Here is a 144,179-nt window from a genome sequence, read left to right as displayed (position 1 = left end):
ACTTAAGAATGTCCTTCACAGCTTTGCAATGCAATGGAACATGATTCGATTGATATCTTCTTGAAACACTTAGTTCAAATGCAATATCGGGTCGAGTAGATATCTAATATACATTATACTGTCTATAGTAGACGCATATGGATTGCAGATCATGGTTTTATCTCATCATCAGTCTTAGGGCATATAGACTTGGATAGAGTCACACCATGACACAATGGGAGATATCTTCTCTTGTAGTCCTCCATAGAGAATCTCCGTAGTATGATATCAATATATAAGTGGATTGGATGAGCCCTAGCATCCTCTTCGGTCTATCCCAATAGATCTATATTCCTAATACATGGGATGCTTCACTCATATCCTTCATGGAGAATTTATCAGCTAACCAAAATTTAGTTGACGGCAACATCTCTACATCGTTCCTAATGAGTAGTATGTCATTAACATAAAGTACTAAGAATTTAACTACACTCCCACTAACCTTCTTGTATACACACGGTTCCTCGAGATTCTTGACAAAATCAAACTCTTTGATGATGTAGTCAAATATGATATTCCAGCTCCTTGATGTCTGTTTGAATTCATAGATGGATTTTTGAAGTTTTCATACTTTATGCTCACTTCCTATAGATATAAATCCTTCAAATTGAGATATGTAGATTGTTAGAGTAGGTGCAAATCGAGCCAAGTGTTGGCTGAGTTTTCACAATGAAACTCTATGTATAAACAGTCTTTATTTTAATAATATTTGAAATTATTGTTTTGGCACATCTTTATCTGTATACCCATGCCAGTTGCATAGATAAAGTCCTTGAATATACAAATAGTAGAAAGAATATGAGATGCTCATATGATGAGTATCGTGAAACTCATATTTGCAATACTGTATATTCTAAACAGTTCCTAGTCGATTCAGCCGCCGCTAAGAAGGATATAGGCCACTCGAGTTCGAGACTAGTATCTGCTATGTGAGTACCATGTTTCATTGGTAGGGGACATTGTGATGTCCGAACATGCAGATAGGTGCTCCTTGTAGAGTGCACTGAACAACCCTCCATAAAATACTTTCCAAGTAATTCTCACTTATCGAGTGGAAACATCCTAGTTTATGGTTGTACATTATTAGTCCTTATGACCCGGGACAACATTGAGACTCTATATGCTAGCATTGCACTTTGACTTGTTTACCGACTCTCAAGGGGTCATCAGGTGGCAAGGTTGGGTGTTTTGTCGAAACATATAGGAGTCGATACATTGTAGTCGGGGATTCATCGCTTACCTTCGCGTATGGATATCATTTGTGATCTCATGTGTATGTAGTTTTAAATCTCTGATCAGAGTATGGTGGTAATTATGAAAGAAGTTTCATAGATTACACCATCAATGCAACTACGACATGACATATAGTATCGATTCATTGACAACTCTCGATATACCAATGGTTGTCGAATCGGTCGGGATATATGAGTTGAAGGGACCATACTGTACGCTAACCATAATTGAATGGTTCTTGCAGGCACTATCATTTGATACCTAGGGAATCATGTAAGCGATGCTGCTAGGCATTTAACATGATTGGTTGGGTACTATCAGACTTGAGTTCTGATGTTCTTATTATCAAGGAGTTGATAAGTAAGAATGAAGCAATTGAGGTATGCTCATATAAGGACATGTTTAGTCCCGAATCACATAGAGATGTGAACCCACGGCTAGTTGTATCAATGAACCGTTGAGGGCCACACAAGTACTAGCTTTCTAGATCCCGTTGAGAAGTAAAATAGTTCAATGTGCTGAACGGCTTAAATAGAATTGCATGCTTGGGAGGTGAAGGGTTGGAGGCACCTTTTGAGTTAATTGCATGGCATGCACAAGAAAATTTTTGCTTTTGCATTTTGCACAACCAAGACAACTCATCCTCACTTCACTCCAACTTCACTTGGCCGAAAATTTAGTTTCATTTTTCTCTCAATTTTCTTTTTCAATTGTTGAGGAAAGAAGATACTACTCAAAAGAAAAATCCCCTTATTTTTCTAGTGCAAAATAAGAGGAGTTCTAGCTAGTTGGTGGTGGGCCAAATTTTGAAGAAAAGAGGCATGTAGATTGTTATCCATTCAAGAGCTAAGGTGTTTAGACCTTAGTTGGAGCTATCATCAATCCTTTGTGATTGATAGGTAAAATTTTCTTAAAACACCCTATGTATGACATTTTGTGTTTTATTGTATTTGATACACACTAGTACATGAGGTGCTCGATTTTTGCCTTGAAAAAACAAATTTGAAACTTCTGTTGCGCATTCGGGCACCTTAATCGATCCCCTTTCAAGTGGTATCATGAGCTATGGATATTATTTTGTGTAGCATATACATAATATTATATTGAGGTCGATTTCTAACCGCATGAGATGATTTTTTGCAACAAAAAACAAGGCCGTCGTGGGGCAATTTTGGGCAGCAAGGGCATCCCGAGGGGCTGCCCGAACAGCCCCTTGTTTTCAATAATTTTTTTTAAGTTGGCCGGATTCCGACGACTGCGATGACGACTAAGGTTTCCAAAAGTGTTTTGGAATATCAAAGTGTCACGGGCCTTGAAGTTGTTGGGCCATTAGATGGCTAACACAATTTGTGAATTTAAATGGGCCAAAATGTTTTTTGGTGAAAAATAATTTTTTGTTCACTTAAGTTTAAATCCACAAAAGTTGTACTTATTATCTCATAAAATAAATAATTGAAGTTTGACTTTAATTATTTATAGTAAATTTTGATTTACAAGAAATTCTGTTATAAATAAATTAATTAGAAAGTAGACAAAGGGGTTTGTATACTTTGTTAATTTAGTTTATAATCGTGGCGGTTACTGATTGGATCAAGATATATAATAATGGATTGATTAATTATTGTGATAATTAATTGATGGTGTATGATATGTGATATTATGCATGAAGGATAATCAAAAGCCCAAGCCCAATTTGCTAGGTGTATGCCAGGATATTTTGTGTTGAATGATTGTAATAATTATCAATTTATAAAGTGGTCTTGGTTTATGGCTCGTTCCCACCCCATGAGATGTATCCCTATTTGCCATAGATATTTAATTGTAAATATTAGTATAGTGGAAGATCAAGATTGGAAGATGGTGGCCTTGATGATTATGAAGATCGAAGACATGTAAATATTAGAGGCTACTATAATAGTTGCATTTGCATCCCATGCATTTCTCTAGGATTGGACCTAGGCTCGTGTTTAGCTCACACGAGCCATTAGTATTGGGGCGATTGATCATCCTTGTTTTGTTTACTGTTTATAATATATGTATGATATGTTATAAATAATAAGTATGTGCGTTATTATTATGATAATAACAAAGTTGCATGAATCCGGCAAACATACAATCAAACATGGCGAGTTTTTAAATAAAAATTAATGATGAGACCTTTCAAAATTAAAACCCTCATTTTTAATAAGATTCAAAATTAATATCAAGTCCGAAAAGGAGAATTATAAAGTTGTTTATAATTTCCATACCTTCCATCGACAATGGGTGCATGATGAACGCTACCAGTTTCGGGGCTCGACTCATATTATTGGGGGGGCACTGGATACCGGAAAGCTGTGACATCCATTGACATGGTGATGTGAACTACGTGGAACTCCCATGATTTTGGCTCATATTATTGAGGGAACTCATGGCGACCGTCCATTAAGGTTCAACATCGATTGGTAAGGCTTGACACATAAAGATGAACAACGTCATATTATTGGGTTCTAATCAAACGTGAGACAAAAATTTATGTAAAGTGTTGCATGGTGATACAATTGGAAACTACCTTTTAGGAATTATGATTGGCTGATATTATTCGGGATCATAATTCGCTAATTGGACCTGGCGTACCTACTGAGGAAAAGAGTTTCCCGTTTTCACTAGAGGGCAGTGAAAAATGATAAAACAGTGGGAGCGAAAATTTATAAAGTAAAAGTCCATACTTTATACCTTACTAAATATTTTAAAATAGTCATTAACATTTATCTGTTTTACTTTTCAGTACAATTTTTGACAATGTCTTCGATTCTCAATCCGCTATCTGCAATACTCAAAAAACACATATTAACCAGACCTAATTACCTCACCTGGCTAATAAACCTAAAGATCGTCTTGAATTTGGAAAGGATAGCATATACAATGACTGAGTCGCCCCCTGTTGAGGCTCCGACTAGCTGCACTCCTGAGGAATTGTAGACTTACAAGGATTGGTGTGACCATGACTTGAAAGCCAAGTGTTATATACAGGCTTCTATGAATGATGAGCTGCAGAGGCTTTTTGAGGATGCAAAGAGTGCTGCTGACATTCATTTGCATCTCAAGGAGCTCTTTGGAGAGCAAACACGTCCTCTTAGGCATGCTACCGTCAAGGAGCTGATCACTTTGCGCATGCGAGATGGGGCCTCAGTCCATGAGCATGGCCTAAAGTTGATTGGGCTCGTGGAAAAGCTCGTTGGCATGATCTGATGTTGCCTTCGGAATTGACCACCGACGTGTTGCTTTTGTCGCTCCCGAGCTCATTTGATCCTTTTGTGGTGAAATACAACATGAACAAGATGGAGCCGACCCTTGAGGAGTTGGTGAACATGCTTGTGACCTTTGAGTACACCATCAAGAAAGAGAAGCCGTTTCTTTATGTGGGTTCTTCATTTGGCACGAAGATTGATCCACGTGGGAAGGGAAAGAAGCATTCTTTCTAACGACCCAAGAAGAACATGCCCTTGAAGAGGCAGACTTCGAGTCGCGCTGTGGCAGCCACACCAGTGAAGGCTGACAAGATTGTTGACACCTGTCATCACTTGCAAGAAGCCTGGACATTGAAGGCGTAACTGCAAGGAATATCTTGCCCAGAAGAGTTCTGGAAACAGTATGTGTACATTGAAGTAAACATTTCAATTAACTCTGCTTGTTGGGTATTGGATACCGGCTGTGGCTCACATCTCTGTAATGATTTGCAGGTGATGGGAAGAAGTAGAAGGCTTAAGGAATGTGAGACCTTCTTGAGGATGGGCAATAGAGCAAGAGTTGCTGCCAAGACCATAGGAGATGTTTACTTATTGTTGAACAATGATTTTAAGTTGATTTCGAGAGATGTTTTGTTTGTACCAGATTTGGTTAAAAACATTATTTCCATTTCTATGTTTGATAAAGATGGATTTTCTTGTTTATTTAGCAAAGGTGTTTGCAAGATTTACAAGAACGAATGTTTAATTGATACTGGAAAACTTGAAAACGATCTCTACACCTTAAAATTGAAAGATATTCCACTAAACAATGTCCAAGCAATAACACCAACAAACAAGTGAAAACAAGATACTCTAAATTCGACACAATTGTGGCATGCTCGATTAGGACATATTTCCCTAAGAAGGATGAACAAGCTAGTGGGAGTGGGCATGTTTGATATGTCTGATATTAATGCTCTCACGACCTGTCTAAAACGAAAGATGACCAAAAGTTCCTCTAAGGGCCATGTGGAGCGAGCCAAAGGATTATTGGATTTGATCCATAACGATGTGTGCGGTCCGCTTAGCATCACCACTAAGCATGTACATGCCTACTCATCACCTTTACCGATGACTTTTCGAGGTATGGGTATGTGTATTTGATGAAATACAAGTCTGAAGCCTTTGAAAGGTTCAAAGAATTCAGAAGTGAAGTAGAGAAACAGTTGGGACGAGGCATCAAGACACTTCGATCGGATCGAGGTGGTGAGTACTTGAGTGCCGAGTTCCAAGAGTATCTTAGGGAGAATGAGATTCTCTCGCAGTGGACTCCGCATGCTACACCACAGTTAAATGGTATTTCGGAGCAGTCGTAACCGGACTTTGATGGACATGGTTCGGTCTATGATGGGGTTCATGGAGTTGCCGCCATCCTTTTGGGGATATGCGCTTGAGACAGCGGCACTGTTGTTGAACAATATACATTCAAAGGCAGTTGATAAGACACCATATGAGATATGGATGAGTAAGCCTCCCAAATATTCTTATCTTAGAATATGGGGGTGTCCTGCTTATGTGAAGCAGGTAGTGGGAGATAAATTGGATAGTCGATCCATTTTATGTTACTTTGTGGGATATCCAAGGAATTCTGTTGGATATTACTTCTATCATCCCAAGAAACAAAGGTGTTTGTTTCTAGGAATGCAACATTTTTGGAAAATGAAATTTCTATTGGACTAGAAAAGGGGAGATGATAGAACTCGAAGAGGTTCGAGAGACACCCACAATTATAGATATCACATCCGAAGAGCCAAGAGAGGAGATACAAGCTCCTAGAAGATCTGAGAGAGTCTCGAGACCAACTATGAGGTATGGTCTGCTTCTTGTAGAGGGTCCATGATGAGCCTAACCATGGATGTGATCGAAGGACCTTCAAGGAAGCAATTATCTGATGCTGATTCATCCAAGTGGCTTGAAGCAATGGAATCTGAGATGAATTCCATGTATTAGAACCAAGTGTGGAATCTCGTGGATCCATTTGAGAGAATTGTTCCCATAGGGTGTAAATGGATTTACAAGAGAAAACAAGGTATTGACCTTGAAGGCGCGATTGGTAGCAAAAGGATATACTCAAAGACAAGGAGTTGACTTTGAGAAAACCTTTTCTCCAGTTGCAATGTTCAAGTCTATAAGGATATTGCTAGCCATAGCTGCATGGTATGACTGTGAGATATGGCAGATGGATGTTAAGACAGCCTTTCTTAATGGGGATATTAAGAAAGAGATTTACATTTCTCAACCTGAAGGGTTTACATATGTCCGAAGTGAGCATATGATATGAAAACTTCAAAGATCTATTTATAGTCTAAAGCAGGCATCTAGGAGTTGGAACCTTGGATTCGATAGTACAATCAAAGAGTTTGATTTTACTAAGAATTCCTTATGCATCTGCGATTGGTAGCATTGCTCATGTATGAGATGATATCTACACGTCCTGACAGTGGTTTTCGCACTAAGTGTAGTGAGTAGATATCAATCGAACCCTGGTCTTCCACACTGGAAAGCTGTGAAAGACATCCTCAAGTATTTGAGAAGGACCAATAAGTTGTTTTTGGTCTATGGGGGGTGGAGAACTGAAATTGGAAGGTTATACTGACTCTAGCTTCCAAAGCGATATCGATGACTCGAAGTCAACCTCTGGATTCATATTCATGCTCAATTGTGCTGCTGTCTCTTGTGGATTCCACCACTGAGGCAGAATAAAGTTGTTGCATCAGCTGCAGCGAAGGAGGCAGTTGGATAAGGAATTTCGTCCAAGAGTTGGGTGTAATTCCTAATGGAGTTGCTCATAGTCCCGGTGTTTTGTGACAACACGGGAGCCATTGCTCAAGCAAAGAAGCCAAGGTCTCATTAGAAGTCCAAACATGTATTGAGAAAGTACCACATCCTCCGAGAGATTGTGTAAAGAGGAGATGTCTCGATTGATAAAAGTCGGCTCCGCGGATAATGTTGCTGATCGACTAACTAAGCCTTTACCTAGACCATTATTCGAGAAGCATCGCAAATCGATGGGTTTGAACCATATGGGTAGTTGGCTCTAGTGCAAGTGGGAGATTGTTAGAGTATGTGCACGTCGAGCCAAGTGTTGGCCGAGTGTTCACAATGAAACTCTATGTATAAACAGTCTTTATTTTAATAATATTTGAAATTATTGTTTTGGCACATCTTTATCTGTATACACATGCTAGTTGCATAGATAAAGTCCTTGAATATACAAATAGTAGAAAGAATATGAGATGCTCATATGATGAGTATCATGAAACTCATATTTGCAATACTATATATTCTAAACAGTTCCTAGTCGATTCAGCCACCGCTAAGAAGGATATAGATCGCTCGAGTTCGAGACTAGTATCTGCGATGTGAGTACCATGTTTCATTGGTAGGGGACATTGTGATGTCCGAACATGCAGATAGGTGCTCCTTGTAGAGTGAACTGAACAACCCTCCATAAAGGACTTTGCAAGTGGTTCTCACTTATCGAGTGGAAACATCCTAGTTTATGGTTGTACACCATTAATCCTTATGATCCGGGACAACATTGAGACTCTATATGCTAGCATTGCACTTTGACTTGTTTACCGACTCTCATGGGGTCATCAGGTGGCAAGGTTGGGCGTTTTATCGAAACATATAAGAGTCGATGCATTGTAGTCAGGGATTCACCGCTTAGCTTCGGGTATGGATATCCTATGTGATCTCATGTGTATGTAGTTTGAAATCTCTGATCAGATTATAGTGTGGTAATTATGAAAGGAGTTTCATAGATTACACCATCGATGCAACTACGACATGACACATAGTATCGATTCATTGACAACTCTCGATATACCAATGGTTGTCGAATCGGTCGGGATATATGAGTTGAAGGACCGTACTGTACGCTAACCATAATTGAATGGTTCTTGCAGGCACTATCATTTGATACCTAGGGAATCATGTAAGCGATGCTGCTAGGCGTTTAACATGATTGGTTGGGTATTATCAGACTTGAGTTCTGACGTTCTTATTACCAAGGAGTTGATAAGTAAGAATGGAGCAATTAAGGTATGCTCATATAAGGACATGTTTAGTCCCGAATCACATAGAGATGTGAACCCACGGCTAGTTGTATCAATGAACCATTGAGGGCCACACAAGTACTATCTTTCTAGATCCCGTTGAGAAGTAAAATAGTTCAATGTGTTGAACGGCTTATAAATGAGTTTATAAGCGTAAGGAAAAATAGAAGTATGACTTCTATGAGGGAAATGTAACTTTTAATTTGTGGAAGTGTTCATAAATTAAAAGTTGGCTAAAAAAATAATGTATTTGAAAATTGTGATTTTCATAAACATTATTGTGGACTAAATTAAATGATTCAAGTGTTGAATTAATTAAACAATAGTGGGCCTAGTAGACTCCAAATAATTAAATTAATTCAATTGTTGAATTAATTAAACAATATTGGGCCTTGTAGAGCCCAATTAGAAATAATTATTAAACTAGTAGGCTTGAGTAAAATAAATAAAGTTTAAATAGACTCAAATGTGTTTGAGACATTTAAATAAAATTCTACGGGCCTTGTAATTGTTACAAGCCCAAATAGAATTGCATGCTTGGGAGGTGAAGGGTTGGAGGCACCTTTTGAGTTAATGGAATGGTATGCACATGCAACATTTTTCTTTTTCTTTTTGCACAACCAAGACAAATCATCCTCACTTCACTCCAAATTCACTTGGCCGAAATTTTAGTCTCATGTTTCTCTCAATTTTCTTCTTCAATTGTTGAGGAAAGAATATACTTCTCAAAAGAAAAATCCTCTTATTTTTCTAGTGCAAAATAAGAGGGGTTCTAGCTAGTTGGTGGTGGGCCTAATTTTGAAGAAATGAGGTTTGTAGATTGTCATCCATTCAAGAGCTAAGGTGTTTACACCTTAGTTGGAGCCATCATCAATCCTTTGTGATTGATAGATAAAATTTTCTTAAAACACCCTATGTTTGACATTTTGTATTTTATTGTATTTGCTACACACTAGTACATGAGGTGCTTGATTTTTGCCTTGAAAAACAAATTTTGAAACTTCCGTTGCGCATTTGGGCACCTTAATCGATCCAATTTCATAGATATCTTCATTAATGTCACCATTAAGGAACATTGTTTTCACATCAATCTGTCAAATTTCATCGTCATACAATGCTGTTATGACTGGCAATATCCTAATGGGCTTTAACATTGCGACTAGATAAAATGTTTCATCATAATCAATACATTTCCTTTTAGTATATCCTTTTGCTACCAATCTTGCTTTGAAGGTCATTACCTTCACATCCACATCAATTTTTCTTTTGTAAATTTATTTGCTTTCTATGAGAACAATTACCTCGGGTGGATCTATTAAGGACCATACATGGTTTGAATACCTGGAGTCCATCTCGGATTTCATGAATTCAAGCCATTTAGATGAATCGGCATCAGACAATGCTTCTTCAAAGTTTCTTGGATCATATCCAGGAATGAGCTCATATTGACCCTTTTCAAGAAGCAGGCTCATCCTCTTATGTGGCCTGGAGACCTTTTCAGATCTCCTCGAGCTTGTGTTTCTTCAACTAGCTGTTGGGGTGTGGGTTCTACCATTTTAGAAATGGGTGGTTCCTGAATCTATTCGAGTTTTATCATCTTACATTTTCTATCTAGTAGAAACTTCTTCTTTAATAAAGTGACATTCCTTGAAACAACACTTTTGTTTTACTGGGATAATAGAAATAATATCTAGCATAATTCTTTGTATATCTCACAAAGTATCACAAATTAGCTCTACGATCTAATTTGTCTCTCATTGTCTGCTTCACATAAGTAGGGCATCCTCATATTCTAAAGAAAGAATATTTGGGTGACTTCTCCATTCATATCTCATTTGGTGTTTTATCCACTACTTTTTTATGGACTTGGTTTAACAACATTGCCGCAGCCTCGAGTGCAAATCCCCAAAAAGATGACGACAATTTAGTGAATCCCATGATAGATCGAACCATGTTCATCATGTGAGATTATGACGTTCTGACACACCATTCAACTAGGGTATGGCAGGGGGTGTCTACTATGAGAGAATCTCATTCTGCTTAAGGTAGTTTTGAAACTCAGTACTTAAGTATTCTCCACCTCGATCAGATAGAAGTGTTTTTAATACTCTTTGTCAATTGTTTCTCTAATTCAGCTCTGAAATATTTGAACCTTTCAAATGCTCCAGACTTTTATTTCATTAAATACACATATTCATACCTCGAGAAGTAATCAGTAAAGGTAATGAAGTATCATTTTTCATATCTCATGCTAACATTTAGCAGGACTACATATATCTATATGGAGAAAATCTAATAGATCATGCGCACGTTCTATTTCCCTATGAAAAGGGCTTTGGTCAACTTTCTTTTCAGACACGACTAGCATGCTTCGAAAGAGTTAATTTCTGACATGTCAAACATACTCTCTGCCACTAGCTTGTGCATCATTCTTTGGCAAATATGTCATGACATAGCATGCCACATGTGTGCTTGATTTAGACTATCTTATTTTATTTTGTTTGTTGTTTATATCATGTTTACTTGGACATGGTTTGTGGGAATAACTTTTATTTTTAAGTTATATATATCATTTTGTAATTCGTCTGTTTCAATTAAACATTCATTTTTGTAAATATTACAAACATATTTGGCAAATAAACAAGAAAATCCATCGTTATAAAGTATAAAAATGAAAATAATGTTTTTAACCAAGTTTGGATTATATAAACATCTCTAGAAAACAACTTAAAATTATTATCTAATATTAAGTAAATGTCTCTTATGACATTTGCAGCAACTCTTGGTCCATTATCCATCTTTAGGAAGGTCTCACCATCCATTAGCCTTCTAATTCTTGTCATCGCCTGAAAATTGTTGCATAGATGAGATCCAAATCAAGTATCTAATATCTAAGAAGTTGAATTAATTGAGATATTTAATTCAAAATAAAACATATTCTTGCCAGAATTTTTATGTGTTAGAAATTCATTGCAATTGTGCTTCCAATGTCCAAGTTTTTTGCAATGGAAGCAAACCCATTCTACCTTATTGGCCTTTATGAGCCCTTTAAAAGTGTTGGATCTTACTTCTTACTTGGTTTGTTTTTCTTTGAAGGAGCAAAATATTTCTTCCCCTTCCCTTTTGAGCTTTTCTTTGTACCAAACGAGGAGCTCACTAGAAAAATAAATTTTTCTTTTTTGATGATTGCTTCATAACTAGTAAACATGTTGACCAACTCTTCAAGGCTGGCCTCCAGTTTGTTCATATTGAAGTTTACCACAAACCTACCAAACGGCATCAGTAGAATGTCTGAAAAAGATAACTCTTTTGGAATAACAAGGTCTAGACCCACTAGTTTCTTGATGAGCCCAATCATCCTCACATCATGCTAATGGACTGAGGCTCTTCTCGCAAGCGTGACCTCATGAGCTCCTTGACAGTAGCATGGCTTAGTGGATGTGTTTGTTCAACATACAACTCTTGCTGGTGTTCGTAAATGTCAACAGATTTAGAACTTCCTCAAACCGCCTTTGTAATTCAGTTGACATAGAAGACAACATATAGCTCTGAGCTTGTAGATCATGGTTCGCCATTTCTCAAGCTTATCAAATTCCTCAGTACGGGAATTGGCAGTATAGGAGAAGCTTTATTGAGCACTTATGCTATTTGATGCGATTCTTCAAACCACGAAAAGCAAACGCGCTCAAAACGGAGTCACGAACTCGATTCGATGAAATAAAGAAACGATTGTGTTGTCCCGATCTTTTTGACACAAGTAAGGTTGTAATATCCACCTCTAAATTACGAAAAATTTAGCAATACATATTAACGAATATAAACAATTGGAATTCAAGCGAACCTTCAAAGAACTCGTCTTTGACAATCCGAGTGAAGAACAATCGACAAACGCCACAAAGTATTAAACTTTGATAAATTTGATTTGAAAAACACACAAAGGTGTATACAAAGCCAAACTTTGAAAAGTTGAGAGAAAAACTCTATCAATATGATTCAAATCAAAACAATGTAATTTAAAATGATCAATTTTTGAGTATATATTGTTTACAAATCCAAAAAGATATCAAATATAGTTGCCAAAATAATAAAAACACTAAACTAGGAAAAGTTTGCGCCGCACGTATATGCGTGGAAGTCTCTGTTCGTGTTATCTTCGGTGGTCCTTCTAGCGCATATGTGCGCCTCGTCTGGGTGCAGGTGCCTGAGACTCTCTGTCTCGCGAGCCCTTCTTGATTGCTCATGAGTTGATACGATGCCTCCTTGCACCTCCATCCAATCATTTACACGCCATGCCCGGCTAGATTCATATCATACTCTCCTTCTTCAAAAAGATTTGTCCTCAAATCTTTTCTACCTACACAAAAATGAAGCACGTCAGTAAAAAAAAAAGAATTAAATTATCAACATGCTTACCTTTCAACTCATGTTTTTAGGTTCTATCATTTGCTCGTTCCATCAACACTGGAATTCCCAGCATCCCCGTTGTCTTTCTTATAAACTCATCAACTTTACCACATACCAAATAATAAATGATACCAAATGATAAAATACCATTAAGTACCACAAAAATAAGGTTTCTCCCTTTCTTAGACCTAGTCAACACAAAAATAATATCCACACATGTGTACGACCATAGTTCACTAGGAATAAGATATAACTGATGCATGACATAGGAATACAGTCGACATGTCATTCTCCCATATTCAATGCATGTATCACAATGCCACTCAACATGTCGTTTCATATGCAACCAACACATATAATTGTGCATTTTATCAACAAGTAAACCACCACAATATGCCTCATTTGCACATAGCTTATGCAATGAATATAGATTGAAGAATTTATTCTCTGTAAAATTGTATTCATTATGCACATAAAATTCTTATATCCACTCACGCTCTCTCCAAATTCATCACCAAACAAATATATCTTATGAAAATAGGACACACTAAATGTACTATCCATGTAGTCATTTATCTCATCACCAATCAAATATATCTCATGAAAATAGGACACACTAAATGTACTATTAATGCAATATCTTTTCTCATCACAAAAATCTAAGTCTAATGTATATAAACCTATGTAGCAAACAAACCCCATCAACTTAGTAAATTGTGAGACTTCAAAATCATAGTAGGTACATACAATTTGTCAATACTCTCAAATCCATAACAATCAAAGAATAAGGATGAATTTACAAGTTTGGGAAAATGAGTCATCAAAGAATTAAGATAATGACGAAAGTCATACCTCAAGGTTGTTGCGTTGGCAACTAACCTTACCTCACCGTGATTAATTACAAATTCATATGGCCCATCCCCTTGCATTCTCACACTATCAACACTTGCTCGCCTCCTCACCATGACTTCATCAGAATTCTGCAAAGGAGAAATAACAATGCTCGGGATTGAACCGGCTATATCGTCACCATGACAATAAACCACTTTGTACAAAGGTAATTTAAGGAGTTTATACAAAAGTAAATAACTCTCAACCTCACTCTTTTCACTCTTTTGGGCCTTTAATTTATTTTTCTTTTCTTTTGCCTCTTTTTCCTTTTCTTTTGCTATCATCTCATCATTCTCTTCTTTTGTTCTTTCTATGGTCATCTCAATCTTTTGTCCACTCATTCTTTCGACCATATCTCATTTTTTCCACCCATTTCAATAAATTTCAATTGATCACCAAGAATTTTTTTTCGTTTTAATTGATCAAAGAAAATATGTTTTCTTCAAATGTTTTGAGCAACAAAGTTTCTTCTTGCCTATTGTGGGGACCCGGACGCTAATCAAGTTCTTAATCATCATTGGGACTAATTAATCAACTATAAAACAGGGTCTAAAAATTTTTTCTTTTTAAATTGCGGAACGTAGTGAAATAAAACATATATATACATCTCAGTATATAAAATACAAATCCTGTATTACAAAACATTTATTCAAACTAGAGTTTAACAACTAATGTCAAGTGTTCAAACCCTATCTCAGATCAAAGTCCGAAGTCTCCACTCTAACTCGATCTCTCCTCATCTCCTCGACCCTGAACCTGTCCCACCTGTTGTCAAGTACACATACAGACAAGACAACAGCCGGATAAACCGGTGAGAATAACTCCCAGTATAAATCAATGAAACATGCAATCATATAAACAAATATAGACATGTAATCAGGTATCAACAATATGTAACGAATCTGAAACATAATCAATGACCCACTGTCAACTATACTCGTAGCTACATAATTCAGACTAGACTCAATCCTAGTCTAGCGATCCCGATTCCAAAAGTTGGTAAGCATATATCGACTAACAGTAATAGAAAAGACTCCAGTTCTATCCACGCCGATATAGTATCGATTAACAGTAATAGAAAAGACTCCAGTTCTATCCACACCGATACAGTATCGATTAACAGTAATAGACGAAGCCCTGATTCTATCCACATTGATATATTATCGATTAACAGTAATAGAGCAAGCCTTGATTCTATCCACATTGATAGGATATCGATTACCAGTAATAGAACAAAGTCCGATTCTATTCACATCGATATAACATCGATTAACAGTAATAGAAGGAACGATGAATCTATCCACATCGATATAATATCAATCAACAGTAATAGAATAAGCTATATATCTATCCACATCGATATAATATCAACCAACAGTAATAGAAGAAGCTATCAATCTATCCACATCGATAACCAACATCCAGTGACCGTCTTTGGCACATCCGCCAATACACCATCTTATGACATCGTGCAATGTGCCCGTGGTAATCCCCCCACTAACGGCACTTCTGTCATAAGATTACTCTTCTAATACCTGTAATCTATAACTCAAGAAAACAAGTATATCAATCAATCAATGCAAATATCAATGCAATAAAATAAAGTATGTGATTTAGGGAAACCCGAGTCTAAACCGACTCAAGTCCATCTCCCAATACCACATTGACTTATACCTTTGTCTTCATGATCTGACGAAGACGAAGACTCCATTTCATGTCTGTCCATGTCAATCTGAATTCACAATATCGAATAGACTGTGTCAATATACAGTTCAGTTCAAAGCCTGTTCGGATTAATATCGAATCAAGACACAATCCAATTCATATCGACAATATCACGATATAATCACAATCAATATTGAGTCTGATCAATATCAATTCATTGATGTTTCGATGGTATGACAATACCATTTCAGTAACCCCGTCAATCCCAACATCACAGATATAATACCGAAATTCATAATCAATATCAATATCAATACCAAATTCTATATCAATTCTGTACAATCCCGCAATCCCGGCAATAAAATCTTAGCACAACAAGTCAACAACTCATCTGATCCCAATCTGGTTAATATCAATATATCCAGTGATACAGTACAACTCAGATATCAATCCCAGTATCACAAAATCAATAATACCATGATTCTGATATCAATTCAGTATATTTCAATCGAATAAACTCTGAAATTTCATCATAATTCCGTACATAGTCCGTTCTTCAATCTGACTTCAGATATACGATGTCTACTATGTCAAGAACATCATATCTAACTCCTATTCAATTCAGACAATATCATAAATTCAAAACATGTCTAAACGTAGCAAAACTTACGTCCAGTTGTAGTCTATGTTGATAGGAACTCGGTACTGAAGTCGGATTTAAAATCTGACGGACGGATCAAAACAAAAAGGCGTAAGGATTTCTGGCAATTCCTCGACCCTTTTCTGATTTTTGCTGAGGGTTTAAGTTTACATGTATATATATATATATATATATATATTTATATATATATATATATATATATATATATATATATATATATATATATATATACACACCTCGTACACAAGCAACAAGTGACATATTTTCGTGCTGCATGCCTGGCGCATATGCGCGCACAATTCCGCGCATATGCGCCGAGAGCCTTATCCGCACACTCGACTGCTCGCGCATATGCGCGAACACAAGTCGCGCATATGCGCGAGACCTACTGGAGTGCTCGCGCATATGCGCGCACTACCTCGCGCATATGCGCGAGACTTACAGTCTCGGCATTCATGCTACTGGACACCTTGCGCATATGCGCGCCCTCTCGCCGCGCATATGCGCGGGGTCTTCTGCCCGATGCGCGCCTGCTCGCGCACTATATCGCGCATGTGCGCGCATGGTAGCTCCCTCGCACACCTTTCGTGTATTTTTCCGTCTTTTCCGGCTAGTCCGTTCCGTCTATATTTACCGCAATTAATTCAATAAATCATTTCAGATTAATTCCAGATTACGGTAATTATACCCAAATCGTTTCGGATTACGGTAATTAAATTCTCGGGCATTACATTTCTCCCCCTCTTAGATCTGAGTTCGTCCTCGAACTCTCACTAAATTAATTCAAATCTATCAGAAGAAATGTATAATAGAGTTTAACATCCAAACTCATTTCATTAACATCAATATGAGGTATCTTTCTTTCCCGGATCTTGACTCCAAACGGAAAATACTCATTCAAGAAGTATAATGTCATAATACTACTTGAAATGATTCGTGACATAATCAATCGTAAAATATTGGCTATACAGCATCCATATATGCCAATCAATAGTTCTATAACGAATCAGTATCATCATTTATCAATCCTAGTCAAGGATATATTCAATTTCCAGCTCCAATTACCAATCATCATCATCCGACATTGGCCTATGTCAAAGTAAATTTACGAGCTGTTTTCATTTTCTTCTGAATCATACTCTTGATTCTATCAAATCAAACCTCAGAGATCCTTCATACAACGGAAATTAACAGTTCTCAGTGTACCAAAATCTCTAAGAATGCTATCTCACTACGCATTTGATAGCTATCGTCGTATGAAAATTCATAAATAACATTCAGTTATTTCCACTAGGGCTAAAATCACGCACTACAACTACTGGATATCCTCCAGTATCAGGATAGTTCGCTCCGATGATCCTTCAATTATGCATAATAAAGGAAAGAGTTAATTGTATATGCTGCCAAAAGTATAAAAGCAACCAAACTCCTGGTATGATATATTCTACTTTGGCATTCAATACAATCTGACCTCTTTTCTAGCACAATTTCAGTTGTCTAATAATATCTGTACATCATCCTGTACAACATAATAGAGGCAGATTCGAACAATCTGTCATTCAGAATCACATCATAGTACAATAAAAACAAGAATTCAGTAGTGTTATCACACAATTCTTAGAAATGTACTCCCATTTCTATTTAAAAATCGTCAATCAAGATAATCAATTTCTTGGTTTCCCTCTTTCTGTCTTCAATTGTTGGCAATTCACATATTTCAATACATATTCTGCCACAACTGATCGCATTTGTTTATATCAAAACCATCCTTTCAAATTTCATACCTGTTCTGTTACCGAAAAGAATACTGAATCGATCATTGTGCACTTCTGACCCTGTCTGTCATTTCAGATTCGGAATATTCGGCACAAACCAGATATATATATATAACAGTAATACCTACCTGATGTTCTGATTGACGCTCAGCTTCGGTTGCACTGTATATAATCACAATAATATATCACAATCGGTATCATATACGGATTCCAAATAACACCAATATCGGCTCCGATTCGAGTATAAATCAATATCTGATAATGCTGACTAACTGATCACATCTTCAAATCGTTTAGATTAACTTCTATATCTTCTTCGAATGTAATGTCCCCCAAACAATATAATCTGTCCCAATACTGTTCAGAACAATAACAATTCGCAAGCAATTTCAAAACAACAATCAGATATAATAACTTACCAAACTCCAGCAATTATAACTATCTGATATTACTGTTGTTTCAGTCAGTAATCACTGTCCTCAACTATCTTTATATCCAAACCATTCTGTATACAATAATTCTAACTCCCAGATTATTCCATATAAGATATTCAATTCAATCAATCTTATATCACGAGTATATCAACGCATCATAGTTACCCGATATAAAATAATCAGAATACCTCTGAATACAGGATTCATCAATCCATAACAGAACTGAGATATCTCATCGAGAAATACATATTCAGATATAACTCTAACTCTCAAGCCATAACTCATCAAACTGATATCTCAATTCTTTTAATTCATTCAGTATTATTCTATACATAATTCTAAAATAACACCAGTACCTGGTATAGAATCAAGGCTGTAATCCATTTCCCTGATACAAAGCAAATCTAAAATCTAAATCTGCGAGACTATAGCAAATCTCCTGCTATCGACAAATCAGCTCCTGATATGCTCAATTTCAGAAATCAACTGAATATATAAGGAATTACTCCATTCCTTTCGATAATCATCAAGTCATATAGTACGGATATCAAGGAATTCAAAATCGAGAATTCTTACCGTACATTATTTATTCTTTGGCCATTTCAGGTCAAAATCTTACCATCTCCTGGCAAGAATCTATACTCACTCTGTACTTGTTATTATATATCAATAATATAGTTAAAATCAAACAACACAAGTACAACATCATCTAATTCCATCTTATTCTCATTTTACTGCAGTACATGATATTTACAGAGTTCACTGATAACAATCTTTTCCTCCAAAAGATTAAAACAACACTCAATACTACAGTATATACAGACCCAACAGGTACAATGTATATCAATGCAACTCAGTCAAAGATAGTCGTAAAGAATGCATTAGTATATATCAATACATATGCAATCTAATCATAACAGACCAGTACCTGTCACTGTATCATCAAGTGTGTCCTGGGTCTGTTTCTCGATCACCACCCCCAGATGATCCTGCTCCCTGAAATCTTCGGGCACCTTTTTGTGGACAGACTCTAGCAAAGTGTCCTTGCTGTTTACAGAAGTTGCACCGACCAGTCACTCCGTGGCATAGCTCCGGGGAATGTCTTCCACCGCAATTCCTGCAATAAACTCCAGTATAATTCGGACTAGAGCCACTGGAGCTAGATGAACCGCTCCCAAATTTCTTAAATTGCTTCTTTTGAACTTTCAACATCTCTTTCTTTCCTCCACTATATCTGCCCATCTCGATTCTGGAAGGCAGTTGTTGTGGTATCGGTGTTGGAAGAACATATGAAGCTTCTTTTTGTCTCATTAGAACGGTTTCTGCTCTTCTGGCTCGATTCAGAGTATCCGCAAAATTACTCGGTTGTTTCACAGTCACCAAGGTGCGTATTTCCGGATTCAAGCCCTTGATAAAATGATCAGCTACAGCTGTATCATTTCTAGCCACTAGCGGACCGAACTGTAACAAGGTGAAGAAATGGGCCAAATATTCATCGATCTTCAATGAACCCTGCCTCAAAGTTGCAAATTCTGCACTTTTGTCCTCTTGATATGATAAAGGTACAAATCTTTGATAAAATTCAACTTTGAAAAGATTCCATGTAATCGTGAAACCACGCTGTACTATGGCTTCCCGGTTTACCAGCCACCAACTCCTAGCGACTTCCCGTAGTTGATTCCCAACCAGTCTAATTCTGCACTCGTCTGTGAATCCCAGAAATTCACACAGCATTTCGATCTCCTCCAGCCAAGTCTCACAATCAGCTGGTGTCTCGACACCCCTCAAAATCGGTGGTTGAAACGACTGAAATCTTATCATCTGTGTTTCCATCAGAGTTTCAGACACATCCATCTGATCATACGATGTACTACCCCGTTCTGGAATTCGTCGAGGAGGAATATCTGATAATTACAGGTATTAGTAATAACAGGAGACAACTCCGTCTCAATCCCAATCCTGATCAGCTTACCTCTGATCAAGTATTGGTTCTGATCCCGTTTCATATAATACATATTACCAAATCATCTCCGATATCCAGGTAACATGTAGTTTAATACACAGTAACAACATACTGAAATCTTAGCAGATACAATGTTATTTCAACATTATATGCATTTCTATGCCATATAAATCCAGGCAACAAACATAATATCATGCTAGCATACATATAAATCATCAGTATATGAAATCACATGCTAGCAATCACATGCAGGGAAAGAAAACTCAATCTACCCCGCTCACTAACTCTTATCTCAGTGCTAAGGAACCTACAATTCAAGGACCTACAGCTCTGATACCACCTGTTGTGGGGACCCGGACGCTAAGCAAGTTCTTAATCATCATTGGGACTAATTAATCAACTATAAAACAGGGTCTAAAAATTTTTTCTTTTTAAATTGCGGAACGTAGTGAAATAAAACATATATATACATCTCAGTATATAAAATACAAATCCTGTATTACAAAACATTTATTCAAACTAGAGTTTAACAACTAATGTCAAGTGTTCAAACCCTATCTCAGATCAAAGTCCGAAGTCTCCACTCTAACTCGATCTCTCCTCATCTCCTCGACCCTGAACCTGTCCCACCTGTTGTCAAGTACACATACAGACAAGACAACAGCCGGATAAACCGGTGAGAATAACTCCCAGTATAAATCAATGAAACATGCAATCATATAAACAAATATAGACATGTAATCAGGTATCAACAATATGTAACGAATCTGAAACATAAGCAATGACCCACTGTCAACTATACTCGTAGCTACATAATTCAGACTAGACTCAATCCTAGTCTATGGATCCCGATTCCAGAAGTTGGTATGCATATATCGACTAACAGTAATAGAAAAGACTCCAGTTCTATCCACGCCGATATAGTATCGATTAACAGTAATAGAAAAGACTCCAGTTCTATCCACACCGATACAGTATCGATTAACAATAATAGACGAAGCCCTGATTCTATCCACATTGATATATTATCGATTAACAGTAATAGAGCAAGCCTTGATTCTATCCACATTGATAGGATATCGATTACCAGTAATAGAACAAAGTCCGATTCTATTCACATCGATATAACATCGATTAACAGTAATAGAAGGAACGATGAATCTATCCACATCAATATAATATCAATCAACAGTAATAGAATAAGCTATATATCTATCCACATCGATATAATATCAACCAACAGTAATAGAAGAAGCTATCAATCTATCCACATCGATAACCAACATCCAGTGACCGTCTTTGGCACATCCGCCAATACACCATCTTATGACATCGTGCAATGTGCCCGTGGTAATCCCCCCACCAACGGCACTTCTGTCATAAGATTACTCTTCTAATACCTGTAATCTATAACTCAAGAAAACAAGTATATCAATCAATCAATGCAAATATCAATGCAATAAAATAAAGTATGTGATTTAGGGAAACCCGAGTCTAAACCGACTCAAGTCCATCTCCCAATACAAATTGACTTATACCTTTGTCTTCATGATCTGACGAAGACGAAGACTCCATTTCATGTCTGTCCATGTCAATCTGAATTCACAATATCGAATAGACTGTGTCAATATACAGTTCAGTTCAAAGCCTGTTCGGATTAATATCGAATCAAGACACAATCCAATTCATATCGACAATATCACGATATAATCACAATCAATATTGAGTCTGATCAATATCAATTCATTGATGTTTCGACGGTATGACAATACCATTTCAGTAACCCCGTCAATCCCAACACCACAGATATAATACCGAAATTCATAATCAATATCAATATCAATACCAAATTCTATATCAATTCTGTACAATCCCGCAATCCCGGCAATAAAATCTTAGCACAACAAGTCAACAACTCATCTGATCCCAATCTGGTTAATATCAATATATCCAGTGATACAGTACAACTCAGATATCAATCCCAGTATCACAAAATCAATAATATCATGATTCTGATATCAATTCAGTATATTTCAATCGAATAAACTCTGAAATTTCATCATAATTCCGTACATAGTCCGTTCTTCAATCTGACTTCAGATATACGATGTCTACTATGTCAAGAACATCATATCTAACTCCTATTCAATTCAGACAATATCATAAATTCAAAACATGTCTAAACGTAGCAAAACTTACGTCCAGTTGTAGTCTACGTTGATAGGAACTCGGTGCTGAAGTCGGATTTAAAATCTGACGGACGGATCAAAACAAAAAGGCGTAAGGATTTCTTTGACCCTTTTCTGATTTTTGCTGAGGGTTTACGTTTACATGTATATATATATATATATATATATATACACACCTCGTACACAAGCAACAAGTGGCATATTTTCGTGCTGCATGCCTGGCGCATATGCGCGCACAATTCCGCGCATATGCGCCGAGAGCCTTATCCGCACACTCGACTGCTCGCGCATATGCGCGAACACAAGTCGCGCATATGCGCGAGACCTACTGGAGTGCTCGCGCATATGCGCGCACTACCCCGCGCATATGCGCGAGACTTACAGTCTCGGCATTCATGCAACTGGACACCTCGCGCATATGCGCGCCCTCTCGCCGCGCATATGCGCGGGGTCTTCTGCCCGATGCGCGCCTGCTCGCGCACTATATCGCGCATGTGCGCGCATGGTAGCTCCCTCGCACACCTTTCGTGTATTTTTCCGTCTTTTCCGGCTAGTCTGTTCCGTCTATATTTACCGCAATTAATTCAATAAATCATTTCAGATTAATTCCAGATTACGGTAATTATACCCAAATCGTTTCGGATTACGGTAATTAAATTCTCGGGCATTACACCTATTCTCCTCCTCCATAGTAGACAAATTAGGCACTTCTTCCCCACCTAATGATTCAGTCCCCACTGTATTTTGTTCAACAACATTCAACTCACTAACTAGTGGAATAACATAATCATCAACGCTAGCCTCAACTTCAATTTCGAGTTCAACTACGGCCTCAACTTCAGATTCAGATTCAACTACACCATCAACTTCCACTTGAGATTCAAGCTGAGCTGTCAAATTTACTACCGTCACCTACTGACGTGGACATTGGCTAATATCATGCCCAACTTCTAAACGCCAACAACATATAATATCACAAGTTTTTAAATGTACCTTGATATTCATATTTGCTTCCTTCACGCCTTGACCCCTTCTTTGGCCTAGCACTGATTTTCTCTCCCAAGCTCCTCCGCCAAGTGGATGTCAAAAACTCCCTAGGCACATCACGTTCACTTTTTCTGCCTACTCCTCTATTATCCTTACATCGCCAATCATCATCACTATCCAAATGCAACGCTCTATTCCCTTCAAATATTCTACCTCACCTATTCTCATCATCTTGCCTATCATGCATCTCCTCTTCTTCACAACCCCTATACCTCTCACGTAGAGGTTGAAACTCCTTCTCCCACATTCTATCCAACCTTCCTAACATTGTTTGAAATTGAAGTTTGTCAATCTTTATACCTGCAAGAAAATGTTAATATAAAACAATAAAAGATAAAGTTTCCTGACCACGAATCCTCATTGGTCACTCCAATGAATATTCACTCGACTCTCTTCTTTTTTTACTCTTTTTTTTTGTCCTCACTACAAAAACTCACACGTCACTCCAAGAAATAAACACTCGCCCTCAAGTATTTCACTCGATTTTGAGAATTCTCTCGTAGGGTATGCTTTTCAGGCTTTGTAGCTTGTGCGCATCAAACTCACAAGTTCAAACTTCATGACACTTGCAAACTGACTTACACGGACTGCGTAATACAAGAAATTTGAAATATATTTTTTTGATTGTGAAAGTCGCTTGAACATGACTCACAAAAAGGAACAAGTTACAATGCCAAATAATAGCACAATAATATTTTTTTTGATTGTCAGAGACTTGAATATGGCTCCCACAAGATAATAGAACAAAATACCAAAACCAATTTATGGCAAAATTTCGGAATTTTTTTACTCTTTTTTTTTTTGGATTCTTTGTGCACACGAAAAATAAGAAAAAAAATCACAAGATTTTGAAAATCAAATATTCACGAAAGACGAATAACGACAAGATAAAACAGATCTGATAACAAACAAAGGATAAACAAAGATCTGATAATAAAAAGGATAAACTTACTTGAACAAAGAGAACCTAAAGCTCTGATACCAAATGATGCGATTCTTCAAACCACGAAAAGCAAACACGCTAAAATCAGAGTCATGCCATCGATTCGATGAAAATAAGAAACAGTTGTGTTGTCCCGATCTTTTTGACAAAAGTAAGGTTGTAATATTCACCTATAAATTACGAAGAATTTAGCAATAAATATTAACGAAGATAAACAATTGGAATTCAAGCGAACCTTCAAAGAACTCGTCTTTGACAATCCGATTGAAGAACAATCGACAAACGCCACAAAGTATTAAACTTTGATGAGTTTGATTTGAGAAACACACAAAGGTGTATACAAAGCCAAGCTTTGAAAAGTTGAAAAAGAAACTCTATCAATATGATTCAAATCAAAATAATGTAATTGTTAGGATCGGTTGATTGGTTGAAAGGTACTTAGAAGGGGGGGGGGGGTGTTGAATAAACACTCACGATTTTTATAACCTTTTCAAATGAAGTGTCAGTTTTGTGATAAACTGAAACTTAGGAATCTTGTCACTCGTTGACAATCAGTTTAACTAATTACAGTTTTAGAAATAAATTGATTGAAAGATAGAATAAATGACCGAAGAACAACACGAAGATTTATGGATGACACACGCACACACACATGTAGAAATGTGGGTCAAGTTTCAGCAGGGTTTGAGCAAGTTAGGGTCATGTTATATGGTCTAGGGCCGGTCAGTAGGGTGCCTAGGTGGGTTGGCTCGGGTTTGGCTCGAGTAAATTGAGAGATGGCTCGGGTGGTTCGATAAGGTGTCAAACTCGAAAATTAAAAAGCTAAAATTGGAACCATGGGTCCATGGGGATGGTTCATGGCTCACAATTGTAGAATAAATAATAAAAATGTTATGCTTAAAGTTTGGGATCAAAATAATAAGTTTTGGATTTATCCATGATTTAATCGTCGCACGAAACGTTAATTAATTGAAACGCCTAGTTTATGCTGAAAAAAATTATGGAAAATTATATTTAAGCTAAAATAATTATTATAAGTCTAAGTTTTTAATTTGGGAATTTTATATTAAGGTTTGTTTTAATTCGGGATTAAAACGCAGTAATATGTTATATTTAAAGAATAAATTAAAAGTCCTCTATTTAAGCTAAATATAAATATGAGAAAATTCATGTAAGCTTAAATACTTATTTGGGACATGTTAGAGTCAATAGAAGTAAGAAAATGTCAAAAACATTAAATTTTAAGTCTAGGGCAAAACAATAATTTTACACCCGAAAATTAGTAAAACGTCATGGCAGTGCTCTGATTGTTGTTTTATATGTTATTATGATTATTTAAATGTTCATGGATATTTATATGTTAAAATATTATTTTTAAAATGTTTATGGATTTTTATGATTTAATATGGACATTTAAAAGATATATGTTACATGCTTGGTTTAAAAAGAAAAACGTTATATGCATGTTTAAATTTTATAAAGTGATGAGAATATGAATCATTGAGGGAAGTGATTTAATTGTGATTAATACGATGATATGTTGGAGATATCGTGAGGGTGACGGTCCCAGTGGGAGCCCGACGATCGTATTTCCGTGGGTACGAATATGTATACGATGATATGTTAATACGTAAGGCCAATGCTCAGTTTACCGGTGAGAGTGTTGCTGATGTCCCTATCGCCCAGTACTTTGGTTACATGTAGATGGATCCATCGCCCAACACGTAGACGTAGATGAACACGAATGTCACTATTAACGATCTGAATTCAACGAAAAGGAAAAAAGAATACATATATGCTGATGATAATATGTATATTAATATGTTGAGGATGATATGAAAATGTTCATGTTTTGAAGTTTATGCATGTCATAAAAATGTTATTTTTACGTAAAAGTATTTTCACTGTTGCTTGTGGTTTTATAGGTATTATTTGGTATCAAGAATATGATGTGTTGAGTTTTTAGACTCACTAGATGTGATTGATGCAGGTGAGTATGATAATGATGTTGAGGTAGGCTTGGATGACTGATTTGACTGGACTGGAGGTGCACATGAGCCGAGGACTAGCGCTTCTACTTTTCCGCACTTATGATTTTGCGTTTATGATTTACGTTAAAGATTTTTAATACTATTTATTTATGCTCTTTGAGAGGTTTAGTATGGGCTATACTTTTCAAATTATTGATTTTTAGGTTTGGAAAGACGTTTAACGATTTCATGTTTTGACGATTTCCTTTGAGTTTTCAAATACTAGTTGGTTGTTTTATTTTAAAATTGTGAAATTTTTTTATATATTTATTTAAGTGGTTCGGCCAATTTGAATTAGGAAAAATATTTCTAATACTTTTTAAGTAAAACGAATAGCAGACGTTTCATATTGGATGGATATTATGATAATTTTAAATGTGTATTTAAAACGTAAATGGAAACTAAATTGACCGTGAATAATATATGTAATTTAAGAAAAATATTATTCAAATGATGAAAAACTTCATTAAGTACAACAATTTTTACTGAGTTTCCTTGATTATAGTCTAAATCACTGTTAGACATGAATTTTATTGTGGCGATGATAACTAAGACCAGTAGACCAGCAGACCAGAACAATAGAATAACTTATCAGTAGCTGCTGATCTACTATAACTAAACCAGTAGAAAGGGATAATAATACAAAACCAGTAGAGAACGTTTTCTAACGTTGCTATCTTAATTGTTACCGTTAAAGAGTTCCTAGTACTAGTATTAATTGCAGCATTAAATACTATACGGAGTCATTTAATGCACTTTACCCAATTAAGTCTAAAACAAGACTGATTGTTTTATAGCTTTTCTGCAGGAACTTCTTTCGGTAATAAAGCTGATTGTATCAGTTATCTGAAGACATCTGATTGTGAACGTTGAACTCAGTCGATTATATATACTTGGATCAAATCCTTGTTCGACAGGACACTTCGCTTATTATCATTCTTCAAGGAACAAAGCTTCTCTCTTATCAGACGCATATCGAAATTCCTTGAGCAATCAAAAGTTCAACACAAAGAAAAGTAGCACACGCTTCATAGCAAATATCCGATCTTTCGAAGATCATCTTGTGCTACTGATTCTTACACTCTTCACAATCTTTATATCATTTATACTTTATCAAGAAGAGTCTGTAATCTGAAAAGAGTCTTTTCAGAACTTTGTGTTTCGTATTCTCGTGAGTTGAGAAACTAAGAGTTTCAGCAGGCCGAAGTGTAAGTCCTTCTGAAGTGGGTGTGTACAAGAGTTGTACTGTAATATCCAAATTCTTTTAGTTATACCTTCTGGAAACAGAAGAAGGGGAGACGTAGAAGAGTTTATCTTCGAACTTCCATAAACAACTGCTGCCTACTGTTATACTGTTTTTCAAACTACTTCATCAGATTGTTTCCGCACGTTATATGGTAATCAGGTGAAAGTATACGCACAAGATCAACTACTATCCTTAACAGGATTTTAGTACCTCATCAGAACGAAAAACGAGTAGAGTTTATTCACCCCCCCTCTAAACTCAACTTCGATCCCCAACAATTGGTATCAGAGCAGGTTATTTTTGTTTGTGAAAAAGTACAACAAATGGCACACTTCAGCAAGATCCCTATGTTCTCTAAGGAAGATTTTGATGACTGGAAGATAAGAATGCAAGCTCATCTTGCAGCACAAGATGATGACATGTGGTATGTCATCACAGATGGTCCACTGAAAATCTTAAAGCCTAACACAGCTGTTACTGTTACTGACGGTGCACCACAGATGGTCGAAAAATCAAGAAGTGAATGGACCAGTGAAGATAAGAAAAAGGCCAATCTTGATAATGTGGCGAAGGATATATTGTATAAAACTCTCGACAAGATCACTTTCAGCAAGATTAAAATGTGTTCTACTGCAAAGGATATTTGGGAAAAGCTCATCCAGATATGTGAAGGAAATGAGCAAACGAAAGAAAACAAACTGTCTGTAGCAATGCAGAAGTTTGAAAATCTGAAAATGAGAGCTGGTGAAACTCTAAATGAGTTCGATGAAAGATTCAGTAGCCTGGTCAATGAGCTAGCTGCTCTGGGTAAAGAGCATAGCAACAGAGAAATAGCCCTCAAGGTGATGAGAGCCTTACCCAGAGAATGGGATGTTAAAACAATGGCTATGAGAGTATCCAAAGACTTGAACAAATTGGAACTGCACGACTTATTTGCAGATCTAAAGGCCTACGAGTTCGAATTGGAAGTGAGAAGTGGAGAAGAGCCTTCAAGCCTACCTACCAAGGCTCTTGCTGCTACTGCTACTGCTACTGCTTTTACTGCTACTGCCTCTACCTCTTCTACTGCTGCTGCATTTGTACCTCAGGCATTACCGACCGTAATCATTGACAATACATTGGAGAAGACTGCTGACCAAATCAGTAGTGACGCTATGTCCTTATTTGTAAATAAATTCTCCAGGTTCATGAAGAAGAACCATCGAACCTATCAGGGTCCCAATCGCAACTTCAAGAAATATTCACCATCTGGTGATATGGGATGCTTTAACTGTGGAAAGATAGGTCACTTCATTGCTGATTGTCCTAAACCAAAGAAGGATGATCAAAAGAGAAAGGATCACAAGAAGAATGACAAAAAGTCCAGAAGAGATCGAAAAGCGATGATTGCCGAAGAAAGCAAATCTAAGTGGGCGGAGTCTAGTTCTGAGTCATCTGACTCAGAAAGTCATTCCAGTGATAGTGATGCAGAAGAAGTCAAATGTCTAATGGCGGACAATGACTCAACCTCGACATCTGGAGAGGTATTTGATTTTGACTCTAATGAATTTACACGAACTGATTTGAATGATGCACTACATGAAATGATAAAAGAGTATTCCAGACTTTCTCAATCATTTGAAGAAGTTAAGATTGAAAATCAGAACTTAAAGAATCAGAACAGTAAGTTAACTTGCTTGCAAGTAGACAGCTGCAATGATTTACAAGTTAAGATGAGTAAATTAATAACTGAGAATGAAAGAGCCAAAGCAGATTACCAGAAGGTGCTTTCTGAAAACCAGAAGTTGTCGCTACTGGTGAATGCTTGGAACAAGTCTTCTGTTTCATTGGAAAAGATGCAAGAATTACAAAAACAGTCAGGAGATAGGAGTGGTCTCGGTTTTTGTAATAATGAAGGCACTTCTGAAACGAATATTAAGCCAACACTGGAAATATGCAAAGGAAATACATTCACTTTGTGAAATCCAGTGTGGTACAAGAACCAGAAGTACCTACTGCCTCAGTTGAAAGGAATGTAAATCTGACGACAGAAGAATGCACTATGGTCTGGGTTACGTTAAACCTAAGGAAAAAGTTGACCAGAGTTCTAGATTCAGAAAAGAATTCAACTCTGGAAGACAACATCCTATGAAGGTTAAAAACTACCAGTACTACAACTCTAAACCTGTTCAGAAGAGATACAGACTGGAAAACAGAAACAGAAGGGAAGAACAACATTTTGATATGCATACTGTTAGAAATAACAGACCTTCTGTTGCACACACATCTTTGGATACCCGAAGTACAAAGTCACCAAGAATTGTACAAATGTGGGTTCCCAAAGGACTGATAAGGCTTGGACCCAAATAGATTTGGGTACCAGATACTAAAATTTGTGTTTGCAGGAACAACAGAAGGAAGCAGAAATTAGTAACTCTACATGGTATCTGGACAGTGGTTGTTCCAGACACATGACTGGATAGAAAAACCTACTTTCTGAGATAGTGATTTGTACTGGACCAAAGATAACTTTTGGAGACAACTCAAAAGGTAGAGCCATGGGTAAGGGTAAGATTATCCATGGTAACATCACTATTAATGACGTGTTACTAGTTGACAATCTTTGTTACAATTTATCAGCATTAGTCAACTATGTGATAATGGTTATTCTGTAGCTTTTCAGAAGCATTCGTGCATAGTTAGAGATTCTGCTGAAACTACTGTGTTAACCGGAAAGAGAGAAGGCAACACTTACAGAGTCTCCTGGAACTCAAATCATGTCAATACTCCTACATGCTTAGTTGCTTCTCTTAGCAATAAACACTGGCTATGGCACAAGAAATTGAATCATCTGAATTTCAAGTCAATCAATTATCTCAAGAAGCAGAATATGGTTGATGGATTACCTGATATTAATTTTGTTAAAAATCATGTTTGTTCTGCTTGTCAGCTTGGGAAACAAATAAGATCCAGTTTCAAGACCAAAGATAGCAAATCAACTTCAAGATGTCTGGAACTACTGCACATGGATCTTTTTGGTCCTATCCCCATCATGAGCTTAGGGGGAATGAAATATACTCTTGTTGTTATTGATGATTTCTCTAGATTCACTTGGGTAATATTTCTCGCAGGAAAAGATCAAACCAGTAGCCTTTTTATCAAGCTTCTGAAAAGGATTCAAAATGAAAAATCTACTACCATCATCAAAATCAGAAGTGATCGGGGCACTGAGTTCACTAACAAGTATCTTGAGTTATATTTGAATGAGCAGGGGATTCATCATGGATATTCAGCTGCCAGAACACCTCAACAAAACGGAGTAGCTGAGAGGAGAAATAGAACTCTAAAAGAAGCAGCTAGAACAATGCTAGCAGATGCAGACATTTCTCAGCGCTTCTGAGCTGAAGCAATCAATACTGCTTGTTACACGCAAAACAGATCTATGGTCAACAAAAGACACAACCAGACTCCGTATGAAATATGGAAAGGGAAGAAGCCCAACGTATCTTATTTTCATGTGTTTGGTTGCAAATGCTTCGTGCTAAATAATGGCAAAAATCATTTGACTGCATTTGACTCAAAATCAGATGCTGGAATATTTCTTGGTTACTCTGCTGTAAGCAGAGCTTTTAGAATCTTCAACAATAGAACTCTTAATGTTGAAGAATCGATTCATGTTGTCTTCGATGAAGACATCAATGCTGAAATTTCTAACATATCTGATTTAAGTAACATGTTAGACATGATTCACTTGGAAATTGACAGTGAAGATGATGTAGAAGCAAATACCAAGGATCTTCAAAATCCAGAACCAGACATACCAATAGTGGAACCAGAAGTACAGAACTTGGATCTACCAATACCAGCAGAAGATGTTCAAGAACCTACTACTGGTTCTGTAGAAGACAATCTTAACATATCAAATCAGGAAGATGTCTAATTAAATCCGTTTATCTGGAGAAAATCTCATCCTCCATCATTGGTTATTGGTAATCCAGCAGCGCCTTTGAGAACCAGAAGGCAAATACTTAATGAATACATGCATGCTGCTTTTATATCTCAGGATGAACCAAAGAAAATTGAAGAAGCTCTTCTGGATCCTAGTTGGATTGAAGCCATGCAAGAAGAGCTGAATCAATTCAAACGTAATGAAGTTTGGTTTCTAGTACCTAGACCATCTCACCAAGCTGTCATTGGAACTCGGTGGGTATTCAGAAACAAACTCAATGAAGAAGGCACAGTGGTGAGAAATAAAGCTAGATTGGTAGCTCAAGGCTTCAGACAAGAAGAAGGCATAGACTTTGATGAGACTTATGCACCAGTAGCAAGGCTCAAAGCAATCAGAATATTCTTAGCCTTTGCTGCTTTCAAGAATTTCAAAGTATATCAAATGGATGTGAAAAGTTCTTTTCTAAATGGTCTCTTACAAGAAGAAGTATATGTCGAACAACCTCCAGGTTTTATCGATCATTTCTCTCCTCATCATGTATTTAAATTACACAAAGCATTATATGGTCTAAAACAGGCACCTAGAGCATGGTATGACACTCTATCACAATTTCTTATTGATCATGATTTTACCATTGGAGCAGTAGATAAAACTTTATTTACTCTAGTCAAGAATAAGCACATTCTTTTAGTACATATCTATGTTGATGATATTATTTTTGGGTCAACTAACCCCAAATTATGTGCAAAGTTTGGAAAATTGATGCAGGATAAATTCGAAATGAGTATGATGGGAGAAATAACATTCTTCCTAGGATTACAGATTAAGCAATCAGAGACTGGAATCTTTATAAATCAAGCCAAGTACACCAAGAGCTTCTGAAAAAGTTTGGAATGGAAGATTGCTCTGCTGCTTCTACTCCAATGAGCTCATCTATTAAGCTTGATAAAGATGAAAGTGGTATTCCAGTAGAGGTAACTCAGTATCGAGGTATTATTGGTTCATTATTATATTTAACTGCCAGTAGACCAGATATCATGTTTGCTGTTTGCATTTGTGCTAGATTTCAATCTAACCCCAAACAATCTCATTATATTGCTGCTAAACGTATTTTGAAGTACTTGAAAGGAACTCAAAATGTCAGCTTATGGTATCCCAATGATTCATCGCTAAATCTTATTTGATATTCAGATGCTGATTATGCAGGTTGCAAACTAGACCGAAAAAGCACAAGTGGGTTTTGTCAATTTCTTGGTGATAGGCTGATATCCTGGTTTAGCAAGAAACAGACTTCCATAGCCACATCTACTGTAGAAGCAGAATATCTGGCTGCTGGAAGCTGCTGCTCTCAAATACTGTGGATTCAACAACAGTTAAGAGACTATGGGATTCAAGCCTCCGAATCACCTATATTCTGTGACAATACCAGTGCAATTGCAATCACACAAAATCCAGTACTTCATTCCAGAACGAAGCACATAGACATCAGACATCACTTTATTAGAGATCATGTGCAGAAGAAGAACATTCGTCTGGAATATGTTTCTACTGATCAACAAACAACAGATATCTTCACGAAACCCTTACCAGAAAATAAGTTTTCTTACTTTCGTAATTCTCTTGGTTTGATAGATTTAACTTGATTATTTTCTGTTATCATAGTTAACTTTTATTCTTATTCACTTATTTATCGTATTGAACTAACAGTAAGATATTTGCAGAAAAGCAGAAGGAAAGTCAGATACGTAAACTGGAACTTTATTAGAAACCATTTCAGTACATTACACGATGCAAAAGTAAAAACAGTAGATCTTCAATGCTATTTAACCAGTAGCGTTACATTTAGCTTTTGTCTTCAGTAAGAGAATCCAGCAAGCTCAAGGCCTAGAAAGAATCTAGCAAGCTTGGGTCTTGTCAGCACTAATGTATTTTTTAGATGCCTTACAGGGCATCATAGAGGATTTCAGCATCATCAATCCACCAGCACTCTCTTATTGCATTAGCATGCTTCTGGAAGAAATCGATGCTACATTTCAAACTCAATCGAAGCAACAGATCTGCTTGACTGTGGAAACTACAACTCCAGGAGTGTATTTCAAGGATCATTACGAAAATAAGGATATCCTCAAACTTCTCTCTGAACAGTTTTGCTTCGACTCCTGAATCAAACTCTAACTCTCTTTTTACTTGAGTTTCCATCTTTTGAAGTTCATCTGTTTAACTTCGTTCAAGATATGCAGGTATTTATAGAGGGAACAAAGACTCTTGCGAATCGCAAGATTGCGACTGTTCATTTTCAACGGCTCAGATTGAGAGATGGCCAAAAGTCACTTGTCGCAATTATGACCACTTATTAATTGCATTTACCGAGGGGGAACAGTATTTTAGTCAGACTAAGAGTTTGACACCTTTTCAGAAAACAGAGAGAATGTTTGTCTTTTCGATAAAACTTCAAGTCTGCTGGTTTTTGTCAAAGTGCTCTAATATTTCAGCACCCTGAAACTTCCAGCAGACTTTATCATAAAATGACAAATCCTCTTCTGATTTTGTTTTAGTAACCGTCTGGACAGCCCGCCATTTTTCAAAATTTTCAAAATCATTCGTATATCTGACAGTTTCTGCAATACTTTTCAAACACTCAACCAAGAACATACTGAGACGTGTCTTTATGTTCATTTGACGGCTGTATATCTATTTCAAATTTCACCTTTTCACCTTTACTGTTTCATATCTATCGTTATTCAGCTACTGCTTTCTCTCATATCATCTCTAACTACTGCAACGTTTATCCAATTTTATCTACATACAGAAATGGCTGGAGCATACACTCTTAATGCTTATCAAGTTAACTTTGCTTCGGTTCTCAACATCAAGGATGAGAATCTCCTGAAAATGTTTTAGGATATTGAAAAATCGGGACTCAGAAAATTCCTGGAAGCACCAGCAGTTATTTACAAAAATGCTCTTCTGGAATTTTACGCTAAAGCAACATTGCATGAAGGAAGGATTGTTCATACTCAAGGAGATGCATCTATCTCTATTGATGTCGCACACTTAGGAGCAACCTTCCTCCTTCCACTTTCAGGTACGTCTGAACTTTCTGATATTTCCAAGACAGATATGTCTGTTGCACTCAGCTCTTTCTCAGCATCTGGAGAAGAAGTGTCTCCTTCTTGTCACAAGAAATTGCTCAAAATAGAATATCATATTCTGGCCGATATTGTGGCTAAAGCTATTTTGATCAAAGCTGGCACCGTCGACAAGTTGACGAAGGAGAAGGTTCAAGTAATTAGTGCCATCACTAAGGGGATTAAGGTGGACTGGAGTCATTTTATTTTCAGAATTATGAAGGATATGGTTGTCAGGAGGAGTTCTGGTTTTGCTGTTCAGATCAGCGCTATGCTCAAGGATGCTGGTTTTTCCTCTACCAGTGATCTAGATGCTACTTCAGTCACCATGATTGATGCTGCAAATGTACTGGCTTTAAGGCCTAAGCCAACCGTGGCGGATTTTGTTGCGTTGAAGAAGGAAATTGGGGAAACTGCTTCTGAGGCTTCAAAACCTCAAAAGAAAATTTCAAAGAAACGAGTGGTTATTTCGACGGATTCAGACAAAACAGCATCAGAAGAGTCTGCTGCTGCTATTCAACCAGCAATGCCAACCCCAGCCAAGAAGAAACCGCGCACCATTCTTAAGATTAAGAAGACAGCAGCACTGTCTGAAATTGAGAAAGTACCTATTCGACAGGTCTTTCCAGAAGCGGTTCCTTCTGCTCGTTCAACTGCTTCTTCGACTGCACACGCTACTGCATCTATTTCAGCACCTTCTACTGCTACTGTTTTCAAGCCAACATCTGGAATAGTTATTCGAGAACCAGCAAGCGGGTCTTTTGCTTTTCGACCCATCGTGCCTATTTCATCTTCTGTCACAGGCAAAGGAAAAATGGTTGAAGAACCACCTATTTTTGGTCACAAGACCACTGTAACCACCGGCGTTGATCTTCATCTAGCCGAGATTGAGTCCTCTGCAAACGATGACATGCGTTTCTTTGATGAATGGCACTCAGTTCGTCTTTTCCATTCTTTTGCTTACTTCAAAACAAAAAGGAATTATGGCAAGATGATGAATGCAGAAAAGAAGATTTTTCAGCTGGCAAAAACGGAAAATGTTATCGAGGCCTTGCGAAGAAGGAATTTCATCCTCGAGCAGCTCAAGTGTCAAAAGCTAGAATCAGTTTTGAAAGTTCTTCAATCAAATTTTGATCCTAGTGCTCCTATTGCTGTTCAGGATCAAAATGTTATTATGATTCTATCTGACAGGTTAAAGCAGATGAGTGAGCAACTTCTTGCTCAAGAACAAGGTTTTGGAGAGCCTACTGTTTATCACATTGGCCTTGTCCCGCATTTTCAACAGAATCAGACAGTTGAGGAAAGGACCACAGCCTCCCCAAAGGCTTCTGCTCTCAGTACTCCTGCATCTCCGACTAGGCCCATTCAGTCCTCATCCCTACTATCTGTACATGAACTGGCTTCAGTTGAGAAAGTCATTGAATCGATTGTCCCTTCAGTTTCTACTACTCTGGAAGCAGCACCGGCTACTTCATTGCCACCTTCTGTTTCTCCTAACCCAGGGCAAAAAATAGCAGAACCAGATGCTACTTCTTCACTGCCGAATTTAGAAATGTTTTCTGCTGCTCATCAAGCAGAAATGAACATGCTTCTGGATCAGCCTTTTGCACCTTCTACTGAAGAACCATCAGATTTACAGGCTGTTATTGCACCAACGGAAGAAGCTTTGGCCTCTGACTTGGCCGTTCCTACTGAAGAAATTGCTCTTCCCCTGGTTGCTGATGAACCTACTGCTTCTGCAATTCCAGCAGAAAGCACAGCAGACCCTGCTCCTTCTACTGCCTTGATGAATGCTAATCTTGTTTCTACTGCGTTGACTGTCTCTCATCCTATTCTGATTGAGACGAACTCTCGTCTTTCTGAGATTAAGCAATGCATTCTTGCGCGAACTCCCTCCCCGGAATCAGATGCTTTTAACCTGAAAGATCAGATTGAGTCTCTACAAAGCGAACTCAACAACATCTCTGCTTTAGTGAAACGTATATCTTGTGAAAACATTTCGGAATTCAGTGGTGCTCAATCCTTCAGAGAACGAATGGGCAAACATATCTATAACACGGCGGAGACCATGGACAAGATGTATGCTGAAACCGTCGTTTTCAGACAAGCTATCTCGAGAACTCACGGCACCATCATGCTTGATCAAGATGATATCCTCCATCGAATCACTGATCATGATGATCTCTTTCGATAACTGTCTACTTCTGTGGAACTTTTGGATGCCAAGATTGACTCTCAGAATCAATCTATCACTGCATTGGATAATCGCATCTCTTCTCAGACCCCGTATCTGGAGATGCTAACCAATGGCATTCAAAATATTTCCGGCAGATTGAATGACCTCTTTGCCCATGTGGTTGCCGCTGATGCCAAAAAAGGGGAAGATAGAGGAGATAGAGGAGATCAAGCAGGAGCCAGGCAACCAGAAGATGAGGCTGAACCTTCTTGATAGGGGATCGGTTACGGTGGCCGGAAACGCAACGGAAGCACAAAATTTTTCGATTTTAGCATATAAATTTCGGCCACCATGAGTTTGTGTAGGAAATACAATAAAACAACAAAATGACATTCATAGTGTGTTTAGAAATAGTTACCTATCAACCTCTTAAGGTTGATGATGGCTCCAACCAAGTTGTGAACAACTTGGCTCTTGAATGGAATGAAGATCTACAAGCTTCCTTGGACTCCTTTCTTTCCTTCAAAATTAGGCCCACCACTAGCAAACTAGAACCCCTCTTATTTTGCACTAAAAAAATAAAAGTATTTTTCAAAGAGAAGTATTTTTCTTCCTCAACACTTGAAGAGAAAAATTGAGAGAAAACTTGAGAGAATGGTGTGTGTATTTTCGGCCATGAGGATGCTAGAATGAGGGAAGGGAGACTTGTCTTGGTCTTGCAAAAAGTAGAGACAAAAGTAGCATGCCATGCCTTGATAGTTGCAAAAGTTGTCTCCAACCCTTCACCTCCCATGCATGCATATATTATATGGTTTTTAACAAATTAAAAACCATGGACTAAATATAATTATCTCAAACATATTTGAGACTAATTAAACATTACTTGAATTTACCCAAGTCCCACTAGTTAAATAATTAATTTAAATTATGCTCTACAAGACTCAATATGGTTTAATTAATTCAACACTTGAATTAATTTAATTATTTGGACTCTACTAGGTCCACTAGTGTTTAATTAATTCAACACTTGAATTAATTTAATTTAGTCCATAATAATGTTTATGAAAATCACAATTTTCAAATACATTATTCACTTGGCCAAATTTTAATTTAGGAACACTTCCATAAATTAAAATTTACGTTTCTCTCATAGAAGTCATACTTCTATTTTTTCCTTACACTTATAAACTCCTTTATAAGCCGTTCAACACATTGAACTAATTTTACTTCTCAACGGGATCTAGAAAGCCAGCACTTGTGTGGCCCTCAATGGTTCATTGATACAACTAGCCGTGGGTTCACATCTCCATGTGATTCGGACTAAACATGTCCTTATATGAGCATACCCCAATTGCTCCATTCTTACTTATCAACTCCTTGATAACAAGAACGTCAGAACTCAAGTCTGATGGTACCCAACCAATCATGTTAAACTCCTAGCAGCATCGCTTACATGATTCCCTAGATATCAAATGATAGTGCCTGCAAGAACCATTCAATTATGGTTAGCGTACAGTACGGTCCCTTCAACTCATATATCCCGACGATTCGACAACCATTGGTTTATCGAGAGTTGTCAATGAATCGATACTATGTGTCATGCCGTAGTTGCATCGATGGTGTAATCTATGAAACTCCTTTCATAATTACCACCATACTCTGATCAGAGATTTCACACTACATATACATGAAAACACATAGGATATCCATACCCGAAGGTAAGCGGTGAATCCCCGACTACAATGCATCGACTCCTATATGTTTCGACATAACACCCAACCTTGCCACCTGATGACCCCTTGAGAGTCGGTAAACAAGTCAAAGTGTAATGCTAGCACATAGAGTCTCAATGCTGTGGATGTGGTACTTTCTCAATACGTGTTTGGACTTCTGATGAGACCTCGGCTCCTTTGCTTGAGCAATGGCTCCCGTGTTGTCACAAAACACCGGGACAAGAGCAACTCCATTAGGAATGACGCCCAACTCTTGGACGAAATTCCTTATCCAAACTGCCTCCTTTGCTGCAGCTGATGCAGCAATATATTCTGCCTCAGTGGTGGAATCCGCAGTGCTGTCTTGCTTGGAACTCTTCCAAGAGACAGCAGCGCCATTGAGCATGAATATGAATCCAGAGGTTGACTTCGAGTCATCAATATCGCTTTGGAAGCTAGAGTCGGTATAGCCTTCCAATTTCAGTTCTCCACCCCCATAGACCAAGAACAATTTATTGGTCCTTCTCAAATACTTGAGGATGTCTTTCACAGCTTTCCAGTGTGGAAGACCAGGGTTGGATTGATATCTACTCACTACACTTAGTGCAAAGGCCACGTCAGGACGTGTAGATATCATCCCATATATGATGCTACCAATCGCAGATGCATAAGGAATGCTGGTCATTGCCGCTATCTCTACATCAGTCTTGGGAGACATAGACTTGGATAGGGACACGCCATGACACATTGGTAGATGTCCTCTCTTGGACTCATTCATCGAGAACCGCTTCATGATGGTATCAATGTATGTGGACTGGGTGAGACCAAGCAATCTTTTTGATCTATCTCTATAGATCTGTATTCCTAATACAAAATATGCTTCACCCAAGTCCTGCATCGAGAACTTACTCGCTAACCATATCTTAGTTGATTGCAACATTCCTACATCATTCCCAATGAGTAGAATGTCATCAACATACAACACTAGGAATATCACAGCACTCCCACTAACCTTCTTATACACACATGGTTCCTCAGGATTCTTAGCAAAACCAAACTCTTTGATTGTACTATCGAATCTGAGGTTCCAACTCCTAGATGCCTGCTTTAGACCATAAATAGATCTTTGAAGTTTGCATACCATATGCTCACTTCCGATAGATGTAAACCCTTCGGGTTGAGACATGTAAATCTCTTCCTTAATATCCCCATTAAGAAAAGCTGTCTTAACATCATCTGCCATATCTCATAGTCATACCATGCAGCTATGGCTAGCAAAATCCTTATGGACTTGAACATTGCGACTGGAGAAAAGGTTTCTTCAAAGTCAACTCCTTGTCTTTGAGTATATCCTTTTGCTACCAATCGCGCTTTGAAGGTCAATACCTTCCCATCCGCCCCAAGTTTCCTCTTGTAAATCCATTTACACCCTATGGGAACAGTTCCCTCAGGTGGATCCACAAGATTCCACACTTGGTTCGAATGCATGGAATTCATCTCATATTCCATTGCTTCAAGCCACTTGGATGAATCGGCATCAGATAACGCTTCCTTGAAGGTCCTTGGATCACATCCAAGGTTAGGCTCATCATGGCCCTCTTCAAGAAGCAGACCATACCTCATAGGTGGTCTCGAGACTCTCTCGGATCTTCTAGGAGCTTGTATCTCCTCCCTTGGCTCTTCGGGTGTGGGTTCTACAGTTGTGGGTGTCTCTCGAACTTCTTCGATTTCTATCATCTCTCCTTTTCTATTCAATAGAAATTCCCTTTCCAAAAAGGTTGCATTCCTAGAAACAAACACCTTTGTTTCTTGGGGATGATAGAAATAATATCCAGCTGAATTCCTTGGATATCCCACAAAGTAACATAAAATGGATCGACAGTCCAATTTATCTCCCACTACCTGCTTCACATAAGCAGGGCACCCCCATATTCTAAAATATGAATATTTGGGTGGCTTACCCATCCATATCTCATATGGTGTCTTATCAACTGCTTTTATATGGACATTGTTCAACAACAGTGCCGCTGTCTCAAGCGCATATCCCCAAAAGGATGGCGGCAACTCCGTGAACCCCATCATAGACCGAACCATGTCCATCAAAGTCCGGTTACGACGCTCCAAAACACCATTCAACTGTGGTGTAGCGGGCGGAGTCCACTGCGAGAGAATCTCATTCTCCCTTAGATACTCTTGGAACTCGGCACTCAAGTACTCACCACCCCGATCCGATCGAAGTGTCTTGATGCTTCGTCCCAACTGATTCTCTACTTCACTTCTGAATTCTTTGAACCTTTCAAAACCTTCAGATTTGTATTTCATCAAATACACATACCCATACCTCGAGAAATCATCGGTAAAAGTGGTGAAGTAGGCATGTCCATGCATAGTGGTGATGCTAAGCGAACCGCACACATCGGTATGGATCAAATCCAATAACCCTTTGGCTCGCTCCACATGGCCCTTAAATGGATTTTTGGTCATCTTTCCTTTTAGACAGGATTCACAAGTCGTGAGAGCATTAATATCAGACATATCAAACATGCCAACTCCCACTAGCTTGTTCATCCTTCTTAAGGAAATATGTCCTAATCGAGCATGCCATAATTGTGCTGAATTTATAGTATCTTGTTTTCTCTTGTTTGTTGTTGTTATCGCTTGGACATTGTTTAGTGGAATATCTTTCAATTTTAAGTTATAGAGATCGTTTTCAAGTTCCCCGGTACCAACTAAACATTCATTCTTGTAAATGTTGCAAACACCTTTGCTAAATAAACAAGAAAATCCATCTTTGTCCAACATAGAAATGGAAATAATGTTTTTCACCAAGTCGGGTACAAACAAAACATCTCTCAAAATTAACTTAAAATCATTGTTCAAAAGCAAGTAAACATCTCCTACGGCCTTGGCAGCAACCCTTGCTCCATTGCCCATCCTCAAAAAGGTCTCACCTTTTCTAAGTCTTCTACTTCTTCCCATCACCTGCAAATCATTACAGAGATGTGAGCCACAGCCGGTATCCAATACCCAAGAAGTAAAGTTAATTGAAATGTTTACTTCAATATTGAACATACCGTTTCCAGAACCCTTCTAGGCAAGATATTCCCTGCAGTTACGCCTCCAATGTCCAGGCTTCTTGCAGTAATGACAAACGTCAACAGTCTTGTTAGCCTTCACTGGTGTGGCTACCACAACAGGACTCGGAGCTTGCCTCTTCGAGGGCACATTCTTCTTGGGACGTTGGAAAGAACGCTTCTTTCCCTTCCCACGTGGATCGGTCTTCGTACCAGATGAAGAACCCACATAAAGAAATGACTTCTCTTTCTTGATAGTGGACTCAAAAGTCACAAGCATATTCACCAACTCCTCAAGGGTCGGCTCCATCTTGTTCATATTGAAATTCACCACAAAAGGATCAAACGAGCTAGGTAGGGACAACAGCAACACGTCGGTGGTCAACTCCGAAGGCAAGATCAAATCCATGCCAACGAGTTTGTCCACGAGCCCAATCAACTTTAGGCCATGCTCATAGACCGAGGCCCCATCTCGCATGCGTAAAGTGATGAGCTCCTTGACTGTGGCATTCCTAAGAGGCCGAGTCTGCTCACCAAAGAGCTCCTTGAGGTGCATATGAATGTCAGCAGCATTCTTTGCATCCTCGAAACGCCTCTGCAGCTCATCGTTCATAGAAGCCTGCATATAACACCTAGCCTTCAAGTCATGGTCACACCAATCCTTGTAGGTCTGCAATTCCTCAGGAGTGCAGCTAGTCGGAGCCTCAGCAGGGGGCGACTCAGTCAGTGTATATGCAATTTTCTCCGAGTTCAAGACGATCTTTAGATTTCTCAGCCAAGTGATATAGTTAGGTGCGGTTAGAAGGTGTTTTTCGAGTATGGCAGAAAGTGGATTGCGAATTGAAGACATTGTCAAATTTTATACTGAAAAGTAAAACAGATAAATGTTAATGACTATTTTAAAATATTTAATAAGATATAAAGTATGGACTTTAACTTTATAAATATTTACTCCCACTGTTTTGACATCTTTCACTACCTTCTAGTGAAAACGGGAAACTCCTTTCCTCAGTAGGTACGTAAGGTCCAATTAGCGAATTATGATCCCGAATAATATCAGCCAATCACAATTCCTAAAAGGTAGTTTCCAATTGTATCACAATGCAACCCTTAACGTAAACTTTTGTCTCACGTTTGATTAGGACCCAATATTGACGTCGTTCATCTTTACGTGTCAAGCCTTACCCATCGATTTTGAACCTTAATGGACGGTCGCCATGAGTTCCCTCAATTATCTGAGCCGAAGTCATGGGAGTTCCACGTAGTTCACATCACAATGTCAAATGGATGTCACAGCTTTCCGGTACTAAGGGCCCCCCCAATAATTTGAGCCGAGCCCCGAGTACGGGTAGCGATTCGTCATCCACCCATTTGTCGATGGAAGACAAGGAAATTATAAACAAATTTATAATTCCCCTTTTCGGGCTTGATATTAATTTTGAATCTTATTCAAAATGAGGGTTTTTAATTTTGAAAGGTCTCATCATTAATTTTATTTAAAAAGCTCGCCATGTTTGATCGTATGTTTGCCGGATTCATGCAACTTTGTTATTATCATAATAATAACGCACATACTCATTATTTATAACATATCATGCATATATTATAAACAGTAAACAAACAAGGATGATCAATCGCCCCAATACTAATGGACCGTGTGAGCTAAACACGGGCCTAGGTCCAATCCTAGGGAAATGCACGGGATGCAAATGCAACTATTACATAAGCTTCCAATATTTACATGTCTTCGATCTTCATAATCATCATGGCCACCATCTTCCAATCTTGATCTTCCACTATACTAATATTTACAAATAAATATCCATGGCAAATAGGGATACATCTCATGGGGTGGGAAGGGGCCATAAACCAAGCCCACTTTATAAATTGATAATTATTACAATCATTCAACACAAAATATCCTAGCATACACCTAGCAAATTGGGCTTGGGCTTTTGATCATCCTTCATGCATAATATCACATATCATACACCATCAATTAATTATCACAATAATTAATTGATCCAATATTATATATCTTGATCCAATCACTAACCGCCACGATTATAAACTAAATTAACAAAGTATACAAACACCTTTGTTTACTTTCCAATTAATTTATTTATAACCGAATTTCTTGTAAATCACCATTTACTATAAATAATTAAAGTCCAACTTAAATTATTTATTTCATGAGAAAATATTTGCAACTTTTGTAATTTTAAACTTAAGGGCCCAAAAACTCATTTTTCACCAAAAACGTTTTGGCCCATTTAAAATTCACAAATATGTTAGCCATCCAATGGCCCAACAACTCAAGGCCCATGACACTTGGATATTTCAAAACACCTTTTGAAAACCCTAGTCGTCATTACAGTCGCCGGAGCTCCGTCTCCGGATTCCGGCAACAAAATTTTTTTTTTTTTTTTTTGTTAAATTGATGGGGCTGTTCGGGCAGCCCCTCGGGCTGCCCTAGCTGCCCGAAATGGGCAGCCCCTCGGGCAGCCCGAGCTGCCCGACACAGGCAGCAACGTGCTGCACGAAATTTCCCCAAAAAGCCTTGGTATTTTGTTGCAAAAAAATACACTCATGCGGTTAGAAATCGATCTCAACATAATATCTTGTATTTGCTACACAAAAACGTAACCATAGCTCGGATACCACTTGATAGGGGATCGGTTACGGTGGCCGGAAACGCAACGGAAGCACAAAATTTTTCGATTTTAGCATATAAATTTCGGCCACCATGAGTTTGTGTAGGAAATACAATAAAACACCAAAATGATATTCATAGTGTGTTTAGAAATAGTTACCTATCAACCTCTTAAGGTTGATGATGACTCCAACCAAGTTGTGAACAACTTGGCTCTTGAATGGAATGAAGATCTACAAGCTTCCTTGGACTCCTTTCTTTCCTTCAAAATTAGGCCCACCACTAGCAAACTAGAACCCCTCTTATTTTGCACTAAAAAAATAAAAGTATTTTTCAAAGAGAAGTATTTTTCTTCCTCAACACTTGAAGAGAAAAATTGAGAGAAAACTTGAGAGAATGGTGTGTGTATTTTCGGCCATGAGGATGCTAGAATGAGGGAAGGGAGACTTGTCTTGGTCTTGCAAAAAGTAGAGACAAAAGTAGCATGCCATGCCTTGATAGTTGCAAAAGTTGTCTCCAACCCTTCACCTCCCATGCATGCATATATTATATGGTTTTTAACAAATTAAAAACCATGGACTAAATATAATTATCTCAAACATATTTGAGACTAATTAAACATTACTTGAATTTACCCAAGTCCCACTAGTTAAATAATTAATTTAAATTATGCTCTACAAGACTCAATATGGTTTAATTAATTCAACACTTGAATTAATTTAATTATTTAGACTCTACTAGGTCCACTAGTGTTTAATTAATTCAACACTTGAATTAATTTAATTTAGTCCATAATAATGTTTATGAAAATCACAATTTTCAAATACATTATTCACTTGGCCAAATTTTAATTTAGGAACACTTCCATAAATTAAAATTTGCGTTTCTCTCATAGAAGTCATACTTCTATTTTTTCCTTACACTTATAAACTCCTTTATAAGCCGTTCAACACATTGAACTAATTTTACTTCTCAACGGGATCTAGAAAGCCAGCACTTGTGTGGCCCTCAATGGTTCATTGATACAACTAGCCGTGGGTTCACATCTCCATGTGATTCGGACTAAACATGTCCTTATATGAGCATACCCCAATTGTTCCATTCTTACTTATCAACTCCTTGATAACAAGAACGTCAGAACTCAAGTCTGATGGTACCCAACCAATCATGTTAAACGCCTAGCAGCATCCCTTACATGATTCCCTAGGTATCAAATGATAGTGCCTGCAAGAACCATTCAATTATGGTTAGCGTACAGTACGGTCCCTTCAACTCATATATCCCGACCGATTCGACAACCATTGGTTTATCGAGAGTTTTTAATGAATCGATACTATGTGTCATGCCGTAGTTGCATCGATGGTGTAATCTATGAAACTCCTTTCATAATTACCACCATACTCTGATTAGAGATTTCACATTACATATACATGAAAACACATAGGATATCCATACCCGAAGGTAAGCGGTGAATCCCCGACTACAATGCATCGACTCCTATATGTTTCGACATAACACCCAACCTTGCCACCTGATGACCCCTTGAGAGTCGGTAAACAAGTCAAAGTGCAATGCTAGCACATAGAGTCTCAATGTTGTCCCGGGTCATAAGGACTAATGGTGTACAACCATAAACTAGGACGTTTCCACTCGATAAGTGAGAACCACTTGGAAAGTCCTTAATGGAGGGTTGTTCAGTGCACTCTACCAGGAGCACCTATCTGCATGCTTGGACATCACAATGTCCCCTACCAATGAAACATGGTACTCACATCGCAGATACTAGTCTCTAACTCGAGCGGCCTATATCCTTCTTAACGGTGGCTGAATCGACTAGGAACTGTTTAGAATATACAGTATTCCAAATATGAGTATCATGATACTCATCATATGAGCATCTCATATTCTTTCTACTATTTGTATATTCAAGGACTTTATCTATGCAACTAGCATGGGTATACAGATAAAGATGTGCCAAAACAATAATTTCAAATATAATTAAAATAAAGATCATTTATACATAGAGTTTCATTGTGAACTCTCGGCCAACACTTGGCTCGACGGGCACCTACTCTAACACTTCTAACAGAAGAGATCAAGAACTTCAGAATGAAGAAATCATTTACAGGGATATTGGAACCGATTGATTTTTTATCTTAATACTTTATTGAGATTATCCGTTTGTTTAAATGATTATCTGTTTTATTTAACAACTTTCTACTGTTTAGGTTTTGGCATCACCACAAAGGGTGAAATTGTTAGACATGAATTTTATTGTGGCGATTATAACTAAGACCAGTAGACCAGCAGACCAGAACAATAGAATAACTTATCAGTAACTGTTGATCTACTATAACTAAACCAGTAGAAAGGGATAACAATACAAAACCAGTAGAGAACGTTTTCTAACGTTGCTATCTTAATTGTTACCGTTAAAGAGTTCCTAGTACTAGTATTAATTGCAGCATTAAATACTATACGGAGTCATTTAATGCACTTTACCCAATTAAGTATATAACAAGACTGATTGTTTTATAGCTTTTCTGCAGGGACTTCTTTCAGTAATAAAGCTGATTGTATCAGTTATCTGAAGACACACTCTGATTGTGAACGTTGAACTCAGTCGATTATATATACTTGGATCAAATCCTTGTTCGACAGGACACTTCGCTTATTATCATTCTTCAAGGAACAAAGGTTCTCTCTTATCAGACGCATATCGAAATTCCTTGAGTAATCAAAAGTTCAACACAAAGAAAAGTAGCACACGCTTCATAGCAAATATCTGATCTTTCGAAGATCATCTTGTGCTACTGATTCTTACACTCTTCACAATCTTTACATCATTTATACTTTATCAAGAAGAGTCTGTAATCTGAAAAGAGTCTTTTCAGAACTTTTTGTTTCGTATTCTTGTGAGTTGAGAAACTAAGAGTTTCAGCAGGCCGAAGTGTAAGTCCTTCTGAAATGGGTGTGTACAAGAGTTGTACTGTAATATCCAAAGTCTTTTGATTATACCTTCTGGAAACAGAAGAAGGGGAGACGTAGAAGAGTTTATCTTCGAACTTCCATAAACAACTGCTGCCTACTGTTTTACTGTTTTTCAAACTACTTCATCAGATTGTTTCCGCACGTTATATTGTAATCAGGTGAAAGTATACGCACAAGATCAACTACTATCCTTAACAGGATTTTAGTACCTCATCAGAACGAAAAACGAGTAGATTTTATTCACCCCCCTCTAAACTCAACTTCGATCCCCAACAATCACATATTAAAATTTTGAGACTTTTAAGATTTGTAACTCGAGAAACAACGACGAACGATTAAATATCAAATAAACATTAGAGAGAGTATACATCAAATAATAAATATTAGTGTATGCATAATTTAAGATATGTTGATTGTGTTACCAATTAAATCATATTGTTTGTTATATCACTTGAGGAGATTATTTCGTTAGTGAAAGTGTGCTCATGTCAGTATCGTATTTTATTGGGAAATTTTGGACAAAATATTTGAATTTTTTGTTTAGCAATCACGACATAAAATATTTTGTAAGCTCATAAATTAACAATATACTAAACGATTAAAATTAGAATTTCTCAGAAAAAAAAAATCGAAGACATTTTATTTGATGAGACAAATCATTTGTCCTAGCCTATTTTAAATTCATATCGTTAAAAATAGGCTTCATTATTAAATCTTATATGATCTGAAATATTTTTATAACTTAAATATTCTTAATAACATTTCGTTTCTCTCTCCACGTATCCACCTCAAATAAATTATGCAGATAATAAATAAATGTTTTATGTTATGTATATTAGCTTTTCTTAATAAATATAAATAATAGAATAAAATTAATAAATATAAATTAATAATATTATTATAATAAAAAGAACTCCAACAAAATTTAAAATAACAATTTTATTATTATTATCTTTTGTTATTTATCTTTTTATGTACTTGTGTTCTTGTTCAGCGATCATTAGATTTTTTTTTCTTTTGAGTTATTCAATGAGGAATTGTGTATATTGAAGCAATTTAATTCTAATTTAATTCTAAATATGTTATTATGATATCAAGATTAATTAAGGATAAATTTGATACGATGTTTCCCTTAAAAAATTTTTAAAAAATGAATTTTATTGGAATAACTCATGCAATAACCGAGACGTCTGCTATCAAATTTTTTAAACAATCTATTTTTAAGATATACATACATTAAAGTGCAAATTTAATCTGATTTTTCTTTTTTAACATATAATATACTTTTTTCCATGCTTTAATTCTCTGAGAAATATTTGTTCCTAAGAGAAGTTAGAACACATGGCAATAAAATGTGTGTTCCTAAGAGAAGTTAGAATGCTAGATTGATCATTAAAATGTCTCGGAGCACATGTAGCTTTGTCTACTGTGGAATGCATTAAAGTTGAGAGTAGGCCTTTTGTGAGACGGTCTCACGAATCTTTATCTGTGAGACGGGTCAACCATACCGATATTCACAATTAAAAATAATACTTTTAGCATAAAAAGTAATACTTTTTCATGGATGACCCAAATAAGATATCCATCTCACAAAATACGACCCGTGAGACCGTCTCACACAAGTTTTTGTCTAAAGTTGATTGCATTTTTCTTTTGTTTTCAGGTGCTTTGCATGCAGAATTCATTGCACAAAAATCAGAAAGGAATGATAGGTTACTTTCTTTTCCAATCAATGATTCATAGTTTCTAACGTTCGTTTCAAACTTGGAGTCTTTTTTGGTAGTTTCTGCTCAGTCCTCCGAAGTAAATAAATTCCGCAACTCTTGGAGTACTAATCACATACACAAATAAAGAATAATAGCGGAGAGTCGAGCACCTTGGAGCCATGGCTTCGGCTGGATAACAAGGTGGCGATGGTGACCGGGGCGTCGTCAGGAATTGGCCGAGACTTCTGTCTGGACTTGGCCAAAGCCGGCTGCAAAATTATAGCCGCAGCTCGGCGTGTCGACCGGTTACAATCGCTGTGTAGTGAGATCAATAACGGGATCGGCTCCTCCGCCTCAGAAGAGCCGAGATCAACCCAGAGCCATGGCTGTGGAGCTGGATATCAGCGCAACTGGGTCCGTGATCGAGCCCGTCGGTGTAGAAGGCTCGGGATGCATTTGGAAGAATGGACGTTTTGATCAACAATGCTTGAGTTAGAGGTCACATAAGTAACCATGGAAAAATAATTTTTATTTTTTATCTGTCTTATATGGAAGTAGCATTATAAGTTAAAAGGCTCACTTATATCAGTAGTGATGTTTCGTTGAATGAATCATTCACCTCGTGATATAATGTAATTAGTTTGTCTTGCAGGGAATTTATCAATTTTTCTTCATGCATTCAACTCTTGCACTGTTTAAATTTGGTTTAGTAGGTTCTTTGTATGATTGATAGGAAAAGATACCTCCATGAAGTTGGGGCAAACCAAACTTCTAGTAAAAATTCAGCTCATCACATTATTTGTTTTTTTATCAGTCAAGTTGATTGGTGAATTTTAGTTATATTCCTTCAATGTCTGTAGGTTATTTCTAGTCGCAACTCGTTATCAATCTGTAAAATCTCAATAACGCCGCAAACTGAAAAAGATGATTTATGTTGGGGAAAAAAAGGAATTAGATTACTCATATAAACACACATGCACAGACTCACACAGACATGCGGGTGTCTGATGTGCTGTTCTTGAGCAGATCGTTAGGAGGCATGATATTGATAATTGATTCTAAGATTCTTTGAGAAATATTTGTTCCTAAAGAAGAGGCATTGCAAAAAAAAAAAAAGAAGTGACTCAAGTTTCTTTCATTCTTCATAGACATATGAGCATGAGTCCAAAAAAAGGAGTAGATGATCAAAAAAAAAAGCAAGACAGCCGAATCATAATCCATAATCTCATAGCAGAGAAATAAAGGTACTGAGCTTGAAGCTTGGCTATGTATTTTGTATTTTCTCCATTGACTTCAGTAAGAACTCGAACTTTCTCATCTACATCTTCATTTTCCCTAAAAAACTCGCTAGGAACAAATATTTCTCGAAAAGTCAATTTCCAAATCTTTTTACCGAAAAAGTAAATAGAAACTAAAAACTACAAAAACTTCCATAGATTTTTTTTTATTAGAGGTATCTATTTACCTCGCCTCCAATCGAAAAAGTTTCAATTTTGAAATATTTTCTCCGAACAAGTAACTAAAAACCAAAAACTACGAAAAAAGATTTTTTTCATCAGACATATCTATTTACCTCGCCTCGAATGCAAAATAACTATTTTGGGTTCGAACTTTATTGAGAAACCATCTTTTTTCCACCTGTCGACCCCCTGGCCGATCTTCAACGCTACGTAAACAACCGCAGTGCAGTGAACTATTACGGCGATTCCATTCAATATCTTCAACACTGCATCTCCAACACCACCACCACCACCACCACCACCGGAGATAGGGATATTCTGGCCTCCGATCTGAAGATTCTGAACTACCGAATTCACGGGCCAAGAATTCACATGATTAACGATCAGGAGACCAGAATGAATCTGAATATTCTGGACTACAGAATTCACAGGACCAGAATTGTCATGATTACCTCCAGAATTCTCCACATTTTGACCGGGGTTCTCAACCTTCGGTAGAATTTTGATTTCACAACCAGAGTTTTCAGATTTACCCATCACGAGATCACAGTATTTCTTCTTGGTTGAAGGGATTATTTCTTTATCCATCGTAAAATCAGTTTAGAGAGAGCGGAAAAAATATGAAAATAGGTTAACTCCCCTTTACTTTATATGCAGGGGTTCAAAACCCATATCGGGAATCTTTTTTCAAGCAACATCAAAAAGTATTTAAATTTTATTCCTTTTTTTTTCTCTTGCAACAATAATTTTTTTTAATATGTAATATAATTTTTAATATTGCTTCTTTTTAAACAAAGAGATGTCTTTTGCATTTTTTTGAACATTGGTTTTGTAAGTATAGGAAATTCGAACTACGTATCATGACTGCATGCAATCTAGGATTTTTTTTTAAATATTTGTTAATGATTTTTATGCATTTCATGCATGATTATTGCATGGTTAGGGTTTATTTCATGATTATTGTTAAGTTTCACGTATTATAGTGTTTAGATACATTTCGCGCTAGAACGAGTAACGAAGACCGGAGAATAATCAGGAAAATTTTTTATTGAATAATTATTTTTAATTATTTATGGAGTGTTTTTAAGTTTGACTGAGATTTCTGTACGATATCTTTATATATCGTTTTATACCGAAAAATCTTTATATTTTAAAATATTACAAATTTATTTTTTAAATATTGTATATTTTTTAATTTTTATATATTATTTCAGTATTCATGTATATACCTAAATTTTCAAATTTCATACCTTTGTCGTACCGAAAACTGAAATCTTCGGTATACTAAAAATTCGGTATTTTTCCATGCGGGGACCTCGAAATATCGAAAATTCAATATATTTTCTCACATCTACATTCAACAAGAGAATTTTTTATGTAATTAAACATAAAAAACTACATTAAAAAATATATTTTTCATGTATCTATAGCATTTAATAAATTTATTTTATATATATACGATAAATATAAGTTTATCGTAACTTTTAATTTTAAAATATCCTATTTAAAATTATTAATTTTAACAAAAAAAATGAATGAATCAATATTGCTTTTTGAATAATGATAGCATTTGAAAATAAGTGAAAATGGGAAAAGATTAATAAAAGAGGAGAAAGTAAGAGAAAAGAAGAAAATAAGAATGGAAAATGATACATATATTACAAATTAGTTACAAAATACATTTGAAATTACAAAATTGAATTGAAAATAAAATATCAAGAGAATAAGCCAAGAAGAGCAATAAACAGAACTCGGGTTTCTAGATGGCGCACAAACTAGAAATTATGTGGATACCAAACCTGCTTAAGAATCTGCAGGCAGCGGAGGTGCCAACTGGTGGTGTGGGGACCCGGACGCTAATCATCTTCTTAATCATTATTGGGACTAATTATTCAATAATAAACAGGGTCTAAATTTTTATTTTTTTTTTAAAATGCGGAACGTAGACACATCAAACTAATATACAACTCAGTATATAATAAAATACAAGTCATGTACCGTCTACAATTCATTAAAACTAAAGTTCAACATCTAAATATCAAGTGTCGAAACTCTATATACATCCAAGTCCGAAGTCTCCACTCTATCACGATCTCTCCTAATCTTCTGGACTCTGATCCTGCCCCACCTATTGTCATGTACACATACAGACAAGACAACACCCGGATAACTCCGGTGAGAATAAATCCCAGTATAAATCAACGAAACATGCAATCATATAAACAAATATAAAGTATGTAATCAGGTAACAGATATATGTATCAAAATCTGAACATAAACAATCATAGACTGTCGACAATGATCATAACTCTATCATTCAGACTAGACTCAATCCTAGTATAGGGATCCCGGTTTCCAAATGTGGTATTCCTATATCGAATTCCGTAATAGAAGGAACTCTGTTCCTATTACTCGATATAACCAAATATGGTGTTCCTATATCGAATTCCGTAATAGAAGAATTCCAATCCTATTACTCGATATAACCAAACATCCGGTGTCCTGACCTATCCGTCACGGACTGTAGCTCTATCGCTAATAACCCATCTTGAGACATCGTGCAATGTGCCCGTGGCGATCCCGCCACTGTCAGGCACTTCCGTTCCAAGATGTCTACACTATCCTGTGACATCGTGCAATGTGCCCGTGGCGATCCCACCACTATCAGGCACTTCTGTCACAAGATTTCCCGTCTGATACATGCTATCTATAAATCAAGAGAACAAGTATATCAATCAAATCAATGCAATATCAATGCAATAAAGTAAAGTATGTGATTTAGGGAAACTCAAGTCTAGACTGACTTAAGTCGATCTCCCAATACCACATTGACTTATACCTTTCGTTCGTCGGTTTCTGGCTCAGTCGAAGTCCTGAGTTCACAGTCTGTCTGGCAATGACAATATCAATAATCTTATGTCAATATACCTTTCCAATCAATAACAATCTGATCAATCTTGATTTAATTCAAAATCAACGGCATAACGGTACAAACTCAGTATCCCCGTCAATACCACATCAACAGACATCAATTACAAATCATAACTCATATCCATTACTGTTTGTAATTCATTCATAATCCAAATCTGTTCGGTATAACTCAATATACCCTAAAAATTCATAACAATTCCATAATCAGTCCGTTTCTTAATCCGACTTCGATTCTATGATGTCTAGTATTCCCAAAACACATAATAATGATCAAATCACAATTTCTCTAACATCATATTTTTGAATCAAGATAAAACTTAATAAAACTTACGTCCTTGTGTAGCTCTTGATGAGGGGATCTCAAAACTGTGCTCGGATTAAAAATCGGATCACCGGTACTCGCGAAATCAAATTTTGAAAATAAATTGAAGTTTAGAGGATTTTGGCTATGGCTTTCTCGATTCTTTCCTTGGTATACTGGAGGAATTACAAATATATATCCAAGTGCATGACAAGTGTCCCACTCAAGTCCAAGTAATTGCACTTTAGTCCTTGGATTCTTCACTATTTGCAATTCAGCCCTCAATAACTATTTTTAATTCAATTTCAATCCTACTTAATTATAAAATCGTGGAATTTAATTCATCATTCCAAAATTCGTAAATTAAATAATCTCGGATTAAAGTGATATAATCTCGGGCCTTACAATTCTCCCCCTCTTAGATAGGAGTTCGTCCTCGAACTCACATGTAATCAAGTCAGATATCAACATGAAACGTATACAAGAGGTAAATCAGAAAACTTATCTCAATGAATCAATTCTGAAATTTCAATCTCATATCAGATTCTGTCTTTCAGATATTCTCATTGACCTACTGACAATCTTACTGTGTTTTCAACAACAGGATAATCTTCATTCTGAATTCTCTTACTTCTACTGATTCAAATTCCAATCTGGAATAAGAATTCACTAAGTACAATGTCATAATACTTCTCCAATCCTTCTGACAGAATCAATCTCGTATTACTGGCTATACAACGTCCGTATAAATCAATCTACAGCTCATCACATATCAGGACCATCAGCTATTATCAAATCTGTTTATCTCAATCAAGGACATATACTGTCTTCAGCTTCAAATACCAATCGTCATCATCCGACGTTGGTTTCTTAAATCTTTCCATTCTGGACTGTCTTAATAATTATTTTCATACAAGAATTCATACAGTGACAATAATTCATAACAACTAGTGCTAACATCCAGCACTAAAGCTGTATAGTGCTAATATCCAACACAAAGTTGTACCAAAATCTTCCAATATCTGGCTAGTACATTCTGACTGTCTGTCAATCTGTAAAACAATCTAAGAGAAAGCTCATGATATACTTTATTACAAGTACCAAATCAATCAAAAGTCACAATCTGATATAATCTACTGTGGCATTCTGATCTTTCTGACCACTTTTCTGACATCGATCTGTGTCAGTTGGTCATGTTTGTACGTTATCTGGTACAAACTAATAGATATAGATTGAACAATCTCTCAATCATAATCATATCTGGAAAGTATTACAGTGATCTCATTACGAAATTCATTGAAATATACTCCCCATGTCTAGTCAGAAATATACAAATTCTGTAATAACTCTTCTGATCTCTATCTTTCTATCTTCATTTATTGGCAATTCAGACATTTCAGTACAAATTCTGCCAATATTTCAGCATAAATTCTGCCATAACTGATTTATTCTGTCTATATCCACACTGTCTGTCCGAATATTATACATTCTCTGTCATCAAAATGAAAACTGAATCCGCTATTGGGTGTTTCTGACACTATCTGTCATTTCAGATTCGAACTATTTGATACAAACAAATCAGTAAATAATATAAAATAAAGAAAAATACCTACCTGGTATTTGGCTCTGACTATCGATATCAAATTCTATTGACAATTCTGAAACATTCTGATATCACAAGATAATCAGTCTCATACGGTACAAATCACATATCTACTACTCTGCTCGATGTTCTGCTCTGATTATCACATTCGGGTTCTGAACATTCTGCTCACATTTCTGAATTACTGTAACTTTCGAATTTAACTCTGATTCGGTTGGAACTGTATATACTCTCACTGGTTCACAATAATCTGCAGCATATATGGATTCAAAACAACAGTAATATCAAATCAGAGACGAAATATCAATATCCTACACAATTCTAGTGAGTTCAGTGAACTCATAAAACAATGATTTTTGGTAAACATCTTCATGTCCTTCTGATCAACTGTTATATATCATCTGCAAATCAAATATACTTCCCAAAATAATATAAGATATCTCAAATACTGATTTAGAACAATAACAATATCCAGCAGATATAAAACAACAGTCGAATAAAATAATCTGCCAAACCCGACAAAATACCTTTCTGACATTCTGACCTTTCTGATATCGGTATCATTCTCGGTCACTGATCACAATCTCACTGTATCAAAATCAATCGGTATACTAACTCCAGATATCGCTTATTCTGAATACAATCTTTTTCAAGCAGGATTCTTATCTGAATAATTTCTGTATACAGTCATCACAGTTCTCAGAATATTCAATACGATATTCAAATATTAGGTTCAATCAATTAGATGCTGCAAATATATCAAAATCTCATAGACATAACAAGCATAGAATCATCAGAACATCTCTGAATATACTGAAAGATGCCAAAGAACAATACTAACTCAGATGTGTCGGTACTCTTCTACTGATCTTTCAATTCTTTCAATTTATTCTGTATTATTCTGTACATTCAATATTATTTTGTGCTAAATTCTAAAGCACCAACAAACAGTACCTGATATCGATTCAATTCTGAAATCTATCTTTCTGATATAAGGTAAATCTAAAATCTTATCTGACAACATCAGTCAATTCACTCATCATTGGCAAATCTGCCAATGCTAGGCTCGATTTCAGTACATATACTGAATACATAAGGATACCATCTGTTCCTTTCCGTAAAAATCGAGTCATAGACAATCTAAATATCACAGGAATTCTAAATCTGGATTAATTACTGTGACATCTCTAGTCATTAGCCATATCTGGTCTGAATCTTGTACTCTCCTTGAAGGAATCTATAATCATTTTGTAATTGTTCAGCATAATAACATCAATAATGCGGTCAACTCAGAAAACACAAGTACGTCAAAATCTAACTCAATTTCAGTCTCATCTTACTGTAGTATACAATATATCACAGAAATCTCTGAGATCAATCTTTCCTCCAAACAGTAAGGAAATCAATACCACAGTATAAACAGACTCCACAGATATAGCATATCTCCATGCAACTCAATCAAAGATATTCGTATGAAATGCATTAGTATATATCAATACATATGCATCATAATCATAAAGAATAGTACCTGTTGTGGATTCTGGGTCTGTTTCTCAATTGAACGCTGTTCCCTAAGATCTTCGGGACCGTCTCTGGGGACAAACCTTAGCAAAGTGTCCCGGCTGTCTGCAGATATGACAACTACCAGTCACTCCCTGGCATTGCTCGGTGGGATGTCTCCCTCCGCAACTCCGGCAATACACTCCAGTATAGCTTGGACTAGAATAACTAGAACTAGAGGAACCACTCCCTAACTTCTTGAATGGCTTCTTTCGAGCTTTCAGCAATTCTTGCTTTCCAATCGTTCTGCCACGATCAAATCGAAGAGGGGATTGCTGTGTCTGGGGTTGCTTCACACACAACCTCCCTAGCTGTCTAATCAGACTCGCCTCAGCTCTCTTTGCTCTACTCAAGATATCAGCAAAAAGGTAAGGTCGCTGCAGATTCATAAATGCAACTACCTCTGAATTCAATCCTCTGATGAACTGATTCACTACAGCTTCATCATTCCCAGCTAAATGAGGAACAAAACGCAATAAAGTAGAGAATTTAGCAGCATATTCATCAATATTCAATTGGCCTTGTCTCAAATTCTCAAATTCTGCTCTTTTGTCCTCCCGGTATGAAACTGAGAAAAATCTTTGATAGAATTCAGCTTTAAAGACTTCCCACGTGATCACAATACCACGTTGTGCTAATACTCCGTTAATTGTAATCCACCAACTTCTGGCAACCTCTCGTAACTGGTGGAATACCAGTTTAACTTTCTGTTCATCTGTACAATCAAGAAAATCAAACAATATTTCTATGTCATCCAACCAGTTCTGACAGTCTTCAGATGTCTCGATACCACTCAAAATCGGCGGCTGAAATAACTGTAATTCTGCCAACTTTACTTCTATCTGAGTTTCTGATGCATCTATCTGTTCAGACGAAGTACTACCCTTTTCTGGAATTCTCCGAGGGGGTATATCTGAATATCAAACCGGTTAGTACACAGTCTATACAATCTGTCTCAGCCCTCCTCTGATCATATACCTCTGATCGAGACTCAGTTCTGATTCAGGCTTAACAATTACATGCTGCAATCAACTCAGATACAAACAACATGTAATAGGGAAAGCAGTAAATCATGCTAGCACACACAATGTAAGTCAACATTAACGTAATTCTCATGCTAACAGTCACATGCAAGGAAAAAAAATTTAATCTACCCCGCTCATTCTCTTCTATCTCAGTCTAAAGGATCTATCAGTTCTGACTATCTCAATCTAAAGGATCTATCGCTCTGATACCACCTGTTGTGGGGATCCGGACGCTAATCATCTTCTTAATCATCATTGGGACTAATTAATCAATAATAAACAGGGTCTAAATTTTTTTTTTTTTTTAAAATGCGGAACGTAGACACATCAAACTAATATACAACTCAGTATATAATAAAATACAAGTCCTGTACCGTCTACAATTCATTAAAACTAAAGTTCAACATCTAAATATCAAGTGTCGAAACTCTATATACATCCAAGTCCGAAGTCTCCACTCTATCACGATCTCTCCTAATCTTCTGGACCCTGATCCTGCCCCACCTGTTGTCATGTACACATACAGACAAGACAACAGCCGCATAACTCCGGTGAGAATAAATTCCAGTATAAATCAACGAAACATGCAATCATATAAACAAATATAAAGCATGTAATCAGGTAACAGATATATGTATCAAAATCTGAACATAAACAATCATAGACTGTCGACAATGATCATAACTCTATCATTCAGACTAGACTCAATCCTAGTCTAGGGATCCCGGTTTCCAAATGTGGTATTCCTATATCGAATTCCGTAATAGAAGGAACTCTGTTCCTATTACTCGATATAACCAAATATGGTGTTCCTATATCGAATTCCGTAATAGAAGAATTCCAATCCTATTACTCGATATAACCAAACATCCGGTGTCCTGACCTATCCGTCACGGACTGTAGCTCTATCGCTAATAACCCATCTTGAGACATCGTGCAATGTGCCCGTGGCGATCCCGCCACTGTCAGGCACTTCCGTCCCAAGATGTCTACACTATCCTGTGACATCGTGCAATGTGCCCGTGGCGATCCCACCACTATCAGGCACTTCTGTCACAAGATTTCCCGTCTGATACATGCTATCTATAAATCAAGAGAACAAGTATATCAATCAAATCAATGCAATATCAATGCAATAAAGTAAAGTATGTGATTTAGGGAAACTCAAGTCTAGATTGACTTAAGTCGATCTCCCAATACCACATTGACTTATACCTTTCGTTCGTCGGTTTCAGGCTCAGTCGAATTCCTGAGTTCACAGTCTGTCTGGCAATGACAATATCATTAATCTTATGTCAATATACCTTTCCAATCAATAACAATCTGATCAATCTTGATTTAATTCAAAATCAACGGCATAACGGTACAAACTCAGTATCCCCGTCAATACCACATCAACAGACATCAATTACAAATCATAACTCATATCCATTACAGTTTGTAATTCATTCATAATCCAAATCTGTCCGGTATAACTCAATATACCCTAAAAATTCATAACAATTCCATTATCAGTCCGTTTCTTAATCCGACTTCGATTCTATGATGTCTAGTATTCCCAAAACACATAATAATGATCAAATCACAATTTCTCTAACATCATATTTTTGAATCAAGATAAAACTTAATAAAACTTACGTCCTTGTGTAGCTCTTGATGAGGGGATCTCAAAACTGTGCTCGAATTAAAAATCGGATCACCGGTACTCGCGAAATCAAATTTTGAAAATAAATTGAAGTTTAGAGGATTTTGGCTATGGCTTTCTCGATTCTTTCCTTGGTATACTGGAGGAATTACAAATATATATCCAAGTACATGACAAGTGTCCCACTCAAGTCCAATTAATTGCACTTTAGTCCTTGGATTCTTCACTATTTGCAATTCAGCCCTCAATAACTATTTTTAATTCAATTTCAATCCTACTTAATTATAAAATCGTGGAATTTAATTCATCATTCCAAAATTCGTAAATTAAATAATCTCGGATTAAAGTGTTATAATCTCGGACCTTACAGGTGGTGCACCTGGTGGTGCCATATAATAACAAGGAAGCCCTTCAGTAGGAGCTCCAACAGGAACTGGTCCTCTCGGCATTGATGCAAGAACCTCATCTTTCAAGTCCTCTCGAGGTACAAAGTCAACCATGAAATCAAATATGTTGGTCCTTTTAATTGCTGCAACAACATCATTTTTCTGGAGCGTCCTCCTTTTGTTCTCTTCAGTGTGGTTCCATGCACGTAATGTCAACTCAAGGATGAACATCTCACAGGCTCGTGCAAAGATAACAAGTGCTTCAGATGAGATCATTCAAACATCTTCATCAGCTTTCATTATCTTCTTGATTCTAGCCAGCGGCAGGCTATGGCTCTTAAATTCGGTTAGCTGATCAATGTCTTCATATTAGCTAGCCCAAAAAATTTGGAGTTGTTGTTGCTGCTAATGATGTATATGCTGGTAGGCATGATGATGATGTGCCATCAGAGCTGGAGAGGCATAAAAACCACAAGCTTGGGACGATTGAATCGATCCAACCGGTGCTGGAGAAGAGGTTCCAGCCATTTGGTTGGCCGAATATGACATCATGCCATATGGCATCTGAGCAGAGCTACCCACCAACCCAATACCCGGCTACTATCCATTTCCATTCAGCTCCATTGCAAATTATAATCTTCGGAAATCCTTTACTCTTCAAACTCCTTAAAATCACCAGTAACACATGATAAGCACAACACTCCAAATTTTTAAAAATTTAACGATTGAATTTCTGATTGATGGCCTTTATAATCAAGGTTCAGCATTACTATACCTTTAGCAACATAGGACATAGGTGTTTCATATATTGAATATTCAAGATTAGCCACAGAATAATTTTATAATGCTATCAAGAGACAAAGCATGAAAAGTGCTTGAAAAAAGACAATGCCCCTGAAGCACATAAATACGATAAAAACCAACATGAACCCTCCACATGATAAAAAAAAACTATAAATTTATAGTGCTGTCAAGAGAAAAAGCATGAAAAGTGCATGAAACAAAGACAAAGCCCCTGAAGCACAGAAATACGATAAAAACCAACATGAACCCTCCACATGATAAAAAACTATAAAGTTATAATGCTATCAAGAGACAAAGCATGAAAAATGCTTCAAACAAAGACAATGCCCCCTGGAGCACATATATAAGATAAAAACCAACATGAACCCTCAACATGATAAAGCTTCAAGACATGGATAAACAGTGTACTTCCGTGCTGCATAACTTTAAACCAAACGACTAAAACGAAAAATTTGTTTGTGATGGAATCCAAAAGTAGTGCCAAATCGTAATAGGAAAATTGAAACTAAACAGTTCTTTAAGGAATCTGATATTTTCAATTATAGAATCTGTGGTTATTGTAACGCCCCGAAAATTTTAAAGTCTACGCAAACCACGTGCATGCAATTATTAAATTCTTTGTATTTTAATTAATTTTTTTAATTGCATTAATTGATTATGTGGTGCATAATTGACATGTTTAAATTATATTCTCTACATGGTTGCATTAAAATTGTATTTTTAAGGTTATTCGAGTTGTGATCGAGGAACGGGGACCGAGGGCTGAAAAATAGAAAATGATTTTTATTAAATAGTTGATTTTAATTATTTAAAGGTTGGGAGATGCTTTTTATTATTTTTGAAAAATAAGAGGTTTTGAGGTGATTTTATACGCCGGAACGTAATTTTTATCGGTATTGGATTTTCAAATAAAATACGAGCTTTCGAGCAACCCGGCTAATAAATTCACAAAGATAATTTAACAAAACCTTGTTAATATTTTATTAAATCCTAAACAAGCACTAATGGGCCTAAACTTTGCTTATTAGGCCTAAGCCTTAATTTAAGATTTAATTAATGTATAAAAATATGTAAACCCTCCCCATAACCCCTTGTAACACACGGCCACTCAATTTTGGAAAAAGAAAACTCTCTCCCAACTCTACAAACTCACGGCACCCACAATCACATCAAGGAGAGTTTGGTTTTGTCATGTAAATTCAAGCCATGATCGTTCGCCGCCGTTCTTCGCAATCGTCAACGGTTTTTCGTGCGTTTAAAACGCAAAGGCACGCCTTAATCTCTTTTTCTCATCCGTTAAATCATAGTATTCTTTTATGCATGAAAAAAAATATGAAAACAAGTGTCACTTTTATGTATTTTCGTTTTTAATCATCATATGAATTGTTAAGCAAAGTTTTGGATTCCTAATTCATGTTTTTATGTGCTTCAAAGGGCTGCCATGATTAGGACATGATCAAGCCAAGTTTTTTCATGATTTAGAGTCCTAGAACACCCACCATACACGCTGGAAAAACAAACCAAAGCTGCACACGGGTTGTCATGGGATTGGGGATCGGGTTTGTCTTGGGAGGCAAGGGCTTGGTCTTGGATTGAGCCAGGGCACGGCCAGGGGGCGTCACGCATCAAGGACTCACGGAAGAGGGCTGGGGAAGAGTCCTTGCAAGCAAGGACTCTACCCGAGAGGAAGCCGCAGCAGCTGTCGCGGCTGCCCGGTTGCTGTGATCCAAGGATCCGATGCATGGGGCATGGGCTGGGCTAGGAGTAGTCCTAGGGTCCCAGGTCGAGTACTGGAGAGGTGGGTTAGAGAGCCAAGTCATGGGTTAGGGTGCTAGACGCCAAATCATAGAGTCCTACTACACTAAGGATTCTCGGCTGTAGTATGGGGTGACTTCCAGCCCTTGTATTTGAACTTAGGATAATTTTCTTGGTGGTTTAAGGGTACAGTAGGATAATCTAACATGTTGGGCACCTTTTGGCTCGACATGGTTCGGGGGTAACTCGGGAAAATCAGAAGTTGGCTCGGGGGCGAAGTTTAGGTGTCATTTAGGTTTTTAAAAAGAAGAAAAAAATGGAAAACGACTCACGGGGGTCGAGTCGTGGTCCATAAGGTCTAAAATAATATAAAAAGACTAAATTTAGAATTTAGGAATTTTATATTAAAGTTTGGTATTTTTCGAGATTAAAACACCGTTAAAACAATTAAGAAAAGATAATTGAAAAAGTCTAAGTTGTAAGCCAAATAAAATTACGAAAAAATTAACGTAAGCTTAAATAATTATTTGGGACATGTTAGAGTCATGAAATCATGAAAAAGGTCGAAAACTTAAAATGTCGAGGCCAGGGGTAAAACAGTCATTTTACACCGGGAAATTAGTAAAGGTCATGGCAGTGCCCGAAATGCTGTTTTTATGCTTTTATGATGATTTTGAAATGCTTATGAATTACTCATGATTAAATTATGATTTTTAAATGTCTAAGGAATTTTTATGATTTAAGAATACATTTAAAATACATGTTGCATGCTTGGTTTCAAAATGAAAATGATATGTTATGTACGATTTTTTTTAAGTGATGTGAATGAAATACGTTGAAAGAAGTGAAGTGATTGTGACTAGTTCGTTAATAGTGGCGATATCGTGAGGGTGATGGTCCTAGTGGGAGCCCGACGATCGTGTTTCCATTATTACGAACAAGAGGTTAGGAGGTTATGAGGTTTTGAGGTAAGGATAGGAATGTCGTGAGGGGAGAAGCCCATTGGGAGCCCCGACAATCGTATTTCTATTCGATTCATGTTAGGCCAGGGCCCAGTTGACCGGTGAGAGTGTTGCTGGTGTCCCCCGCTGCCCAGTACTGTGGTTATATTTCTGATGGATCCATCGTCATGTCATGTCATGTGAGGAAAGTCACAATTAACGATCTGAATTCAACAAAGGATAAAGAAAGATGAAAAATGTTATGATTATGTCAAAGGATTTTATGTCATGTTGAGGAAAATGTTAAAGTTATGCATATCATGAAATGTTATTTTTACTTAAAAGTATTTTTCACCGTTATATGTTGAATGTATTACGTATTACTTGTTATCAAGATTATGGTGTGTTGAGTCTTTAGACTCACTAGGTGTGATGGATGCAGGTGGTTCTGAGGGAGGTCTTGATGAGTGATACTACTGGACTGATGTCGCACACAACCCGAGGACCAGCGCTATATTTTCCGCATTATGATTCAAGTTTTATGTTAAAGATTTTAAGATTTTAATTATGCTTTTGAGAGATTTTTGAGAGTTTAGTATGAGCTATACTTTTCAACATTTATTGCTTTTTAGGTTTGGTAAAACGTTTTACGATTTCTGGTTTGACAATTTCCTTTCAATTTTCAAATACTAGTTAGACGATTTAATTTAAAATGGTGCAAGATTATTTTATGGGTAGGAAATGACCGAAATTATGAGAGTTTTTTTAAAAAAAAAAATTTCTACTAGTACTTTTAAAGCAATAAAAGGTGAGTACGTGTCAGTTGGTATCAGAGCAATGGTTCTGTAAAGGGTTGTGCCACCATCAGCGCCAGAAAGATCAGTCGTTAAGCCTCAAATTTGTAAGTTTACATGTTTTATATGATTTTATGATGTTACCTGCATAATTAGATAAATTACATGTTTATGTTAAATGTTTAAATGCTTTACGATAAATGTTTTATATGCTTTGAATTTTTATACGTGATATGATATGAAATGAAAAATTATTTTATTTTAACGCATGTTGGTTTTGTATTGGAATTGAATTATGTCGATCTTTTTGGGTTTTAGAATTGAGGTTCTACTATTTGGGCTATAAGTTAATCGAGAATATTATGAATGCTTTGGCACACGTAGATTCTCTAAGAAAATATTTATGATTTATGGTTACTAGTCGAATTAATTTTTAGGAATTAGACGTAAGGAATAATGATTCGAGGATTTACAACGACTTTAGGAATAAGAAGATGTATAAATTGGGATTTTAAGTTTTGATAAAATGTAATATTGGTTATAGGAATTGATTTTTGGGTAAATAAGTTTAAATTTATCGAAATTATGTTATGGGAAACCCGTAGGAGGGAATTAAGAATAATAAAAACTTATGGGATTTTCGAAATTAAAGACCAATTAAGATAATTTTGAGGAACTTAAGAAATTATTTTTGGAATTGCTAAGGAACTTGGGACTAGTTAGCAATAAGAACAAATTGAATGGGTTAAATAGTAGAAATTTTGATGATTTAGATTTTTAAAAATATTCAGAACCTTGGGATATCTTGGTTTTAGTATTATAAGAAATTTTAATAAGGGATTTTTAAGGATAAATTGATATTAAGCTTGAAAATCTAAGCGTTAGCACTTGCGTTTGAGATTGTAAGATTGAAATTTGATAAGTTGATGAATATTTTGGGTATAAAGTAAGGAGAATAATTACGATAAGTATGACCATCCATCTTTTAACTTTGGGAATCGTAAGAAAAATTGAAATTCGAGGTTATAATAGCAATAAAACTAAGTCATTTGGGTATTTTAAGTTGCGATATGAAAATAAGGATTTAGAAGGAAAATTTAATTGGGATCAAGGAGACGTAAGGACATTCAAGAACTTAAGTTTGATCAGAGTAACGCAGCGGAAGCGTGGATTTTTGGGATACTAGAACTGAATCTAAACTTTGGGTTATTAAGGATAAGCGAATTTCGAAGACGAAATTCAATTTAAGGGGGGAAGATTGTAACGCCCCGAAAATTTTAAAGTCTACGCAAACCACGTGCATGCAATTATTAAATTCTTTTGTATTTTAATTAATTGTTTTAATTGCATTAATTGATTATGTGGTGCATAATTGACATGTTTAAATTATATTCTCTACATGGTTGCATTAAAATTGTATTTTTAAGGTTATTCGAGTTGCGATCGAGGAACGGGGACCGAGGGCTGAAAAATAGAAAATGATTTTTATTAAATAGTTGATTTTAATTATTTAAAGGTTGGGAGATGCTTTTTATTATTTTTGAAAAATAAGAGGTTTTGAGGTGATTTTATACGCCGGAACGTAATTTTTATCGGTGTTAGATTTTCAAATAAAATACGAGCTTTCGAGCAACCCGGCTAATAAATTCACAAAGATATTTTAACAAAAACCTTGTTAATATTTTATTAAATCCTAAACAAGCACTAATGGGCCTAAACTTTGCTTATTAGGCCTAAGCCTTAATTTAAGATTTAATTAGTGTATAAAAATATGTAAACCCTCCCCATAACCCCTTGTAACACACGGCCACTCAATTTTGGAAAAAGAAAACTCTCTCCCAACTCTACAAACTCACGGCACCCACAATCACATCAAGGAGAGTTTGGTTTTGTCATGTAAATTCAAGCCATGATCGTTCGCCGCCGTTCTTCGCAATCGTCAACGGTTTTTCGTGCGTTTAAAACGCAAAGGCACGCCTTAATCTCCTTTTCTCATCCGTCACATCATAGTATTCTTTTATGCATGAAAAAAACATGAAAACAAGTGTCACTTTTATGTATTTTCGTTTTTAATCATCATATGAATTGTTAAGCAAAGTTTTGGATTCCTAATTCATGTTTTTATGTGCTTCAAAGGGCTGCCATGATTAGGACATGATCAAGCCAAGTTTTTTCATGATTTAGAGTCCTAGAACACCCACCATACACGCTGGAAAAACAAACCAAAGCTGCACACGGGTTGTCATGGGATTGGGGATCGGGTTTGTCTTGGGAGGCAAGGGCTTTGTCTTGGCTTGGGCCAGGGCACGGCCAGGGGGCGTCACGGGTCAGGGGGTGAGTCCTAGCCCAGCTAGGACTCACGGAAGAGGGCTGGGGAAGAGTCCTTGCAAGCAAGGACTCTACCCGAGAGGAAGCCGCAGCAGCTGTCGCGGTTGCCCGGCTGCTGTGATCCAAGGGTCCGATGCATGGGGCATGGGCTGGGCTAGGAGTAGTCCTAGGGTCCCAGGGCGAGTACTGGAGAGGTGGGTTAGAGAGCCAAGTCATGGGTTAGGGTGCTAGACGCCAAATCATAGAGTCCTACTACACTAAGGATTCTCGGTTGTAGTATGGGGTGACTTCCAGCCCTCGTATTTGAACTTAGGATAATTTTCTTGGTGGTTTAAGGGTACAGTAGGATAATCTAACATGTTGGGCACCTTTTGGCTCGACATGGTTTGGGGGTAACTCGGGAAAATCAGAAGTTGGCTCGAGGGCGAAGTTTAGGTGTCATTTAGGGTTTTAAAAAGAAGAAAAAAATGGAAAGTGACTCACGGGGATCGAGTCGTGGTCCATAAGGGCTAAAATAATATAAAAAGACTAAATTTAGAATTTAGGAATTTTATATTAAAGTTTGGTATTTTTCGGGATTAAAACACCGTTAAAACAATTAAGAAAAGATAATTGAAAAAGTCTAAGTTGTAAGTCAAATAAAATTACGAAAAAATTCACGTAAGCTTAAATAATTATTTGGGACATTTTAGAGTCATGAAATGAAGAAAAAGGTCGAAAACGTAAAATGTCGAGGCCAGGGGTAAAAGGTCATTTTACACCGGGAAATTAGTAAAGGTCATGGCAGTGCCCGAAATGCTGTTTTTATGCTATTATGATGATTTTGAAATGCTTATGAATTTCTCATGATTAAATTATGATTTTTAAATGTCTAAGGAATTTTTATAATTTAAGAAGACATTTAAAATACATGTTGCATGCTTGGTTTCAAAATGAAAATGATATGTTATGTACGATTTTTTTTAAGTGATGTGAATGAAATAAGTTGAAGGAAGTGAAGTGATTGTGACTAGTTCGTTAATAGTGGCGATATCGTGAGAGTGATGGTCCCAGTGGGAGTCCGACGATCGTGTTTCCATTATTACGAACAAGAGGTTAAGAGGTTATGAGGTTTTGAGGTAAGGATAGGAATGTCGTGAGGGGAGAAGCCCATTGGGAGCCCCGACGATCGTTTTTCTATTCGATTCATGTTAGGCCAGGGCCCAGTTGACCGGTGAGAGTGTTGCTGGTGTCCCCCGCCGCCCAGTACTGTGGTTATATTTCTGATGGATCCATCGTCATGTCATGTCATGTGAGGAAAGTCACAATTAACGATCTGAATTCAACAAAGGATAAAGAAAGATGAAAAATTTTATGATTATGTCAAAGGATTTTATGTCAAGTTGAGGAAAATGTTAAAGTTATGCATATCATGAAATGTTATTTTTACTTAAAAGTATTTTTCACCGTTATATGTTTAATGTATTACGTATTACTTGTTATCAAGATTATGGTGTGTTGAGTCTTTAGACTCACTAGGTGTGATGGATGCAGGTGGTGTTAGAGTAGATGCCCATCAAGCCAACGGTTGGCTAGGGAATTTATTGACTCAAGTGTAATAAACAATCTTTATTTTAATATAATTTACTTTTTAATGGTTTCGTTATACTTTATCTGTATACCGATGCAAGCAGCATAGATAAAGTCCTTGATTATGCTTTAATACAAATGAATCGTAATTCAATGTTGAAACTCATTTGTAAACACTGCATATTCTAAATTCGTTCCTAGTCGATTCAGCCGCCTAAAACATGGATAAAGGCCGCTTGAGCTCGAGACTAGCATCTGTGATGTTGTGTACTGCGTTTCTTGGTAAGGGCATAGAGATGTCCAAACATACAGATGGGTAGTCATATGATGATTATACCGAACAACCCTCCCTCGGACTTTCCAAGTGGTTATCATTCATCGAGAGGATATGTCCGTGGTTATGATTGTACACCATTAGTTCTTACGACCCGGTACAACACTAGGGCTCTATTGTTAGAGTAGGTACACGTCGAGCCAAGTGTTGGCCGAGTGTTCACGATGAAACTCTATGTATAAACGATCTTTATTTTAATAATATTTGAATTTATTATATTGGCGCATCTTTATCTGTATACCCATGCTAGTTGCATAGATAAAGTCCTTGAATATACAAATAGTAGAAATAATATGAGATGCTCATATGATGAGGATCATGAAACTCATATTTGTAATACTGTATATTCTAAACGGTTCCTAGTCGATTCAGCCGCCACTAAGAAGGATATAGGCCGCTCGAGTTAGAGACTAGTATCTGCGATATGAGTACCATGTTTCATTGGTAGGGGACATTGTGATGTCCGAGCATGCAGATAGGTGCTCCTGGTAGAGTGCACTGAACAACCCTCTATAAAGGACTTTCCAAGTGGTTCTCACTTATCGAGTGGAAACGTCCTAGTTTATGGTTGTACACCATTAGTCCTTATGACCCGGGACAACATTGAGACTCTATGTTCTAGCGTTTCACTTTGACTTGTTTACCGACTCTTGTGGGGACATCAGGAGGCAAGGTTTGGGTGTTACGGCGAAACATATAGGAGTCGATGCATTGTAGTCGGGGATTCACCGCTTACCTACGGGTATGGATATCCTATGTGTTTTCATGTGCGTGTAGTTTGAAATCTCTGATCAGAGTATGGTTGTAATTATGAAAGGGATTTCATAGATTACACCATCGATGCAACTACGACATGACACATAGTATCGATTCATTGACAACTCTCGATAAACCAATAGTTGTCGAATCGGTAAGGATATATATGAGTTGAAGGGACCGTACTGTACGCTAACCATAATTGAATGGTTCTTGCAGGCACTATCATTTGATACCTAGGGAATCATGTAAGCGATGCTGCTAGGCGTTTAACATGATTGGTTGGGTAATATCAGACTTGAGTTCTGACGTTCTTATTATCAAGGGTTGATAAATAAGAATGGAGCAATTGGGGTATGCTCATATAAGGACATGTTTAGTCCGAATCACATGGAGATGTGAACCCACGGCTAGTCGTATCAATGAACCATTGAGGGTCACACAAGTACTAGCTTTGTAAATCCCGATGAGAAGTAAAATAGTTCAATGTGTTGAACGGCTTATAAATGTGTTTATAAGCGTAAAGAAAAATAGAAGTATGACTTCTATGAGAGAAATATAAATTTTAATTTATGGAAGCATTCCTAGATTAAAATTTGGCCAAGTGAATAATGTATTTGAAAATTGTGAATTTCATAAACATTATTATGGACTAAATTAAATTAATTCAAGTGTTGAATTAATTAAACACTAGTGAGCCTAGTAGAGTCCAAATAATTAAATGAATTCAAGTGTTGGATTAATTAAATAACATTGGGCCTCGTAGAGCCCAATTGGAAATAATTATTTAATTAGTGGGCTTGAGTAAAATCAAGTAAAGTTTAATTGGGCTCAAATTGTTTGGGACAATTAAAAGTCCATGGGCCTTGTAAAGGTTACAAGCCCACTAGGGTTTGCATGCTTGGGAGGTGAAGGGGTTTGCATTACTTTTGAATAAAATATTGCATGGCATACAACTTTTGTATCTAACTTTTTGCAACCCCGAGACTCAACTTTTTCTCGTCATTCTTGCTTAGACTTGGCCGAAAATTTCCTTAAAAATACTCTCAAATTTTTCTCTCTTTTGTTCTTCAAGTGTTGGAGAATAAAAACCTTCTCATTGAAAAATCTTCTTGTTTTTCTAGTGCAAAACAAGAAAGGATTTACCTAGCAAGTGGTGGGCTTAATTTTGGAGGAGGAAGCTTGTAGATTTTTCTTTCCTTGAAGAGCTTTGTTGTTTACAACAAAGTTGGAGCCATTACATCAATCTTTAAGATTGATAGGTAAATTTCTAAAACACCCTATGCATGTTTTATGGTGTTTGATTGTAAATATTGCACACAATCAAGGTGGCCGAATTTTCTTCATGAAAATCGAAAATTTTTGACTTCCGTTGCGCTTCCAGCCACCGTAACCGGTCCGCTTTCAAGTGGTATCCGAGCTTAGGTTACGGTTTTTGTGTAATATTTACGTAATATTATGTTGAGATCGATTTCTAACCGCTTGAGAAATATTTTGCAAGGTATAAACACAAGGCCGAAATTGTTAAAACAAAAAAAAAAAAAAAATATTTCGGGCAGCATATGGGGCAGCCTTCGGGCTGCCCGAAACTTCCAGGTTTTTAAAATAGAAAAAAAAAATTTTTGGTTGCCGGAATCCGGCGATGGAGCTCCGGCGACGGGGATGACGACTAGGGTTTACAAAAATGTTTTGGACAATCTTAGTGTCATGGGCCTTGAGTTGTTGGGCCATTGGATGGCTAACATATTTTGTGAAATTTAAATGGGCCAAAGTATTTTTGGTGAAAAATGAGTTTTAGGCCCTTAAGTTTAAATTTACAATTGTTGCATATATTTTCTCATAAAATAAATAATTGAAGTAGGACTTTAATTATTTATAGTAAATTGTGATTTACAAGAAATTCGATTATAAATAAATTAATTTGAAAGTAGACAAAGGTGTTTGTATACTTTGTTAATTTAATTTATAATTGTGGCGGTTAGTGATTGGATCAAGATATATAATATTGGATCAATTAATTATTGTGATAATTAATTGATGGTGTATGATATGTCATATTATGCATGAAGGATGATCAAAAGTCCAAGCCCAATTTGCTAGGTGTATGCTAGGATATTTGATGTTGAATGATTGTAATAATTATCAATTTATAAAGTGGGCTTGGTTTATGACCCGTTCCCGCCCCATGAGATGTATCCCTATTTGCCATGGATATTTAATTGTAAATATTAGTATAGTGGATGATCAAGATTGGAAGATGGTGGCCATGATGATTATGAAGATCGAAGACATGTAAATATTGGAAGCTAATGTAATAGTAGCATTGCATCCCGTGCATTTACCATAGGATTGGACCTAGGCCCGTGTTTAGCTCACACGGGCCATTAGTTTTGGGGCGATTGATCATCCTTGTTTGTTTACTGTTTATAATATATGCATGATATGTTATAAATAATGAGTATGTGCGTTATTATTATGATAATAACAAAGTTGCATGAATCCGGCAAACATACGATCAAACATGGCGAGCTTTTAAAATAAAATTAATGATGAGACCTTTCAAAAATTAAAAAACCCTCATTTTGAAAAGGTTCAAAATTAATATCAAGTCCGAAAAGGGGAATTATAAATTTGTTTATAATTTCCTTGTCTTCCATCGACAATGGGTGCATGATGAACGCTACCCGTACTCGGGGCTCGGCTCATATTATTGGGGGGGCCCTGGGTGCCGGAAAGCTGTGACATCCATTGACATGGTGATGTGAACTACGTGGAACTCCCATGATTTCGGCTCATATTATTGAGGGAACTCATGGCGACCGTCCATTAAGGTTCAATATCGATGGGTTAGGCTTGACACGTAAAGATGTACGACGTCATATTATTGGGTCCTAATCAAACGTGAGACAAAAGTATACGTAGAAGGTTGCATGGCGATGCAATTGGAAACTACCTTTTAGGAATTGTGATTGGCTGATATTATTCGGGATCACAATTCGCTAATTGGACCTTACGTACCTTCTGAGGAAAGTGTTTCCCGTTTTCACTAGAGGGTAGTGAAAATGTCAAAACAGTGGGAACGACAATTTATAAAGTAAAAGTCCAAACTTTATATCTTATTAAATATTTTAAAATAGTCATTAACATTTATCTGTTTTACTTTTCAGTACAAATCTTTGACAATGTCATCAATTCGCAACCCGTTTTCCGTTATTCTCGAAAAACACGTTCTAACCGGACCTAACTATATCACTTGGCTAAGAAATCTAAAGATTGTCTTGAACTCGGAGAAAATTGCATACACACTGACTGAGTCGCCCCCTGCTGAGGCTCCGACTAGCTGCACTCCAGAGGAATTGCAGACCTACAAGGATTGGTGCGACCATGACTTGAAGGCTAGGTGTTATATGCAGGCTTCGATGAACGATGAGCTGCAGAGGCGATTCGAGGATGCAAAGAATGCTGGTGACATTCATATGCACCTCAAGGAGCTCTTTGGTGAGCAGACTCGGCCTCTAAGGCATGCCACAGTCAAGGAGCTCATCACTTTACGTATGCGAGATGGGGCTTCGGTCCATGAGCATGGCCTAAAGTTGATTGGGCTCGTGGACAAGCTCGTTGGCATGGATTTGGTATTGCCTTCGGAGTTGACCACGGATGTGTTGCTGCTGTCGCTGCCAAGCTCATTTGATCCTTTTGTGGTGAACTTCAATATGAACAAGCTTGAGCCCAGCCTTGAAGAGTTGGTGAACATGCTTGTGACTTTTGAGTCCACTATCAAAAAGGAGAAGCTAGCTCTTTATGTGGGTTCTTCATCTGGCACAAAGAACGATCCACATGGGAAGGGAAAGAAGCGTTCTTTCCAACGTCCCAAGAAGAGAGTGCCCTTGAAGAGGCAAACTCCGGGTCCCGTTGTAGCAGCCGCGCCAGCCAAGGCTGAGAAGACAGTTGACATCTGTCATCACTGCAAGAAGCCTGGACATTGGAGGCGTAACTGCAGAGAATATCTTGCCCAGAAGGGTTCTGGCAAAGGTATGTTCTACATTGAAGTAAATATCTCCTTTAACTCTACTTCTTGGGTATTGGATACCGGCTGTGGCTCACATCTCTGTAATGATTTGCAGTGATGGAAAGAAGTAGGAAGCTCAGGGAAGGTGAGACCTTCTTGAGGATGGGCAATGGAGCTAGGGTTGCTGCCAAGGCTGTGGGAGATGTTTATTTATGTTTGAACAATGATTTTAATTTGGTTTTGAGAGATGTTTTGTTCGTACCAGACTTGATTAAAAACATTATTTCCATTCCTATGCTTGATATTGATGGATTTTCTTGTTTATTTAGCAAAGGTGTTTGCAATATTTACAAGAATGAATGTTTAGTTGGTACCGGAGAACTTGAAAACAATTTCTATACCTTAAAATTGAAAGATATTCCACTTAACAATGTCCAAGCAATAACAACAACAAATAAGCGCAAACAAGATACTCTTAATTCGGCACAATTATGGCATGCTCGATTAGGACATATTTCCTCAAGAAGGATGAACAAGCTAGTGGGAGTTGGCATGTTTGATATGTCCGATATTTATGCTCTCACGACTTGTGAATCCTGTCTAAAAGGAAAGATGACCAAAATTCCCTTTAAGGGCCATGCGGAGCGAGCCAAAGGGTTATTGGATTTGATCCATACCGATGTGTGCGGTCCACTTAGCATCACCACAAAGCATGGACATGCCTACTTCATCACCTTTACCGATGACTTTTCGAGGTATGGGTATGTGTATTTGATGAAATACAAGTCTGAAGCCTTTGAAAGGTTCAAAGAATTCAGAAGTGAAGTATTGAATCAATTGGGACGAAGCATCAAGGCACTTCGATCGGATCGAGGTGGTCAGTACTTGAGTGCCGAGTTCCAAGAGTATCTTAGGGAGAATGGGATTCTCTCACAGTGGACTCCGCCCGCTACACCGCAGATGAATGGTGTTTCGGAGCATCGTAACCAGACTTTGATGGACATGGTTCGGTCTATGATGGGGTTCACGGGGTTGCCGCCATCCTTTTGGGGATATGCGCTTGAAACAGCGGCACTGTTGTTGAACAATGTCCATACAAAGGCAGTTGACAAGACTCCATATGAGATATGGATGGGTAAGCCTCCCAAGTATTCTTATCTTAGAATATGGAGGTGTCCTGCTTATGTGAAGCAGGCAGTGGGAGATAAATTGGATAGTCGATCCATTTTATGCTACTTTGTAGGATATCCAAGGAATTCCGTTGGATATTATTTCTATCATCCCCAAGAAACAAAGGTGTTTGTTTCTAGGAATGCAACCTTTTTGGAAAAGGAATTCTATTAGATAGAAAAGGCGAGATGATTGAACTCGAAGAGGTTCGAGAGACACCCACAATTGTAGAACCCACACCCGAAGAGCCAAGTGAGGAGATACAAGCTCCTAGAAGATCCGAGAGAGTCTCGAGACCACCTATGAGGTATGGTCTGCTTCTTGAAGAGGACCATGATGAGCCTAACCTTGGATGTGATCCAAGGACCTTCAAGGAAGCATTATCTGATGCCGATTCATCCAAATGGCTTGAAGCAATGGAATCTGAGATGAGTTCCATGCATTCGAACCAAGTGTGGAATCTTGTGGATCCACCTGAGGGAACTGTTCCCATAGGATGTAAATGGATTTACAAGAGGAAACTTGGGGCGGATGGGAAGGTATTGACCTTCAAGGCACGATTGGTTGAAAAAGGGTATACTCAAAGGCAAGGTGTTGACTATGAGGAAACCTTTTCTCCAGTTGCAATGTTCAAGTCCAATAGGATTTTGCTAGCCATAGCTACATGGTATGACTATGAGATATGGCAGATGGATATCAAGACTGCCTTCCTTAATGGGGATATTAAGGAAGAGATTTACATGTCTCAACATGAAGGGTTTACATCTATTGGAAGTGAGCATATGGTATGCAAACTTCAAAGATCTATTTATGGTCTTAAGCAGGCATCTAGGAGTTGGAACCTCAGATTTGATAGTACAATCAAAGAGTTTGGTTTTACTAAGAATCCTGAGGAACTCTGTGTGTATAAGAAGGTCAGTGGGAGTGCTGTGACATTCCTTGTTCTTTATGTTGATGACATTCTACTCATTGGGAATGATGTAGGAATGTTGCAATTAACTAAGATATGGTTAGCAAGTAAGTTCTCGATGCAGGACTTGGGTGAAGCATCATTTGTATTGGGAATACAGATCTATAGAGATAGATCAAGAAGATTGCTTGGTCTCACCCAGTCCACATACATTGATACCATCGTGAAGCGATGGATGAGTCCAAGAGAGGACATCTACCAATGTCTCATGGCGTGTCCCTATCCAAGTCTATGTCTCCTAAGACTGATGCAGAGATAGCGGCGATGACACGAATTCCGTATGCTTCGGCTACTGGTAGTATCATGTATGAGATGATATCTACACGTCCTGACGTGGCATTTGCACTAAGTGTAGTGAGTAGATATCAATCCAACCCTGGTCTTCCACACTGGAAAGCTGTGAAAGACATCCTCAAGTATTTGAGAAGGACCAATAAGTTGTTCTTGGTCTATGGGGGTGGAGAACTGAAATTGGAAGGCTATACCGACTCTAGCTTCCAAAGCGATATCGATGACTCGAAGTCAACCTCAGGATTCATATTCATGCTCAATGGTGGTGCTGTCTCTTGGAAGAGTTCCAAGCAAGACAGTACTGTGGATTCCACCACTGAGGCAGAATACATTGCTGCATCGGCTGCAGCAAAGGAGGCTGTTTGGATTAGGAATTTCGTCCAAGAGTTGGGCGTCATTCCTAATGGAGTTGCTCCTATCCCGGTGATGTGTGACAACACGGGAGCCATAGCTCAGGCGAAGGAGCCAAGGTCTCATCAGAAGTCCAAACATGTATTGAGAAAGCACCACATCCTCCGAGAGATCATGAAACTCATATTTGTAATACTGTATATTCTAAACGGTTCCTAGTCGATTCAGCCGCCACTAAGAAGGATATAGGCCGCTCGAGTTAGAGACTAGTATCTGCGATGTGAGTACCATGTTTCATTGGTAGGGGACATTGTGATGTCCGAGCATGCAGATAGGTGCTCCTGGTAGAGTGCACTGAACAACCCTCTATAAAGGACTTTCCAAGTGGTTCTCACTTATCGAGTGGAAACGTCCTAGTTTATGGTTGTACACCATTAGTCCTTATGACCCGGGACAACATTGAGACTCTAGGTGCTAGCGTTTCACTTTGACTTGTTTACCAACTCTTGTGGGGTCATCAGGAGGCAAGGTTGGGTGTTACGGCGAAACATATAGGAGTCGATGCATTGTAGTCGGGGATTCACCGCTTACCTACGGGTATGGATATCCTATGTGTTTTCATGTGCGTGTAGTTTGAAATCTCTGATCAGAGTATGGTTGTAATTATGAAATGGGTTTCATAGATTACACCATCGATGCAACTACGACATGACACATAGTATCGATTCATTGACAAATCTCGATAAACCAATAGTTGTCGAATCGGTCGGGATATATGAGTTGAAGGGACCGTACTGTACGCTAACCATAATTGAATGGTTCTTGCAGGCACTATCATTTGATACCTAGGGAATCATGTAAGCGATGCTGCTAGGCGTTTAACATGATTGGTTGGGTAATATCAGACTTGAGTTCTGACGTTCTTATTATCAAGGGTTGATAAATAAGAATGGAGCAATTGGAGTATGCTCATATAAGGACATGTTTAGTCCGAATCACATGGAGATGTGAACCCACGGCTAGTCGTATCAATGAACCATTGAGGGCCACACAAGTACTAGCTTTGTAAATCCCGATGAGAAGTAAAATAGTTCAATGTGTTGAACGGCTTATAAATGTGTTTATAAGTGTAAAGAAAAATAGAAGTATGACTTCTATGAGAGAAATATAAATTTTAATTTATGGAAGTGTTCCTAGATTAAAATTTGTCCAAGTGAATAATGTATTTGAAAATTGTGATTTTCATAAACATTATTATGGACTAAATTAAATTAATTCAAGTGTTGAATTAATTAAACACTAGCGGGCCTAGTAGACTCCAAATAATTAAATTAATTCAAGTGTTGGATTAATTAAATAACATTGGGCCTTGTAGAGCCCAATTGAAATAATTATTTAACTAGTGGGCTTGAGTAAAATCAAGTAAAGTTTAATTGAGCTCAAATTGTTTGGGACAATTAAAAGTCCATGGGCCTTGTAAAGGTTACAAGCCCACCAGGGTTTGCATGCTTGGGAGGTGAAGGGGTTTGCATTACTTTTGTATAAAATATTGCATGGCATGCAACTTTTGTATCTAACTTTTTGCAACCCCAAGACTCAACTTTTCCTCCTCATTCTTGCTTTGACTTGGCCGAAAATTTCCTTAAAAATACTCTCAGATTTTTCTCTCTTTTGTTCTTCAAGTGTTAATGAATAAAAACCTTCTCATTGAAAAATCTTCTTGTTTTTCTAGTGCAAAATAAGAAAGGATTTACCTAGCAAGTGGTAGGCTTAATTTTGGAGGAGGAAGCTTGTAGATTTTTCTTTCCTTGAAGAGCTTTGTTGTTTACAACAAAGTTGGAGCCATTACATCAATCTTTAAGATTGATAGGTAAATTTCTAAAACACCCTATGCATGTTTTATGGTGTTTGATTGTAAATATTGCACACAATCAAGGTGGCCGAATTTTCTTCATGAAAATCGAAAATTTTTGACTTCCGTTGCGCTTCCGGCCACCGTAACCGGTCCGCTTTCATCTATATGCTAGGGCTGTGCTTTGACTCGTTTACCGGCTCCAGGAGAGTCATCAGGTGGCGAGGTTGGGTATAGTTGCGACACATATAGGAGCCAGTGCATTGTAGTCGGAGATTCACCGCTCACCTGCGGGTGTGGATATCCTATGTGATCTAATGAAATAATAGTGCATGGAATCTCTGGCCAGAGTATGAGATGTACGTTGGAGAAGGAGTTCTCCAATAGTATACGCGATGCCACTATTATAGTTATCACATAGTTATCGAATTAATATGCAACCCCCGATGAACCAATGGTTGTAGATTCGATCGGGATATATGAGATGAAGGGACCGTACTGTACGTTAATCATAATCTACTGGTTCTTGCAGGCACTATCAGTGATACCTAGGGGATCATGGGGCGATGCTACTAGACGCTCTTACCATGATCCGATGGGTGCAATCAGAAATGAGTTCTGACATTCTTGATCAAGGTGTTGATGAAAAGACTGAGGCTAACTAGGGTAAGCCCGAATAAAGGATTCTGTCCTGAATCACAAAGAGTTGTGAACCCACGGCTAGCTGTATCCCTGAACCATTGAGGGTCACACAAGTACTGGATTGTTTGTTCCCGTTGAGAGAATAAATTCAAGAAGTTGAATTTATGTTATATAGTAAATTCAAGGAGTTGAATTTATGATAATTAAATTTTGAAAGAATAAATTCAAGTAGTTGAATTTATAAAATTTGAGAATTTAATTTATTAAACTCAAATGTTGAGTTTATTAAATATTAAATTTTGGAGGTGATAAAAAAATTCAAGGAGTTGAATTTATAATTTAAATAATAAATTCAAATGTTGAATTTATAATGTATTTAATTTTATTAAGCTCAAGAGTTGAGTTGATTAATTAATAAATTAAATATGGTGGGAAATATGTTTAATAGACTTGTAGGAGTACAAGTCTAACATGTTAAATAATTAAAGTTATTAATGGGCCTTGATTAATGGATTAAACTAGTGTGACTAGCTCAATTAGTTAATCAAGCCAATTAATGTTAATTAAAGGGCCCAATTATTATACTATGATAATTAGGTCATGGGTTAATTATAAATAAGAGTTGAAGAAAAACCCTAACCGACCACCATAAACATTCTTCGAAAATCAGCCTCTTCCTCCTCCAAATATTTAGTTTACTCAATTAATTAGATTAATTAAGTAAATCATGATTAAAGAAATATTTTAGATTTCTTTATTCCAATTCTCACATAGCCTTTACGTGAGTTTCAAGGAATTGCAAGAAAAGAAAACTAATTAATTAAGTAAATCATGATTAAAAAAATATTTTAGATTTCTTTATTCCAATTCTCACATAGCCTTTACGTGAGTTTCAAGGAATTGCAAGAAAAGAAAACTTTCGGCTCTTCCTAATTCAAAAGGCTCTCGAAATACTTTTCTTTCGAAAAGAAAAATTCGGCTTGGGTATTGAGTCGATTTTTCGTGTTCTATCTCTACGCAAAAATTCTTCTAATTTTCTAGTGCAAGTTAGAAGAGGAACAAATAATCTGGTCGTGGACCTAATTCGGAGATCGAAGAATGTTCGTAGGGATTTACAACAAGAGCTACGTCCGCTAATACCGGAGTAGTTGGAGCCAAGTGAAATTATTCACCAAAGGTATAACGATTCTAACGCCCTATGTTTGATTCCTGAAAACCATACGAGTGTCCAAAAGTTATTTTGTTTTTCAAAATAAAATAAAATTTTTAAACTTACGCTGCATTTGGGCACGTAGAAAACCGAGATCCTACAGTGGTATCAGAGCCAGGTTTTTCTATATCGTATGGTTTTGATATTGAATAATTTATTTCTAACCACACAAGAAAATTTTCAGAAAATTATGACACCATGAAAATTTATTTTTCCAGATTTTCAGAGAAAAAAAAAAATTCGTTTTTGCCCGGATTGTTCCGGGCTGCCCGTGTGCGCAGGCCCGCAAACGGGGGCGCGCGCGCTGTGCGGACGTTCCGCACAGCGCGCGGCGGCTGCGCTAGCGCCGCGTGCGGAACGTCCGCACGTGCCGCGCGCACCTGTACGCCCAGCGCGCACAGGGGCTGCAGCCACTGCCCGAAACGTTCGGGCAGCACGGGCGGCTGCCCGGATCATCTCGGAAGCGTGCTGGATGATGGGCCTGAATTCTTTGGGCCTAGGGTGCAATTTTCTGTTTTTTCAAATTTTTGGGCAAAATTGATATTTTTGAAAATTGGCTCAAATTTTTCTTTTAAAAATTAATTTTTGTAAAATTAATAATTTTCTTGTAAAATAAATAATTAGAATATGATTTTAATTATTCATGGTAAAAATGAGTTTTTTTACAAGAAATCAATTATTATTGATTTAATTGGAAATTAAATAAAGGGGTTTATTTAATTTATTAAATTCTTTAATAATTGTGGTGGTTTGTGATAAATTATTAGATATATGATTTATCAATTAATTAAATTGTTTAATTAATTGATGTTAATATTTGATATTAAATGCATGGAGGATGATCGAGAGCCTTGACCAATGTGTTAGGTGTATGTTAGGATATTTTACTGTTTTTATTCTTTTTATAATATTTGATATTATTAAAGTGAGCCTAGTTTATGGACCGTTGCCACCCCCATGAGATGTATCCCTTATGTGCCATGGCTATTCAAATGTAATTATTAGAAATAGTTTGAGATCAAGACTGGAAGATGGTGGGCCCGATGATCAAGATGAAGACATGTAAAATATTGGAAGCTTTTGTAATAGTTGCATTTGCATCCTTGCTTTCACCTAGGTTTTGGACCTAGATCCATGTATGGCTCACATGGATCTAATAGTGTTGGCGATCGATCATCCTTATTTATTGTTGAATGTGTAGTATGCATGTATGTATTTTATTATATAATATAGTTGCATGAATCCGGCAAACATACAAACTCGTGGCACGTGATTTTTAAATTAAAATGATGAGACAATTTTAAAATTAAAATCCCTCATTTTGAATAAGATTCAAAAATTATATCAAACCGAAAAGTAAAAATTAAAGGAGTTTAATTTTTCCTTGCCTTCCATCAACCGTGGTTGCATGTTGATCGCTACCCGCGGACAGTGTCTGGCTCATATTATTGGGGAGGCCTGTACGACGGAAAGCTGTGACTTCCACCGGACATATGATGTGAATTGATTGGAACTCCCATGACTTCGGCTCATATTATTGGGGGAACTCATGGCGACCGTCTACTACAATTCAATATTGATGGGTTGGTTTGACACGCGAAAATAAACGACGTCATATTATTGGGTCCTTATTAAACGTGAGGCAAAACACGCGGAGGTTGCATAGGGATGCAATTGGATTCTACCTTTTAGAAATTATAATTGGCTGATATTATTCGGGATTATAATTGGCTAATTGGACTCTACGTGCCTACTAAGGAAATACGATTTCCCTTTTTCATCAGAGGGTGGTGGAAATGTCAAAATAGTAGGAGGGTAATTTATAAAATGAAATCCATATTTTATATCTTCAAATTATTTTAAAATAATCAGCAACTATTATTCTGTTTACGTATCAGTATATTTTCGATTTCGTCACATAATAAATTTTTATTATTAACAAGCTAATCGAATCTAATTTTCAAGACTGGTTGGGAAAATTGTTCTGAATTCAGAGAAAATGTCATACACACTAATCTCAGTCCTGTTGAACTGACAAAGCATGCAAGATGGTAGGACCATAGTATACAAGCTAAAGTGTAACATGCTCGCTTTTACGTCAAATGAACTGTAGGGACAGTTTGAGGAAATATTGAATGCTGTTGACATTCGAATACACATGCAAGAGTTGCATGGTGCATGAAACTCATACAGTGATGCACACCACTTTTAAAAGCTCGTGATTACACGCATGCAAGATGGGGCTTTGGTCCATGAGCATAGTGTACGTATGACTGGGCTTATTGAGGATGTGGTGGGCCTGGAATATGTGATTCCTAACGAGTTACTAGGTAACATGAATTTGTTGTCTTTTCTTCCTCATTTGACGAGGTTATGGTGAACTTCAATTTGAATAAGATAGATGATAGCCATGAAGAGCTAGTCAATACGCTTATAACTCATGAGATCACCATAAAACAGGGAATTGTTGTTTTTCTAATGGGCCTCTCGTCAGACGAAAAATAGCCCACAAGGTAAGGGAAAGAAATGTTCCGCCACTCACAAGAAAAAACAATCCCAATAAGAGGCAAACTCTGAAAGACACTTAAAAGGCCTACAAAGCCCGATAAGTTAGAACATATTTATTTCACTGCAAGAAGTCCGGACATAAGAAATTATATGCGCCAGAAATGTTCTGGAAATGATAAGTGAATGTCAAAGTAAACATTATTTCAACAACAAACAAAAGAAAGTTAGATGATCCAAATCCACACAAATATGACACGCTAGACTAGGTCATATTTCCCAAAAAAGGATGCACAAGCTAGTTGGAGAAAGCATGTTTGACTTGTCAAACATAAATTCTCTACTTACTTGTAAATCTTGTCTAAAAGGAAAAACGACTAAGACTCCATTCGATGGAAACGTGGAACGTGCGCATAGTCTACTGGATTTGATCCACACAGACGTTTGTGGCCCGCTAAGTGTTAGCACAAAATATGGGAAATTATACTTCATTATCCTTACTGATGACCATTCAAGGTATGAGTATGTTTATTTGATGAAACTCAAATCTGAAGCATTTGAAAAGTTCAAAGAGTTCAGGTCTGAAGTATAAAATCAGCTGGAAAGAAGTATTAAGGCATTTCGATCTGATCGAAGTGGAGAATACTTGAGTGCTGATTTTTTGGGATTATCTAAAAGAGAACGTGATTCTCACAGTGGACTCCACCAGCAACACCACAATTGAACGGTGTTTCTGAACATTGTAAGTGAACCTTGTTGGACATGGTTCGATCAATGATGAGATTCACTGAATTGCCTACATCGTTTTGGGGCTTTGCGCTTGAAACAGCGGCAATGTTATTGAATAATGTCTATACTAAAGCAGTGGATAAAACACCATATGAGATATGGATAGGAAAAATTCCCAAATATTCTTACGAGAGAATATGGAGATGTATTGCTTACGTGAAGCAGACAGTGGAGACAAATTGGATAGTAGATCCACTTTGTGCTATTTTGTAGGATATCCAAAGAATTCAGTTGGGTATTATTTCTATCGTACCAATGAAGCAAAAGTGTTTGTTTCAAGAAATGCCACCTTTTTGAAAAGGAATTTCTATTAGATAGAAAAAGGGTAGATGATAGAACTTGAAGAAATTCAAGATACTCTCTCAACTATAGTAGTTGAACCTAATCTCCAACAACCAGTAGTTGAAGTACAAGCTTCTAGGAGGTCTGATATTGTTATTAGACCACCTGCTAGATATATGCTTCTTCATGAACAAGACCATGATGAGTCTCATTTTGGATATGATCCAATTAACTTTAAGGAAGCAATATCTGATACTGATTCAACCGAATGGCTTGAAGCCATGCAGTCAAAAATGGACTCTGTGTATTCAAACCAAGTCTAGACATTGGTGGATCAACCTGAGGGAATCGTTCCTATAGGGTGCAAATGGATCTACAAAAGAAAGCTTGAGGCGAATGGGAAGGTAGTGACCTTCAAAGTAAGGCTGGTAGCAAAAGGTTATACTCAAAGGCAAGGAGTTGACTATGAGGAAACGTTTTCACCAGTTGCTATGTTTAAGTCCATTAGAATACTACTAGCCATAGCAGCATAGTATGACTATAAGATATGGCAAATGGATGTAAAGACTGATTTCCTCAATGGAGACATCAAAGAAGAAATTTATATGTCTCAACCCGAGGGATACACATCAGTAGGAAGTAAGCATAATGTATGCAAACTTCAGAGATCAATATATGGTCTCAAGCAGGCATCAAGGAGTTGGAACCTCAGATTTGATAGCACTATCAAAGAGTTTGCTTTCGCTAAGAATCCTGAGGAACCGTGTGTGTACAAGAAAGTTAGTGGGAGTGCAGTGACATTCCTAGTACTTTATGTTGATGATATCCTGCTCATTGGGAATGATGTAGGATTATTGCAATCAACTAAAGTATGGTTAGCCAGTAAATTCTCCATGAAAGACATGGGTGAAGCATCCTACGTATTGGGAATACAAATCTATAGAGATAGATTAAAGAGGATGCTCGGACTCACCCAAGCCACCTATATCGATATCATTCTGAAGCAATTCTTTATGGAAGATTCCAAGAGAGGATACTTACCAATGTGTCATGGTATTACTCTATCTAATGTAATGTGGCCCAAGTCTGATGGAAAGATAGAGATGATGACACGTATTCCATATGCGTCAGCTATTGGTAGTATCATGTATGGTATAATATCGACATGTCCTGATGTTGCTTACGCTTTGAGTGTTACAAGCAGATATCAGGCGAACCCTGGTCCAATGCGTCGGAAAGCCGTGAAAGATATTCTTAAGTGCTTGAGAAGCACTAAGAACTTGTTCATGGTTTATGGGGATGGAGAACTGAAATTGGAAAGCTACACGAATTCTAGCTTCTAATGTGACGTAGATGATTCGAAATCGACCCCTGGTTTTGTTTTCATGCTTAATGGTGCGGCTGTCTCTTGAAAAAGTTTCAAACAAGACACCGTTGCGGATTCCACCACTGAAGCTGAATACATTGTTGCATCCGATGCATCCAAAGAGGCAGTTTGGATGAGGAATTTTGTCCAAGTGATGGGCGTTATTCCTAATGGAGTTGATCCAGTCCCGTTGTACTGGGACAACACTGGTGCCATTGCGCAAGCAAACGAACCAAGGTCTCATCAGCGATCCAAACATGTACTGAGGAAGTTCCACATCGTACGGGAGATAGTGGGAAGAGGAGACATATCAGTTGAAACAGTCCCCTCTGCAGATAATGTTGCTGATCCACTTACAAAGCCCTTGCCAGGACCATTGTTTGAAAAGCATCGCGTAACAATGGAATTAAGGGTAGTTGGCTTTAGGGCAAGTGGGAGATTGTTAGAGTAGATGCCCTGCAAGCCAACGGTTTGCTAGGGAATTTATTGACTCAAGTGTAATAAACAATCTTTATTTTAATATAATTTACTTTTTAATGGTTAGGTTATACTTTATCTGTATACCCATGCAAGCAGCATAGATAAAGTCCTTGATTATGCTTTAATACAAATGAATCGTAATTAAATGTTGAAACTCATTTGTAAACACTACATATTTTAAATTCGTTCCTAGTCGATTCAGCCGCCTAAAACATGGATAAAGGCCGCTTGAGCTCGAGACTAGCATCTGTGATGTTGTGTACTGCGTTTCTTGGTAAGGGCATAGAGATGTCCAAACATACAGATGGGTAGTCATATGATGATTATACCGAACAACCTTCCCTCGGACTTTCCAAGTGGTTATCATTCATCGAGAGGATAAGTCCGTGGTTATGATTGTACACCATTAGTCCTTACGACCCGGTACAACACTGGGGCTCTATATGCTAGGGCTGTGCTTTGACTCGTTTACCGGCTCCAGGAGAGTCATCATGTAGTGCCCAAATTCAGTACACATATAACCTGTGCATTCATTTTATTATTAAAGCATTTGATTAATTTTAAATGAGTTTTTGCCATGCATAATTTATGAAAAATGCATTATTTTAAATTAATCATGTTCATTGTGATGCACGTTAAAATGTTTTTCGAGTTTCATGTTTCAGGCGACTATTCGAAGCGGGATCGAGGAAAAGACCGGTGACGATGTTGGTAATTTAAAATATGGTATTTTATTTTAAGTTGAGGATGGGGCATTTTTAATAAGTTATTAAGTTTTAATATGTTAAAGCATTATTATGTATTTAGTGATTTAAGAGTTTAAAATTTTTAAAATTGGTGTGTAATCATTTTAATTGTAGAGTTTGATTAAATTAGTGAGTGTTAACTTTTAATTAGTATTTTAATTAGTTAATGTAGCACTAGATTTCTCCTAATTAAATCACACACACGTTTTCTACACTCACACACACTAAACACGTTTTTACATACACTAAAACACACAACACACACCTACAAGTTTATTTTCAGATTTTAAAAAGAAAACCTAGGGTTCTTGTGAAAGAAACGGCCGCCCCCTCCTCTGAATTATTCCAGCATATTTTCGTGTGTTTTCTTCAAGGATTTTAGTGCCACGTTCGTCCCGGATCGAGCCTCGCACCGTCTCCGCTTCGGTATCGTCGTCACGGTATTTTAATATCAAAAGGCACGTATAATCTCTCTTTGACTGCGTCGATCATGTCATATTATGCGATGTGTTATTTTATTGCGTAAAACTTATGTATGATGTTCATAGTTTGAGCGGTTAATCGTTTGGATCGATTTCGAAGGAAAATTTTTAGATCTAAATCACGTTCTTACTCTTCCCGTTTAAACTGCGAATTTCCGGTACATATTTTGAGGAAACTTTCAATTAGAAAATTGTAGAACTTTTCAATGCCTTCGATTTGATATAAAATTCGAGATTTTTGGACGAAAAATGAGCGAGTTATGAGGTTTTCCGTGAGACTGATCAAACTATAATTTTCAGAAAATTTTGTATTGATTCGTTTCTTGAAGTTTTATGTTGCAGGCTTCGTTGAGGGTTCGACGAGTGATCGTTGCTGCGTATAGGTACTTTGTTTATGTTGTTTGGGGCGGTCACTAATGGTTCGTTTCGTGTCAATAGGCACTAAGTTGAACCAAGAGTCATAGGAAGAAACCTTGTGCCGAATTTTGAGTTGTGTCGTTGTCATTGATGATTAATTGCTCTTGGGGAAATTTTAATGTTTACTTGGGTTTGGTATAATCCCATAGTGTGCTAGGATGGGTCTCGGGGTGTTGTTTCATAGTCCGTGCAACCGAGTCTAGAAAGTTGAGCAAAACATGTACAGAATTTTCGTAAGTTTTCTTGTCCCGAGAGTGCACGGACCATTACCCGGACCCCCACACGGGGTCCGTGCCTTTGTTCCCTCAGCAGTGTCTAGGACCCGAGAGTACACGGACCTTCCCACGGACCCATGCACGGGGTCCGTGACCTTCCTCCTTTGCGATGTGTTTTTTTTTCCAGAGGCTACACGGACCCTCATCCGGACCATGGCACGGGGTTCGTGTCTACCCTTCATTCCGAACCCTTTTTACCCGAGTCTACACGGACCCCTACACGGATGTAGGCACGGGGTCCGTGTCATTCATAAATTGGGGGAAATTATTATAGCATGTTTGAGGTTTGATGTCAGGGTTTAGTGCAAGGGTTATCAAGGTCGTGTCATGGCAAATTTTAGAATGTTCTAAGAAATGATTAAGCTTGAGAGTAAGTTTGATAAATACGTCTAAGTTATGCAAGTTAAGTATGTGAATTCATGTTAGTATGTGCAGCAACGGCCCCGATCGAAGTCCAACGAATCCCTCAACGCCAAGTAAGTATGTAGACGTGCAAGAAAGAAAATATTTTAAGTTTTTGAGGTATGCTAAATGTCTTGTGACCAAATTATGAATGGGTTTGGAAGTCGGTGAACGTGGCCGAGGACCTCTCCACCCCGTTAAATTATGAACGGGTTAGATCATGGTTGAGAAGCGTTAAATTATGAACGGGGACCAACCAGCCCGTTAATTATGAACGGGGATCTCATGTATGTGGCAGTGGATACGTCCCTGTCAGCCCAGTACTGTGGTTTGTCTGATCAGGCGGTTTATTATGTATGGGTCACTTGCTTTGAAAACATCCTCTACGCAAAACGATGAAGTTATGTATGTTCAAGTATGCAGCATGTTTATGAAAAGTTTAAGTTATGGCACGTCGAAGTATGTATGTACGTATGTTCAAGTTTTAATACGCAAGTTCAAGTTTCAAGTTATGTATGTCCTATTTTAAAGTTGCATGTGATTTTATTATGTAGTACTCGTTATTCCAGTTTATACGTGTTGAGTCTTTAGACTCACTAGACTTGATCGATGCAGGTGACTATGTTGAGGAGACAGGAGGTGGTGACCAAGGGGCAGGCTTGGACTGAGCGGCAGGCTAAACCCGAGGACCGCCCATGTTATTTTACGATTTTTATGCAAGTTCAAAATACTCTGATGTTATGTTTCATTTCAAGACTTTTGGAGCAAGTGTTTCTTTTTAGCAAATTTTATTGGTGATGTCGATTTCAAACATTTTTATTGATGAAGGATGTAGTGACGACCGTATTTGATTTCATTTCCGCATTCCTTTTAGTTTAAAAGAAAATTTTAAATTTTTCCGCAAATTTTAAGTAGTAAGAGTACGGTTCGTTACAGTTGGTATCAGAGCCAGGTTCTTGTAAAGGGTTACGCCTACTGCCAGTCGCAAGAAGCTCACGAAGTCATAGCTCAAGTCTGTAAGTTTAAAGTTTTGCATTATGTTATGTAGTAAGCATCAAGTTATGATTTCAGTATGTGCATGTTTTAAGTTTGAATTACGTGCATCATAAAATATTGATATATGTACATACATGTTGGGTTACGTGTTGGGTAATTCATTGGAACAGCATGCCTCCTAGACGTGTGATCGACCGTGAAACAAGGGAGGAGGACAGAGAGCCTCGAGTTGAGGAGAGGGCCAATCCTCCACCAGCACCACCTCCAGATATGCAGGCTCGGATGCTTGCTGGTATGACGCAGTTCTTCGCACAGTTTGCGGGGAACCAGGAAGCAGCAATGGGTGCAGGGGCGAGGCCCCAACCAGAGGCGGTATATGAGCGATTCCGGAGGATGAGTCCGAAGGAGTTTTCGGGTACCACTGACCCGATGGTAGCTGAGGGATGGATCAAGTCCATTGAAGTAATATTCGACTTCATGGAGCTGATGGACGCTGACAGGGTCAGATGTGCTATATTCTTGCTGTCAGGGGATGCTAGACTGTGGTTGGAGAGTGCATCGGTGGCAGTAAACTTGCAGACTCTGTCGTGGAATGGATTCAAAGAGGCGTTCTACGCCAAATATTTCACTAAGGAGGTAAGATCCAGACTCACCAGTGAGTTTATGACGCTGCGTCAGGGAGGTAGTAGCGTGGCAGAGTTTGTTAGGAAGTTCGAGAGGGGGTGTTACTTTGTACCCCTCATTGCAAACGATGCCCAAGCAAAGTTAAGGCATTTTCTGAATGGGTTACAGCCGATCCTACGCCGCGATGTGAGAGTAGCTGGCCCCTCTACATACGCAGTTGCAGTTTCTAGGGCTTTGGCGGCAGAACAGGATCTGAGGGATATAGAGGCGGACCGACAGGGCAAGAGGCCCTATCAGGCACCACCGCAACACCAACAGCAACAACAGCAGAGATCCCAGTTTAAGAGGCCGTTTCAGGGGCCGCCTGGGAAAAAGCCTTATCCAGGACCGCCAAAGGGCAAGGGTCCAATTCAGCAGCAAGGGGCGCCTCAGAAGCCCGCTATCTTCCCAGTGTGCCAGAAGTGCAATCGCCAGCATCCCGGACAGTGCTTATGGGGATCCGGAAAATGTTTTAAATGTGGAGCTACGGACCACATGTTGAAAGAGTGCCCACAGTGGAAGCAGCCGACCCAAGGAAGAGTGTTCGCCATGCATGCACAAGAGGCGAACCCAGACACGACATTACTAACCGGTAAACTTTTCTACCTAAGCTCAGTATTACTTTGCCGTGCATGTGGATTTTGTTTGGAATTATTAGTATGCTAGTAATATTTTGTGCACCTTGAGTATTGGGTTCTTTTATGCTCGAGAGTGTTGGTAAGATTTTTGGGATATAAGTTAGTTTGTGTTGTGCTAACGCATCTCAGGAAGCATTTTTATTAAGAGACTATCCACAACCGCACTGATAGACTCAGGAGCCACTCACTCCTTCATATCGGAGACTTTTGCCAACCATTTGGACCTCAAGTCCATTGGCCTAGACGTGAACTTTTCAGTGACAGTCCCATCAGGGGAAGAGCTGTTAGCTACCAGTGTGGTCAGAGACATCGATCTAGAACTGCATGGCCACTTAGTGTATGCAGATTTAATCCTATTGCCGATGCCAGAATTCGAACATCATATTGGGAATGGACTGGCTGACTAAGAACAGAGTTCTTATCGACTTTCAGAAGAGATCAGTACTAGTCAGACCGTTGGGTATGGAGCAGTTTCTTTTTGAGCCAGACAGATGGAGAAGTTTCCCTCGCATGATTTCGTGCATGCAGGCGAGGAGACTGATTTCCAAGGGGTGCCAGGCCTTCTTGGCTAGTATTATTTCAGCACCTGATGCGCCTACTCCATCTCTAGCTGAAGTGCCAGAAGTCAGTGAATTCCCAGACGTCTTCCCAGACGATGTTTCAGGTCTTCCACCAGATAGAGAGGTGGAGTTTGCTATTGATCTCATGCCAGGCACAGTGCCAATCTCTAAGGCACCGTACAGATTAGCTCCAGCGGAAATGTTAGAACTCAAGCAGCAGATTCAGGAGCTCTTAGACAAAGAGTTTATCCGCCCGAGTTTCTCACCGTGGGGCGCACCGGTACTTTTTGTGAAAAAGAAAGACGGAAGCATGAGACTGTGCATCGATTACCGCGAACTGAACAAGGTAACGATCAAGAATAAGTACCCGTTGCCTAGAATCGAAGACTTGTTTGATCAATTACAGGGAGCTACAATGTTCTCTAAGATAGATCTTCGATCAGGGTACCATCAGCTAAAAGTGAAGGATGCAGATGTCCACAAGACAGCTTTCAGGACCCGGTATGGGCATTACGAATTCTTAGTGATGCCGTTTGGATTGACTAATGCTCCAGCAATTTTCATGGATCTCATGAACCGAGTATTTCAGCCATTCCTCGATCAATTCGTCATAGTATTCATTGACGATATTCTTATATACTCGAAGAGCCATGAGGAGCACAGCCAGCACTTGAGAACAGTTTTACAGACCTTGCAGAGTCGCAAGTTATATGCGAAGTTCAGTAAGTGTGAATTTTGGTTGGAGAAGGTAGCGTTTTTGGGGCATATTGTATCTAGCAGTGTAATTGAAGTGGATCCATCTAAGGTAGCAGCGGTTAGAGATTGGGTTGAACCTAAGAACGCATCAGAAATCCGTAGTTTTCTGGGTTTGGCCGGATACTACCGTAAGTTCATTCGAGGATTTTCATCCATAGCGGTGCCACTCACGTCACTCACCAAGAAGAATGCTAAATTCGTGTGGAGCGACGAATGCCAGAAGAGCTTCGATACGTTGAAGCAAGCTCTTATTTCAGCGCCAGTGCTAGCCATGCCATCCGGGCAAGGAGACTTTGTGTTATATACCGATGCATCTAAGCTCGGGTTAGGCGCAGTATTGATGCAGCAGGGTCGGGTCATAGCCTATGCTTCCAGGCAACTGAAAGTGCACGAGAAGAACTATCCGACTCACGACCTAGAGTTAGCCGCCGTGTCTTCGCACTGAAAATTTGGAGACACTACCTATACGGCGAGAAATGTCAGATTTTCACCGACCACAAGAGTCTCAAATATTTCTTCACGCAGAAGGAGTTGAATATGAGACAAAGACGATGGTTGGAACTTGTGAAGGATTACGACTGCGAAATTAGCTACCATCCGGGAAAGGCTAATGTTGTCGCGGACGCATTGAGCAGGAAAGTGGCAGTTGTAGCTCAGTTGTCAGTGCAGAAACCTCTTCAATCTGAGATTCAGAAGTTTGGTCTAGAGATTTATCGTGAGGGCAGAGCTCCTAAGCTGTCTAATCTGACAGTCAAATCTGTTATGCTAGACCATATCCGGGCAGACAGTCTTCAGACGAGCAGCTACAGAAATGGAGATTGAGAGATGAGGCCAAAGGCAGTGTTCTTTATACAGTGTCAGATGAGATAGTGAGGTACAGAGGTAGAATGTGGGTGCCTAGTGGTGACTCGATTAGACAAGATATTTTGACAGAGGCACACGCATCTCCGTATTCTATCCATCCAGGAGGTACCAAGATGTATAAGGATCTCCAGCTTTTGTATTGGTGGCCAGGGATGAAGCGAGACATCCGCAGGTTCGTGTCCGAATGTCTCACTTGCCAGCAAGTAAAAGCTGAACATCAGAGGCCAGCAGAATTGGTTAAGCCACTCCCCATCCCTGAGTGGAAGTGGGAGAACATTACTATGGATTTTGTGGTTGGGTTGCCGAGGTCAGTCCGAGGATCGAATTCTATTTGGGTTATAGTTGACCGACTCAGTAAGACAGCACACTTTTTGCCAGTGAAGACGACTTTCTCCATGACGCAGTACGCGGAGCTATATATTCGGGAGATAGTCCGTTTGCATGGGTTCCCAGTTTCAATTGTGTCCGACAGGGACCCGAGATTCACATCGTCCTTCTGGAAGAGCTTACACGCAGCCATGGGGACGAAGTAGCTTTTCAGTACAGCTTTTCACCCGCAGACAGATGGCCAGTCTGAGCGAGTGATTCAGATTTTAGAGGACTTGTTGCGAGCGTGTATGATTGATTTTCAAGGAGCTTGGGAGTCTAGACTACCTCTAGTGGAGTTCACATACAACAATAGCTTCCAATCATCAATTGGTATGGCCCCCTATGAGGCGTTGTATGGAAGGAAGTGCAGATCACCAGTTCATTGGGATGAAGTTGGTGAGAGAGCAGAATTTGGTCCAGAGATAGTTAAGCAGACTGCAGACGTGGTGGTCAAGATTCGTGACAGAATGAAGACTGCCCAAAGCCGTCAGAAGAGCTATGCTGATAAGAGGAGGAGAGATCTCGAGTTTGCCGTTGGTGATCACGTATTCGTCAAGATAGCACCTATGAAGGGTGTGATGAGATTTGGGAAAAGAGGCAAACTGAGTCCGAGTTTCATAGGACCATTCGAGATTTTGGAAAGAGTTGGAACATTAGCTTATCGTGTTGCCCTTCCGCCGAATCTGGCCGGGGTGCACAATGTGTTCCATGTCTCAATGCTGAGAAAATACCTGGCTAATCCTTCGCACATTCTAAGTTATGAGCCGTTGCAGTTGGCTCCAGACCTGTCCTTTGAGGAGAGACCGGTCCAAATCCTAGACAGGCAAGAGCGTAGGCTTCGGAACAAAGTGACTAAGCTAGTCAAAGTCCGGTGGCTCAACCAATCAGTGGAAGAGGCCACATGGGAGTCCGAAGCAGATATGAGACTTCGCTACCCGGAGTTGTTCGGTAAGATTTAATTTCGAGGACGAAATTTTTATAAGTGGGGGAGGAACTGTAGTGCCCAAATTCAGTACACGTATAACCTGTGCATTCATTTTATTATTAAAGCGTTTGATTAATTTTAAATGAGTTTTTGCCATGCATAATTTATGAAAAATGCATTATTTTAAATTAATCATGTTCATTGTGATGCACGTTAAAATGTTTTTCGAGTTTCATGTTTCAGGCGACTATTCGAAGCGGGATCGAGGAAAAGACCGGTGACGATGTTGGTAATTTAAAATATGGTATTTTATTTTAAGTTGAGGATGGGGCATTTTTAATAAGTTATTAAGTTTTAATATGTTAAAGCATTATTATGTATTTAGTGATTTAAGAGTTTAAAATTTTTAAAATTGGTGTGTAATCATTTTAATTGTAGAGTTTGATTAAATTAGTGAGTGTTAACTTTTAATTAGTATTTTAATTAGTTAATGTAGCACTAGATTTCTCCTAATTAAATCACACACACGTTTTCTACACTCACACACACTAAACACGTTTTTACATACACTAAAACACACAACACACACCTACAAGTTTATTTTCAGATTTTAAAAAGAAAACCTAGGGTTCTTGTGAAAGAAACGGCCGCCCCCTCCTCTGAATTATTCCAGCATATTTTCGTGTGTTTTCTTCAAGGATTTTAGCGCCACGTTCGTCCCGGATCGAGCCTCGCACCGTCTCCGCTTCGGTATCGTCGTCACGGTATTTTTAATATCAAAAGGCACGTATAATCTCTCTTTGACTGTGTCGATCATGTCATATTATGCGATGTGTTATTTTATTGCAGTAAAACTTATGTATGATGTTCATAGTTTGAGCGGTTAATCGTTTGGATCGATTTCGAAGGAAAATTTTTAGATCTAAATCACGTTCTTACTCTTCCCGTTTAAACTGCGAATTTCCGGTACATATTTTGAGGAATCTTTAATTAGAAAATTGTAGAACGTTTCAATGCCTTCGATTTGATATAAAATTCGAGATTTTTGGACGAAAAATGATCGAGTTATGAGGTTTTCCGTGAGACTGATCAAACTATAATTTTCAGAAAATTTTGTATTGATTCGTTTCTTGAAGTTTTATGTTGCAGGCTTCGTTGGGGGTTCGACGAGTGATCGTTGCTGCATATAGGTACTTTGTTTATGTTGTTTGGGGCGGTCACTAATGGTTCGTTTCGTGTCAATAGGCACTAAGTTGAACCAAGAGTCATAGGAAGAAACCTTGTGCCGAATTTTGAGTTCTATCGTTGTCATTGATGATTAATTGCTCTTGGGGAAATTTTAATGTTTACTTGGGTTTGGTATAATCCCATAGTGTGCTAGGATGGGTCTCGGGGTGTTGTTTCATAGTCCGTGCAACCGAGTCTAGAAAGTTGAGCAAAACATGTACAGAATTTTCGTAAGTTTTCTTGTCCCGAGAGTGCACGGACCATTACCCGGACCCCCACACGGGGTCCGTGCCTTTGTTCCCTCAGCAGTGTCTAGGACCCGAGAGTACATGGACCTTCCAACGGACCCATGCACGGGGTCCGTGCCCTTCCTCCTTTGCGATGTGTTTTTTTTCCAGAGGCTACACGGACCCTCATCCGGACCATGGCACGGGGTCCGTGTCTACCCTTCATTCCGAACCCTTTTACCCGAGTCTACACGGACCCCTACACGGATGTAGGCACGAGGTCCGTGTCATTCATAAATTGGGGGAAATTATTATAGCATGTTTGAGGTTTGATGTCAGGGTTTAGTGCAAGGGTTATCAAGGTCGTGTCATGGCAAATTTTAGAATGTTCTAAGAAATGATTGAGCTTGAGAGTAAGTTTGATAAATACGTCTAAGTTATGCAAGTTAAGTATGTGAATTCATGTTAGTATGTGCAGCAACGGCCCCGATCGAAGTCCAACGAATCCCTCAACGCCAAGTAAGTATGTAGACGTGCAAGAAAGAAAATATTTTAAGTTTTTGAGGTATGCTAAATGTCTTGTGACCAAATTATGAATGGGTTTGGAAGTCGGTGAACGTGGCCGAGGACCTCTCCACCCCGCTAAATTATGAACGGGTTAGATCATGGTTGAGAAGCGTTAAATTATGAACGGGGACCAACCAGCCCGTTAAATTATGAACGGGGATCTCATGTATGTGGCAGTGGATACGTCCCTGTCAGCCCAGTACTGTGGTTTGTCTGATCAGGCGGTTTATTATGTATGGGTCACTTGCTTTGAAACATCCTCTACGCAAAACGATGAAGTTATGTATGTTCAAGTATGTTCAAGTATGCAGCATGTTTATGAAAAGTTTAAGTTATGGCACGTCGAAGTATGTATGTACGTATGTTCAAGTTTTAATACGCAAGTTCAAGTTTCAAGTTATGTATGTCCTATTTTAAAGTTGCATGTGATTTTATTATGTAGTACTCGTTATTCCAGTTTATACGTGTTGAGTCTTTAGACTCACTAGACTTGATCGATGCAGGTGACTATGTTGAGGAGACAGGAGGTGGTGACCAAGGGGCAGGCTTGGACTGAGCGGCAGGCTAAACCCGAGGACCGCCCATGTTATTTTACAATTTTTATGCAAGTTCAAAATACTCTGATGTTATGTTTCATTTCAAGACTTTTGGAGCAAGTGTTTCTTTTTAGCAAATTTTATTGGTGATGTCGATTTCAAACATTTTTATTGATGAAGGATTTAGTAACGACCGTATTTGATTTCATTTCCGCATTCCTTTTAGTTTAAAAGAAAATTTTAAATTTTTTCGCAAATTTTAAGTAGTAAGAGTACGGTTCGTTACACATCAAGTGGCGCGGTTGGGTATAGTTGCGACACATATAGGAGCCAGTGCATTGTAGTCGGGGATTCACCGCTCACCTGCGGGTGTGGATATCCTATGTGATCTAATGAAATAATAGTGCATGGAATCTCTGGCCAGAGTATGAGATGTACGTTGGAGAAGGAGTTCTCCAATAGTACACGCGATGCCACTATTATAGTTATCACATAGTTATCGAATTAATATGCAACCCCCGATGAACCAATGGTTGTAGATTCGATCGGGATATATGAGATGAAGGGACCGTACTGTACGTTAATCATAATCTACTGGTTCTTGCAGGAACTATCAGTGATACCTAGGGGATCATGGGGCGATGCTACTAGACGCTCTTACCATGATCCGATGGGTGCAATCAGAAATGAGTTCTGACATTCTTGATCAAGGTGTTGATGAAAAGAATGAGGCTAACTAGGGTAAGCCCGAATAAAGGATTCTGTCCTGAATCACAAAGAGTTGTGAACCCACGGCTAGCTGTATTCCTGAACCATTGAGGGTCATACAAGTACTGGATTGTTTGTTTCCGTTGAGAGAATAAATTCAAGAAATTGAATTTATTTATATAGTAAATTCAAGGAGTTGAATTTATGATAATTAAATTTTGAGAGAATAAATTCAAGTAGTTGAATTTATAAAATTTGAGAATTTAATTTATTAAACTCAAATGTTGAGTTTATTAAATATTAAATTTTGGAGGTGATAAAAAATTCAAAGAGTTGAATTTATAATTTAAATAATAAATTCAAATGTTGAATTTATAATGTATTTAATTTTATTAAGCTCAAGAGTTGAGTTGATTAATTAATAAATTAAATATGGTGGGTAATATGTTTAATGGACTTGTAGGAGTACAAGTCTAACATGTTAAATAATTAAAGTTATTAATGGGCCTTGATTAATGGATTAAACTAGTGTGACTAGCTCAATTAGTTAATCAAGCCAATTAATGTTAATTAAAGGGCCCAATTATTATACTATGATAATTAGGTCATGGGTTAATTATAAATAAGAGTTGAAAGAAAAACCCTAACCGACCACCATAAACAATCTTCGAAAATCAGCCTCTTCCTCCTCCAAATATTTAGTTTACTTAATTAATTAGATTAATTAAGTAAATCATGATTAAAGAAATATTTTAGATTTCTTTATTCCAATTCTCACATAGCCTTTACGTGAGTTTCAAGGAATTGCAAGAAAAGAAAACTTTCGGCTCTTCCTAATTCAAAAGGCTCTCGAAATACTTTTCTTTCGAAAAGAAAAATTCGGCTTGGGTATTGAGTCGATTTTTCGTGTTCTATCTCTACGCAAAAATTCTTCTAATTTTCTAGGTTAAGTTAGAAGAGGAACAAATAATCTGGTCGTGGACCTAATTCGGAGATCGAAGAATGTTCGTAGGGATTTACAACAAGAGCTACGTCCGCTAATACCGGAGTAGTTGGAGCCAAGTGAAATTATTCACCAAAGGTATAACGATTCTAACGCCCTATGTTTGATTCCTGAAAACCATACGAGTGCCCAAAAGTTATTTTGTTTTTCAAAATAAAATAAAATTTTTAAACTTCCGCTGCGTTTGGGCACGTAGAAAACCGAGATCCTACAGGTGGTTCTGAGGGAGGTCTTGATGAGTGATACTACTGGACTGATGGCGCACACAACCCGAGGACCAGCGCTATATTTTCCGCATTATGATTTAAGTTTTATGTTAAAGATTTTAAGATTTTAATTATGCTTTTGAGAGATTTTTGAGAGTTTAGTATGGGCTATACTTTTCAACATTTATTGCTTTTTAGGTTTGGTAAAACGTTTTACGATTTCTGGTTTGACAATTTCCTTTCAATTTTCAAATACTAGTTAGACGATTTAATTTAAAATGGTGCAAGATTATTTTATGGGTAGGAAATGACCGAAATTATGAGAGTTAAAAAAAAAAAATTTCTACTAGTACTTTTAAAGCAATAAAAGGTGAGGACGTTTTAGTTATGTTTATGTATCTTATCTCATATACATTGGCAAATTCAAATGGGTAAAATATGGTATAATTATAAACATATATGCACAACCCCTAAATAAAATATACACATCTCTACAACCAAGGAAAAGATGAAAAATAAAACAGGATTTTCAAACCTGTGGAACATGCTCGCATTTCTGGAAAACTAGAATATAAAGAACAAGAGACCTCAACATTTCTAAATCTCAGTTTGTATCTCATGCTTCACAAAAAAATATGTATTATAGAACTTAAAATCAAAGAAAAACTTAACACAAAGTTCACAAGGCCAGGCCAATGATGTTTCCGTAAATTCTCACTCTAAAGATATTGCTTCAGAGCTTCAAAATGGAAGTAATGGATGGGAATAGAACTAAAGGTTACCCATTTTATCCTTAATTTCCGAAACAAACTAACATACGAGTCATTTCATAATGCAGTCATGTCACTAAGAATACATAAACCGTGTCTCGCATGCAACCACGAAAGTTAACTGTTAATGCCGAGCTCATTTACGAGAAACTGTTATGCTACCTAAACATTTAACAGCACGTGCCACGTATAAAGCACTCGAAAGTGATCTGTTCGTCAAAATTTCTTCAAGGACCACAAAAACAAATGTATTTTCTACAAGTAGGACAATTATTTGGAAACATCTATAAAAAAGCTCAAAAATTGAAACTATAGTCAACCAAGTGCAAGAATAAAAAGGAGGAACTCTATCCCCAGGAACTAACCATGACAAAAAAAGGGATATCATGCCCCAGGTCCAATCCTGTGCAAACCATGATTGTAGAAAACTAGTCAAATATTTAGCTACACGTTCCGATTTAAGAAAACTAGTTAAAATGGAATCAATTATGTGCATCTAAGTTTAAATTATCAAGTTAAGGGATCATACCTTATACCTATCAATACTAATAATTTCCCCCAGGTGCAAAGAACTAGGACTCCTCACTATCTTGAAGAAATTAAAACTCATCTCCATGCTCCATTTCTCATACCAAAAATTCAATTCAATGTATTTTGCAAGCATGTAAAGGTATGTACTATCATAGAAAAATAACTTACAAGGGAATCAAAGTAGATAAAAATCGGAAAAAAAAACCACAAATACAAATACAGAAACAACCATAATTGAGCAAAAAATAAAAATCAAATCTGGACCTTTTCCAGCAATAAAAATATCTGAATGAGACATAAAACAATAACTTTTAGATAAAAAAAAACTGTAGTTAATCCAAAGTCAAGCAAAAGGTTAGGGCTTTTACCAATCAGTTGAAGTTGGAATTATGATTGAATTGGGGCCTCGGGAATTAATACCCAATTTGAATCCAGTTGCATATTATTTTTTGTTTTAATTAAAGCACCTTCGGAAGTCAAAGTTCGGTTTGTCAAACTAGATGCTTCGTGAATTACCCAGAATAACCCTACTCGGATGCATTTTAAATCAAATTCAAAATATATATGTACGAATATCTCATCATAATAATAGGTTTCTTGTGACACGATCTAAAAAATCTTTGTCTGTGAGACAGATCAACCCTACCAATATTCACAATAAAAATAATACTCTTAGCATAAAAATAATAATTTTTCATAGATGACCCAAATAAGAGATCTGTCTCAAAAAATACGACTCGCGAGACCGTCTCACACAAGTTTTTGCCCTCATCTGCGGGATGAATTATATTCTGCGGGATGAAGTATATTTAAATATATTACATCTTGTACAATTTTTTTATCCCATTAGAGAGCAATAAAGATAACATTAAAACGCTATATTTAATTTTAATTTATGTCAAGCTCATGGATGAGACGACGAAGATCTAATCAATTGAAAGATAAATATAACATAATTAATTTTAATTGTTAACTCATTTTGATACAATTATGTCATGTCTCGGGGTCAGGTCTGTGCTCGCACGATTACACAATGAACTCTTATATAAACTAATTATCTTTATTTTCTTTATGAAATGGTTAACACAAGTTATTTTAGGAGTTCATTGAAATCACTAAAAACTATTTAAAATTTTCATTTTTAATCAATGTAAGATGAGGATAATAAATTTAGTAGGAGAAATCGAATTTATTACTATTAATCAAACTTTCACATAGTCCACAAACTCAAACACCTATTAAAAACTTTATCAAGATTATTTTAGCTTGCCTCCACAAATATCAAAGTACCTTTTTCAAAAAGTAGCATCCCAAATTATGGTTGCAAGCTTAAACGCCCCTAACCTATCTTTATCAATTTTGTCAAAATTATTAATTAATTCCTCATTATTAAGTTGTAGGCAAAAACTTGCGTGAGACGGTCTCAAGGGTCGTATTTTGTAGACCGATCTCTTATTTGGGTCATCCATGAAAAAATATTATTTTTTATGCTAAGAATATATTATTTTTTATTGTGAATATCGATAGGTTGACCCGTTTCATAGAAAAGATTCGTGAGACCGTCTTACAAGAGACATACTTTAAGTTGTATGTTTTTCGATCTTGAAATTTCATTTCCAAGGGACTATATCATGACCACAATACATCATTATGTTGTGAAAATAATATTAATCATAATACAATGCAAAAATTTAAAACTTTTAACGAAAATAATTATTTATTATATTTTAAAAGAAACTTACAATTACTAAAAGTTACGATAACACATCACCTAAGCCTTGCCCATGATCTCCTAACACATGTATGTATATATTGTAAGAAATATGACACATATTAAAAGAAGTAGCGTGTAGAAATTGACGACGGCCAGGAAGCCTACCATTTTTGACGAACAGTACATGTAGCCTCAAATTTTTGACAATTGAGACGGCATGCGCCTTTTCTTTTGACGTTCAGACTCCCGACTTTTATTGTTGATGGTATGATAAACGCCTATAAATAGAGGTGATTGATGTCCCTAAGCGCACACCTCATAAGAAAAATGCATCATCTATAGAGAGTGCTTAGAAGGTTTCAACCGGAAGGAAATCAGAATGTGACTTAAAAATATTTTTTTTATCACATGTTAAAAAATAATAATATACAGCTTCTCGAAAATTAAATAATTAAATATGTATTAAGGTTTGTGGTCGACATCGATATACTAAACACGATAAGCATTATGTTATTGTCTTAGGCTAACACAGTCTAAAATTTTGATATATGATAGTGATTATTAGCCAAAAAAATTAATCGAAATGCGTTGTATTTAAGAAAATTATTTAAAATTAGCGAAAAAATAGTTTTTATTTTTTTTATAATTATATTATTTTTTTCAATTTAAATATCTATTCATTTTTCATTAATTTTTAATAATATCATCTCGTACATCACACGAGTTAAATACTAGTACATACATTAAAGTGCAAATTTAATCTGATTTTTCTTTTTTTTACATTTAATATACTTTTTTACATGCGTTAATTCTTTGAGAAATATTTTTTTTAAGAGAAGTTAGAACACATGGCAATAAAATGACTTTTGAGAGGCAGGAATGCTAGATTGATCATTAAAATGTCTCGGAGCACATGTAGCTTTGTCTACTGTGGAATGCATTAAAGTTGATTGCATTTTTCTTCTGTTTTCAGGTGCTTTTCATGCAGAATTCATTGCACAAAAACTAGAAGGAATGATATATTACTTTCTTTTCCAATGAATTATTCATAATTTCTAACGTTCTTTTAAAACTTGGAAGTCTTTTTGGTCGTTTTTGCTCAGTCCTCCGAAGTAAATAAATTCCGCAACTCTTGGAGTACTAATTATATACACAAATAAAGAATAATAGAGGAGAGTAGAGCACCTTGGAGCCATTGCTTCGGCTGGATAATAAGGTGGCGATGGTGACCGGGGCATCGTCCGAAATTGGCCGAGACTTATGTCTGGACTTGGCCAAAGCCAGCTGCAGAATTATAGCCGCACCTCGGCGTGTCGACCGGTTACAATCGTTGTACGTACTGAGATCAATAACGGGCTCGGCTTCTCCGCATCTGACGAGCCGAGCCGAGCCGAGATGATATCAACACAGAGCCATGGCTGTGGAGCTGGATATCAGTGCAACTGGGTCCATGATCGAGCCCATCGATGTAGAAGGCTTGGGATGCATTTGGAAGAATCGACGTTTTGATCAACAACGCTGGAGTTAGAGGTCACATAAGTAACCATATAAGTCAGTCCGAAGAGCAAATTTAATAACGAGATATGATAATACTAAGTGAGCAAGAGAATGTATGTGCTTAAAATCATAGCCAATATCATGATTATAGATACAAGAAGGGTTAGTTACCTTATATGGTGGAACTCTAAAATCTCAGATAATAGGACTCCTTAAATATGGCAATTGGGACACTTTATGGCGGATGAGACTTTATCGGGACCTCTTATTTATCGACGAGAATGTCTTCATCTAACCTAGACGCTTTAGAACTCGGGTTTTCCGACCACTGAGCGGGATCGGAATTTTGGTAAACAGTGCTGAGGAGATCGGCCCTAGTAAGATATTCTTGGGCACAGACATGTGGGTTCGGACTTCTAGGCTCGGTGGCCGGGTATTTGATCCCAATGAGGCCCGGGTCTTATTAGGCTAGGGTCAATTTTATGATGAGTTTGGATTTGTCCAGACGTGACAATTTTAAGAGGCATCAGATGAGTTCAAATATTACAATATTTTCATATATAAACTCAAACATTTACCTTTTTAGCTGGAAAAAATATGCTTGAAACTTGAAAGATAAACAATTTTGGCTTGAGAGTTTACATCCGAGCCAATTCGCTTGGTCAGAACATATCTATGTACCAAAAACTCAAATAATGACCAGAGCTAACAAGCACGTTTACTTTTAAATATGTTTATATAATATTAACAAGCTTACCAAAGTTCGAAACCTATATGTGAATGACTTGGAATCCATTTGTACCAAAAATTCAAATAATGACTTGACCTCCCAAGCATGTATAATTCTAAATATACAAATATAAAATGCATATCACATACATTAAGGCCCACGTAAAATTTATTTTTATTTTAAAGAATTCAGTTAAATCTGTTAAAAGATATTATAGAAGCGAAAATCTATTTATTATGCCGCCTGTAGCTGGGAGAGTCTATCCTCTTTCGGTAGCTCTACTGTATTTTTCTCAATTAATCACATGTGTCTGATAAATATAAAAAAATGTATATTTGTTTAATGTTTTCTAAAATATTTTACAGTTTAAGTTGTATTAAATATCTATTTTTTATAAGTTTTATAATAATTTGTATTTAAATACATAAGTTGTACAATATTAAAAGTTTTGCTATTTTAACAGATTCGGTCAAACAAGAACAACCTTTGCTTGAAAAATGAGAAGGAGATGATTCTTGAATTTATAGAAAGTTGATTTCAATGTCCCAATATTGAAGAAGCCATGAGCTAAAATTCTTCACACAATTGAGGATTAATAAAGCAACAAATAAAATATTCACCATAACTCTCAAACTACTTTGTAAAATGTCACGTAATTTTTCCACAAACCAGTCAACACAATTATCTACAACTTTTATTTTATGTGGAAGACTCAAATCTGTCAAAAAGATTGTTAAAGAGTAGGTGAAAAATGCAATCAAAGCTTGTACCATTCATGAAGACCAATTGCACCAATTATATGTACAAATTATTATTTTTCTTGTCTTCCCATGTTTGCCTATAAATAGAGGCTTTATATTAGCTTGAAAGGGGGAGATTCTTGAATGCGAAAATAAAAGTTCTAAATTTTAAATTTTTTTTATCATTCATGAGTGTTATGTTAGATTCAAGAAAGTTTATGGCATGCTCAATAGCGCAAACTGAAAAAATGATTTAGTTTGTGGGGAAAAAGGAGGAATTAATTTACTCATATAAACACACATGCACAGAGTCACACAGACATACGGGTGTATGATGCGTTGTTCTTGAGAAGATGATTAGGAGGCATGATATTGATAACTGATTCTAAGATTTGGTGGCAGCAATCTTTAATGCACGCTTTCATTAGTACGTGTTTTTGCATCTCTTTGGTCCTAAAATACGTTAATTATTTGAAAAATATTTGTTCCTAAAGAAGAGGCATTGAAAAAAAAAGTGACTCAAGTCTCTTTCATTCTTCATAGACATGAGTCTGAATCCAAAATAAAAGAGAGTAGATGATCACAAAATACGTAAGACAGTCGAATTATAATCCAGAAATCTCATAGCAGAGAAATAAAGGTATCGGAGCTTGAAGCTTGGCAAGGTCCTTTGTATTTTCTCCATTGACTTCAGTAAGAACTCGAACTTTCTCATCTACATCTTCTTTTTCACTAAAAAACTTGCTAGGAACAAATATTTCTCGAAAAGTCAATTTTCAAATCTTTTTACCAAACAAGTAACTAGAAACCAAAAACTACAAAAAATCTCATCTATTTAACTCGCCTCCAATTGAAAAAGCTTCAATTTCGAAATCTTTTCGTCGAACAAGTAACTAGAAACGAAAAACTAAAAAAAATCACATAGATTTTTTTATCTATGATATCTATTTACCTTGCCTCGATCCGAAAATAGTTATTTTCGGTTCGAACTTTATTGGGCAACCAGCTTTTTTCCATCCGTTGACCCCCTGGCCAATCTTCAACGCTACATAAACAACCACACTGTAGTGAATTATTGCAGAGATTCCATTCAATATCTTCAATGCTGCTTCTCCAAAACCACCACCACCACTGGAGACAGGGATATTTTGGCCTCCAATCTGAAGATTCTTGACTACCGAATTTACGGGGCAAGAATTAACATGATTAACAATCTCGAGACCAGAATCTTCATTTTCAAGATTAACAATCCGAATATTTTGAACTACAGAATCCACGGGGGCAGAATTGTCATGATTACCCATCTGGAGTCCAGAATCTTGAAGAACCGGGCCAAAATTCTAGCCTCCAGAATCTTGGCCTCCAGAATTCCCCACATTTCCACTGGGGTTCTCAACATTCTGTAGAATTTGATTTCACTAACAGAGTTTTCAGATTTAGCAGTCTCGAGATCAGAGCATTTCTTGCTGCTTGAGGGGTTCATTTCTTTATCTCGTAAGATCAAGAGCGGAAAAAAGTTTAAAAAGAAGTTAGTAACTCCCTTTTCCTTTATATGCAGGGGTTGAAAACTCATTATTTGTTAATCTTTTTTCGAGTGAACATCAAAGAGTTTTTTAAATTTTTTTCCTTTTTTTTCCCTCAGCAACGTTAATATTTTTTTTAACATGTGGTGTAATTTTTTTTTTAACATGTGGTATAATACTTTAAGTTATAGACTTAAACTTCAACACCTACGCGACTCAATCACACTATAGAATCAGAAACACTGAGAACTAAAACCCCTAGCCCCCAAATCTAAATAATGGTAAGATACGGCTTGTAAGGATATCAAGGCTCGGTTCGAGGAAAGGTTTAAGACCGGCAAGAATAGTTGGTTTTTCTCCAAGCACTGATTTTGAGGTTAAAGTAATTGTAGAAGTTTCATTTTGTCTTAAGGATTTGTGCCCTTTAATTCCAGCTAAATTGCTAGTTATTTTTGAGATTTTGATTTTACAAAACATGAAATGTCAGTTCTTTCCATGGAGCCTCAGGCACAATAGGCATACATTTTTTGAATTAACATATTTAAAAAGAGAAGAATGCTGCTATTGTGTTTAATTGCTGTCAAAATTAAAGAGAAGACAATCAAAAAACGAAATAACAACAACAACAACAACAACAACAACAATAATAATAATAATAAAGAAAGCTAATATGCGCACTTGGATTGGCTTGATCAACAACATGTAGTCTTTGATGCATCATTAGGTATGTTGGATCTAGATGCAGTAATTATAGAAAGTAATATGCGTACTCAGATTGGCTTGAGCGATGAGGCTTCAGAAAAAATCATTGTTGATGACCAACCATGAAAAAAAGGTTTCTTATTCTTAAACTAGTTATGCCAGTTTTTTGATGCTAATCACCCATGGTATCATGTTTTGATAGCTTCTCATCTGTTTGGTTCTCTGATTAAATTGTTGTCATCATATAATTAGTGATTACGTTGGTTGACTCAGTAAATAAAATTAGTTTGAGTTCACTTAATTATTTCAAATGTGTTTTCATATCATGAACTTCTTTGGGGTGATTAAAAGTTTTCTATGAAATGATACAATAATGCTTTGTTATATATATTAACCAAACTTACTCTATTATTTGTATCATTTGAGATGGAAACTAATGATAAAGAGGTTGTGGGTGCCATGCAAACTACTCCAACTGTGGGAAGTCAAGCATCACATTCGCAAAATGAGAGTGTTTCAATAGGGGCAAACGAATCATCTCAAAATAAGAATTTAGATGCTGAAATTATAGGAGAAGATGTTGGAAATAAAAGAAAATTAAGATTTCCTGCATGGGATCATTTCGAGAGAAAGAAATTTGGAGGAAAATGGAGAGTGGTGTGCAATGATTGTAAAAAATCCTTGGGTGGTGAACCAAAGAATGGTACCAGGCATTTTCTTGACCATATAAAAATATGTGTGTACAAAAGAAAGAACACAATAAAGCAATCCATATTGCAGGCAACAAAATCCAATTATGAGACGGTGGTGCTTGGGACATACAATTTCAACCAAGATCATGGCAGTCAGGAGCTTGCGAATATGATTATATTGCATGAGTATCTGTTATCTATGGTTGATCATGTGGGCTTTAGAAGGTACTCTCAAGCATTACAACCATTATTTAAAGTTGTTTCCCGGAACACAATTAAGAACGACATCATGAAGGTGTTTGAGTATGAAAGAGATAAGACAATGAAATTATTAGACTCAAATGCTAGTCGAATTTCATTGACAACTAATATGTGGACGTCAAGTAATCAGAAAAGAGGATTCATGGCCATCACTTCACATTTCATCGATGCTTAATAGAAATTACAAAGTCGGCTTGTAAGGTAATTTTTTTACTCTTTAACATTATACTTGTATTTTTCCAGTATTATTATTATTATTATTATTATTATTATTATTATTATTATTATTATTATATGTTTTTTTACCAGATTTATGTATGTGCCTTGTCTACATACTGCCGAGGTCTTCACAAGTGCCCTTGTTGAATGCCTCTTGGATTGTTATTTGGATAGTAAGTTATCTACTTTAACTATTGATAATTGCATAACTAATGAAGCAATGATTGAGCATATTCTGGACAAGCTTCCTTCAGGTTCACTTATTTTAGAAGGAAAATTATTTCACATGTAGTGTTGTGCCCATATTTTGAATTTGGTTGTGAGGGATGGACTAGAATTGATTTGTGACAGTATTGAAACAATTCGATTATAGTGTCGGATTTTGGTCAACAACTCCGAAAAGAGATGAATTTTTGTTTGAAACAACTCGATAGTTGAAGGTTCCAAGCACCAAAAAATTGGAACTTGATTGCAAAACACGATGAAACTCCACTTATTTAATATTTATCACTGCATTGGAATAAAAAGATGTGTTTGCTCATTTGAAACAACGTGAGACTTTATATAGAAAAGTTCCCAAAGATGAAGATTTGTCAAAAGCGAAAGAGATTTATTCTAAATTGGAGATGTTTTATGATGCCACAGAGTTGTTTTCGGGAACCAAGTATCCGACTATAATTCTTTTCTTCTCAACCATTTGCGATATTAAGTTGGCAATTAGTGATTGGATTCTCTCAGATGATAATTTAGTGAAAACAATGGCAACAAATATGAAAGTAAAGTTTGAAAAATATTGCGATGTGATGAATTGTTTATTAGCAATTGGGAGCATTTTAGATCCGAGGTACAAGATGAAAACAATTCAATTCTATTATCCTCTTTTTTATGGTGATATGTCTTCATTTGATATTAAAAAAGTGGATATAAAGTCGTTTGATGTGGTAGAAGAGTACAAGAAAAAATCCAAACTATCTCAGGAAGTGAAAGATTCACAATCTTCATCTTTAAGGTCTCCACTTCCTAAGCGTAGTAGTTATGCTGATAAATTTAAGACGTTCAGGGACTGTAATACTATTACTGAACATAAGAAATCTGAGTTGGAATATTATTTAGAAGAGACACTCTTGCCAAGAAATACAAGTGACTTTGATATCTTATGTTGGTGAAAGACAAATGAGATCAAATATCCAATTTTGCATGATATTGCTAAGGATGTGTTGGCTATTTCTGTGATGACTGTTGCTTCTGAATCAACATTCAGTACTAGTGAAAGAGTTTTAAGTACACACTGTAATAGGCTTCATCCTAAAACTATGAAGGCTTTGATGTGTGCTCGAGATTGGTTATGAAGTGAACTTCAAGGTATTAAATAGTTTTCAAATCATAACAGTATTTTTTGTTTAAGCGATAAGAGTGCTTCTGCTTTATATATTGTCTTCTGATTTTACTATCACGGCCTACTGGTTTTGACTCTCATCATCATAATGAAATTAAGTCTAACAAAAATATTGATAGAAAAACTTTTCAGATTAATTATTTTAAAGAAGAAGTAAAACTCTTAATTATAGATGATTATAAATTACATAATCCTAAATTACAGGAGAAGATCAAATTTATTTATAATAAATTTTCGTTACCGGAGAAGATCATTATAATCATTTTCAACCAAGGAAAAGATGAATAATAAAACAGTGTTATGATTCGCAAACTTGTGGAACATGCTCGCTTTTCTGGAAAACTAGAATGTAAAGAACAAGAGACCTCAACATTTTTAAATCTCAGTTTTCATCTCATGCTTCACAACAAATTACGTATTATAGAACTTAAAATCAAAGAAAAACTTACCACACAATTCATAAGGCCAGGTCAATGATGCTTCCGTAAATTCTCACTCCAAAGACAGATTGCTTCATAGCTTCAAAATGGAAGTAATGGATGAGAATAGAACTAAAGGTTACCCATTTTATCCTTTGTTTCCGAAACAGCTAACATACGAGTCATTTCATAATGCAGTCATGTCACTAAGAATACTTAGATGGACCGTGTGTGCTAGGGCCTTCGAAGGCATTTCGTACACGACAACCTTAAATGAGCTTCAATAGCTCGTGTTCTAAGAATATTAACACCAATGAATTAAATCGAGTTTGGTTTTAAACCAAGCGGAAGAAACTCGAAGTAATCCTCGTAAAGAAAACTGAAATGTTAGAAAATATTTTAACTAGTGTAAACTGACTAACTGAAAGAACACTTATTAGTTTTTGCATTCTTGTATTTCAGTTATGGTAACAACTGAACACACGAACACTCCAACTGAACAAAACAATTTTAAAACGATAGTTAATCAGTTAAGTACGCTATATATGTTTATGAATGTTCGGAGACTTCAACTGCTCCTACGTCACCCCTTTCTATCTCCACGGATAGGATCCACTAGAAGACTTTGATTTATACAACTACGTGTACAAGCCCACTTAGCTAGGACTTATTATTGCCTAAACTGAACTTCTAGCTACAACTGAAAGCAGCAACTTCCAGTCAACACTTATTTAACGTATATGTGAGAAAGACTACATACACAAGTTTAACGTCTTTGTGCAAGACTATATTTGGGTGGTATTGAGAGTGAATGTGTGTGAGAACTGAACAAATGTTCTCACACACTGAGAGGACAAAAGGCTTCTAAACTAAGCAGATATAACGATGATGATTTCTCTCTGGGCTTAAATGCTTCGACAAGCTAATTTGCAACTGAGCGTGCCCTTATATGTTTTTCTTTTCACTCTCAAGGATTTCTCACCACTGTATCTATTGAGTCTTCACTGATCTTCTCTTTATATAGGCGGAGGTAACTGATCGTACAGTGAGACTCACTAATTGTATCCGTTGCATTTGAATCGGCTTCTTGGACTATGTGTTTCGTCTTTTTGACTGTCCATCTGAAGTGTTTTGTCTTTAATGCTCTGATGCAACGTCCATTATTGTCCTTTGACTGGATAATGGCTTTGTACCTTTCGCACAGCTGGAATCCACTCGAAGGAATTTATCATCGTCCATAACTGAAGTATTCTAACTAATGCTTCGAACTGGTCAATTTGAACTGATCATTTCAGTTGGGCTGGTGAAATCAGTTGACTCGTCAGTGGAACTGATTTCACACTCGTTCAGTTGAACTGATCAACTGGGTTTCTTCATCAGTTGAACACTCTTTCGGCTGGCCAGGCTTCTGAGGTTTTCCTGCTGAATCACCTATCAACTGGTCAATCAGCTGTACTGCTCAAATGACGTAGCCAGTTGAACTGATTCATCTTGTGCGATCAGTTGGGTCTTCAGTTTTGCGATGTAAAAAACTCGCGAAAGATCCTAGATGCTGCACAACTAAGGTAGATCATTAGTAACACAATTAACAAGCTTTGTTATCATCAAAATCAAGATTGCGAACTTGAAAATTTCCAACATACTTCAACCGTGTCTCGCATGCAACCACTGTAGTTAATGCACCAGCTCATTTACGAGAAACTGTTTGTTCGAAGTATTAAATGCTACCTAAAAATTTAACTGCATGTACCACGTATAAAGAACTCGAAACTGATCTCTTCGTCAAAATTTCTTCAGTAGGGGCTCGTTCCATGCACGTAGTGTCAACTTGTGGGGACCCAGACGCTAATCATCTTCTTAATCGTCATTGGGATAATTGGATCAATTTAATTAATCTGGGTCTAATATTTTTTTTTAAAATGCGGAACGTAATGGAGTCAAACTCATATATATATATATATATATATATATATATATATATATATATATATATATATATATATATATATATATCAGTATAAATGTACAAGTCTTGCACAACATACATCAAACTCAAACTAGGGTTCAACTATTATGCATCAAGTGCTGAAACCCAAATCTATGTCAAAGTCCGTAGTCTCCACTCTATGTCAATCTCTTCTCTTCTCCTTGACCCTGATCCTGTCACATCTGTTGTCGTGCACACATACAAACACAACAACAACCGGATAACTCCAGTGAGAATAAATCCCAGTATAAAACATGTATACATGCAATGCATAAAGTCATATACAAAACATATCATCATTCAATAACATGAATGTTACTCTATAACACATTAGTGAATACAGATAAAACTGTAAATAAAAACATGAATCGATATAAATCTGTAAATCAACTAATGACTCGTCATCTCAGACTCAACTCATCTCTAATCTAGGGATCCCGGTTCCTGGACATTAACACATATATCGAATCTCAGCGATAGGAGTCGATCCGCCCCTAAGCAATATCGATATAAGTCAATAATCCAGTGTCTTGGCATATTCGCCACAGACTTGTCATATCCGCCAAAGCTATCCTATGACAATGTGCAATGGGCCAATGACCACTCTATCACTGTCTGGCCCTTCTGTCAATGACTTTCGCTCAATAGCTATCGGCTATTCTCTACTTTCTATAAATCAATAGATTAATCATATCAATGTCAAACAATTGCAATAAAATAAAGTATGTGGTTTTAGGGAAACTAGAGTCCAATCTGACTCAAGTTAATCTCCCGGTTAACATCGACTTATACCTTTCTTTCGTAGTCTCGGTCTGAAAATTGGAAGTTCTGAATTCAAGAATGTCTCTGTCAATCTGAAATGACATATCGAGAATAATAATATCAACATTCCATTCCCAATTCAATACTGAATCTGATCAATTTGAATCTAATTCAAAATCAACGGCATAACGGCACAATCCCGATATCCCCGTCAATACAATATCAACAGATATCAATTACAAATCATAACCCATATCCGCTACAATATGTAATCAATCAATAATCCTAATATGTTCAATTTCAATTGATAAAATCAGAAAATCATAACAATTCCAAAATCAACTTGTTCTTCGATCTGACGTCGATTCTACGATGTCTAGTATTCCCAGAACACATAATAATGATCAAATAATAATTCCTCCAATATCATAATTTCAAATCATGAAGGAACATAATAAAACTTACATCTCTTTGAAGTTCTTGACGAGAGGATCACAGAACTGTGTTCGGATCGAAGTTCTGATAACCGGATCTTGTAGAATCGAATTCTAGGCTTTGGAAGGAAATCTTGGAGAAATTCCCGTAAATGGTGAAGGAAATGAAACTTTATTTATATCAAATGCATGAAAAGTGTCCCACTCAAGTCATAATTGCACTTTAGCCCCTGAAATCTTCACTATTTGCAATTTGGTCCTCACAACTCTTTTAATTCAATTTCAATCCTATGGCATTGTAAAACCATGGAATATGACTCAAAATTCCAAAATTCATAAATTAAATAATCTCGGATTAAAACTATAAAATCTCGGGCCTTATAATTCTCCCCTTCTGAGACATGATTTCGTCATCGAAATCACAGGCAATCAAATCATATCAGATAAGAAGATATAACAGAAGCTAAAATAAAAGACTCACATCAGCGAAATAACTCTGGGAATTCCTGTCTCATATCTGATTCAGTTCCCCATGTAGCTTCCTCAATGCCATGACGAGTCCACTAGACTTTCACAAGAGGAATAATCTTCGTTCTGAGTTGATTTTCTTTACGATCAATAATCTGGATTGGTTTCTCGATGTAACTCAGAGATTCATCAAGTTCTGCATCGTCTGGCTGAATAATGTGAGAATCATCATGGAGATACTTCCGCAGCATAGATACATGAAAGACATCGTGTATTCCAGATAGAGAAGGCGGTAATGCGAGTCGATAGGCACGATCTCCTATCTTCTCGAGAATCTCGTATGGCCCAATATATCGTGGAGACAGCTTCCCTTTCTTGCCAAATCTGACAACTCCTCTGAAAGGTGAAATCTTTAAAACTACTCGATCTCCTGCCTCAAATACCAACGATCTACGTCGAACATTGGCATATTTGGCTTGTCTGTCTTGAGTTGTCTTCATTATCTTCTGAATCAGCTTCACTTTTTCTGTCATATCTCTAATCATATCAGGTCCAAACTCAGGTACCTCAGAGATATCATCCCAATACAGAGGGGATCTGCACTTCTTACTGTACAATGCTTCAAACGGTGTCATCTCAATATTCGTTTGATAGTTGTTGTTGTATGAAAACTCACAAAGTGGCAATGCATCTTGCCAACTAGTGCTAAAATCAAGCACTACAGCTCTCAGCATATCTTCCAATGTCTGGATAGTCCGCTCTGACTGTCCGTCGGTCTGTGGATGATACGCTGTACTCAGATGTAGCTTCGTACCTAGAGCCTGCTACAAACTCTGCCAAAAGTGAGAAGTAAACCGAGGATCACGGTCTGATACAATCGACTTCGGCACCCCGTGCAATCTGACCACTTCTCTGACATAAATCTCTGCTATCTGGTCATATCTGTACGTCATCTGATACGGAATAAAGCATGCTGATTTGGTCAATCTGTAAATCACGACCCAAATCACATCACAACCTCTGGAGGATCTCAGTAACTGTGTCACAAAATCCATGGAAATGTGATCCCATTTCCATTCAGGAATCGACAAACTCTGTAATAGTCCTCCGGGTTTCTTTCTTTCCGCTCTCACCTGTTGGCAATTCAGACATTTGGAAACAAAATCTGCAATATCAGTCTTCATCTGTTTCCACCAAAGCTGTCCTTTCAAATCATTATACATTTTTCTGCCACCATGATGAATACTGAATCGACTGTTATGCGCTTATGTCAATATCTGATGTATCAAATCGGACACATCTGGCACAACAATACGACTATTCACATACAGTACATCATCACGTACCTGATACTCTGATCGATGACCTGATCTGACCATCTCAATCAATTTCTGCACTTTCTGATCAATTTTTTGAGTCGCTTTAATTCTCAAAATCAGCTCTGGTTCAGCTTGAATAGCATACAATCGCAATGGTCTACAATCTGTCTCAAAGACCAATCCAGACAAACAACAATCTTCAATCAAATTTGAAACACCCATAGTCGATAAGGATAAAGAACATATCTTTCGACTCAGTGCATCAGCTGCTGTATTGGACTTTCCTGGATAATACTTGATTTCACAATCAAAGTCTTTCAGTAAATCAAGCCATCTTCGCTGCCTCATATTCAGCTCTAACTGTGAAAACATATATTTCAAGCTTTTATGATCAGAATAGATTTCAAATTTCTCACCGTAGAGGTAGTGTCGCATATCTTCAATGCAAAGACGATGGCTGTCAATTCAAGGTCATGAATTGGATAACGAGTCTCATGGGGCTTCAGTTGTCTTGAGGCATAAGCGATAACATGCCCTCGTTGCATCAAAACACAACCCAATCCTCGGTGAGATGCATCGCAATAAACAACAAAGCCACCAGTACCTGAGGGGATAGTCAGTATCGGTGCACTGGTTAATTTCTTCTTTAATTCAAGAAAACTGGACTCACAGTCTTCAGACCAAATAAATGGTGCATTCATTTGTGTCAACTGAGTAATTGGCTTAGCAATACTCAAAAATCTTTAATAAAACGTCGATAGTACCCTGCCAAACCCATGAAACTTCGAATCTCGGGTATTGATGTCGGTCTTGGCCGAGAAATCACGGCTTCAACTTTACTGGGATCAACCGAAATACCGTGTCCGGATATAATGTGACCCAAGAATACAACCTGTCTCAGCCAAAACTCACATTTCGACAGTTTAGCATATAATTTCTCAGCCCTCAAAATTCTCAAAACAGTTCTCAGATGTTCTGCATGTTCCATCATACTCTTAGAATAAATCAAAATATTTTCGATGAAAATAATCACTGAAATCATCGAGATATTTCTGAAAGACACGGTTCATCAACCCCATAAATACAGCCGGTGCATTCGTCAAACCAAACGGCATGACAATAAATTCATAATGTCCATAACTGGTTTTGAATGGTGTTTTCGAGACATCAGAATCCCTGACCCTCAGCTGATGGTATCCAGATCTCAGATCGATCTTGGAATATACCGAAGAACCCTGCAACTGGTCAAACAAATCATCTATACGAGGCCAAGGATATTTATTCTTTACCGTTGCTTTGTTCAGTTGCCGGTAGTCGATACAAAGTCTCATCAAACCATCTTTCTTTATTACGAACAGTACTGGAGTACCCCAAGGAGAAACACTCGGTCTGATGTATCCTTGGCCAGTAGATCCTCCAACTGTTCTTTCAGCTCTTTCAGTTCTATCGGTGCCATTCTGTACGGAGCCCTAGATATCGGAACTGTACCTGACATCAACTCAATGCTGAAGTCGATCTCTCTAATCGGAGGCAATCCCGGAATCTCATCTGGGAAGACATCAGCAAACTCACACACCACTGGCAAGTCCGTCAATGATGGACTCGATTTCAGTAAATCAACTGAATAAACAAGGAATCCATCCGCTCTTTTCTGCAATAATCGAGTCATATTCATAGCAGATATCAAAGGAATTCTAGCTCGAGAACCCTTACCATAAAATTTCCACTCATCAGCCATCTCTGGTCTGAATCTCACAATCTTGTGGAAACAATCAACAGTAGCTCTGTACTTGGTTAACATATCGATTCCGATAATACGATCAAAATCAGATAACCCAAGCACAATACAGTCTAACTCAATCTCATGCCCGTCAAACTGCAGTATACAATGTTTCACAGACTTCACTGATATCAAACATGTCCCTAACGGAGAAGAGACAGACACTACCGCAGACAATGACTCAATAGGCAAGGCATGACTCGATGCAAATCGCTCAGATATAAATGTATGTGATGCACCAGTATCTATCAATACATATGCAGGATAACCAGAAATAAAACAGTTACCTGCCACAACATCATCCGGAGCGTCCTGGGCCTGCTCCTCAGTCAAAGCGAACAGTCTAGCCTGCTGTCTAGGAGGCTGGCTAACTTTCTGGCTTCCTGCTGGCCTCTGCTGTGACTGAGCTGGTGCCGGCTGGAAAGAGTGAACTGTAGATGGTCGTCTACCAGTCTGAGCTACTGATCCCGATGACTCGGCACCCTGTGACCTCTGAGTATCTCTCTGGGGACAAACTCGAGCAAAATGTCCCTGCTGTCTGCAGATACGGCAACTGCCAAACACTCCTCAGCACTACTCTGTGGCATGCTTCCCTCCACAAATGCTGCAATAGGGTCCTGTATAACTTTGGCCCTGACCAGTCTGTCTCGAGCCACTCGAACTGGATGAACTGCTTCCAGATCTTTTAAACTGCTTCCCTCTAGCTTTCAGGAATTCTTTCTTTCCACTGCCACTGCCACTCTCAAATCGGGGAGATGGTTGAGGCATCTGTGGTCTTGGTGCTGGAGGCACAAACGAAGCTCCTCTCTGTATCATCAGACCGGCTTCGGCTCCCTTGGCTCTGTTCAAGGCATCAGTGAAATTGTTCGGTCTCCCGGTATTCACCAAGGTAAAGATCTCAGGATTCAGGCCATTAATAAACTGATCAGCCACAGCTTCGTCGTTCTCGGCCACATGTGGAGCAAATCGGAGTAGTGTAGAGAACTTGGCCACATATTCCTCAATAATTAGCTGACCCTGTCTCAAATTGGCAAACTCGGCCCCTTTGTCTTTCTTGTACGACATTGGAAATAATCTCTGATAGAATTCAGTTCTAAACACATTCCAGGTAATAACAGTACCTCGATGCTCCAAGGCCCGCTTGGTTGTAATCCACCAGTTCTTTGCCACATCGTGCAACTGGTGTCCTATCAGTTTCACTCTCCGCTCATCAGTGTAGTCCAAGGACTCGAACAACATCTCAATATCGTCTAACCAACTCTCATAATCAAGGGAAGTCTCCGTACCCTTCAGATTCGATGGATGGAATGACTGAAATCTCTTCAGCAATGTCTCCATGGGTGTTGCTGTCACATCCATTGGAGGATTCGAAGTGCTACCCTGTTCTGGTATTCTTCGAGGAGGTATATCTGAATATTAAAAGGGTTAGAAATCACATAACAAATATGTCTCAGCCCCTTTCTGATCATCTTACCTCTGATCAAGAATCGGTTCTGATCCATTCCAATAATACACATCACCATATCAGAATCAGATAATCAGGCAAATATGTATTAAAGCAGTAGCACATGCTAGCAATCAGATTAGGAAAGAAAACTCAATCTACCCCGCTCACTAGCTCTTATCTCAATCTAAAGGATCTATCGCTATGATACCACCTGTTGTGGGGACCCAGACGCTAACCATCTTCTTAATCATCATTGGGATAATTGGATCAATTTAATTAATCTGGGTACTAAATTTTTTTTTTAAAATGCGGAACGTAATGGAGTCAAACTCATAAAACTCAAACTAGGGTTCAACTATCATACATCAAGTTCTGAAACCCAAATCTATGTCAAAGTCCGTAATCTCCACTCTATGTCAATCTCTTCTCATCTCCTTGACCCTGATCCTGTCACACCTGTTGTCGTGCACACATACAAACACAACAACAGCCAGATAACTCCAGTGAGAATAAATCCCAGTATAAAACATGTATACATGCAATGCATAAAGTCATATACAAAACATATCATCATTCAATAACATGAATGTTACTCTATAACACACTAGTGAATACAGATAAAACTGTAAATAAAAACATGAATCGATATAAATCTGTAAATCAACTAATGACTCGTCATCTCAGACTCAACTCATCTCTAATCTAGGGATCCCGGTTCCTGGACATTAACACATATATCGAATCTCAGCGATAGGAGTCGATCCGCCCCTAAGCAATATCGATATAAGTCAATAATTCAGTGTCTTGGCATATCCGCCAAAGCTATCCTATCACAATGTGCAATGGGCCAATGACCACTCTATCACTGTCTGGCCCTTCTGTCAATGACTCTCGCTCAATAACTATCGGTTATTCTCTACTTTATAAATCAATAGATTAATCATATCAATGTCAAACAATTTCAATAAAATAAAGTATGTGGTTTTAGGGAAACTAGAGTCCAATCTGACTCAAGTTAATCTCCCGGTTAACATCGACTTATACCTTTCTTTCGTAGTCTCGGTCTGAAAATTGGAAGTTCTGAATTCAAGACTGTCTCTGTCAATCTGAAATGACATATCGAGAATAATAATATCAACATTCCATTCCCAATTCAATACTGAATCCGATCAATTTGAATCTAATTCAAAATCAATGGCATAACGGCACAATCCCGATATCTCCATCAATACAATATCAACAGATATCAATTACAAATCATAACACATATCCGCTACAATCTTTAATCAATCAATAATACAAATCTGTTCAATTTCAATCGATAAAATCAGAAAATCATAAAAATTCCAAAATCAACTTGTTCTTCGATCTGACTTCGATTCTACGATGTCTAGTATTCCCAGAACACATAATAATGATCAAATAATAATTCCTCCGATATCAAAATTTCAAATCATGAAGGAACATAATAAAACTTACATCTCTTTGAAGTTCTTGACGAGAGGATCACAGAACTGTGTTCGGATCGAAGTTCTGATAACCGGATCTTGTAGAATCAAATTCTAGGCTTTGGAAGTAAATCTAGGAGAAATTCTATGAAGCTCTTGGTTCTTCCCGTAAATGGTGAAGGAAATGAAACTTTATTTATATCAAATGCATGACAAGTGTCCCACTCAAGTCATAATTTCACTTTAGCCCCTGAAATCTTCACTATTTGCAATTTGGTCCTCACAACTCTTTTTAATTCAATTTCAATCCTATGGAATTGTAAAACCATGGAATATGACTCAAAATTCTGAAATTCATAAATTAAAGAATCTCAGATTAAAACGATAAAATCTCGGGCCTTGCACAACTCAAGGATGAACACCTCACAGGCTCGTGCAAAGATAACAAGTGTTTCAGCTGAGATCATTCTAACATCTTCATCGGCTTTCATTATCTTCTTGATTCTAGCCAGCGGCAGGCTATGGTTCTTAAAGTCGGTTAGCAGATCAATGTCTTCATATTAGCTAGCCCAAAAATGATAGGATCGATTAGGGGGGGTAATCGTTGAGCTACAATAGCTCGATTCTTGAAATATTGAACACCGATGAATTAAATCGAGTTTGGTGTTCAAACCAAGCGGAAAATACTCGAAATAATCCTTCGTAGAAACTGAATAAATATTTTGTAAACCATTTAAAATATACGCACGTTGAATGAGTTAAAATATTCAGTTGAAGCATTTTATCAAACACTTGGTGTACAATATTTTGGTATTTGAAAAACACATAAAATGCTTCAACAATGCATCTTTAAAACTATGGAAATCATAAGTAAATGCAATAAATAAATAGACACGAATTTGTTTATAGATGTTCGGAGATTTCAAACACTCCTACGTCACCCCTTCTTCCCCTTGGGAAGGATCCACTAGAAGACTTTGATTTATACAACTCATTGTACAAACCCATTCAGCTAGGACTTACCCACTGCCTAAAACTGAACTCCTAGCACTCAAGATTGTAGGCAGCACCTCACAATCAGCATATTGTTTAATGTCTCATATGCAAAGACTACAAACACAATGTTTTACGTCTTTGTGTAAAGACTCACTCAACTAAACTTTTCAGCTCAAACTCTCTGTATATGTGTGAGTGATTGTGTGTGAGGAATTTATCAGTTACAGTGTACATCTCAAATGTTTCCTCACACAAGGGCTTGTGCTCTCAACTAGCTGATATATTCATGCTAAGTGCCCATGCTTTGAATCCACTTCCAAAGCTCTTGTTTGATCTTCAAGATGTTGTATTTATAAGCTCCAACACTGATATATATGTTAGACACAAGAATATGACCGTTGGGAATGTTTCTGTACTGTTTCAGGAAGTGCAACGGTCAAATTCGTCTTGCTGGAAAATTTCCCGACTGGTCAACTCTGGTCAACTCAACTGGTCAATCAGTTCAACTGGTTCAGCTGGTCTGGTTCAGTTCAACTGGTTCAGTTGGTTGGTCAACTGGTCAGCAGCTGGTTCAGTTTCAGCTGGTGTGCTGAAATCAGTCTAGCTGATTTCAGTTTGTGCAGAATCAGTAGCTTCATCGTCATTTATCAGCATCGTAAGCTTCGATTCAGACTTTGACTTATAAGAATGATTTGTAGATCTTTGTCTTATCTTTCCAACGCATACTGAATCGCTTCGTTTCGATAACCGAGCTGAGAGATATGACCAAAATACCACAGCTGCTCAAAGCCAATTGATTGCTGTTTTCGTGCAGTCAGTTCGTCACTTCAGCGATCAGTTAGCCCTTGATAACATTCGATTTTGCCCAACTGACGTAAAATATGACTTGTTCCAAATTGAGTTTTCTGATCAGTCTAGATGGCGGATTGTCGTTTGGATCATCCAGCTGAGAGATATCATCAAAATTTTGGAATTGCTGCTGCTGCTGCTTCTAATGATGTATATGATGGTAGGCAAGAAGATGATGTGCCATCTGAGCTGGAGAGGCAGAAAGACCACCAGCTTGGGACGATTGAATCGATCCAACCGGTGCTGGAGAAGAGGTTCCAGCCATTTGGTGGGTCGGATATGACATCATGCCATTTGGCATCTGAGCAGAGCTACCCACCAACCTAATACCCGGCTACTGTCCATTTCCTTTCTGCTCCATTACAAATTATAATCTTCGGAAACCCTTTACTCTTCAAACTCCCTAAAATCAACAGTAACACATGATAAGCACGACATTCCAAATTTTTAAAAACTTAAGAATTGAATTTCTGATTGATGGCCTTTATAATCAAGGTTCGGCATCACTATACCTTCAGCAACACAGGACACGGGTGTTTCCAATATTGAATATTCAAGATTAACCACAGAATAATTTTAAATGCTATCAAGAGACAAAGCATGAAAAGTGCTTGAAACAAAGACAATGCCCCTGAAGCACATAAATACGATAAAAACCATCATGTGCTATCAAGAGACAAAGCATGAAAAGTGCTTGAAACAAAGACAATGCCCCTGAAGCACAGAAATACGATAAAAACCAACATGAACCCTCAACATGATAAAACATTATAAAACTGCAAGACATGGATAAACAGTGTACTTCCGTGCTGAATAACTTTTAAACCAAACGAAAAATTTGCTTGTGATGGAATCCAAATGTAGTGCCAAATCGTAATAGGAAAATGGAAACTAAACAGTTCTTTAAGGAATCTCATATTTTCAATGATAGAATCTATGGTTATGTTTATGTATCCTATCTCATATACATTGGCAAATTCAAATGGGTAAAATAAGGTATAATTATAAACATATACGCACACCCCCTCAAGAAAATATACACATCTCTACGACCAAGGAAAAGATGAAGAATAATACAGTGTTATGATTTGCAAACCTATGGAACATGCTCGCTTTTCTATAAAACTAGAATGTAAAGAACAAGAGACCTCAACATTTCTAAATGTCAATTTGCATCTCATGCTTCACAAAAAATTATGTATTATAGAACTTAAATCAAAGAAAAACTTACCACAAAGTTCACAAGGCCAGGCCAATGATGTTTCCGTAAATTCTCACTCCAAAGACAGATTGCTTCAAAGCTTCAAAATGGAAGCAATGGATGGGAATAGAACTAAAGGTTACCCATTTTATCCTTAATTTCCGAAACAAACTAACATACGAGTCATTTCATAATGCAGTCATGTCACTAAGAATACTTCAACTGTGTCTCGCACGCAACCACAGAAGTTAACTGTTAATGCACGAGCTCATTTACGAGAAACTGTTATGCTACCTAACATTTAACAGCACATGCCACGTATAAAGCACTCAAAACTGATCTCTTCGTCAAAATTTCCTCAAGGACCACCAAAACAAATTTATTTTCTACAAGTAGGACAATTATTTGGAAACAACTATAAAAAAAGCACAAAAATTGAAACTATAGTCAACCAAGTGCAAGAATAAAAAGGAGGAACTCTATCCCCAGGAACTAATCATGACAAAAAAGGGTAGATATTATGCCCCAGTTCCAATCCTGTGCAAACCACAATTGTAGAAAACTGGTCAAACATTTAGCTGCACGTTCCGATTTAAGAAAACTAGTTAAAATGGAATCAAATATGTGCATCTAAGTTTCAATTATCAAGTTAAGGAATCATACCTTATACCTATTGATACTAATAATTTCCCCCAGGTGTAAAGAATTACGACTCCTCGCTATCTTGCAGAAATTAAAACTCATCTCCATGCTCCATTTCTCTTCTAGCATATAAATAATCATACCAAAAATTCAATTCACTGTATTTTGCAAGCATGTATAGGTACGTACTATCATAGAAAAATAACTTACAACGGATAAACCAAAAAAAATTAAAGGAAAAACCCAACAAATACAAATACAGAAACAAACATGGTTGAGCAAAAAATTAAAATCAAATCTGTACTATTAGAAAACATAAAGCGATTGTACATAATAGTCTCCATTGATTTAAGCTCAAGTCTTCAGACTAGTACAAAGAATGGAAAGAAAGAGAAGTGTTCAATATCTATTACAGTAACCACTTGTAACTATTTATATGTGTCCATGTGTGAGTGTGTGTCAATAGAAGGATAGAGAACGTGTTTCCCACTAACGCTTTTAATACGCCCCCTCAAGATGGAGTGTGAATGTTGTGAACACCCATCTTGGTAAGCAGCATGTGAAATCGAGACAACAATAGAGAATTAGTGTAGAGCCCGTTTAATCAGACTACGTATAAGCTATGCATAATTTCTAGTATTTAAATCAAAATGATTTTTATGCATGAAAACTTAAATTCCTTTATTTAAATTTAATTATTTTATTCAGTAGTTTAATGGTTATCCTTTCAGTTAATTAAGTGAGGCCGGACTGGAGTTGGGGTTTTGAGATAAAATTTAATATTTAGAAAACATTGCTAGAATTTATTTAATATAAATAATAAGTTAATTTAATGTAAAAGAATGTTTAAAGAAAGTTTAAGAATTTAATTAATTAATTAGAAGATAAGTATTAAATAAATTCTTTTAGGTTCAATAATTAATTTAAAAGCCTAAATTAAAATATGTGACAAATTGAGATAAGTTAATCTAGGCTTATTTTAATTAAGAAATTTCAACTTAACATGTTAGCAATTTAATTTAAAGATTTAGCCATGCATGCAAGATAATGTTATTCCTTAATTAATTTATTAATTCACTAAAATATTTAATGGGTGGATAAAACTCTAAAGAGTTAAAATACAAGATTTAAGAAATAATTTCCCTCCATCTTAATAAGCATAAAATTTGGCCACTACACTTATGAGATTTAATTATTTGTCAACTCTCCATTTTTGTTATCTTTTCTTAATCCTTTCATGGCATAGTTAATTCCTTCTTCATCCTCATTCATCTAACAATTTTCGGCCACTTCATAGAAGGTTTGAATTTAATTTGACAACTCACAAACTTTGATTACTTTCCTTACCCCTTCTTGGTAGATAATCCCTCCAATTTAATTCATCAATAATTATTAATTAGGTAAATTTTTCTATCCCATTTTTTTAAAGAATAAATCGGCCACCTCATGATATATTTAATTGAGTTTGTCAACTCACCATTTTAACTCATTTTCTTATCTTTTCTTGGAAGATAATTCCCCCACCATTTTAATCACCACTAATTAACAATTAAGCAATATCCTCCCTCATTTTATTAAGCAAGAAATCGGCCAACACACCTCCAAAATATCCCTCGAAATCCCTTGATATCATATCCTTTCTATCTCCAAGCAAACTCAAAGAAAGCAAGATTCATTTTGCCATTTAATCTCCCACTATCTTGCAACCTCCAATTTATTTTCCTAAACTTCCCTCCCCACCATTTCCACCGAAATTCAGAAGAAAAATTCGTAGAAAATCGTGAGCCTCAAGAGGGAAAAATAAGAGAGGAAAGTAGAAACAAAAGAAGAACACTCCGTCTCCGCGCGCCGCGTCGTCGTATCTTTTGTTTTCTTCAAAACAAAAATTCAAGGCATGTTTATATTTTTCCTTTCACTCTTCAATCAAGCCATAATATGATTTTAAACCTTTCATGATCAAGATTTTATGAGGTAAAAGCCGAAATATTTGACACCACATTTTTGAAACATGTACAGAAAGTTTGTCTTCCTTGTGCTCCTCACGGCTTGGCTTCTTTTGATGGTTTCAGGTGGTTGGCTCGAGTCCAGGCTTTCCAGGCTGCATCTAGGATTGATATAGGGTGTGATAAGAAAGGATTTGACCATTGGTTAAAGTGTCTTCTTCCCCCAGCAACTCGAATGGGCAGCAACTCGTCCATAATGCATTTTGAGTCTCGGGTTGCACGATTTTTGGTCTAAGGCAAGTGTTCTGATCGTGGCTGCCCTAGGGGCTGTAGCCATGGTAAGAACCCTTCCTTGACATGTCTAGGACGTGACCAAGATGCCCTTTCATGGCTTGGTTCATGTCCCAATCGGTTTTTAAAAATAAACAAGAACAGCCCCCTTCGATCCCTTTCATTTTCTGCATGAGTTGGTGTTCGGTTATTAGGTTGGTATAGATCTTGGTTGGCTTCTGGCCCTTAGCCATGGTCCATACCATAACCCTTGATGTCTAGATCATTCCATGGTCAATCAAATGGCCACTGGAATGGTCCATGACAGCAAACGAAGCAACTCGCCCCACGCGCGCAGGTTCGCCTCTCGGGTGGAAGTTCGGGTGATCCATGGTGTTGCTCGGATTGTGGCTGGCCTAGGGCCCTTAGCCATGGTTCTAGACACATCTTAGGATGTTGATAAGAGGTTCTGGTCGGTGGTTCAAGCCCCAATGGCCATTAGCCTCGCAAACGACGCAAGAAAACGCGCCAACAGCTACTGTATTTTTTTGACAGCAACTGTACATGCGGTTCAGAGGTGAATTTCGGGTTCTTGGTTGGCTTTTAGCCTATGGACATTGGACTGGACAGTGTCTCATTAAGTTAGGAAGGTCATGTTTTTGGCCGTTCGTGGTTTGGTCAAGTTTAGAGATCGTACGAGAATTTACGGTGCAATGTACCAAAGTGACTCTCGAAAGAGCGTTTCATGTTTTTGGCCTCCATTCACCAAATTTCGAAGTACTGAAATGTTAGGAGCATTATTTCATCATTTTAAGTGTATTTTAATCATGACTAAACGATGGCTCGGTGTTGGTTCGGGTAGGCACGGAGTCATGATTAAATACCAAGTCATTAGGCGTAATTGTCTCGTTTTTGTAGTCAATTACAAAGTTTGGGGCCTTTGGGCAAGTAAATCATTTGCATATTTTTCATGTTAGATTTAAGTCGCAGTGAGCCTGGGAACGATCCAACCCATTCGGTAAAATTAATACAGGATATCTGATTATGTTATTTAATTATATTACGTGCATAAAAATATAAAAGATTCATATTTGAGATATATACGATATTGCTTGTGGCCACTTGACTTCATGGGATAGCAGCTTATCATGGGATTATAACTTCACCCGGTGGTCACTTACCGGTTCATTTCAGTTCATTTAATATCCAGTCCAGTATACTGTGGTATTAGTCTGATCAGACGATTCAGTTCAGTTCAGTTCATGGGCCACTTGCGTAGAACATAATCTAAATAGAAAATTTATGACATGATATTTTATGATAGGGCTCCATTGAGCAAACATTTCACTTATGATTTTCAGTTCAGTTATGAACGTATTATAATTACTCATGACATGATATTTGCACGTTATGCCAGTCTCATGATATTTTTACGTTGCATGAAATTTTAATATTATTACTCGTTATTTACGATATATGCATGCTGAGTCTTTAGACTCAGTAGACTTGATTGTTGTAGGTACTGATGAGGTCGGGATCGAGGGCAGGGACCAGTGAGCCATCATGGGTCGGCAGTAGTGGAACCCGAGGACCTCATTTTCAGCATTTACCAATTTTATGCTCAATCATTTTATCTTTTGTTGGATTATTTTAAATTGTTATTTTGCAAACAATAATTACTTCCGCTGCTATTTCGAATATTTTAAACATTGAATCTTTTCATCAGTTTATTTATTTAAAGAGGCATTTTAATTAATCTTTTCAAATACGAATTTCGGGCCTCTATAGTTGGTATCAGAGCCTATGTTCTTGTAAAGGGTTGTACTACTACTGACTCGAGAAGCTCACAAAGTCACATCTTCGGTCTGTAAGTTTTACGTTTACGTATTTCGTTTAAAGCATGAAATATTTTAACAACATATTTTCATAAAATGTTTTGTGTCAGAGTTTAATTATGCAGTACTTACTTAAATTTAAAGAAATAATAGATTGTTTATATTGATTTTTTTGGCTAGTAGTACTGATGTTCTACTGTTTGGATCATAAGTTAGTCTTGAAGATTATAAATGCTCTTGGGAATTGTAGATTTTCAAGAAACTATTGATGGTTCGCAGTTGTTAGTTTAGTTAGTTTTTGAGAATTCCATGTAAGGATTAATGATTCGGGACTACGACTAAATTTGGAAGTATAAAAACGTAGAATTTATTTAGGATGCATGTTCTACCCAGTTGGATTTAGGGATTGAATTGCATGAATTGAGAATTTCAAGGAACTAGTTGTAATAACTAATAATGGAGGACCTAAGTGCAAAAATAAAATTCTAAGAGACTATTTTCGAGTTTATCGAATTTCGGGATTAAATTCTGAGTTTTGAGAATTTTAAGGTTTAATGAGGCTAAAATTGAAAATTTTATGGGAATCAAAAATGAAAATTTCGTAAGGTTGTAGGGCCAAAATGATAATTTTCGAGAACTTTAAGGGCCAAATTACAAATTCTGAAATTTTTGAGGATTAAATTCGAACTTTGGAGGAACAATTGGGTTAAATCAGTAATTTTCGAGGTTATGAGATTTGATTTTTGGTTTAATAAGCTTAATATCATTGAATTTTATGTTATGGGAAACCTATAGAATGGAATTAGGAACGCCAACAACTTATGGGTAATTGTTGGAGTCTCGAGATTAAAGGCAAATCGGATAATATTAGAGGAAAGTAAGAACTAATTTTGCAATTTTTAAGGAATTTGGGACTTGGATAGCAGTAAGTGAGAAGCGAATGGTTTAAAGGATATGAAATTTGATGATTTAGGTTTGAAGGGATATCTAGAACCTTGAAAAAATTGGGTTATAAGGTTATAAGGAATGGTAACCAAGGGCATTGTAGGATGAATCAACATTTGGCTTGAAAGTTTAAGCTCTAGTGAATTAATACTGTGACAAATTATGAATTTAGAGTGATAATAATTTAAGATAAAATTGATTAGTTAGTTAAGTTATAAGAATAGATATGGAGCTAACCAAAAAAAAAATTGGGTACGATCGATGGTTAGATTACTTGATAGACGCATATAAGATTTGAGGTAGACACCTGGTTTTAAGAAATTTTTTGAAAGTTATTGAGAAACTTGAGAATAAATGAATATGTGTGTTGGGATTATGTTATCTAATACTATTTGGGTCGCTTAAGCTTGAATTTTAAGTTTATGAAATAGGTGTTCGTACGAAAATTTTGGGTGAAATAAAAACCAAAAGAATCGAGTTGTGTTCATCATAGGTTATCAATGAACGAATACTAAGATTTTTATCGAGTAAGAAATCTAAAATCTTGATATGGGGATTCCAGAATTTATGTGTTATAAGTGAAGTTGATTTATTAGAGTTAGCCCATCATTATCATAGGAGAACTTATTAAGTTTTATACGCTAGTATTAATTAAGCATTAAGGATACGTAAGAATGCGACATTCGCTTAAATAAGGAAAGTCCAAGGATCTTAGGTCTCAACTTTATTCTAATTGAAAAGGAAATAGTTTAAGCATGTAATTGGTGCTAGAATAATTTTATTATTTAGGTGGAAGATCGGTATCGTATATTTTTGGTTTTATGGATTAAGACTACTCGAACTTAAGATTTGCAACAACGTTATATTGGGATGTACTTCTAAATAGTCAGGTTATGTAAGTTTGGTGCGGTAAGGTAAAGATTCGATTCAAGGATCTTAGTCTATTATTATTATGTGGTTGAGATAAGGTTTAACTTTTAAGTGCTTTACTAAGATCTCCTAAGTCGAACTGCATGAATGCCAATACTTGGACTTGAAGCTTTAACATATCTTGAGTTCAATAAAGTTAAGAAGGGATGCTGTTAAGATTTCAATATCGGAATATAATAGGTCAATGGACATCTTGGGTATATTATAAGAAAGTAATGGGCGTTAAATTTGGACATCCATCTCTAGTGTGAGGAATTGCGGGATAAGTCAAAATTCGGGCTATAGTTGAATAGAACTAATTCACCATAAGTTGTTTTAAGTTTGATTCAAAAACGAGGATTTTGGTAGACAAATTTATTTAGGATTGAGGAGACGTAAGGTGTAAAGCCTAAAATCAGTATACGAAAAATCCATGCATATATTTAATTTATGAAATTTATTATTTTAATTATTTATGTTTATTTAATGTACGTTAAAATGTTTTCTAGAGTTTTATGTTTCAGGCGATTATTCGAGGCGAGATCGAGGAAAAGAGATCGGGACGACTTTTAGTAAATTTTAATGCAGTATTTTATTTAAAGATAAGGATGGAGTATTTTAAATAATTTAATTAATTTTAATAATTTACGATATTAATTAAATTATTTAAATGATTAATTGATTTTAAAAATTTTAGAGGTGTAGTATTTGTGCATCTTATTTAAATTTAAAAATTTATATTAGAGTTAATATGAGATTTATTTTAAATTAGTATGTTAATTGTTTTTAAATAGATTGTTATTATATTAAAAACATATGTTACAATTGTTTATATATATATATGTAGGTATATATATACATACACATATATATATATCAACACACAAGCATACACCACTACACACACTCATGCTTTAATACAAACCACACACATATATTCAATTATATATATACACCCGCACGTTAAATAAACACACGCACACCACATATACACATAAAACAAAACACATGTTTCTTTTCTTCTTTTTGACTAAAGAGGAGAAGAGAAACTAACTTAAAACTCTTCTTCCTCAATTATATGCTATATTATTCCTCTTCAATTGTCCCTTGAACCATCGTTCCATATCTCTGAAAATTTCCAGCATCATTTCATTGAGGTTATTTAAAGAAAATCGAGCTACGTTCGTCCCGGATCGTCTATCGCTCCGTCTCCGCTTCTGTATCGTCGTTACAGTATTTTTAAATATCAAAAGCCACGTATATTCTGTTCTTGCTGCATCGATCATGTCATATTATCTGTTGTGTTGTTATTTATGCGAAAATTATATGTACGATGCGTAGAAGTTTGAGCAATCACGTCTAGATCAAGTTTGAAACAATTTTGGATCACCAAATTCACGTTTGTTGTTCTGAAAAATACTGCGATTTTTCAGTAAATATTTTGAGAAAGATTTTACCTACAAAAACGTAGATCTTTTCGATACGTTCGATTTGATATAAAATTCGAGTTATTTGGATTAAAAACGAGTGAGTTATGATGTTTTTCGTAGGACTGCTCAAACTGCATTTTTTAGAAACGTTTTTGCTGTTCTGTAAAATACTGCGATTTTTCGGTAAAGATTTTGAGAAAACTTTTAACTAAAAAAAACGTAGATATTTTCGATGCGTTCGATTTGATATAAAATTCGAGTTATTTGGATTAAAAACGAGTGAGTTATGGAGTTTTTAGTATGACTGCTCAAATCGTGTTTCAAGAAAGTTATGAATTTTAGTATGTTCTTGAAGTTTTTATGTTGCAGGCTTTGTTGGGGATCGACGGGTGATCGTTGCTGCATATAAGAAAGTTAGTAATGATGTTTAGAGTATTTTTGAGGTTTTGATTCATGTCGTTAAGAGCTTGAATTATTAAGATGTCGTAAGAAATAAACTTTAATATAAATGACAATATTTTGGGTCGTATGAATTGTAGGGTGATTATAAAAGTTTAGTTCATTGTTATGGTGTCCTAGAATGGTCTCATAGTGATGAATCTTGATGCCTTATGTGTTAATTGGGAGAATAGACATGTCGCAAAATTTTCAAAAAAATAATTCGTCGAACAGAGCGGACACGGACCCCGATACGGAGGTAGGCACGGTGTTCGTACCTTCTTATTTCATCACAACAATTTTTAAGCGCACGGACACGGACCATGATACGGACCTAGGGACGGGTCCGTGTACCTTCAGATTTTAGGTATATTATTTTATTATTTAAGGTTTGATTTGAGGTTTTATACCATGTTTAATATGATGTTTTACAGGGTTATGTCATGAGAAATTATAGAATGTTCTAAGAATTTATTTAGCTTGGGATTAAGCATGACATTTACGTTTAAGTTGTACAAGTTAAGTTTATGTATTCATATTAGTATGTTGCAGCAACGACCCGATTGACATCCAACAAATCCCTCAATGCAAAGTAAGTATGTATGACGTGCAAAGAAAATATTTGAAGTTTTTGAGGTATGCTAAATGTCTTGTGACCAAAAGTGAATGGGTTTGGAAGTCGGTGAACGTGGCCGAGGACCTCTCCACCCCGTTAAATTATGAACGGGTTTGAAGTTAGGATTGGAAAGCGTTAAATTATGAACGGGGACCAATCCGCCCATTAAATTATGAACGGGTTAGATCGTGGTTGTGAAGCGTTAAATTATGAACGTGGATCAACTGGCCTGTTAAATTATGAACATGGATCTCATGTATGTGACAGTGGATACGTCCCTGTCAGCCCAGTAGTGTGGTTTGTCTGATCAGATTTTTATTATGCTAAGGGTCACTTGCTTTGAAACATCTTCTACGCAAAATGATGAAGTTAAGTATGTTGAAGTATGAAAGCATGTTTAAAGAAAAGTTTATGTGATGGCACGTCATATTATGTATGCATGTATGTTCAAAGTTTATGCAAAGTTCAAGTTTATGAAAGTTCAAGTTATTATGCAAGTTTAAGTTTCAAAGTATGTATGTTCAAGTTCAAAGAAGTTTATGAGAGTTCAAAGTTATTATGAAAGTTTGAGTTTATTAAGAGTTCAAGTTATTACGCAAAGTTTAAGTTTCAAGTATATATGTTATATTTTGAAGTTGTATGTGGTTTTATTATGTAATACTCGTTATTCCCAGTTTATACGTGTTGAGTCTTTAGACTCACTAGACTTGATCGATGCAGGTGCTTATGTTGATGAGGAGACAGGAGGTGGCGACCAAGTGGCAGGCTTGAACTGAGCGGGAGGCTAAACCCGAGGACCGCCATGTTTACGTTTTTATGCAAAGTTTAAAAATACTCTGATTTATATGATGTGATGGGAGATGTTTTGAGCAAGTATTTTGTTAGCAGATTTTATTGGTGATGTTGAATTTCAAATATTTTATGAACGACTCTTTTGACAACCTTTTCTTATGGGGGATTTGGTTGTGGTATTTTATGGCAAATATTGAAGATTATTTTATATTAAAGAAAATTTTAAATTTTTCCGCAAATTTTGAATGGTAAAAAGTACGGTATGTTTCAGTTGGTATCAGAGCGATGTTCTTGTAAAAGGGTTATGCCTACTGCCAGTCGCAAGAAGCTCATGAGGTCACACCTCAAGTCTGTAAGTTTTAAAGATTTATGTTATGTAGTATGCATTAAGTATGATTTCAGTATGTCCATATTTTTAAAGTTCAGTTACGTACATCTTATGTTATTGATATCATGTTCTTATGCATGTTAGATTTACGTATTGGGTAATTCTAGAACAGTATGCCTCCGAGACGTTTGATTGGTGGTGGAGCTAGGGATGAAGACAGAGAATCTGGTAATGGGGAGAGGGTTACTCCTCCTCCTCCACCTCCAGATATGCAGGCGCAGATGCTTGCAGCTATGACACAGTTCTTCGCACAGGTTGCGGGAAACCCAGCTCCAGCAGCAGAAGGTACAGGACCGAGGTCCCAACCGGAAGCAGTGTACGAGAGATTTCAGAAGATGAATCCTCAGAAGTTCTCAGGGACTACCAATCCGATGGTGGCGGAAGAGTGGGTTAAGTCTATAGAGGTGATCTTTGAGTATATGGAACTGCAGGATGCGGACCGAGTCCGATGTGCCATTTTTCTCCTAGCAAGGGATGCAAGACGTTGGTGGGACAGTGCGTCGGTGGCAGTTAATTTGCCGACGTTGTGTTGGGATGGATTCAAAGAGATGTTCTTCGCCAAGTACTTCACTGAAGAGGTACAGGCCCGTTTGACTACAGAATTCGTGACGCTGCGACAGGGAGACAGCAGTGTGGCTGAGTTTGTCAAGAAGTTTGAGCAGGGCTGTTACTTTGTGCCACTCATTGCAAATGATGCCCGAGCAAAACTGAGGCATTTCATGGGTGGTTTGCGGCCAGTATTGCGCCGTGATGTGAGGGTAACTGGCCCTACTTCGTATGCAGTTGCCGTTTCTGGAGCTCTAGCGGCGGAGCAAGATCATAGAGACATTGAGACTGACAGGTTGGGCAAGAGGCCCTACCAGGCACCACCGCAGCCACAGCATCAGCATCAGCGACCCCAGTACAAGAAACCTTTTCAGGGGCAGCCTGGGAAGAAGCCTTACGAAGGACCACCTAGGAGCAAGGGTCCTATCCAGCAGCAGGGGGCGCCTCAGAGGCCCGTTGTTTTCCCAATGTGCCCGAAGTGTAACCGCCAGCATCCAGGACCATGCTTGTATGGATCAGGCAAGTGTTTTAAATGTGGATCTACGGACCACATGCTGAAGCAGTGTCCTCAGTGGAAGCAGCCAACCCAAGGGAGGGTATTCGCCATGCACGCACAGGAGGCGAACCCAGACACTACACTACTGACCGGTAATCATTTCTATTTAAGCTCGGTATTATTTGCCTTGAATGTGGAAATTTTACTTGAGATTATTAGAGTGTTAGTAAAATTTTCAAGTTACTGGAAATATATTGATTTCAATTATGCTTAAGGTTAATATTATTATTTTGGGATATAAGTTTGGTGTTGTGCTAACATCTCTCAGGAAATATTTTCATAAAGAGATTATCCACAACTGCACTGATAGATTCAGGAGCTACTCACTCCTTTATATCGGAGACCTTTGCTAATCATCTGGACATCAAGTCCATCGGCCTAGACATGAACTTTTCAGTGACACTTCCATCAGGGGAAGAGTTGTTAGCCACCAGTGTGGTCAGAGATATTGATCTAGAACTGCAGGGTCACCTGGTGTATGCAGATTTGATCATATTGCCAATGCTAGAGTTTGATATCATTTTGGGAATGGATTGGTTGACAAAGAATCGAGTTCTTATTGATTTTCAGAAGAGGTCAGTGTTGGTCAGACCATTAGGCATGGAGCAGTTTCTATTCGAGCCAGCTAGATGGAGGAATTTTCCTCGCATGATCTCCTGTATTCAGGCGAGGAGATTGATTTCCAAAGGGTGTCAGGCTTTCTTAGCCAGTATTGTGTCAGCACCTGACGTAACCACTCCATCTATAACAGATGTTCCAGTAGTCAGAGATTTTCCAGACGTCTTTCCAGACGATGTTGCAGGCCTTCCACCGGATAGAGAAGTGGAGTTTGCCATCGATCTCATGCCAGGTACCGTGCCAATCTCTAAGGCACCATACAGATTAGCTCCAGCTGAGATGTTAGAACTCAAGCAACAGATACAGGAGCTTCTGGACAAGGAATTTATTCGCCCAAGTTTCTCACCTTGGGGTGCACCGGTACTATTTGTGAAAAAGAAAGATGGGAGCATGAGGCTTTGCATCGATTACCGTGAGTTGAACAAGGTGACGATCAATAATAAGTACCCATTGCCTAGAATCGAAGATTTGTTTGATCAATTGCAGGGAGCTACCGTATTTTCTAAGATAGATCTTCGATCAGGGTATCATCAACTGAAAGTAAAGGATGCAGATGTCCACAAGACAGCTTTCAGGACCCGATATGGGCATTATGAGTTCTTAGTGATGCCGTTTGGAGTAACGAATGCTCCAGCTATTTTCATGGATCTTATGAACCGAGTATTCCATCTGTATCTTGATCAGTTCGTCATAGTATTTATTGACGACATCCTCATATACTCGAAGAGACATGAAGAGCATAACCAGCATTTGAGGATAGTCTTACAGATCCTCCAGAGTCGCAAGTTATTTGCGAAATTCAGTAAGTGTGAATTTTGGTTGGAAAAGGTAGCGTTTTTGGGACATATAATATCTAGTAGTGGTATCGTGGTGGATCCAGCGAAAGTAGCAACTGTCAAAGAATGGGTTGAACCAAAGAATGCATCTGAGATCCGCAGTTTTCTGGGTTTAGCTGGTTACTACCGAAAGTTCATTCAAGGATTCTCGTCGATAGCAGTGCCACTCACTTCACTTACTAAGAAGAATGCTAAGTTTGTTTGGAGCGATGAATGTCAGAAGAGCTTCGATACTTTGAAGCAAGCTCTTATTTCAGCACCAGTGTTAGCCATGCCATCAGGGCAAGGAGATTTTGTGTTATACACTGATGCATCTAAGCTCGGTTTAGGAGCAGTATTGATGCAACAAGGTCGGGTCATAGCTTATGCTTCCAGGCAGTTGAAGGTGCATGAGAAGAATTACCCGACACATGATCTTGAGTTAGCAGCCGTTGTTTTTGCATTGAAAATTTGGAGACATTATCTATACGGTGAGAAATGTCAGATTTTTACCGATCACAAAAGTCTCAAATATTTCTTCACACAGAAAGAGCTAAATATGAGACAGAGAAGGTGGTTAGAACTGGTGAAGGATTACGACTGTGAAATTAGCTACCATCCGGGAAAAGCTAATGTTGTCGCAGACGCATTGAGCAGAAAAGTTGCAGTCATAGCTCATTTATCAGCTCAGAGATCTCTTCAGTATGAGATTCAAAGATTTGACTTGGAAGTTTATCGCAAGGGCAAAGCTCCTAAGCTGTCTAATCTGACAGTTAAATCTGGTTTGTTAGACCGTATTCGAGCAGGACAGTCTTCAGATGAGCAACTACAGAAATGGAGACTGAAAGATGAAGCGAAGGGCAGTGTTCTTTACATAGTGTCTGATGGTATTGTGAGATACAAAGATAGAATGTGGGTGCCGAGTGGTGATTCAATCAGACAGGATATTTTGTCAGAGGCACATGCATCTCCGTATTCTATTCACCCAGGAGGTACCAAGATGTACAAAGACTTGCAGATTTTGTATTAGTGGCCGGGAATGAAGCGAGACATCCGCAGATTTGTGTCTGAATGCCTCACTTGTTAGCAAGTGAAGGCAGAGCATCAGAGGCCAGCAGGGATGCTTAAGTCACTCCCCATTCCAGAGTGGAAATGGGAGAATATCACCATGGATTTTGTTGTTGGTTTGCCGAGGTCAGTCAGAGGATCCAATGACATTTGGGTTATAGTGGATCGATTAACTAAGTCGGCACATTTCTTACCAGTGAAGACGACTTTCTCCATGACGCAGTATGCGGAGCTTTATATAAGGGAGATAATTCGTTTGCATGGGATTCCAGTTTCTATTGTGTCAGACAGGGATCCGAGGTTTACATCGTCCTTCTGGAAAAGTTTACATGCAGCCATGGGGACGAAATTGTTATTCAGTACTGCATTTCATCCTCAGACAGATGGCCAGTCTGAGCGAGTAATACAGATATTAGAAGATTTGTTGAGAGCCTGTATGATTGATTTTCAGGGGACTTGGGAGTCTAAGATACCTCTAGTAGAGTTTACCTATAATAACAGTTTCCAATCATCAATAGGTATGGCTCCTTACGAGGCTTTGTATGGACGGAAGTGTAGATCGCCAGTGCATTGGGATGAAGTTGGTGAGAGAGCAGAACTTGGTCCAGAGATAGTTCAGCAGACTGCAGACGTGGTGGTTAAGATTCGTGATAGAATGAAGACTGCCCAGAGTCGCCAGAAGAGTTATGCTGATAAGAGAAGGAGAGATCTTGAATTTGCTGAAGGTGATCACGTATTCGTCAAGATAGCACCTATGAAGGGGGTTATGAGATTTGGGAAAAGAGGTAAGCTGAGTCCGAGATTTATTGGACCTTTTGAAATTCTTGACAGAGTTGGGACATTAGCTTATCGTATAGCCCTACCGCCGAATCTAGCCGGAGTGCACAATGTATTTCACGTTTCGATGTTGAGGAAGTATTTAGCAAATCCTTCGCATGTTCTGAGCCATGAGCCGTTGCATTTGACTCCAGACCTGTCTTATGAGGAAAAATCGATTAAAATTTTAGACAGACAAGAGCGTAGACTTCGGAATAAGACGATTAAGTTAGTCAAAGTCCAGTGGCTGAATCAATCAGTGGAAGAGGCTACTTGGGAAGCTGAAGCAGATATGAGACTACGCTACCCAGAGTTGTTCGGTAAGACTTAATTTCGAGGACGAAATTTTTATAAGTGGGGGAGATATTGTAAAGCCTAAAATCAGTATACGAAAAATCCATGCATATATTTAATTTATGAAATTTATTATTTTAATTATTTATGTTTATTTAATGTACGTTAAAATGTTTTCTAGAGTTTTATGTTTCAGGCGATTATTCGAGGCGAGATCGAGGAAAAGAGATCGGGACGACTTTTAGTAAATTTTAATGCAGTATTTTATTTAAAGATAAGGATGGAGTATTTTAAATAATTTAATTAATTTTAATAATTTACGATATTAATTAAATTATTTAAATGATTAATTGATTTTAAAAATTTTAGAGGTGTAGTATTTGTGCATCTTATTTAAATTTAAAAATTTATATTAGAGTTAATATGAGATTTATTTTAAATTAGTATGTTAAATGTTTTTAAATAGATTGTTATTATATTAAAAACATATGTTACAATTGTTTATATATATATATGTAGGTATATATATACATACACATATATATATATATCAACACACAAGCACACACCACTACACACACTCATGCTTTAATACAAACCACACACATATATTCAATTATATATATACACCCGCACGTTAAATAAACACACGCACACCACATATACACATAAAACAAAACACATGTTTCTTTTCTTCTTTTTGACTAAAGAGGAGAAGAGAAACTAACTTAAAACTCTTCTTCCTCAATTATATGCTATATTATTCCTCTTCAATTGTCCCTTGAACCATCGTTCCATATCTCTGAAAATTTCCAGCATCATTTCATTGAGGTTATTTAAAGAAAATCGAGCTACGTTCGTCCCGGATCGTCTATCGCTCCGTCTCCGCTTCTGTATCGTCGTTAAAGTATTTTTAAATATCAAAAGGCACGTATATTCTGTTCTTGCTGCATCGATCATGTCATATTATCAGTTGTGTTGTTATTTATGCGAAAATTATATGTACGATGCGTAGAAGTTTGAGCAATCACGTCTAGATCAAGTTTGAAACAATTTTGGATCACCAAATTCACGTTTGTTGTTCTGAAAAATACTGCGATTTTTCAGTAAATATTTTGAGAAAAATTTTACCTACAAAAACGTAGATCTTTTCGATACGTTCGATTTGATATAAAATTCGAGTTATTTTGATTAAAAACGAGTGAGTTATGATATTTTTTGTAGGACTGCTCAAACTGCATTTTTTTAGAAACGTTTTTGTTGTTCTGAAAAAATACTGCGATTTTTCAGTAAAGAATTTGAGAAAACTTCTAACTACAAAAACGTAGATCTTTTCGATACGTTCGATTTGATATAAAATTCGAGTTATTTGGATTAAAAACGAGTGAGTTATGATGTTTTTCGTAGGACTGCTCAAACTGCATTTTTTAGAAACGTTTTTGCTGTTCTGTAAAATACTGCGATTTTTCAGTATAGATTTTGAGAAAATTTTTAACGAAAAAAAACCTAGATATTTTCGATACGTTCGATTTGATATAAAATTCGAGTTATTTGGATAAAAAACGAGTGAGTTATGGAGTTTTTAGTATGACTGCTCAAATCGTGTTTCAAGAAAGTTATGAATTTTAATATGTTCTTGAAGTTTTTATGTTGCAGGCTTTGTTGGGGATCGACGGGTGATCGTTGCTGCATATAAGAAAGTTAGTAATGATGTTTAGAGTATTTTTGAGGTTTTGATTCATGTCGTTAAGAGCTTGAATTATTAAGATGTCGTAAGAAATAAACTTTAATATAAATGACAATATTTTGGGTCGTATGAATTGTAGGGTGATTATAAAAGTTTAGTTCAGTGTTATGGTGTCCTAGAATGGTCTCATAGTGATGAATCTTGATGCCTTATGTGTTAATTGGGAGAATAGACATGTCGCAAAATTTTCAAAAAAATAATTCGTCGAACAGAGCGGACACGGACCCGGATACGGAGGTAGGCACGGTGTTCGTACCTTCTTATTTTATCACAACAATTTTTAAGCGCACGGACACGGACCATGATACGGACCTAGGGACGGGGTCCGTGTACCTTTAGATTTTAGGTATATTCTTTTATTATTTAAGGTTTGATTTGAGGTTTTATACCATGTTTAATATGATGTTTTACAGGGTTATGTCATGAGAAATTATAGAATGTTCTAAGAATTTATTTAGCTTGGGATTAAGCATGACATTTACGTTTAAGTTGTACAAGTTAAGTTTATGTATTCATATTAGTATGTTGCAGCAACGACCCGATTGACATCCAACAAATCCCTCAATGCAAAGTAAGTATGTATGACGTGCAAAGAAAATATTTGAAGTTTTTGAGGTATGCTAAATGTCTTGTGACCAAAAGTGAATGGGTTTGGAAGTCGGTGAACGTGGCCGAGGACCTCTCCACCCCGTTAAATTATGAACGGGTTTGAAGTTAGGATTGGAAAGCGTTAAATTATGAACGGGGACCAATCCGCCCATTAAATTATGAACGGGTTAGATCGTGGTTGTGAAGCGTTAAATTATGAACGTGGATCAACTAGCCTGTTAAATTATGAACAGTGATCTCATGTATGTGACAGTGGATACGTCCCTGTCAGCCCAGTACTGTGGTTTGTCTGATCAGATATTTATTATGTTAAGGGTCACTTGCTTTGAAACATCCTCTACGCAAAATGATGAAGTTAAGTATGTTGAAGTATGAAAGCATGTTTAAAGAAAAGTTTATGTGATGGCACGTCATATTATGTATGCATGTATGTTCAAAGTTTATGCAAAGTTCAAGTTTATGAAAGTTCAAGTTATTATGCAAGTTCAAGTTTCAAAGTATGTATGTTCAAGTTCAAAGAAGTTTATGAGAGTTCAAAGTTATTATGAAAGTTTAAGTTTATTAAGAGTTCAAGTTATTACGCAAAGTTTAAGTTTCAAGTATATATGTTATATTTTGAAGTTGTATGTGGTTTTATTATGTAATACTCGTTATTCCCAGTTTATACGTGTTGAGTCTTTAGACTCACTAGACTTGATCGATGCAGGTGCTTATGTTGATGAGGAGACAGGAGGTGGCGACCAAGTGGCAGGCTTGGACTGAGCGGGAGGCTAAACCCGAGGACCGCCATGTTTACGTTTTTATGCAAAGTTTAAAAATACTCTGATTTATATGATGTGATGGGAGATGTTTTGAGCAAGTATTTTGTTAGCAGATTTTATTGGTGATGTTGAATTTCAAATATTTTATGAACGACTCTTTTGACAACCTTTTCATATGGGGGATTTGATTGTGGTATTTTATGGCAAATATTGAAGATTATTTTATATTAAAGAAAATTTTAAATTTTTTCGCAAATTTTGAATGGTAAAAATTACGGTATGTTTCATAAGGACAGCTTAATATTTATCTTATCAGAGTAGCGCATCGGAAGCATGGATTATTAGGATTCTAGAATTAAGAGTCTAAGTTTTTTTGTTTATCGAGGACAAGCGAATTGCGGGGACGAAATTTCTTTTAAGTGGGAGAGTTGTAGAGCCCATTAAATCAGAATACGTATAAGCCATGCATAATATCTAGTATTTAAATTAAAATGTTTTTTATGCATGAAAACTTAAATTCCTTTCTTTAAATTTAATTATTTTATTCAGTAGTTTAATGGTTATCCTTTCAGTTAATTAAGTGAGGCCGGACTGGAGTTGGGGTTTTGAGATAAAACTTAATATTTAGAAAACATTCCTTGAATTTATTTAAGATAAATAATAAGTTAATTTAATGTAAAAGAATTTTTAAAGAAATTTTAAGAATTTAATTAATTATTTAGAAGATAAGTAGTAATATATTCTTTTAGGTTCAATAATTAATTTAAAAGCCTAAATTAAAATATGTGACCAATTGAGATAAGTTAATCTAAGATTATTTTAATTAAGAAATTTCAACTTAACATGTTAGCAATTTAATTTAAAGATTTAGCCATGCATGCAAGATAATGTTATTCCTTAATTGTTTTATTAATTCACTAAAATATTTAATGGGTAGTGTTGCCACTTTGATTGTTGCACTCCTAAGAGCAGGTTGTCCACAAGTAGTATAATTCGGTGAGTCCGATATCGTATCCACAGGGAAGCTAAGGTAATTACAAGTCCACTACAATGTCTTTTTGTTTTTTTGTTTTTTTTTTATTTTAATTGTTTGAGATATATTTAAATGAAGAAATAAAGGAAAAATAAAGAGAGAAATATTATGAACTCAAAGATTTGTTCATAGAATGAGGGATATCTCAATTCATTACAATGCACCCCTATTTATAGCCAAATTTGGGGAGACAACCACAAATAAAATATTATTTTTTACATATAAGTCTTCATTGGTGTCCCAAGAAATTATATTTTAATGCACATCAGTTTTGAAAATCTTCCCATCCGAATTTTCTTTTCCACATAAAATAAAACATGTAAATATCTGAGTTGTTGAGTTGTGGTATTTTTTTCACACCATTTGACCAAGTAATTTGACAGATATGGTCAAAATACTAGAGCATGGTAAAACTGCCACTCCTTTGGTAACTTTATTTGTTGCTTAATTTGATCCCAATTGTGAGAGGATTTTTATCTCATTCTTGTCAACAATATTGTAGATATTATAATCAAATTTCTACAGGTCTAAGAATCATCTTAATCCCATTTTCAACGCCAAGGTTATTCTTGTTTTATCAAACCTGTAAAAGTAGTAAAAACTTATAATTACACAACAACTTATTTTTTATACAATTTATTATAAAACATATAATATTTAAACATTTAATAAAAAAAAAGTTATAAATTTATATTATAAAACATTTAATTAATGTACAACTTTTATGTTTATTACACCTCCCAACCAGCTTATTGCTAGTCTCTTGCAATTTAAGCGTTAATAGCAATACAAAACATATTGATTAATTTAAATAGAAATGTAATCAGAACTATCTATGTAATGCCCGAGATATTAATTAACGTAATCTGAGATTAATCTGAAATGATTTATTGATTAATCAAGGTAATTATAGACGAAAAGTATTAGACCGGAAAAGACGAGAAAAGACACGAAATATGTGCGAGGGAGGTGCCATTCGCGCACATGCACGATCTGGTGCGCACCCATGCGCGGGTTTGGCAGAAGACCCCGCGCATATGCGCAGCGTGAGTGCGCGCATATGCGCGGCATGTCCAGTAGCCAAGGCAAATGTGCAGAAGGCCTCGCGCATATGCGCCGAGGGGAGACGCGCATATGCTCGAGCACTACAGTAGCAATTTTCGGATAAATCTTCTGGCGCATATGCGCGGATGTTGGGAGCGCATATGCGCGCGGCATGCAACACGAGAACAAGCCACTTGCCTTCCATATGTAACGTGTGTATATATATATATATATATTTATATATATATATATATATATATATATATATATATATATATATACATATCAACGTTTCTTCCTCAGATTATTAGAAAAGAAACAAGAAACTTTGTCGAAATCCTTACGCCTTTATATTTCGATCCGCCCGTCTGATTTCGAATCCGACTTTTGTATCGTGTATCTAGCGACGACAGCTACAACTGGACTTAAGTTTTATTGAGTTCTGATATCATTTGAAATTATGATATGGTCAGAATTGAATATACTTCATATATGATGTTTCTGATGTAGTAGGCATCGTATATCTGAAGTCAGATTAAAGAACGGACTGCGTATGAAATTGTTATGAATTTTCAGGGTTAATTCGATTGTAATTATACCGATTTGATATCAGAATTATGGTATTGTCGATTTTGTGGTACTGGAATTGATATCTGATTTGTACTGTATCACTGGATATATTGATATTAGTCAGATTTGGATCAGATGAGCTGTTGACTCGTATATACTGATATTGTATTGCTGGTATTGAGAGACTGTACAGAATTGAAATTATATTTTGTATTGATATTGAGTATGGGTCGAATTATGATATCTGTGATGTTGAAGTGACGGGGTTACGGAGATGGTATTGTTATACCGTCGAAACGTCAGTGGATTGATATTGATCAGACTCAGTAGTGATTGTGATTATATCGTGATATCGTCGATATGGATTAGATTGTATCTTGATTCGATATTGATCAGATTATGTTTTGAATTGCGTATTGATTCGAACAGGCTTGGAATTAAGCAATATATTGACACGGTCTATTCGATATTGTGTTTCAGATTTGATATGGACAGAGTAGTTAACTTCGATACTTCGACTTCGTCAGACCGTGAAGACAAATGTATAAATTGATGTGAATATAGGATTGCACAACTCAAGTTGGATTTAACTCGAGTCTCTCAAAATCACATACTTTATGTTATTGCATTATTATTTGCAATTGAACGAGATTGATATCTTTGATTTATAGATTGATGTTTTGACTTATAGGCGGATGCGTCTAATTGTGAATGAATAATCTTGTGACAGTAGTGCCGGATAGTGATGGAATCCTCACTGGCACATTGCAAATTGTCACAAGATAGGATATTAACGATAGGACCACAGTCTATGACGGATAGGTCAGGACACTGGATGTTTGGTTATATCGACTTAGATAGAACTGGAGTCTTTTCTAGTACTGTTTGTCGATATAGGAATACTCACATCTCAACACTAGATATTTGGTTATATCGACTTGGATAGAACTGGAGTCTTTTCTATTGCTGTTTGTCGATATAGGAATACCAATATCTGGAAACCGGGATCCCTAGGCTAGGATTGAGTCTAGTCTAAAATGTGGAGTCACGAGTCTAAGTGACAGTTTATATTGATTTGTTTTGATTTATGTTCCTGATGATGGTACATGCTGAGAATAGAATGTATTCTCGATATGGTTTATGTGCTGATTTTGATACATGTTATGAATGTTTATTTCATTCTTTTATACTTGTTATATGAAATGCATGTATACATGATTTATACTGAGAATGTAATTCTCACCGGAGTAATCCGACCGTTGTCTTGTTTGTATGTATGCATGGCAACAGGTGGGATAGGATCAGGGTCAAGAAGAGAACGAGGCTGGACTAGATAGCGTGGAGATCCGGGCTTCGAAGCAACTTAGGATTCAGCACTGATATGTAGTTAAACCTAGTTGAATTCTTGTAGATACACAAGATTGTATGTTTATGTTTAATATGTAATTTGAACTAAATTACATTACGTTTCCGCTTTGCATTTAAAAAAAAAAAATTAGACCCTGTTTATACTAATTGATTAATTAGTCATAATTATGATTTAGAATATGATTAGCGTCCGGGTCCCCACAATCTAAGTGTTTAAATTAAATTTGAAAACTACCAAAGTTATATCAAGATCATCATAATTATAATTTATGAAATAATTTGAGATGATCAATTCAAAGCTTATTTCAGGTAGTTAAATGTACACGGCCTGCAGAAATTTCTAGTAA

The 144,179-nt window shown here is 37.1% G+C and overlaps 1 protein-coding gene, 1 long non-coding RNA gene and 1 pseudogene across 2 annotated transcripts; 2 read left to right on the top strand and 1 right to left on the bottom strand.

Annotated features, from left to right (window-relative positions):
* Positions 1-60,084: 60,084 nt before the first annotated feature.
* Positions 60,085-110,878, bottom strand: LOC140811164 (nuclear transcription factor Y subunit C-3-like; annotated as a pseudogene).
* On the top strand, positions 89,123-101,950 carry LOC140811163 (uncharacterized). The gene is made up of 2 exons (XM_073169036.1): positions 89,123-89,672; positions 101,883-101,950. Exons 1-2 carry the CDS (start codon positions 89,123-89,125, stop codon positions 101,948-101,950), a joined length of 618 nt encoding a protein of 205 aa, XP_073025137.1.
* Positions 106,078-108,192, top strand: LOC140812446 (uncharacterized). Its single transcript, XR_012113672.1, has 2 exons — positions 106,078-107,255; positions 107,364-108,192. It is a non-coding gene; the product is annotated as an uncharacterized lncRNA (long non-coding RNA).
* Positions 110,879-144,179: the final 33,301 nt, after the last annotated feature.

Source organism: Primulina eburnea, chromosome 14, assembly GCF_022965805.1.
Source record: "Primulina eburnea isolate SZY01 chromosome 14, ASM2296580v1, whole genome shotgun sequence".
Classification (NCBI taxonomy): domain Eukaryota; kingdom Viridiplantae; phylum Streptophyta; class Magnoliopsida; order Lamiales; family Gesneriaceae; genus Primulina; species Primulina eburnea.
This window is presented reverse-complemented; position numbering and strand designations above follow the sequence as displayed.

Excerpts from the sequence above, each read along its gene's own strand:
- LOC140811163 (XM_073169036.1), top strand. The coding sequence starts at position 89,123 with ATGGAGCTGATGGACGCTGACAGGGTCAGATGTGCTATATTCTTGCTG. Across the intron at positions 89,673-101,882 it reads AGGACCGCCAAAGGGCAAGG|GTGCTTTTCATGCAGAATTC; the intron begins GTCCAATTCAGC and ends TTCTGTTTTCAG.